Here is a 144,179-nt window from a genome sequence, read left to right on the forward strand (position 1 = left end):
AATAAGTTAAACAGTCATGTGCACATGACTGATTGAATTTTGGGGAACACTTCTAGTGACATGCCTCCAACTGGACCTTGCGCCACCGATTGTGACCCTCCAAGATTTGCTGTTTTATTTCTCAGAAATCGTGTGCTTTCTTCCTCTTTTTTTATATTTTAAAATTTCCTTGCACAGATTGCCCACTGATGTATGTAAAATTAACCAATGAAATAGCCTATTTGCCTAAAAGGAAACATCACAGCTGTTTGCAGAATCATGGCTTCAGTGTGCACATCATGAACCCAGAGAGGGCTGCCTGTGGCTCTGGCTGGGCAGCTATACAAATGGCTGGCAAATAAGGAGCCATCAGACACTTCTCTTTCCTTGCTTTTTAGGAGTGGTCCACATCCCAGGGCACAGACCCATTCAGTAAAAGAGAAACACAGCCACTTCTTCCTGTGCTTCTGTTTCTCAGATTGAGGTTTGGGCACACTTACAGTGGGACAAGTAACTTATGCCAAGTCACAGTGGTTATTTGCACTGTGATCATCAGGGTGCAAGGCAGGACTGGATGGTGATTCTCAGAATTAAATACCCTCCTTTTCTTGGAGTACTCAGTAAAGAATGAATAGCTAATTAGTAATTTGCCTTGGTGTTGTACTGTCAATGTAACAACCCTCGGATTTCTCCTTTCACTCAGTTGGCAAATAATGGGCAGAAAAGGCTTGGGGGTTTTTTGCTTTTTTTTTTTTTTTTTTTACTCTAATCCATTTCAAAGCCTCGAGCTCTTACATGGAGCCTTTTGGCATATCTGAATGCCTTTGTCTGGTTAGCTGTCAGAGAATGATTTCATGGGGGCATCCTTTCCACTGAAGTTCAGAGAGACTTCATATGCTGGTAACAAAATGTGTCCTTATTGAACTTTGTATCTGCTGATGATTAAGTAAATGCTTGTGAAGGTGAGATACCAGCATGCTCATCACCTTTTACAGGCATATTTCCATATTTCACCAAGGCTTTGTAAGTACTTGGTACAGAAACAGCTCTGTTTATTGGAGGTGCTTGTTCCCCAGCCTCCTGGGACTGTGCCCAGTTGCAATCACAGCAGTGTTATAGCAGTTCCTTCCTGTCCCTTTGATGTAGCACTTGCTTTTTAAATCCCTGCTGCTTTCACTCATTTTTCTCAGTCTGCTTTTTGGCTTGATATCTGAAGGTACTGGGGCTCTTTCAGGGACAAAACTTTAATAGGGAGCGCATGTTTCTCCCACCTCACTGTTTTGTTAATTCATAGTGTTAAAGCTTGAGCTATTTAATAGCTCAAACAACCTCTACAAGGACTGCAGAGAACTGCAAGTATCACATCAAATACAGCATCTACTACATAATGCTTAGGAGAAGTCAGCTCAAATAGCCAAGAAACTGAACCCTGTTTATTTCCCAGTTTCTCTCCTTACCCCCTCAAATTACTGCAGGGATTTAAAGAGTTTAAGGTTCTGGAGGAGGCACTTGGTACTTGCAGGATGAAACTATTAGAAGTCAATTGCCTTGCAGCAAAAAGTGTAAGAACATCACTATTAGAAAAACTGAATGGACTCTTGTATTCACTTTCATGGCCCAAGAAGATTAAGGTGCAGATGGCAAATCTGACATTAACACCAAATATAACTAGGTTAGAAAACGTTTTGATTTAGACTGTCCAAGGTGTTTTACATAGTTACAAAGCTTGCTTTTACATTTTTTTTTGTCATAACATTGGCAAAGGTCTTATAGCTCAACACATGGAAATTAGAGAACAACTGGCATTTTTTCTCTGTATACAGAAGGAAAATGAAGATATAAAACCCAAACTGAAAGCAGAAGGTATTGAATCTAGTATTTTTCCCCTAAAGTTAGTGTGGCTAAATTCCAGCAAAATATGTACTACAAGCATACCTGCTATACCTGGAGTGATTTATTTTCCTTTATACAATTCTTTTAAACCAACCTATTTCCTTTTTTTACAAACACGACATGCGAGAGTTTCAGGATTTCACAAACAAATCTGCTGTGAATTAACAGTGGGATTAAAATAAAATGTAAATATTGTTCGATGGACTCAGCACTCTTGTTCATTATGTGAGCAGTGTTATCTCCTCATTCTTGGTTAAGAAACTTACCTTAATGTTTTTAAAATGGAAACAACACTCATTTCCTTTCAACACATACCACCTTCATGGGATCAAGGTCACAGTCCTACTCCAATAAAGTCTAGGAGGAGGAGAATCCAAGTTAATTTTAGAAACTGTCAGACAAATTTTGCCCTCAGTTGGACCCTATGGATTTCTGTGGGAGTAAGAGGGTGGCGCAAGGAGTAGAACTACTCTGTTGTCCTTTCCTATTCATACTGTGCCAATCATCACAGCATCTGAACACTTTCCCAAATTAAGACTAAACAAAGAAGAATAATGTCTGTGGTGGGAAATTTCCTCTCTGTTCCTCCCCCACAGAGAAAAGTTCTGTGAATGCTGTGTAGGAGGGATGTTGTGATGATCACATAAACAAAAGAGGTAAATGTATATTATAAAAAATAAAGGGAAAAAACAGCAGACATGATTATTTACTGCCTGTGGGGGAAAAAAAAGCTTACATAAATGAGCTTTATAATTGAACTAGAAAGGCTTCTACTTTGTTGACATACTGTTCTCTGAAACAGATTTTCAAATTTCAGACCTCACTGTAAACTTTCAGTAATGAACACTGGGGTCAAGACTGGAAGTCTGTGAATGTGGACCTAACAGTAAATATCATTACTATACACTGAAGAGAAAAATATAAATTTAAAGGACATCTTCTAATAATTTGAGTTATTCACTAAAATGTATAGTGATAATGTTTGTATTTGTTTAGTAAATTACAAAAGATAATCAGTGATCCATAGGACAGGGAAACTCTGCAGCATCAGTTCATTTTGGGGGCCACAAATATCAGTGCAGATAAAAATCTTGTCAGTTATATTTCAAGCCATCCATCCCAATATTTGGACCTACACAACCTTAGTTCCAAATCTTCTGCTGTTGTTAATTAACCCTGTGTTAATTAATCCTATGATTTCAATATCCCCGTGAATCCATTGACTGTTACCATGGGTGTATAGAGATTTGCAGGCTTGCAGAAATTTTGTGGGTTCAAGGGCCAGCATCCCACAATGAGGAGAAGACAGTGCAGAGCCCAGGACATACTCCAGGCCAATCCACATTACCAATCAGATCACCTTACTGCTTCACTAAACATGGAAAATGCGGGAACACTTAAATAGAATCTAGGCTAACATCTAATCACACTGAAAAAGTATTGTCTTAGCTAGGCAGAAAGCAGGGATGTTACAAAGTTCCTAGAGAGAATTAAAACAGCCCTTTCCCTAGGTATAAACTTTGCACTCTGCCTGGTTTCTGTGGCCACACTTACCACTGAACTGATCAGTGCTGGAGGCCCTAATTTCAGCAATAACAGCTCTTTCTCCACAAGAGGAGCACTGATGTGCACAGCTGTCAGTCCTGATGGTCTCTGCTGGTTGCTCCTTTGATGGTTTCAGATGGGATAATTTTCTTCATAGCATGATTTGGACTTTTGCTGAACACAGACTGTTAATAATGTGGAGATGTTTTAGTTATGGCTGGGTAGGGCTTACAGAGAGCCAAGACATTTTCTGCTTTTCATACTGCCATGCTGGTGAGGAAGTTGGGGGTGCCAGTGAGGTTGGAAGGAGACACAGTAGGGATAGGTTACCCCAAGTGACCACAGGGATATTCCAGACTGTATTAAATCACCCTCAGAATATAAAGAGGGATTAAGGGGAAGGATGGGACCCTTGGAATGATGGTGTTTGTCTTCCCAAGTCACCATTATGCATGATGTGTCCCTCTCTCCCAGAGATGTCTGATCACCTGCCTGCCCATGGAAGCAGGGAATTAATGCCTTTTTTTGCTCTGCTTGTGTGAGTAGCTTTGGCTTTCCCTATTAAACTGCCTCTATTTCAACATATGAGTTTGGTAGCTTTTACCCCACTGATTCTCTCCCTGGTACTGCTGGTGGGAGACGGAGTGAGGGGCTGCCTGGGGCTTGGCTCCTGGCTGGGCTTAAACCTTGACAGTCCTTTATAGAGAAATGTTTAGCTCTCTGCCATCAGCCAAGCTTGGTCCTTGGCTGTTTTCCTCTCCCTTTCTCCTACCTCATCAGTAAAATTATCCCACTCTTACAATTGTATTTCTTGTGTGTTGATCAGGTTGTTATTCTTTTAAATTGGATGTTCTCAACCCTTGCCTTTTTATTTACTTTGAAAAGCAAACTTCATTCTCAATTCTAACACAATAGTTCTACAGAAAAACCCAGGGGAGCTTTGAGTGGGTAGGAATAAAACACCAGATTCACTTTAGACATATATATTTTATAAAGAAATCACATACAATAGCCTTTGGTTTCACAGTCAGGATTTTTTTTTGTATTCTCCTACATTTAGACTTGCTCTGTCTCTGGAGTTGTTCAAGGCCGGGTTCCATGGGGCTCTAACAACCCAATCTAGTGAAAAGTGTCATTGCCCATGGCAAGGGAGTTGGAACTAGATGATCTTTAAGTTCCCTTCCAGCTTATGATTCTAGGATTTGACTCACAGAAAATTGACAGATGGGGCCAGGGCTTGAGATTTTGTTAATTAAATTACTTCACTGCCATTTTCTGTATGCACAAAGAGACACACGAGGATGCAGAGATTCTTACAAATTATAGTCCAGATTCTTACAAATTTTAGTCCAGCTGTCGGCATCACCAGAAAAATCAGACACCTTTCCATGTATTAAGTTTCATAATAGGATATGATCTAAAAACCTCTAAAATATGCTGTTGAAGAAATCACTTCCAAGCCTGATTGGAGCTGGGGAGGTGGGGCTTTTTGTAAATTAGATGAGGTTTGGGAAACACATGTGAGCAAATCCCAGACACAAAAGCAGACTTATAAAAGCAGTTTTTTCAGTCCTATGTAACTGAACTGCATCTTCATCTACTGGGCTGTGAGGCAGAATTGAATTTGGCAATCGACTCCCAGACTGAGCTTTTATAAATGAAAGGACAACTTTACCCAAGATCTGAATTTATAAAGGGCTATTAAAAGAATGGCCTCAATAGTTGCTTGAGTAATTTTTTTCATCAAAATGTTTTCACAGAAAGCCCACAGCACCAAAGGCATTGTGCCTGTGCATGCATGTGCAATACCATTTGTATTATATTCTCCCACAGACAGTGATTATGTATTTCTCTCAGAGCTTGCTACTGCATGCAAGACTGTGACAAACAGGGCAGAAATCATTTTATATATGCTTATACTCCTTTCTTACTCTTGTTGCTGCTTATTGGCAATATCAATCCTCTACTTAAAAAAAGGGGATTTATAGTTCATTGTTGGTTTTATTTTTCTGTTTTGGTTTGTTTTTTAAGGTTGTATACCAAAGGGCCCTTTCTTGCCTTATGTTCTTATCCATTAGGGATTTATATGAAAAAGAAATATTTTCATATTACTGGCTATGGGACCAAAATGTCCTGTGAACTTCATCTTGATCTAAATAAAAAAAGCACTACTGTTCAATGAATTCTACTAAATGTGGTGGTGTTGTTTTTTAATTAAGATCAGACTATGACCATGACTTTTATAAAACAGTAAGTGAATTAGAGGAACCAATTTAAGATGTTTCTAGAAGGTCAGTATTATAGAAACTCAAGAGCAAACTGTGCTTCTTTCCTGTCCTCTCTCTAAAAATGAGAGGCTTTGGGGTGTCTCGGGTTTTTGAGACAAAATAATGAATATGATTATTTTTAATGTTGGCAACTTTATCTACCTGCTTTTGGCAACACATCAGCCATGAGAAATACCTGGATCTCATAAATAGCAGTTGGTTAGTATAAAAAAGGCCCTAGAGTTTAAAGTGCTTTGATGTTATTTCATTTTATGTCCTTTGATATGATTCATAAAGTGGTGGTTAGGAATTCTTTGTAGTATTCCTTAGCTCAACTGTATTTCCAGATGCTTTCCCTCCACTATAGCTCTGATTATATCTTGGGAACAGTCCTTTTTGACTGTTTTAAACAGTCAAAACAGTTTTAAACATCCATTTTTCAAGCATAATTTGCTGTTCAGGTTCTGGTCTGTTGCCTTCTGGGCTCTGACAAAAATTGCTCTTCAAAAAAAAAAAAAAAAAACACCAACCAAAAAAACCAAAAAACCTCAAAAAGGCTTTCTTTTCTCTCAATTCTTGTGTCAAAAGTATTTTATTGGGCAATATCAGTCACATGTAATTTTTTTTTTTTAATTGTTAGACTCCAGAGAGACTTACCAAAAAACCGATTGATCTTAAAAAGCTTGATTTTTATACTTGCAAACAGTGATGCTATTCACAGCATGTTTATAGTTCTAGCTTCTTAGTTTTGAGACAAACTAGAGTTGTAAAGATGTTGGTTTTCATTGTGGGGAAGAAGAAACTTCTTTGACCACACACAAATTTCCCAGAGTTTATCAATTATCTATTATTGTAGAAGAAATAATGAAACCTAATTTACCACACTATCATTCTGGATTGTGTTAAATTAAACAGTTTCTAAAGATTTACAGTAGTATATCCTAAATTAGATTCTACAATTTCAAAAGGGAGAGAAGGTTCTGGCTGACTTAATTTTAGAAGCTTGCAGTGACTTTTCCTGGAAAAAAAAAAAAGAGTGTGAATTCACATTCCTCTGTACAATGTTATTGTGTCATGTTTATAGATTAGGTTCATCAAATTGCCCAATATTAAACAACTGATATAATAGCAAGCTCTTACCCTTTTATAAAGTGCTGTAGGCATATGTGTTAGAAAATAAAGATGGAGTCTTGCTTAAGAGAAATGACATGTGACTTCAAAACAAAGGTGACAGAAGAAGAAAATAAATACAGGAAATTTTTGAGGGAGGGAGGCTAAAAATGAAATAATGAGGTGATGTGACTGTCTGGTTTTAACTTCAGAATTGCTTTATCGTTTTTAAATAAACAAAGACCTGTCTAAAAGTCTTTAAATAAACAAAGACTAATCCAGGGGTCTACTTAGGGAAGTGAGTTTTGGCAGATACATAACAGACACATATGAGAAATAAATATATACGAGACTAACCTCATGAAGCCTTCTGATTTCCAGTTAGGTGCTCAGCTCATTGAAACACAATGATAAATTTGGGTGACAAATTTACAAGTCTTCTTATAATTTGGATTTATATTGTAATATTCAAATATAAATGCTTTCAGTTCTGCAAGTAAGGCAAATACATTTCTCCTTTACCCTCTAAATGAACAATAAGTTTAGGACATAAAATACTACTTTAAAAATTAAGAATTAAGTCTTCAGGGCTTTGTATCATTAAAAATTATACATAGCTGAAATAAAGGTCCACTTCCTTTTCTTGTTAGTGAGAGTGCAGTTTCCATTCTTCCAGAGTCATAAAGCTAGAGGTCCATAAGATTGCAAGAGTAATAATGAAAACAAAAATCTAAACAAGTCCAAATGGAGCCATAAAAATGCCACTTTGCACAAACCAGCATATTTTGAAATTAATTCTTTACAAATCACTGGATTTCCACCCATTCCCCATTTTTCACCCGCAAATTTCCAAAAGCATTAGGATGCTGTTAGTGCAAACCTGATGCAGTTAGCAACAATGATGCTGGGCAAGGAAAGCTTGGTAAAAGTCACTACTTATCAGCTTGGGATTGCCACACAAAGTGACTCTGGGAAAAGAAGAAATGGAACACATCCTACATACCCTAACACCTGCAATCAAGAGAAGAAACTAAATTGGGAAAAGCAAGCTATATAAAAGCATTCAGAATTTATGCTAATTTTGGGCTGAGTGCAGCAAAACTGCACAGGCATTGGGATGTTTCAAAAAATTTTAAATGGCCTTTAATAGGAAAGTTTGAGAAGCACAATTCTCTGATCAGCTGCATATGTCACTTGCAGGTCAACACTATTCCATTGTTCTGTGAGAAGGACGTTGAGGTCCTTCTCACAGAACAAAAAATGTCCTGATCTCTCAGCCTTTGGATTAAGCCATGTCTTTGCAGGCTAAACAGTAAATTTATTATGGAAGAAAATGCATCAAGGAGACTGTCTCTTGATTCTCAGCAGAGTATTTCAGAAGTCAGGAAATTGCCACTAAGTTTACACTATCCTGCAGAAGACTTAAATTGTAAGAAAAAAAAAATTATTTTAGTGGAGATTTGACAAAAGCTCCTTTGTACTGGCCTTACTACCAGTTATTCTCAGTCAAAGTAAAAAGAAGAAAAAAATGGGTGAGGAAGAACAAAAACTAGAAAAAAACCAGTCAAAATTTTTGCCTGATAACTGCAATGAAAGTCACAGTGCTTTCAGATGGTATTTCCCTTCTGTGAGGGGGTTTAAACTTACTGAAAGTATTCTTGCTCAAGTAGGTGGAAAGCCAATTTCTGTTCCACCTGTGACCTCTCACCAGGTCCAATCCATGGCCATCTACAAAGTCTGATGTTGGCTACCAAACCTGTGGGCTGTATCTTAAGGTCAGTGAAATCATTGATTTTTAAGGACTGATGGAGTTTGCTTTCATAACTTTTATTAGAAGGTTGTTTTCAAATAGAAAGGATTAGGTTTTTTGTTATGCAAACTCAAAGTTTTCTGGCTAGGACTGTAGCCAGCTCATTGTTCTTGCATCATATACAAATTTTGACAGTGTTTTTCAAATATTCAGACAAGGGATCAGAGACAGCCAAATGCAATTAGTTAAGAAAATGACACAAGAAGAGCTTCAAATTTTCTTGTGGCAGTCAGATAAAATAAGCCCTTGCAGTACACTTTGAGGATGTTCTGGTTTTATAAAAATGTTCCAATCACTTTTGTCACTCTTTATAACAAGCTCTTAACATGCACTACATTATCTGAAAGTATTTGTATAAAGTGCTTACAAGACAGAGGATTAAGTTTATATTTCCATCTATTATTGGCTTGAAGAGGGCATACCTCAAAAGGATATGTTACAGAATACATGAAGCATGTTCCACAAGGACAATTTAAGGATATTTGCCTATTCTCTTGGCTACATGTGCTAACATTACTGACCCAAGTCACCTTGTGGGGACTCTCTGTGGATGTGTACCATGTTACTTCAGAAAAGTTTCACCTTATACAGCACAAAGAGGAAAAAGCCAGCACTAACCAGAGAGTAGCATCTTCATGGTTGTTTGTGTGCAAAAAAAAAATGCCATTAGAAAGATCTGACATCATCTAAAGAGCGGGGTTAGAAGTAATCTACTGTGTTGAATCATAGAATTAAATTATTTGCCCCCACATGAAGGGCTCTAAGTGCTCAGGTAGAGGCAAGTGGCCAGGCCCCGGAGAGGGAGAGCTCTGCCTCCATCTCTTGGTGATCGAGAGGAAGGGCAGCCAGAGGAGACTTGTTCATCTTCTCATCATTCCTTACTGACCCCAAAGCCAGATGAACAGATGCTTGAAGGGAGAGGACAGCTGTGCTGTGACACACAGGGAAGGACAAGCAGAGGTTAATTCCTGTAAGTTTATCTCCCAAGGTCTTCCACCACTGCTGGGGACCCCACCATAACTGCAACCAGAGGTTGTGGTGCCAATCCAAGGAAGGAGGAAGGAGGCACTTAGTTTGTGGTAAGGAATCTTTTCAATTTACTATCAGATGCTGATTCCCAGCCATTAAAACCCACATGGACCTGGCAGATTCTTTGATACGCAGTGACAAAGAGGGAATCAAGAACAGAGAAATGCCTTTGCAATGGGGTATGGCATTTACTGCTGAAGGCAACAAGGCTGGCAGCAGGACCAAAGCTGAATCCTGGTTGCAGCACTGAGGGATGCAGCAGCAGATGATAAGCACAGCTTATCACCTTGGTTCCAGCTGCCTGGAACCAAGGCTACTCCATGTGTCTGGAGATGGTGGGAACACACAAACCCCTGCACCCATCTGTGACTGGCACCAGAGCCAGGTGGGAAAGTTGCATCTCTGATGCCTCTCATTGCCTCTCATTGGATCTGGGCTGAGTTAAAAAACTTCTGTCAAACCGAATAAGGATGACTGAGAGAGTGATACGCCATCCATAACACAAGAAGCTGCTCACCTGGCTCCTTTGAATGTATAATAAAACTTGAGAGCTGTAAAACCTGCCTTACAGAGTGTTGAGGAAAGCCTCAGCCACAGATCAGACCTCAGCACCTCACCACCAGCTGCATAGCATAGGCCGAAATATACAGGATTAAAACCACATAAACTTCAAAAGCTTCATATTAAACAACTTTTAAAGGTATATATATCATGACTCTTTATTTCCATAACATAAATCATTGCTATGGCATATCATGGCTTTTCTCCTTGAAAAAAAGTTATTGGTTCTCTCAGAAACTCCAGATGGTCACCTATATGTGCTCCCAATCCTATGTATTGCTGCTACCAATTTTGGAAAAGGAATTAAATACATTTCAAAATTCTTATTAAAAAATAAGAAATGGGCTCACTTAATTAACAGACATAAAATTCATTTCTTCACATTATACTGAGCACATTGCCTGTGCTTATAATAGAGAAGAGACACCACCCAAACTCACAAATAAGATAACCAATTTTATTGCAACACATCTACCTTGTTCTATACTTAGTTAAAATTCTCCACCTGAAATATTTGCCTCTTTTAAAAGGTGGGCTTATATTCACCCGTACTCTGTGGTTTCAAATGCTCAGAGGTTTTAAGTCAAACCATACCATACTGAATTTCATCAGTATAAGCTTCTATAGGCACTTTTGTGCTATGAGGTGCAGAGGATTTGGGACTTTTTAACTACCATTATTTAGATTTTGATCTATAGCTTCAGCTTAACTAAGATTTCCATATAAATATGAAGTAGACAAATTAAGTAAAAAAATTTATAAAGCACAAGTCCTTGCAATTTCGTTTTACCTTCAGAAAAATATATGACATTATAAACTAGGTAAAACACAAAGAAAATTACAAACTTCTACTTGAGAAAGCAATCTATGTGCTATTTTTACAAAACTTCTTAAGTATGAAATTACCACTAAATCTCTACGTAAGTCTCATTTACTGAGAATAAGCATGTGCTCAAAGGCTTTCTTGACTCAGGATCAATTTTTAAAATTAATTATTTACTGATAAAAAACAAAGTTTTAGGGATATCACATTACAATAAACGACTCATAAGGGTCGGGATGATACTGTGGATGTCAACATTAAAAAGAAACATTAAAGAGTTTGTGGATCAGCAAGCTAAGTGAATACTAGCATGTCATTGTTTAACCTTAATCTTGATAATTTAGTGTGAATTTGTCACGATTTATAACCTTGGGATTATCCATCACTAGAAACAGACATGTTCCAAATACTTCATGTTAAATGTCATTTCTTGAGAGGTACAAGTGGGGTTTATGACTCCTAGTCTTCAAATCTTATTATTGGTCCTTTCTGTTCAGTGCTGCTTAAAGAAATATTTTGCTGCAGAGTGCAAAGATCAGCTGGTTACTGAAGCAAATCTCCATCTCCTGCTTCTGTGCAATGAAACATTTTACAATCTATTCACTCTAGCTGTTGAAGAAGAGGAATGAAATACATTTAGCTGTATGAATGGCGCTAGCCATCTTTGCCTAGCTTGCAATGAAAGAATATATTTGGTGAAATGATAAAATGATACCACTTCACTACTGAGCTGTGATGAAGAGACCACCGGGGCAGCCCAAGCCCATATGAAGGCGTCTCAAGCAGTAGAGCTATAGCTCAGTTTGGTTTAGTAGCAGTGACATTTTTCTTCTGAGTCAACAGACTTTTGTTTTTGGTGGCTTTTGGCACATAATACCAGCCTTTGAAACACTGATTGCTCAGCCAAAGTTAACAGAAACAGCTGCAAAACAAGATGCCATTATCTCTGGGTCCTGCTCTGAGTAAGCTGTAAGAGCACTGCCATCTGTAAAGAGCAGTTCTTTAATAAGGGACTTCTGAAGCTTTTGTTTCTGCATACAAACAAGCCAAATTATAAATGTCGCTTGGGGAAATCTGAAAGCGGACTGTCAGAGACAGACTCTGTGTTTGCTCAATTTGCTGCTACTGAAAAAAATATCTCCCTACTACTGAGATGCTGTTGCTTTAATCACAATTAAAAGGGAGCTTTCCATCCAAAGAACCAACTGAAGATGATGATTTCTTCAACAATTTGCTTTGGGACAAAGAAGAGTTAGGTGTTGGGGTTGGTGGTTGTTCGGGTTTTTTTTCATTTTCATGGTTTTATGTGTAGCAGCATAACAGAAAGGTCTATTTAGTTCTTTAAATGCATCTTAATAGTGTCAAGTAGCTTTAGATAGTTCTAAAAAAATCCACAGCTGAAAAAGAACCATGGTATTGCACAGACATAACTAAGAAGGATTCGAGATTCATTTTTTTTTCATGAAGTAGACCATAAATTCACATAAATACATCTCTGTAACTGCAGGACATTTTTCTGACCCATTTCCCAGCTGATACTACAAATATAAGTGTTTTTAAGCTACTACAGTACTACTGCTTACAGAGAAAAAATATGTATACGATCTGTGTTTCAAACACATTTTAAATATTTCATTTTGTATCACATTGAAGTCATGCTGGGGCCATAAAAGAAGATCATGGCTTTATGATCAATATTAGGTCTTCAACTATTGCGTTGTTTTAATGTTAGCCTTTGATTTCTTTTATGTTGAAGATACACAGATACTATTAACTGACTGTCATCTTGAAGAGTTCATGACCAGACAAGTTTTAAAGGCCTGGATTTCTACAGATAAAATATGAAGCTGACTGAAATTATAAAGTCAACTAACAGTAGTGTAGACTTAATACTGGAAAATGAGGAACCTAGCTTCATGCCCATAAAATTCAATAGGAATTTTACAGACATTTAACCTCACAATGTTGCAGCAAAATGATTTTATTTGATTTATTTGGACTCTTTGTTCCAGAAGACCTTCTCAAGTACATGTTATAGATTTTCACGTGTTCTTTTATAATACATTTCTCCATTTCTCCATTTTTTCTTTTTCTCAAAAGACAGTGAAAATTCTTTGGAAAAACAATGCAAATAGGTTTTAATTAATAAAAACAAAAAGGAAAAAAGAATAAATGGTAATAAGGAAACCATTTGGATTAAGAAATGCAAAGAAGCATGGAACAAAACCCATAAACCAGGGAGAGAGGATTGAAAGGCCTGGAAGAAAAAGTCATTGAGAGTAATGGCAGGGCTCTAAAACAGGCACAAGGATTAGGCAGTGGCCAGAACAGAGCAGCTGAACAGCTATTGAAAGGAAGTGGGTTTATAAACAGGAGTTCAAGCAACAACACGGAATGGCTTCAGTGCAGGAAACTATGGCAAATAGGAATGGCTGGGCTTGTTCAGAGCTGTGGGAAACATTAAGAGAGTAATAAAAAGCACAAGTCTTTTATTCATTTAAAATCTTAAGCATAGCATTTTCAAACTTGTAGTATTTGGTAATTTTCTGATATCTGGATAAAATTATTTTCCTTCAATCCTACCCATTATTCAGCTTCCCAAACTGTCTCCCTTTTAAATTGAACATTTCAGTGTAGATACTAAATCTATAGAAGATGCTTGCTTTGATTGGTTTCATATTTTTTTACAGAGTGGAGCTGTCTTCCTAATATTAGGCAGGTATAAAGGCTCACATTCTTTACTGTGAAGTCATTAAGCTTCAACATGCGAGTTTAAACTTAAAAAACTCTTGAAATTATTTCCTAAATATGGAGGTTTTTCTTAATCAAGGCCTTAGAATAGCACTGGTGCTCCTTAAAGCAGGGGAAAGATAGTCAAGATTGTAAGCATTGCAATTAACTAAAAATAAAACACTGTTAAGCTTGAAAGATACATTTTATCCTTTACAATACTCTTTTGAGCACTGTTTCTAGTGATAGGGAATATAACTTAGATTTCCATAAAGACAACCAGATTGCCATGCCAATAACTTTTGGGAATCAGACTGAATTGTGGCTCAAGTTGAAGGATTTTTTCTTCACAAGCATTAAGATCAGAAGAAAAGAGAAGTCGTGGTTTTATGGGGAGAGACTTTCAGGGAGATTAACACTGACTTTAGTCCTTGTGAGATTCAGAATCTGAAGCTTCTATCCCAGAAGACAAAAAGTAAATCAGACAACCATGGCTGCTACTGTCACATTTTAAATTAGTTGTGTTTTGAGTACAGATTCCCAAGAGCCGAGCTTGTTTTGATGTGCCTATGTTCTTACAGCTCTCATGGAAGCTAGCCCTTCTGGACTGCTTTAAATCCTTTTAATTTCAGCCCTACTAACATGCATGTGATTTTGGCTTCAGTTTTTGCAGCACTCCACTTTGGGCTCTAGATGAAATACAAAGGTGTATTGACCACTTCTGCAAAGAGAATTGGTACACATTGATGGCAATCCACAGAACCACCTTAATGCAGCCTTGTGCCTTTAGTACCACCTTGCCAGGCTGTTTTAGTGAAGCAGTAAATGTAGTAATGTGTCCTCTCCTGAGTTATTAACATTTCTGGGTTCATGGCATGATTTGACAGGATCCAGATGCCAAACATGTATTTTTCCAGTGCTGTTACCTGGAGGCGTATCAGGCTCAGATTTCTAAGGTGCAGAAGGAAAGCTAAACAACGTTCTCTATTGAGCCAAAATTTAGAAACTGGAGTTTGGAAAGATGGGACAAACTAACTGGCAAAACCTGTCAGGATTCCGGATTCACAGTCAGATTTTCAGAGCATCCTGATCTTGATTCTCGCGGTTGGCACCGACAGATCCATGCAGATCCACTCTGGTTCTTTATTCCCAAACTGTGCTTCAGGTGCTCACCATCAAAAAGTTACTTGGCCACTAAATCCCTGCCTCTCCCTTGGCTTCAGAGGAGAATAAGTGTCGGATAGCTGCTTATGGACTTTTAATTTTTTAAAATCTATTCGGACGTATCGATGTGGGGACCAAAATAAAATCAAAACCGCAGCCTGGCACCTCTAGCGCTTCAGTGCTGAGCACGGCGGCGTGCCGCTCCCGCCGCCGCACGCTGCCAGCCCACCAGCGGGGATGCTGCCGCTCCGCCGGCGGAGTTCCCCAGCCCTGCCTGCCGGGAAGTGTCCCTGAGGCCAAGCGGGCCGGGCCGGGCCGGGCCGGGCCGGGTTGGGCCGGGCCGGGCCGTGCCTCCCTCACCGGGCCGGGCCGCGCCGAGCGGGGAACTCCCGGCGCCGGCGGCAGAGCGCATGTGCGGGGGCTCCCACTCCGCGCCGCTCCTCGCACCCTCTCGCCCGCCCTTCCTCTCCGCCGCCCTCCCGCCCTCCCTCCCTCCCAACCTCTCCCTCTCTCTCGCTCTCTTTCGCTGCCCCCCTCCCTCCCTTCCTTCCTCCCTCCCTCCCTCCCTCCCTGCCCGCCCGCCTGCCGCCGCCTCCCGCCCTCTCCCCGCCGGCTGGGTGCTGAAGTTGGGCGGATGGCAGCGGAGCAGCTGCGCTAGGGGACGAGCCGCAGCAGCCCTTCCCGGGATCGCTCAGCGCCAACTGCACGCAGCCGGGCGGGGGTGGGTAAGGCGCTCCGCGCTTGTTTCAGCCTGAACCGTGATAAACGGCACCAAAATGTCTGCTTTGTAGTGATGCAAAGGGTGTGTGTGTGTGGGGAAAACCGACCAAAGGGAGGGATGTAGGGGGGGGAGAGGAAAAGGAAGGAGGGAGACCATAGGGAGGATGGATGGATGGATGGATGGATGGATGGATGGATGGATGGATGGATGGATGGATGGATGGATGGATGGCGGGCGGTAGAGTGCAAGAGAAAATGTATTCTCGGGGTGACAGGGTGTGTGTAAGCGTGCCTCTGTGTGTGTGTGTAACAACGGGCGGCTTCGGCGCCGAGGTTGCAAGGTGGAGCGTGTGTGTGTGTGTGTGTGTGTGTGTGTGTGTGTGTGTGTGTCGAGCCCGCGATGCACAAAGGGGTGGGGAGAGGTGTCGCTGGGCTCTACTCGCGCCCCCCATCTCCGCCGCCCCCCGGTTTGTGTTGGGGATGCCGCGGGGCATTCGCCGCGCCGGGAGCTGCTGCCCAGCCCGGGCAGGGGAAGGGATTGGGCCGCCCCCGGGGAAGCCGGGGACACGGGCTGGCGGTGTGACAGCCGCCAGATCGGAGGCGAGGCAGCGCTCCTCCCGTCTTTCCTCTTGACCTTCCCCTGCCTGTAACGTGGGTCTGCTCCGCGCGAGGAGAGGTGGTGTAATTTTTATTAGTATTATTGTTGTTGTTATTTCAATCCGAGGAGCCGGCGGAAGGTGAGGGTGAACGAGCGAGTGATCGCTCTAAGATCGGGAATTGCTTTCCCATCCTTCCCTCCCTCTGCCCCCTTTCTCCGCTGCCCCCCCTGGCCGGGCCGGAGCGGGGCCGGGGAAGCCGCGGGGGCAGCGGCCGCGGAGCCCCGGGCGGCACCAGCCTCCCCCGCCCGCCGTGCCCTGCGGCACCGCCATCCTCTGCCCCGGCCTCCTTCCCGCCCCTCCCCGGGAAATGCCGGCGGGCGGCGGGCGGGGGCCGCGGCAGGAGCAGGTGGCGGGGCGCGGCGGCGGGCGGGGATGCTCCCGGTGCGGAGCGGGGCTCCCCGCGCTGCCGGGAACACCCGCCGGTGCTGCGGGGATGCGGTGCCGCTGCCCGCCCCGCCGTGTGCTGCTCCTGCGGGGCTGCGCCTCTCCTCGGGATGGAACCGCCCGCAATTAAGAATGCCGAGGTTGCCTCGCTTGCTCGGCTGCCAGCCTAACGTTCATCTCTATCTCTTCTTGTTGATGTAGAAGGAAACCTTATGGGGCTGTCAGGCTTAGAAACAGCAGGGGTGAAATTTATGGTTTTCGGTATTCGGTTTCTTCGTTTCTGTATGTGGATTTTCACCAACGCGTGTCATAGGTTTGCAGCCAGATGCTTTTGCAAAATGGATGAAATCTGAAATACCCTTCTAGGTAAATGTAAGTTACATATTGGCTGGCAATACTATTATGGGTAACAGGTGAAAAATAGCTTCCTACAAATGTAATGTTCATGCATTACAAATGTTGGGAGTTCTATAAAGGAAGTTGATTCTTTTTCACATCAGTTGATGCTAGTGTCATCCTCCTTACATAAATCGCTAGGAAATTTACCTGCGGCACAAGCCATTTAGGCAAACAAACTATTTAACCTTTATAGAAAAACAGTGTTGCACTCTGTTATCACTGTTATCAAATACATGCTTTTATTCTAGCTCATACCCAGAAAAAGCAAAGTCCTTTTAAAAGATGAGTGAGCCCCACCCCAGTAAGTTTATGGCCTAAAACGCAAATGCTATGATACACTCAAGTACTTGCCTCCCTGAAATAAGGTGAGCATTAAAGCATTTAAATGCCTTTCTCCATCAAGGCCTTAGATCCTTTTAAGTAGCCAAAATAAGAACATAATTTAATTAAAAGAATATGATCAAATAAATTGCTATAGTGAGTTGAACATCTAGTCCAATATCCTGGCTCTGACTACAGTCATTAGCGGATGCTGAAGGAGAAAAACGTAAGAAACAGGACTGGCATACAGGGATCTTTTCCTGACATATCCTTTCAAGTTTCAGCAACACACAGAACATGGATTTCTTAAACTGAAGGTTGCTCTCAGACCATCATATGTAATAAACTTTGAGTTTCCCTACTCCCTTTTAAAAAATCGGTTTATGCTTTGGTCTCAACCCTGTTCTGTGGAAATGAGCACCAAAATTTAATTATGATTTGTGTGAAAAACTACTTCCTTTTGTTTGCTATGAACCTGCTGCCTGGTAGTTTCACTCAGTGGTCCCTAGCTGACAGGGAGCACATATTGTATCTATGTAAGGTGCCAGGAGTGTCCTCTGAAACCAGAGCAGGTACAGCACTGTCAGGTCAGGTCCCTTCATCTTACCTATCACCAAGCTGAGTGGCCTGCCCAGGAATGTAAAGCTGTACTCAGCCCTTGGTCTCTATCTTGAAATCTACACATAAGAATAGTTCTTCTTCTTCTTGTTATGCAACATGGATACTTATGTACAAAGAATTGCCCTGAACCCTTGAACTTGGTTTCAAGAAGGCTACTGAAAAGCTGTCCGTTGAAAAATACTCCCTGCACTATTGATTTGAATTGAAATCTGACTGACAGCTTGGTGAAAAATTCCCTATCCCAATGCAGTTTTCTACCCACCTGAAAAGAAGATGAAATATTTTATTCTTAACTGCAATTCTTATTTTTTTAACTTCTATATTAAATACAAAATGCAAGCTATATGTCAAGGCACACACACACACACACATATATATATATATTTATATATGTATATATATATATATATATATGAACTCTGTACATTTGAAGTAGCATCATTTTCTAATTGTTCTGTGTAATATTCATTATAAGGATGTGCATCAACATGCTCAGTTTCAAAGCGAAATTTTAAATGTGCCATAAAATGTAGCTGATTTGTAAGGAGCTATAACACAAATTCTTCAGAAGAGTGCTCCTGAGTTCAGTCCTGCTTGAGGAGGTATTGATCTTGCAGAATACTTCCCTGATCTCAGTGGTAGCCCCTCTTTGATTTTGTCATAAGAATAATAAAGGAATAGGAGACCAGAGAACTACAAAAGCACAACCCAGACCCAAAGACGCAGAAGTTCTCAGTTTTAATTTGGCAGCAGACACAACTTGGAGCAACACAATCACAGCAGAACATGGTACAGTAGAGAAGGGTAGAAACCCATGAGCTGTGAAATTCTTCACAAAAAATAGAATGCTGAAGCCTCAAATGTGTTAATCCCCATTTCCCAAAAGACTAAGAGGAGGAGAGGCTGAGTGGTATTGTTATGGGAAAGGATAGGAGGAATGTCAGCCAGTCTCAGACATGATTTTCTACTTACAAGTGGTGTTTATGTAGCAAAACACATATGTATGTAGATGTATATATATGGTATATACACTTTTGTTCACTAAAAATACATTAGCCTAAATAAATGTTGCAATCCTAGTACTTTTACGTAGCACTCTCTTACTTGTATGCTTCACATGCATGCCTTTAATTATGAACATATGGAGATTCTTAGGAATACACCAGAAGTGTACTAAGTGAAACAGTATTGGCTCTTACAGAGGTGTTCATCACTGTTCCATTAGCTCCCTCCTGATCATGGCTTCACAATGCCAGGAATTTATTTTGCACTCGTACCAAGATTTCAGCTTTTACAGTGAAAAATATATCCCTACCATACTAGTAGTCCTTATTCTATGAATACAGGGTTCTATGAATACAGGATGACTTTTCTAAGAACATAAAATTCATGTACTAATTGGCTTGAGCTAAAATTCATTAAAAAGAAATCTTTCACAAAACCTAGCATTTGTGTTGACATACCTTTTTCCTCTAAGTAGTTTTTATAATGAAATAATACAATCAAACTTTCCATACCATTAATTAATTAAAAGCTTGTGCATAGGGTATAAAAACAAGTGAATAGATTAAGTTGTAGTTAAGTTTATCTGTTGGTGGTTATAGCTAATGGCTGTGGCTATACAGGCTGTAAGTAGAGTTGTGTCGACTTGTGTGAATAGTTTTGCTGCTGACTCTTCCAAAGAATCCCAGCACTTCAGCTTGGCACTTCTGCAGGTCTTGGCTGCAGAGGGTCTGAGGAAGTGAGCTGCATGTGTGTGTCACTCTGGTTCTCTGGAAAGTTAACCATTTCAGGGAGCTCTTTTCTGCAGAGATTTTGTGTCTCTACTTGAAGCCGGGTATTTGCTCTCAAAAGGTTTTCCTTGGCATGGCTGCTGTCTCTAGCATGCACAGGGGAAGCAGCCAAGCAGTGTGATGGTGGCAGGGACCTTGGGGAATGCTTGAAGCACACAAACAGATGAACTGGGGGTCTGCTCTGCTCGTCCTGCCCAGCCACCATCTAACCTGTGCCTCAACCAAACCAGCATAAGGGCTTGATTCCCTAGTGTGCTTTCTCTCATTTGCACTGCTCCAGTGATGCAAAATAGATGTAAACTCAATTTAAATTACTCGTGTGCTTTGAAAAACTTTTGTTGTTCTGGTATATTAATGAATCTGGACTTAAATAAGAGTATTTTAATCAATTTAAGTTTGATTCTGTCATAGCATCATAAACATTTTGAATCATAGCTTTGTCTTTAAATTCTTTGCTTATATATATAAAATATAAATGAAATGCATCTTAACTTCCATACAATAGAAATATTCATACATTATTTACTTGGTAAGTAAATAGCAGCAAGTTCTTAGAAATCAGTAAATATCTAAATAGAATGTATGTGGGAAATTACATGTAGGGAGATAGAGCAGAAATAAAATTTAATAAAATCTTCAATCCAGCAGCCAAGCATTAAAAACATGCACACACCTTAAACACTACATCTGTTCTGCATAATCTTTCTCCAAACAAAACCAGTATATATCTAGCCTAGGTTCTTTAGTGAGAAAGGGGTAAATTAGACAGTGAGGCATTAACACAGCTCTGTAGCCACTGCTACCAGAGCAGCTTCATTTGGCTGCTCTCTCCAGTGATGCCAGCTCTGTGCTTGCTGGAATATGAGAGATCACAAGCTGAACCACTGTATATAGCCAGCCCATCTCTGTGCATACAGACTGGCAGAGAGAATGTCACAGTAGCACTGCCTTTAAAGGACACAGCCACTCTGTCTCAGATCCCTGATTAATTGATTATGCCACCTTGCTTATTATGTATTATGTTTTTGCTGTATTCTGTTTTGCTGTGCTTTGGTATGCTGTAACAATGTCTTCATTTATCAGCAGCTCATGTAAGTTAAAGTAAAATAATCCTGTGAGAGAAAGCAATTAAAGCCCAGGAAGCGTGGATGGAGGGTCTCATGGTATCCTTAGCACAGCACTTTTATACCTGCTTCCAAGGCCGAGTTGGACATGGCTTTGAGCAGCCTGGCAGGGGGGGTGGAACTCGGTGATATTTAAGGTCTGTTCCAACCCAAACCACTCAGTGATTCTGTGTTTCTCTGATTCTGTAGTTCAGACAGCTTTCAAGAGAGACTTCAGAACAGCGAGCACCCTTAGAGCAGCAGCGTGTCCTAGGCACGTCGCAGCTGTGGCAAGGAGCTGCAGGGAGCCCTGACATTTCTCACAGCACCACTACCTGATTAGTATCACTATATATGCTGCTCTCATAGAAACTCAAATTAGAGGGAAGTCATAGAATGTCTGGGCTGGAAGGCCCCTAAATGGATTTCAGTTTCAGTTCCCCTTGCCATGGACCAGGACAATTTCCACTAGACTGAGTTGCTCAAAGACCCACCCAACCTGGCTTTGAACACTTCCAAGGATGGGGCATCTCCAGCTTTTCAGGGCAACCTGTTCCAGTGCCTCACTGGCCTCATAGTGAAGAAATGTATAGTATATGTTTAATATCATTGTTTATGGTTTGCTTAATGGGAACAACCTTCTGAAGTAAGGAATTTCTTATCCATTCTGCTTTATTTTGACAGCAATGCAGACAGCACATGCTCTCTGATATTCACATTGCACCAGAACTTTGGGTAGTGTAGATTCTGCTCTCAATGATTTGCATCATATGAAAATTGAGAACAGTGAATAATAACTTCCTGTACAAGAGCTTCACAAGTAGCCTTGATTTAATGAATGTAGGTGGAAAGTGTCATCCTAATTAGTCAGTGTCCAAAAGGTACTTTTATTTCCAAGTCTTATTATCTTCAGAAATTACAAGTCCTAAAATATTAATCAGATGCTTCATAGCTTTCAAGATGGGTTTGGGAAGAGTGCGATGTAAAAGTTATTTTTTTTATCATTCATGTAGAATGGTGTAAATATATATCTACTGTGTTGTAATGCAGTTGTCTTATAATGGTCTGATAATCTAATGGATACAGTTTGATATATCTGATAACCTGCTAACTAGAATCTCATGTGTAGAATTTTTTCACTATTATATGTATTACAGTTGTTCAAGTATTTTTATAAACACTTACTGACCCTCACAATTTAAAAACCCCCAGATGATAATAAACAGAATCTCAGCTGTATAGTAAACATCGTGCTGACCAGAATAGACAAGGCTGCTTTCAAATTTTTGATTATTTGATATGTAAAATTAAGTCACAGAGTAACCACAAAAGAAATAAGTACTTGTGTGGTAAGAATCTTGTAAGGATAGAGGGAATACCTATAACCAGTGAGTGCAGCTACTTCATAACCTATCAAGTTATGAAGGCAGCAGCTTTGAGCTGAGACTGAGCATTGGTCAGTGATTCAGAACACAGAAATCTGACTGTTTATCGGATTTGTCCTCAGCTCTCTCTGCAGAAGGACCATCCCATATCCAGCATCTGTCTTAAAGCCTATGCCTACACTGCTAATTGCAGACTAGGATAGAGATAGCTGACAAAGTTCAGACACTTGAAAAATCTAATAAAAGCAGAACTAACAAGAAAGTTACCTTAATTTACCTCTATTATCTATCATCTTGCATCCTGCAGTACAAACTACTCAGAAGCTGTGAAATGCACTCCTAAATTTTTTCTATTTTTAACCTAAATAGCTCCTGAACACATTTACCACCAAATACATTCCATAATCATTCAACCATTGTCTTAGCTCTTCTTAACCTGCTTCAATTGATCAGTAACCATCCAAGGAAATCACAGCTGTTTTTTCAATAGCAGTCAGTGCTAAAATACAGCAGTAATGTGGTGTTCATGAGGCTGTCTAAGATTCTGGCTTTATTAGTAGCCAAGGTAGCACAACTCCTGTGGGTGCAGGATTGCACTGAGCACTTCTTTTAGTTGCCAAGACTCTCGGTTTTTATTAAGAGTCCCAGATTTTTTTTCTCTGCAAACTAACAGAAGCCTGAGCTTTTGCACCAGAACTTGATTGTCTATGTACTGAGTTCTTAGGATGGTCCCAGACCTGACTGGAAAGTTACCACATTCCAGGGATCATTCCCAATAAAATGCTAATATGAGACTGTCCTGTTATGCAGAGCAGGTGATTCTAATTGTACAAATGAAACTGAATTGGCCATTTAGCCTCAGAGCCAGAGAACCAGCACAGGAACTGTTTCTTTACAGTACAGGCCCATCACATCACTCTGCCTCTGGCCTGAATTCTTCCTTCTCAATATGGTATTGACCAAAGGATACAGTGTTTGCTGAGATTTTTTAGTTAGTGTTGTTCCCTTGATATTCACCTACTACAAACAAGAACACTGCAGATTTTTATAGTTCCTTCTGTTTTGTTCACAACAGAGGGGTGTTTTGTCAGTTGTACAAATGAACATATGCTTGAAGGATCCAGTTAGTAACACACCTGCTTAATAGTTATTCCCCATGTTTAATTTCGGATCGAAATTTATCAGCTTTTAATACATTTAATGTTTATCATGTTGACTTTTACCATGTTTATTCTAGAATCACAATGTTGTATTCACTAACAGAAGTCAACATATTTATATTGGCGGTACCATAAATTTGGAAATCTGATATATAAAATATTAATATCAACATCTCATACCCATCTCAAATATATATGGTTTTAAAAGTTATATTTAGCATAACTCATATTGAATGGCTTTAACTATACTGAGTTCACTCAAGTCCTTCATGTGTTTATTACTATTAATATTCTATCAAACCCGTGGCACGGGAGGTCATGATTTATGTTCAATATTAATTTTTTTCATACATAACAGGAGAGAGAATTGTTTGAACATATTTTTGAGGAAATTTTAAAGTTTAGGAAAGGTGAGTTGCTCATATCTGTATGTGCATGAGGTAATAGGAAGGTTATATATCTTGTGTGACCTTACTTCTGCTGAGCATTTTTCTTGGTCAGGCATATAATGCTGTGGCAGATACAGTGTCCTGGTTTCATACAATGTGATATTTCAGGAACTTTTAAGAAAATAGAGAATCCAGAAAGATGAAAATAGTAAAAGAGGAGGTGACTACTCATCATATTATTATTATTCTGAGAATCCAGCAATTTAGCAAGCACTAAGAATAAATAAAGAACACATTATGAAAAGACTATTTCTGTCCTTCCAGATTTTGGCAATTTAGACCTAATAAGTGCTTTTTAATCATTCCATCATGCTGTCTTTTCTACAAGCTCACCTTTCAAACAACCACTAAATTACCTTTGCATGCTAAGACAGCAGCACTGCTTTTCACAGAACAGAAATGCAGCTACATATCAATTAAGCAATTAGAGGATCACACAGTAAAATGGTGGCAGATGCAGAAATTAAAAATACAGGGCAAAATTCTTGTTGATTTAAAGGGTTAAAATCTAACATTAAGAATCTTGTCTCCTACTCCAGCTTCCTTATTACCAAAGTAATGCTCATATATAGAAATCAGAGAGAGCTTAAGATCCAGAAAATCTTCATATGCAGACAATTTCCAGGACAAAATTGGGCATTGGCAGCTGAATGAGAAGTTAGTCTTTCTGATCAAGTATTCTTACTCATTTGAAGATGATCAGGGTAAAACCTCTCCAGTTTGCTCCTTTGAATATGTAATCTGAATATCAACATGAAAAATATTAATTAGGGCCATGTTAGAAAAAAAATTGCTCCGTAAGCAAAACACTACAAAACCAGGAAGGCTTTGGATGGTTGAGCAAAAAAAATTTAAAATTTTTTGCATTTAAAAATTAAAAAGAGAGAATGGAAGCATATGGCAAGTAGCACAAGATACCTTCTGCATATACATATCCCATAACTTTCAGCTCATCAGTTCTTTAAAAAGATATGGGATTTTGGGGATCCATTAAACTGCTACCTCTAGATCTGTCATCCTCATAAAAGGACTTAACTCCAGTAGAGTCAACTCAGTCCTGTTCATAATAGAATAACACCTGTCATAGCTTTTCCAAATTATGCATTAAAAAAAAAAAATCTATGCTCATTTCTTTTAGCTTGATTGTTTTCATGACATAAGTTCCTGTAATATCACAGCTATAGCACAATAAAATATTTTTACAGGTAACAAAAGGGAGTAGACTAATTAGTCAATGGATACCTAATTCTAATAATGAAGGCAGCATATGATTTCTAAGCCCAAATTACTCTGAATTTTAGCAACACTTCAATCTTGGATGCAATCAGAACTAGGGGAGATGATTTACTCAGTCCATATCAGCATATACTTTATATATGCTTATATATATTCATTTGTAATTTAGCCTCAGAAACTTTTAATTAATTGCCTTCTGGTTATCACTGTGAGAGGACAAACCCATGAGCTGTGGCACGAGCTACCACCGATCAGCTTCTCCAGTAAATTTCCTGTGAAGCAGGCTGATGGCCCAAGTAAATGCAATTTAGTTTATTTTTTAAAGAAAAGAAGTAAGTTACTGTATGTCCCTTGAAAGATGGGGGAGAGGTCTCCTTGAATTTCAAGAAAATATGATCTGAAAGAGCTTTAATGTATGAAGATTAAATTTATCAGAAAGCACAATTTATTGCAGGTCCAGCTGCAGATGGGATACAGTTCTTAGAGGTTTTAAGACTCCAAATAATTGAATTGCTATTAATGTTCAAGACATTTTTCCATTAAATTGAGTGGACTTCTATGGCAGAAACTATTCTTACAAGTAATGCCAATCATCATTCACATTTTAAACATAGGATTGTAAGGCTCTGTTAAGTAGAAATTGTTCTGGTGGGCAGTGAGATCATCCCAGAGAATGCCAGAGATACCTTGATTTTGACTGCTTAATATTTGGTGAGGTACTATGTAGAATAACCTAAAGAGAGTATTTTATGTTTTAAAAGTAAGTTGGGTACTATTCATACAGCAGACTAGCTTTTTTTGTTGGTTTGTTTCTACATTAGACCCTGAGCTGTTTAGGTGAGGTACTGTTTAAAATTGTGCTGCAGTCCTGTCCTCTGAGGCAGAGAGTGTGTCCAGCAGGGTGCCAAGGAAATGAGCTGCTATTGAAGCAGGCAGGCAGTGCGTGCTCAGCAGCACTCCGGGTTAGGCTCTCTTCAGTAGCATGGCTGATTCCAGCAGGTGCCACAGTAGCAACTTTAGGAACACTGGAAAATAGGAAAGTATGCTGAGGGAAAAACCCTAGCTAATTTAATCCCAAACTCTGTCTGTGTCCGTCAATCACTTCTTACTTTTTCTTTCCTTCTCTTGATCAAGTTGATATTAGGAGCAGGAAATGTTTTTTGTTTTGTTTTGTTGTTGGTTTGGGTTTGTGGGGGTTTTTGGGAGGGAGAGGGGAGAAGGTTGTTTGGGTTTTCTTATTTCATTTGGTTTGGTGGGTGTTTTTTGTTTGGTTGGTTGGGGGTTTTTTACATTTATTCTTACCCAGAGGCTGTTCCAGATCTCCCGTTGAAAACCTTTTTCTCATTTCCAGCCACATTCACTCAAAGACTGCTTATTCTTCATTTGCTCTTGTGCAATGATCCATGTTAAATTTTTCTTTCTCCCTTCCATTTGTTCACCTGACACATTCATATCCCCCCCCCTTTAAACATTTGTCCCAGAAACTCTCTTTAGGTCTAGCAGACATGAAAAAATGAAGAGAACACTCAGAATGCAGATTCCGTATCTTGTGAAACAAGGGGGCACAAATGTCCTGGCCACAGCTCTCCTCCCAGTCACAAAACCCCTCCTCCAGCCTTTTCCCTTCATAACTCATCTGTGGAGCTCCTTGGAACAGGAAAACAATAAAGCCTGTGTGACTGCTCCATGAGCATTCTCTCCTGATTATGTAAGGGGGATCCCTTGATAAGGAATATTCAAGGTGCAGCTCACACCTGAAGCAATTTTAGAAGTGTGCTGCTTGAATTTCAGTGCTGTGTGACCCTGTAGGATCCTCACTGTGAATAGTGGCAGCAAAAGACATAAGGTCATGTGTATAAGAGAAGATTCACCTACATAGCTGAACTTTGGGGCAACCTAAAGGGTCTTTTTTGTTTCCCCGTCCATTGTCAAAATACATTTCCATGTTGATTTGGATACAAAATAGCTTCAATATTAGTATAATTTCTCTTTTCAGACAAAATAACTTCTTCAGGAAACTCTTTTGTGTTACTTAAAAGTGCTTCTCAATCCTGGTATCCTGTGGAACTGGATATAGATGTAACATTTTAGTACAGACGTGTCTAGAAGAGAAGGGTTCCAACAATAGCAACTGTGTTGCAAATGCACTGGTTCACCTACATGAGATTGCACAGGACAAAAAAAAATGTCATCATTTTGATTTGTTGTGCATGACTCATCTTCTAAAGAAAAGTTAGATCACAAGAGAAAATTAAACATTTGTCAAGGAAATGAAGAATCCGGGCCATTAAGATGAATTGGTGATTGTTGATGATTGTTCTCAGACTTCAGTTCTGTTATGTTGACCCACTTGCAGACTTGAATGGAAACTGATCATTCTTCTTTATAAGGGTTTCAGAGTCATACCTAAAAAGTTGTTTTTAGAGATTTGAAATGACAATGACCACACCACGTCCTTTATTCCACTTGTTGACATCCTACCTGTTACTATGCACTGAGAAAAATAACACTATCGCAGGACAGGCACTTAACTAGAAAAAAAAAAATTGGCTGCACCCAAGCCTTTGGTGGCTGAATAAGGATCAAACATTTAATGTGATCAGCAGGCAGCTCTGCCTCCCACAGTCTCCTGCAATTATAACATTCAGTTCAGTTTTTCTGTTTAAAAATAATTTTATTGTTCGAACAAAAATAAAACCATTCAGATAATGTCTAAATTTGGCTTTCAAACTCAGATTTTGAATGTCTGGTCACTGCTTCTGAGTGATGTGTAATGGAAATGGAAAGGTCAGTGCTGTTAGCACATGGAAAACATCTTCATCCACATCTCCTTCCTGAGATGTGGCATGGATAGAAATACCAGCAGGCAGTGAGTGTCACATGTATTATCTATGTGTGTTCCCTGATCAGAAGGAGCAGCACCTGCGAGATTGTAGGTATCCACATACTGTTTATTAAAGGCAGTATGGAGCTCAGAGACTCCCAACGAGCATGTTGGGACACTGAGATGGCCTGGCTGCCCAAAATTAGCCCTTTTCTTTTCAGCATCCAGTGGATGGTCCTCCATCAGGCACTGCACATCCCCCCCACATGCCTGGGCCTCCCTGGTCCTGCTGCTGTTGTGATGTCCCTCACAGGCACAGGTAATCTTGTCATCTTCTTCCCCAGAGAGCAAAGGGTTCCTCAGCACATGCTTATTCTTGCTAGGACTCTAATCTGCAACTCCCCAAAAAGAAAATTTCAGGTGTTTAAAAATTTCAGTATTTAAACAGAATACTGTTGGCAAGGATATCTAACCTGTCACAGCAGGTGTGTCATACCATCATCCAGAAGTCATGGGTTGTACCACAATTAAGGCAATAAGGCTGTAACTTAAATTGAAGCCAGTGGAAGAAACTTCCAGGAGTTTTGAGACATTTAGATTGTCCTTGAGAAACATTTAAAAATTAAAGTGTCACTTGCCTACAGGTCTGCCCCAGTGAAAAAGCATGTTAGTCCAAATCAGTAATTGTAGGGCAAAATTCCTTCCTACATTTCCCCCCAATGAAACAATAAACGTGAACACAGGCATTCACTCTAGCAGAAAAATCTGCAAAATCTTACTTTGTGATCAGACATGCAGGTGGTTCAATTTAATTCTTACTAATTCTTTCCACAAAGCTAAAAAAAATTCCCTGAAGGAAGAAGTGCTTGAGTCAGCTCCACAGAGAACAGAAGTTTATCCTATTCACTAACTGGAATGAATCTTCTATTGAGATGCTAAGTGTTGTTTCATTGCTTTCCATACAGCCTTTCCATAAGATCTAAAGAACTTTTTATGCCACATTTATATTCATTGTGAGATTTTTGCCCCTGGCTCTCCAGCTGTTTCCTTGCTTACATCCTGAGGCAAGAACTGCTGAACTTGGGGAGCAGGAAGACTGAATTATTGAGAGGGAGAGAAAATTTCAGAATTGACTATCCAGATGTTCCAGGTGAAGGGACAAATCTCAGGAGTGGAAGTAATAACCAGCACAGACTGAGAGAACACAGAGAAGTTGAAAAGGACCTTTAAAATCTGAAGGGGCAAGAAGCAGGCATAATAGACAGTGAGACTGAAATCTCAGTAGATAGCAGTGAATGGTACTGAATGTAACATGAATCTGGATGCTAGTTAATGAAGAAAGAAGGAAATTTGTAACGAACAGGTGAATTAAAAGGCTACAGTGATAAAGTCTGGAAGTATGGAATAGCAGAGATGGACAATGAAAAATAAGTGTATTAGAGCCACCTCTTAAAATATAAGCTGATTTCTAATAGCTTTTGATAATTAGAAGATGTTTGCAGCATTTTAGGATTTCAGTCTTATAAGAATTTTGTTCAGCCAGATTAAGAATCTGCCTTAAAAAAAGTGTTGAAAATTAAAACCTGCCTTGATAAAAGTTTTAAAAATTAAAACCATTCCTTTATATGCAATAAATAATGGCATATGGGCAACAACAAAAACAAAAAACCCACACTAAACCTAGATTGTTTTCTTTTCCTATCTGCAACTAGAATTTGTTCCTGAAACACTCAAAACTGTGCTGTTCAACTAAGTTTCCTTGATCTAGAGACAGCAGGAGATAGGAGCCAACAATTAGATGATGCTTCAATTCCTGCTCCTCCTTTCTGATCCTATACCATAGGATCAGAATAAGTAAAATGCCTCTGGCTAAGCAAGAGCAGATGATCTTGAAAAGAAAGGAGATCAGCTTTCCCAACACTGTGTGTTCATTGGATCTGGAGATCTGCACGAGAGGAGGAAAGAAGGCAGACAACTTTTGATGGCAATGAAAGGTCACACTATTTGCTGCATGTGGCAAATCTACTGGAGGCTTTTCTTACCTGCAGCACACTTTCTAGTACAAGACTATGGTCCTAATGAAGAAGGTAGTGAGTCAACTGCAAGTCTCCAAAAGATTTTATTGCTGTTACAAATAACTAAAAATTTAATTCTGTCCTGTACCCTTAGCATTTAAAAACTATTTTTGTTTAATTGTTTTTGTCTTTTTTAAAAAAGAGGCAATTTTCTACTATCCCAAGTTTCCCTAAAATTATTTTCAGCAATTCTGTTTATGGAAGAGGCATAAATATTAGAGTAGCATACTTATTGGCACCACTGGTGCCAAAAAAAACCCCCAAAAAACCACAAAAACCACTCTGGTAAACAGAAAGAGGCCATTTTAGAAATGCCATAAATATACATTCAGGGCTTAATCTCAGAACTCCATAATTCAGAAGATACAGGCGTTTGTAATAGCCATCTTCTTGAGGAAAGCACTGGGCTTAGATGACAGTTTAAAAGTGCCATTAACATTTTTTTTCTTACTTTAAACATTTTTCTGTAGCTCCTTCTTCCATGCAGCCTTCCAGGGTGAGGGATTTGTGCACAGGTGGAACTGGCCTAGCACAGAGATGGACAAGGAATTTATCTTCTTTACTGGGCTGACAGTAGCTGCAGTGTGCACCTCCACCCCATACTGCTATTTATACTAAGCATCCAAACTGGGACTTAGTTGGCTTTTGGTCCTCTAAGAGGACTCTGAGTTTTTAAGAACATGCAAAGTCCCATTCCCCTCCCACCCTTAGGTACCCAAATTTCCCCAGTTAAGTGCATTGAGTGCCTATTACTCATGCTTGAAACTACATCCTGCTAACTAGGTCACAACCAGCTCTCAGCAGGACGTGTTGTCTGCCAGAGATCTGAGAGGAGCTTGGTCCAGAAGGCACACTGAGAGTGTGCCTCTCATTTTCTGAAAGAGCTGAACTCATCACAAAACACTGGTCACAAATGAACTGTCAGTCCAAAACAGCCAGAAAAGGAGGGTGATCAGGTCTGGGGTTACTTCACCCCTCCTGCCTTCACCAAAACTCTTGCCATTCTCTCAATTTTTCTTTCATAAAATAAAGGAGGAGGGACAGGTTCAGCCAGGGTGTGATACACCTGGGTTCATCCAGTGTGGAGCTGAGGGAATTCAGACCTTCCCCTTCCCACCACAAAAATTCTGCTCTAATCACCAGTTTTGAAGATATTCAAAGGCAGAAACAGTCTCCATTGTTACCATTGACACTGTGCTGTTTTGCAAAGAAACCTACCCAAAACCCCATCAAAAAATTGAAGAGAAATTAGCCAGGGAGAAAGCAGTGCATCCACCAATGTTCACTGGGGAGCAGGATCACCTCGATTTCTGCCTTTTTCTGAGTGCTAAAGAGTGTGGATGCCACATTATTTAATCTCTGCAATATTGAATAAAAGCAGGAAAGCACATCCACTGTGTCATTTTACAAAGCATGTTCTAGTCCATAATGTGTTTTGGTTTTTTTGAGGAATGACTCAGGGTCATATCTTACAAAAAATATGATCATATGCAATAGGACTAACTTATAATAAACATCTGAATCAAAAGCTAAGAAAGGTGTTCAACTTACCAAATAAATAGAAAAATGTAATTGGGGCACACATTAAAACCAGCACAGGTGCCTATATGGGACAAAGACTAAACCTACAGTAAATTTGCTTAGAACAGATTGCCTGCCAAGTTTTCTTCAAAGAATTAGACATCCTAAAAGGTTTTTATCCTTGCATAGAAGTTTGGTAGCTGTGTGATTATCCTACACCTGTTATCCCATAGCTTCTTTCTCTTTTCTATTTACTAGTTATGCTATAATCAAGTCTCCTTAAACTTCACCTGGGTGAAAATACTCACCAAACCTGGATGCTGGGGGAACTGAAGGCAGACTTTTTGTAAGCATTTCATCTAACACAGCTTTTGGTCAGGGCAAAGAAGAACTCTTCTGGGAGTTGTGTCAGACAATTTTGAAATAGTTTCTTTCTGTAAAAAAAGTACCTTTTTAATCTTTCAAGTGCCATGAGAACATCAAACAAAACTGTAAGGAAATCACTTCCTGGGGTCGAGACCCATGCTGATGCAAGTAGAGTGTGGATGGATTGAGAAAACTCCATTTAGCATTACTGAATTATCTGTCAGTCCCTGGTTCCAGAGACCCATGGAAGAGAAAAGAGAATGTTCCCCTAGTCCATGAAATTATCAGTATGACGGGTGTCATATGTGGGAGATAAAAGCTGTTGTTTAAAAATTATTGTAGGACTGAAACAAATAATGTACATCAGTTTTGGTAATTCCAGACTGGGCTCCCTTAATACAGGCAAGTACCTCCCACACAGCAGCTTAGAAAAATGCTAACAGTAAATTTATACAAGTTAAAGTTGTTATCTTACCATTTACATTTCTTTTGTATCTGTCATTATTATCTTGTCCAAGTGCTTCAGAATCTGAAAGATCTTCTGCTCAAGTCCAAGCTCAACTTTTTGACTATCTAATCAAAAAGAAAATCTCCTTTCTCCTCACTCTCAGTCACTGATTCTTCCACCTGGTTTTAGAAAGCAAGGTTCATGGTGAGCAGAAAAGGTACTTACACCTGCATCTCTTGCATCCCCTGTTATCTTTTGAATCTGCTAACAGCTACATCCCATTTGATGCAACCTACACACAAGGGATATGTCTGGAGACACTCACTTCAAACCTGGAAAGATTTTTAAATCATGTATGTTTCATTAAAAGGAAAAAATTAAATTTTGTGAGAATACCTGAAATACATGATCTAACAAACTCTAGTGTCCAAATCCAATTGAAAGAAGTAGCTTACCAAAAGACAATAATCAACAATTTAGTCAGGTTTTTTAAATTCTAAAATAGTCCTCAGCTACTGGATCATCTTTCCTCTCCAGTTTGTTGACTATCTCTGCTTAATGTGATGTGGGCACAAGTGTTACTTCTTTGTTAGCTATCTATTAAAGTTGTGAATGGCCAGCTGTTCTAGAAAGTTTGACACTTCTGTTCTTTAGGGGAATCTGAACACTTGCTCTTAGAGTGCCTCTGGCTTATCTACTGAGACACTGTCACATGTGAAGGGTTGCAAAACCTGAGAAAGCGTTCACATCTCCATAAACAGATTTTCTAGTTAGTTAATATAAACATTAACTCAATGCTGTTGGATACTTTTCTTCCTTGAAGTAATGTCCTGCTTATACACTGACAAATTTTAGGATATGAGAGAGCAGTGAAGATGAACACTGTAAGACAAATCAAATAAAGAGCTGTGTGGTCTGTTAGCGGAATGCAACAGCAGAGAACACTGATAAAACCAAAGTGCAATAAGTGAGAGGGTTTTTTATGCTAAATTAAACTTTAATTATAAGGATTGCACCAAGACCTCAGAACTTACTTCTTCAGTTAAAAAGCATGCAAGCATCTTTGTGTGATTCTAAGAAGCGGAATGACCAATTTTTTGAAGGTTCTCATGGAAGTGACACAAATGGACAGAAATGGGAATAAATAAATGGGGAAGCAGTATTTCTCTCCATTGCTACAATAACTTAGATGGAAAAGGCCACACCATTAAAAGTGAAAGCGTTATAAAAGCATATCACTAGACCACTAAGTTTGCCTTGCACTTTGTTGTAAAAGCTGGGGATCATCAGTCTGAGTATTCTGAAAGCTTCTCCATTCATCAGGACTCAAAAAAGCAGTTCTTACATTTTGTTATGAGTCAAGCCAGCAAAATGTTTTTAATGGGCTTTCAGGCTTGATTTTGGAATTGTCATAGTGTCACTTATGGTAAAACTAGAAGAAATAATAACATCTGTCTTGAATATAGCCATCTCAGCCCCATTACACCATAGCAATGCCATTAGAAGCAAACTGGTTGTCTTGTCTCCTCTGTCTATTAAATTATCTTCCAAAGTGATAGCATTCTTGCCAGGAAAATTTGCTAAGCATGTCTAAAGAATGATTAACTGTTTATATATCACTTCAATTTCTCCATCTATTACAGTTTCTGGTTTCCTTTCATTTATGTCTTGAACATCACATCTAAAAAGTAATTTGTAGCCCCCATTTGATAAAAAATACCCTTTGTATCTGAAGGAAACCAGTGTTCATCTTGCATCAAGGTTAGTGTAAGATACTTGGGAGATTATGGATTAGCAACTCCAAATTTAAAGAAATCCATCTTTTCAAGAAACTGTGGTATGTGAAGTATGTTGCTGGACATGGGGTTGGGGTTTTGGTGTTAGGGTTTATTTTAAACATCATCCTTCAGCCTTTCCCAAAGGAAGCATACTGAAGTAACCCGTGTAAACTGCAATTGTGCCCACAGGGTAACCAATATCAGCTGTCACTGAAGAAAATGTTCAAGTGTGCAATGGTGTAGACCATTTAGCATGGGATGGAAAACTCTGAATTTCATTCATATCATTTTGGGGACCAAATATGACGTGATGCTGAAAAACAAAGTATTGATCTCTTGAATTGAGTATTGCCCTCTGCAGCTCATCCTTCATAAACCCACTTGAACTAATGGACTTTGATAGCCAAACTACCAGACAGGCATAGCTTCAGCAGGACTCCAGACTGAGATTGTTCCTGGAATCTGAGGTCAGTCTGTTGTAACCACATGGCTGCTGAACCTCACTGACTCAGATCAGTTTCCTGGCATGGTGAAGCATAAACCATCTTTCTTTTTGCCAAATGGCTGTGAGCTGCTCACCAGAGCCTCACTGTAGATCTCTGTGACTGAAGCATAAGCACTCACTGGATAACAAGGGAGGGTAGAGAACAGAGAAAGGGACCTGGAAAAGCTGACACAGCTGGCAGAACTGCTTTTGTAAAGAAAGAGGAGCACTGCAAACCCCTGCATCATGGCACATGTCATTCCCTTGAGCAAGAGCAGGGAGTAAACTGTCCTCTGCACTTCACTGCAGTAAGTTAGAAGTCTGAGTCCTGTACCATTCCCTTATTCTCTGTAGGAGTAAAAATGCAAGTAAAAAATCCATTCTGGTTTAAGAACTTTCTCCCTCATTGTCCTGGCCATAAAAAGAGAAGAAAAGAGGAGAAAAAAACCCCAAAATTTTAATTGTATCCAATATGAAATATATTCAATTCTATCTGGGAAACATTGGGTCATTCAAGAAAACCTTGTGTTCTGTAATTTGTAGTTGGTGATTTACTGTATAACTCTGTAAAATATCCTGCCAGAGCCTTATGCACTTGCTTTTATGTTTAGATGAACAGTTACAGGAAACTAAAACACCCCTTCCTTCTAGGGTTATTTGGGAACCTGGTGTATATCCCATGTGTTTGGAATCTGATGGAAATTCTATGCAAATGCATAAAGCTGCTTTCTTACCAAAGTGTGTCTTTGCAATGGCTAAGATGGAGTTAAACCAGAAATACATCTGGGCAGCTTTATTGGGTCACTGGCTGAAATGATTATTCTTTGATCTACCCTACAGCTGCTCTTTAAATTATGCTTCTTCTCCAACCACTCATGTAAAGCTTTTGCTCACTGTTCACTTTCTTATTTTAAAATACCAGTTTATGTAGCTTTTCCAGCTTATAAGTAAAGGGATGGTAAATTGTGCTTAATAATTTCTAGATGTATTTATGATTCAGCAACACTAGAAAACAGCTGTGCAAACAACAGATACCTGCCTTGTGAAAGAAATACCAGGGTAATTTCATAATCTTTGAAACAGAACTTTTTAGACACCAGTCACTTTGTAACACTCAGTTTTGCATCCATGATCCATTCAGTTGCCCAGAGAAAAAACCTTTCACCCAGTTCAAGTGCTGAGGTGCAGTTAGGACAAAATATCTTGTCATAACATGCAGTAAATGTGATTGTGGTCATTCTATTGCTTTATTCATGAAGAGGAGTGATTTTTGTTATCACATGTAAGATTTCTTTCTGCACAGGTTTACCATAAACATCAGATATTATAGTTATTATATCAGGTATTATATTATTATAATATTATATTTCTCCACATACTTCTTAGCTATTTGATGCTACCTGACTGTGTGAAGCTCTTTTCCACTCCATTATGCCCCAAGTGTCTCCCATGCCTTCAGCTCAATCATCTACTTGTCTACTGGTGCTCTCAAAAGGAATTGAGCTAATTAGCAGAGGTGAACCTAGATGTCTGTAACAGAAGAGATTACATTGTCAAAAAGTTATAAATACTGTCCTTTTTTGTTCTTATTGTGAGATACTCAGAATAACCAATTGGCTTCTAGCTGCCATTATTTGCCTTTGTACATACTACTGCCATTCAAGTATAATTGTTTTATTAAGTGGAAAAGCTTTGGTAATCTAAAAACCTTTCATTAGTATTCATTCTAAGCTAAATACTAAGCTTGCTATGGGGAAACACTTTTCTCCTCTAAAATAACCAGGTATACCCAACTGAATCAGTAGCAATCAGTTGATTAGAGACAAAATTAAAGGCATGTATTTACATCATAGAAAGCGAGCAAATATGGTTTGGGTACAATAAGAATTCTCAATGTGTTCACTAAGTATTGGTTTGGCTTTTTTTCTTAACCAAGAATTTATGAGTTCTATAGCTTGAGCTCTGCTTTCTCCTCTGCATTGTTCACCCATTTTTAGCTACACTGCAATCATTTTCACTATTCACGTGGAAGCACTCAGGGTGTTTTCAGCACAACTGCTTGAAAACACAAGAAATTGGATTCCAGGAGAGAATGAAACTTTTGAATCTAGAAAATTAGTGGTTTATAGACAAGTAGGAAATGGATATTATCATAAACATTTTGTATTCTACTTTTCACTTGCCGGCTTCCCTAGGAATGTGTTGACACAGAGTCCTGAACAATTTCAGTGTAGAGCCAGAAAGATTTGGTGTGTCCCATGAGCATATTAATATTTTCAAAATTGTTTCTGCCCCAAATAGTGAAAAAAAGTCTTAAACATAAAAACTCTTCGTACATGGGAAAATGTGTGTATTTGATTGGACTTACTAAAACAAGGTTTTGTTATTTCTTTACTTCAATTCACAATGTAAATGGATTAATTTTGAACCAAAAATTTCTTTAAATTAAAAACTGGTTTTTTATTGAATACAAAACAAAACTAACTAAACCATTACAGTGAGACATTTTGGGAACTTCCAAACTTGCTATAAAAGATTTTTTTTAAGACAACATCTTAATTTTAATTGTAAAAAACAATTCCTTCAGCAGTCAGTTTTGATTTTGACAATTGTGGGTTTTTTCTAATAAATATTATTTTAAAAATTCCTGACCATACCTCTGCTAGATTGATATGGGAGTTGACTAGAAATTGGCACTGTGCAAGAGAAACATGATAGTTGTGTAACTCAAGGAAGAAAAGGAAGCTGGGGAGTGAGGGCAAAAAATTAACGTGATGTTATCTCAGGCAAATTCTTTCCCAGAAAAATCTCATAGTGAACAGAAAGCATTACAGATTTAATTTGCTGTGACTGCAAGGGGAAGTAGCATGGTCAGACTGCGATTGCTTAATGCCCTGGCTATTTCCCTGCCCTGGAAAGCATCTGCACATCTCTGCAGGACATAGTATATCAACATGCACAGTGCCAGGAGTTACAAGTTGAAATCTCACAGAAGACTGGCATAATCAGTATAGATTTTTGATGAAAAAAAGATTAAAATCTAGAATTTCCTTTACTCCATAGCATAGCCTTTGTGACAGTGATGCCCAACAAACAGTTTATGCTCTGCTAATTGCAGGGCTACAGAAAACTCTGTACATGAACAGAGTTGCAGAGCTTCCTGCTCCTCTTGATGTACCTTAATATAATAATCACCTTGGCAATTACAAAATAGCCCTGCTTATAAAGCATCCCCCCATTTTTAGGCTGAATTTTCAAGGGAAAAAACGGGGTTGTTCTTGTGTGCTGTTGCACCTCCCACCAGGTTTATCACTGCTGCCTGAGCAGAGGTGGTGGTGAGGGGCCCTGCCACAGACAGCAGTGGCACTGGCAGCAGCAGTTGCACCGGTGGAGGTGGGAAAAGTGCAGTCATAAGAACAGTATCAAAAGAGTTGAGTACATGTAGGATGAGTTGGAATTCCTGCATTCCTAGGAAGAGGAAACGAGATGCTGGAGAGATTTCAAACCTATTTATTCCTCCACATCAAATCCTCTTTTTTCTTTTTTTTTTTTTTTTTCTTTGTTCTTCTAGAGTACAGAAGGAGAATAGTGATTACAGTCTCCCCGTGCAATTCCGTCTTTCTAGCCACAGACATTTGGGGGGCAGATATAATTAATCTTTTTCTTGTGCACTTGAGAATGCCTTGGGATATTCTCCAAGTCTCATCTTTAGCAGACACCTTTGTTCCTCAGGGGGAATTTATTCTCTGCCATGAATCACTCACTTTGAACATCCTAATCGATATGTTTCAAGAGAATTTGAATAAATTATGCTGGGGATCTCTGGTGAATAATTCTTCATCTAAAAGAAAACAAACTCTCCTTGAGAAGGTGTGCATCATGTGTAATTCCAGAGGAGAACTGAAAAAAATTGACCAGATATACCTGGATACCTGGTTCACTACAGCAGCTACTCCTCAGTGCAAATTTTAGGCAACAATAAATCAAAAAGATAGAAGATATTCAGGGTTTTAGTGTAATGGCTAAGGTTGTTCTTTCAACCATAACAGCAAAAGTAGTCTCATTTGCATAGGCCTTGCTGACTTTACAGCCCTGGATGTACCAAGAGTGTAACAGATCACTTTCTCAGCCTCAATAGGAAATGAAGCAAAGTCTGTAGTCTTGAACTGCTGAATGAGAAGTAGGTGGAAACAGACATGGAATCATTAGAAGTGCCAAAGTGGCTGGCATTCCTGATTAGTGCAAGAACACCCAGGCTCACCACACCTCTGCAAAGGAAAAACACCTACAATAAACTCAACAGAGTAGTTGCATTTACCACAAAACAAGAACATCAGAATGTGGCCTTTTGTCACTAAAATGTCAATTCATCAATACAAATAATAGTTTCAATACAGGCTATTAAAATAATGAGTAATAAGAACAGGCAAATTCTCATCACTCAATAAAAATTATTCTTCTGGATTCATTTGAATTTGAAAAGACTACAAAGCTGATAGAAGTGACAATGGACTTTTTGAGCATGTTTTCTGGCTTTATAACATAAAGTAACTTGCACAAAAATTAGAATTTCAATCCAATGGTAATCTGCCTTACTTAAATATTTGTGTTCATTTCAAATGACTGAAATAACTCTGCAAAGTTTCTGACCTTTAATTATAACAACTCCAGTCAAAGTATTTTAGGCATTACTTGCAGAGTAGCACCTTTCCATTGCACCAAGATCTTCTCTACCTGCTGTTTCCTACGAGGCACTTCCAGTAATGGGACTTCAGTGATACATTGTGGGTTTAGTCAGTGAGGGAAAAGCAGTACATCAGAGAAGATAAGTCTGGCAAATGCTTCCAGCATTTGGGAAATTGATGAATCATGGCATCAGTGGCAGAAGCAGTCTAATGTTGAACTGAACGGTGTGGGAGAATTCCCCCATCCAGAAACTTAGAACATTACTAGCAAAATCTTTCCAACACTACCACACTGCTGTAAACCTTTAGCGTTGCAAAAATTCTGCTTTCCAGCAGCCATAGGGAAACTTTTATTTGTCCTTGGAAGAACAATATTAGATGTTGTTCAGTAGTTTGCAGCAAGACACAACTCTTGGCTTCTGCAGAATCTTTTGTGGTTTTTGAACTATATAACTCAAGCATCTCTCAAAAATTTTGCCTAATATCTGGTATGAGCAGCAACACTTAATTTGAGTATTTTTTTCCGGGAAAGAAGTGCCATCATAGTTGTGAATATCATTATTGAGTAATTCACAAGTGTTTCAGGATAGAGAAGGCTAATTTGTAGTTTTGTTTATGGATAAATAAATCACAAGTAAGACACCTCGTGAGTTCACAAGAACCTGAGCAAGAGTGTCCAGCAACAGCATCTGAATAATTTTTCATAAGCCATTTTTTGGTTCAGCTGATTTTGCTTTCCTGTCAGAGTGCATGTTATTAATGGAGTACACAACTTCCAGGTTCTCATCATTTTCATTAACTAGATTCAGATTATCTGTAGTGATTAGTCAACTTGAAAAGAACTGCCAGAAACCTGCCTTTAACCAGCAGTGTTCTTGACACAGAAGGGGAGGGTGGCAGATAAATCTACATAAAAATAGGGAAAAAAAATCTCCCTCATGTTTTCAGGTTCCTGCCTCCTGCAGTAAGAATTGCTCATGGAGTTGTCTCAGCCTGTCCTAGGGGACCTTATTCCTGCAGTTCCCTCTGTGGAACAGCATCCTTCTGTGGGCTGGAAGCAGGGATGGAGCCACAGGTTGGGTTTGGAGGAGGGAGGACACAGAGGGACCTGCAAGGGATGGTGACCTCAGCCAGGCACCGGTCCAGAGATGACAAAACAGTAATGGAAACTGTCCCCCCAGCCTTAGGGGAAGAAAGGAGCAGGTCATCCAACACTGAGAGCTGGAAGTCTGGGGATAGGAAAGGCTAATAGAGTCGTTTTAGAAATTCTTTTATTTTGACAGGAGACAGTGCTATTTGAAAAGGAAGGTGGGCAGGAGCATTATGTTTCCAAAAGTAGATTGTACCAAAGAATCTGTTGCTTTTGTTATTTTTAAGAACTCAAGTAAAGGTGGCTAATGACCTATGGTATGCTCAGACCAGGAGCAATGCACAAAAAGGAGCCCCAGAAACAACAAATTTTATAACAAGATTTGCATGCAACTAAAAATGGAGTTAAGGACTGGTCTAGATTTCAAAGGTAATTTGGGGAAGGTGAATTTAGATACAAAACCCCACGAGGACTGCAATTTGAGACTAATCCCTTGGCTTACTGAAAGATCCATAAATTGCCTCTTATCAATAAATTTGATAGGCAAAGGAGGGGAATCTGCCTGAAGTTTTGAATAATAAACAGGACTTTGAATTCTGAATGCTATGCTACTTCAGTTCTATTTCTAAATTGATGTCCTCATTTTCCACAATGTCAAAGTCCACCATGGGCAGCACCCCACAAATAACATAAGTACACTTGGCCAGTGTGGAAACACCGAAGGAACTGTGTTGGATTTTCCCCTTAGGATGACTGCAAATTTTTGGAAATTTGATGAGCAGAAGACTGCTTTGTTACAGTCCAAGAGAGCCCTGAAATAAAAGATGAATGGATTATTAACTGCAGCTATATGGAGCACTCAGTTATCCAATGTTGAATGCTGCTGCACAGTTAGTGCTGACAGTATTTCAGAGAGAAAATCAGTAGATTGGAACAAGTAAGCAGAATCAGAGTTGTCCAGGTGACTTTTCCCCCACAAGAGGACAGCTAGACAACAAACAGAAGAGGTAACTAAAACCTGCAGTCCTGCTGGGGCAAGTATTCCTGTTAGGGTTTATAGCTTTTATATCTGTTACATCTTTTCTTTTGGTCTGTGAGCTGTTCCCCTTCAAAAGAGGCTTCAGGTGGCCTCCAGTGGAATGGTGGTCCAGAGACCTCTGCCCCACATGTTCTGTGGGTGTCACGTGTGCCTCTCATATCAGCCTCATTTCTTCCACATCTGTGAGCTCCTCTCCAAAGAACAGGGCAGTTGTCTCCATCAGTTGTCTCCAAGCATAACCAAGTAGTTCCACTGGGATTTTTTTTGTTCTCCTTGTCTGTAATGTGGAATGAAGCCACTCCAAGAGATGTGTATTAGAACTAGCAAGGACTGGCAGAGGGGCATTAGGCATTCTGACCTGTGTCAAGTGTGCTGGGAAGAAATGCTGAGTTTTGCTGTTTCAGTTGTGCATTCACTGAATGTACTAAAGCTTTGCAAGAGGCATGAGCCAAATATGAAACATAACAGGGAAGAACAATTTTGTTTGAGAGCTCTTGAAACAAAGCAGTGGTCTCTTTACTGAGAAATATTGTGTTTAATGTCCCTCTCTGAAGCCTCTGCTCATACTTGTCATTGCAGTTGCACACCATTCAGATATCACCAAGGAAAGACATAAAGTAGAACTCTGAGGCTGCACAGTTGTGTTAAATATTCATCTTTTGTCTCAAAGGACAAGGATTTATTTAGCTGTAGCCAATGTAATGTTTTTTCGCTTCATGAAAAACTACAATGTCAGAGGAATCTCTGCTCCAAATCATGAAACCTTAGAAAGCACTACTATGAAACAAATTTATGTCTAATACTTAAAACACAGATAGCTTTGCAGTAAATAAAATAATTTCTTGCAGTTTTCTGTGATTTATGGGTTTTTTTAGGTTATTTTTCTAAAAACTTTTATACCTAAAGTTTTTAGAGTATCTTCAGAAATGTCACCTTCTTCATAGTGACAGCCTTGTCTTCACTTTGCTTCAAATTAGGGAATTTTTAAGAACTGATTCAGTTCAGAAAGTGCTAGAATAATATGGATGGTTTTGAAAGTCATATAATACAGAACATATTGTATTTTTCATAAGAGGAAAGATGTGTCTTGGTCCATAACAAGATCTGCTTGCTACAGCCCTAATTTCCAGCTTGCTCACTCAACAAAAGCTTCATTATTCTTTTATTGTAAAGGGGTTTAGAGGAAAATATACTAGAAATTGCTATAGTAGATTTTAAGGCGACTGATTCCATATTGCATATAAATATAGAACATACTCTACCTTTTGACTCAAAAGAATAAGCTGAGGCAAATTAAAACTGAACATAAGAATTTTGACCTGAAGTGAGGGCTAGATCAGGCCCTTTCAGATGGAAAAATTTTTATATCTTATGTGACTTAAGAAAATAAGCCTAAAGAAACATTTTTTTCTGATTTTTGCCTTTTTAAAAAAGAGACTTAGGTAGTTTCTAATATTAAGCTTCCTCCTTAGCCTGCTGCAAGGCTTGGTAACTTCAGCCATCTTTTCTAGTTTTATTTCATAGCTTGTTTCTCCTCCCCAAAGCACAAAATGATGAAACTGCACAATTGGCAGGATTGAATCCAACCTAAATACTCCTGACATAGGGAAATAAAACCACAGAGGGGTCTAGCTCTGCTAAACTTCCTAGCTGGGCTAGAAAGCGAGCACTATTCTCCTTCCACACCCTTTTCCAGCAACAACATTCCTTCTTTGCTTCATTGATTGGAGGTAGCTCCTGGGCCAGGGTTGAGGCTGGAAAAACCAGAATTTGATTATTCAGTGGGGGGCTAGCCAGAGCTCAAAAGTCTTCACCATTCATCTTATTTCTGACTTTTCGTGTTGGTTTCCCAACAGATGATCCTTGCTCTGTCTGCCTTTCTCTCTCCACTGATTTCTTGTATGTCATTCAGTTTCAACCAAATAACAGGTCACACTTTCAAAGACAATCTCAAAGGCAAAAGATTAAGCCAAGTGAAACCTGGAAAAAATCAAACAACCAAGTAAAGGAGAGAGGTCCACTAAGGGTTTTGTGGAGACAATCACAGCTGAGTATCTGGGAGAGGGCAAATTGTGAGGAAGGAGGAGTTGCAGATACCTGGATGGGCCAGATCTGCCATGCCCATTGTACTTTTTAATCTACTTAATGCTGTGCTTAAACATACAGTCAGCAGGCTTCCCCAAGCTCCTTTTGCACTGTTCTTTTAAATTAAAACATTACCTTGTCCTCTTATCATTATAGTCATAAGTTTTCTAAAATTCAGCAAAACCCCCTTACCTAAATATATTTCACTGCCTAGAGGATATATTTCTCTTTCTACAAAGCTCTGTAATTTTTTTGTGTTCTTTACATTATGAAATATTGGATAAAAGGATGCCTCTGAACTTCCCTCATGGAATCTGAAACAAGGACATCAGGCTGTACTGCCGGTGAGCAGAGCCTTTATGGGAGGAGGGGTGCTAGACCAGGCATTCACATCAAGCTCCACTCAGTCACATCACAGCAGTGTCTCAAGAGGACTCATCTGCTGATCTTCAAAAATCTATTTTTTTAAGTTAAGTCAATTCACTTTATCTCATTGCATACTCTGGTGGAAGAGCTCCTTTAACGCCTTGCTGTGCAGTAACACAGGTAGTGATTGCAGTCTGTGCTAATGCTCAGCATAAGAGCAGAGAGACTGTAAATGTATGAATGTGACTATAAAAGTGAAACTTTCATACAAAATTTACATGTTCCCAGAGATTTTGAAGCTTTTAGGTTTTCACAGCATGTACTCAGTCCCTTGTGGTTTAGCATATTTTTCTTTTTTTAACATTGGTATAATATAAAGATAATGAAAAATCATGAACTTCATATTATGGAAGAATAGTTTTAAGTTACAGCCTTTAAACTTTACAAAAACAAAGTGTTAAAGTGTTAAAGATCTTTCATGTAAGACTCTTTTGTAATTCACTTATAAGTGGTATTCAGAAGGTTTTCTGTGTTTGGATGTATTTTTCTCTTTTCTGGTCATCAAATGATTTGCACTTCTTTTTCTCTTCTTAAGCTTTGAAAAAATGCAGTAGCACCACAACCTTCCCTAGGCAGGTATTGCTTCAAGTAAACATCATAGAAAGAAATGGAGGGGAAAAATTAAATTCTGGAATATCACTTACTGTTGTTATTTTTCCTCCAAATTAAAATATCCTTTCTGAAAAGAAAAAATAATGTATTCTTTCTATCAAAATTTTTATTTAGCATTTGTAGGAATTATAAAAAAATAACTCACATACTTGGTAGGGTAAAAAATATGAGAAAGAAAAAAAAAGGAAATAAAGCCTCCTACATTGTTTTTTAATATTAAGTTTTCCATGCAGCAATAACTGTGAGATTCTGCAGGAAGACATAATTTTTCATTACTGTTGGTGCATATGAAAATACATGCACAGCTTGCTATAAAAAAAATTTGTTTACTAGGATGGTTGGCATTTTGTATTTTCAAACTGACACATTAAATAATGACCATGGAAAGAGAAAAGAGAGGAGAAGAAGTAATTAGTTTTGTTTTCTTTCTGTGAACCTCCATACATCCCCTCCAACACACAACATGCTAAATAGTTTTCCACAGCAGTAGTTTCAGAACATCTTAAGCTCTCTGCCTCCGTGTATTACTTTGGAAATTTCTACGAACTGAGATACCACATAACCTGCTAGGTACTTTGTGTATAATTTAGACTTCATGTCTTTTTACTTCACACTTGCACCATACCTCTGTGTTTAGGGGAGGGAGGCTGTGCTCCTAGTGTTCACCAGTGAGTGGCTCTGGAGAAACCCATTCTTCCAGGCAAGCTAACAAACAAGACACTAGTGAGGATTCAGGCAGCTGAGGCAGATGCTCAGGTGGTGAGGTGCACAAAGGAGGCTGCAGCTTTCTGCAAGGGAATCCTTCCAGCCAGAGAAGGGATAAAATGAGGACAAGAGAAAGGAAACTTGCTTTCTCTCACTGAAAAGACAGTAAGTTCTCAAATGCTCTTATAATGGCAAGGGGATTTAATCTGGAAGTCTGAATTTGGTTTTTTCTCCACAAATCTGTTTTTACTTTCTGTGCTGCCTAGTGAGTTGTAGTGAGTCTTGCTGCAGCAGCATTAGACAGGCCTGCTATATTGCTCTGCAGGTTATCAGTTTCACAGCAGAGCTGGCAGACACCTTAACCAGGTAAAGAACGTGACCTCAGAAGAGGGATGGAGGCCATGGAAAAGAACAGGCTTGAGTGCATATTGTGCCGTATAGTGCATATTGTATATTATAGTACCATATTGCATATTGCACTACTGGCTGAGTGCAGCCTGTACCACTGCCCTGGGTTGTTGCAGGTGAGTACAAATCAAAGCTTGAAGAGCACAGTGCGGTAATTTTGAAAAAACCTGTGGTGGTTTTTTTTCTGCTGTCAGAGAACCTTAGATTGCAAACAGCTTCAGGGCCTTGACTGGTGGCTTCCACCACACAGAGATGTGTTGGGCATGGGGCATGGCTTGTCTTTTCCATGAGATCTAGGCAGAGGTTTTATGTATTTGACCACATAAATGTTGTTGCTGAAATGTTCACTCTGTTAACATATAAACATAGTTCAGAACACAAAGTAGCTGAAAGCTGTGCCTGTTCTTCTATATATTAAAAAAGCCTCCCATTATAAGAGTGGTTTTTCAAGCCATATAGTTTGTGTGATGTCTCAGACATCCACTCTAATTTCTAGCTCCAAAATGGTTCTAACCCAATATTTAGTCAGGTAAATTCATGGGTTTTGTCTTCCATCCTTATTTTTTCATTGTCTTCCCATTTTCCTACTCTAGTCAGCTGTTGGTTTTATTTCATGCCAGTTTTTCTTGTTAACTTGCAGAATGGAAGAAAGTTATAAAAGAGCCCCTGATAACTCCTCCTGACTGTCCTGTGCTGGTGGCTGGATCAGTCTCCCAGTTCCCTCTGCACTGGTGAAGCCCCAGCCATGTCTCAAAACCAGCTGTAAGGGACACAGAGCCTGGGGAAGGGAGAGCACCAATTAGAGGCTGTAACAAAGCCTTGAGGACCTCTGTGTCCACAGTGCCCACTCCAGCACATCCATACATCCATGAACCATTCTGCTACTTAAGAAAAGAGCCACATTATTTTTATAAGTGGGAAACCCTCACATGTGACTGACCGTGAAGGATGTGATGCTTAGTATCAGCAGATGGAGAAATGTGCAACATGCAGGTGAACAAAGTAGCATTAAACACAGAACAAGCCAGTACAGTGAAAGATTCAGACCGTAGAAATACAGGACTTCAGACAAAAAACCCTTCTCCAAGCATGGTGACAGTATCTGGTTCTAATACCATGTGCCAGCATGGTGGAAAAGAGCACATCCCTTGCACAGAGTAGAACTGGTCTTCTCTCACTTCCTCAGACCAGCAAGCATCAGCACTGTCTACAAAAGTACCAGGAGCTTGCTATGAGTTTAACAGAAGTAGCACAGCTTGTGGGAGAGAATTGGAGATTCATTACAGGGGGGTGTGCACCAGCCTGGCCACTCTCTGCCAAGGACAAGTATTTCTTTAGTTCTATGGCCATGAAGTTCATAAAAACTGTAACGTGAGCAGAACATGGCACCTTGACCAGCCTATCTGAGTGTAGTGCTTGCATTCACCTTCTCCCACTGTTCCAAGCCATCAGAAAAACTTTAGGCTGTTGCTGCTTCTTTCCACCTTCTCCTCTCCCTCTGTCATACCATATTAACCAAATACCTTCTCTACACCATACTATTCTCTTAGTTTTGTTTATACTTATTATTGTATTTTATATTTTTTTCCTTTTGAGGGTGGCTGAGGAAAGGAGGACTGGAACACAAAGAGATAATGTCAGAAGATATCTCAAAAGTCAGTCAGTGTAACTAAAATCAGAATGACTACCAATTATTGAGTTATTTCAAAAAGCCTATAGTCAGGAAGCCTTTTTGAAGCTCCTTCTGTTTAAATTTGAGTCTTTCATTTTGAAAAGGAAATTGAAAAAATAAAGGGCCTTTGAAGTAGAGGATGCAAGTCTTCATCTTACAGTGAAAATATGGATTCTGTCATTTCAGAGACTAGAACCATGTCCAGTGTGCTTTCAGAAAAGCTCTTCTCACATTAAAACAATTTTCCTAATCCTTTCCTTTGTCTTTCAACCCTTCATAGCATATGCACCATAAACAAAATTTATGTGCACTTATCTGATTAAAAGTTGCCATTTCTGCAGATGAAAATTCTCCAGAATGGTCTTATCTGCAGAAAAAGTAGTTCACCAAAAATAAAGCTTGTTTGACACTTGGATCACACCTGCAAATCTTTTTAGCCTATGTTGGCTACAAATTCTTGTGCTGTGTCTATGAATTTTTTCTTAAATTTCTGCAGAAATTTGTGCAGAGTCTTTGCAGTTCACAAAACCCCCAGATGACAGCTGGCTTTTTATACAGACAAAAGGCTTTGAGCACAAGAAAACTTATTTAGAAATTACAATGCTAATGCATAAAATAAAGCTCTCTGGGTTCTCAAGTGTCTTCTTAGTGTCCTCTTTCTGAGAAATGTCAGAGACTTTAACAAAGCACTTATTTTCAGCAATATGTCAAGGTTTGTATTTCCCCACTGTAAGGAAATTATCTTCTCAGCTTTCTAAAGTGTTATGTGTGTAAGTCAGTGGAAGCCATGCTAGCTATAATGAATAGGAATATAGATGTCATGTAAACAGGATTCTTAGATGTTTTTCAAACACAAATATGAATAAAAACAATGCACTTAAAAATAAATAAAAGGCTTCCTGATGAGTTTTATATTTTGCTTTTTATAAAATGTTCCCGAAGACTGTAAAGTGCTTTTAATCATAATTTTAATGCAGCTTCTTAAAAACCACATGCAGTCATCTCAAACTTTTCAATAATGCATTACTGTCAGGTTTAATGTTTTGTTGCTGAACAGTAATGTCTGATTCAGAAGCACAAATGCATATTTACTTGATGACGCGAAGATTTAAGCAAGGCTTCTTCAGGATACCAAGTTCCCATAACATAATAAAAAGAAATCTCAGACATCCTTTTTGAGTACAGAAGTATGGGAAAGTCTAAAAAGAATATTACTGTAAAAAAGACAAGGATTTCGTAGTGTTCAGCCAAATTGCACAGTTTCAATTTGAATGAATATTTGTATAGGAGTGTTCTATCCTAAATAAAACATTTAATGTCTGAACACTTTTTGCCAGTTTTCCACTAGATTTTATTTTCTTTTTATCCTATCCTATAATGGATAGAATTTCCACTTTATGACCTTCTCAGGGCTTGCTGCAGAAGACTTTAGAAACTAGAGTCCTACATCTCCAAGTCAGAAGACCTGACAGGAGAAAGATGTCTGTATGGCAGTAATAAATCATGTGCCTTGAAATTTTTTTGTTGAGCTTCAGTAACTAATAGAAGAGCAAGGTATTTTGCAGTAGACATTCGAGTCCTCAGTTCTCCAAAAGCAAAAGTCAGTAGGTGCAATAACTTGTTCTCTGAGCCAACAGGTATTCAAAACCTAGGATGTCAAAAGTTCAAGATAACTCACAGTTGCACTTCTTCTGGTAGATTTCTTCTTTTCCATCCATTACTTTGTATGAATTTATTTGTGAAGTAGTGAATGACTTTCAGGATTTATTAAAGAAACCATGTTGAGGTTTCTCTTGTGCAGAGTGAATAGCATGAATGCCATTGCTGTATGATGGCTGTTAAGTGGTCAGCAGCACCCAAAAGGATGCCTATAGTACTGCTGTCTTGATTTTGTGCTCACTCAGCATTGCGAGGGGAGTATGGAAATCTTTTTGTAGCTCAGAGACATCTGTTAAAATCTTGTGGTCTGTCTTCATTTAGCTTGAGGTACCTTTAAAACATTCCTCCAGATGAATGAAGACAGCACAAATAAAAAATCGATGTTGTGTTAGGGCTGTCTTTGCATTGCAATCAGTGATATTATTTAACTGGCAGCTGTATTCAGACTGTGTTGCATAGTTCTGTTACTCTAGGAAATCTGTTCTTAAAAAGCACTATGGATTCCAAACAGTATATCATACTGCCTTTAAAACAAATAGGACATCACAGATCATTAGATGTGCCACATTGTAGCATTCTCTGAAGGTTTTTGTTTAGTGTTTCAAGTTAAAAAGTGGTCTATACATTGAAAATTGACTGACTACTGAAAAAAACCCTGACTATTTGAGAAAAAAAATAAAAGCAACAGTATTTCAGGGTTATCTTTGTCACTCTCTTGCTGACTCTTTTACTAAAACCCAAGCAACCAAACAAACCAATCAAAATCTTATAAAGGTCATCCAATTATCCCCAAACAACTCATTAAAAATATTTAATAAGGTGTTAATGTAACTCTATTCTAATAAACATTGAGATTTTCCAAATATATGGAATATATTCTAAAGTGGTAGTTTGAAGTCTTGAATCCACAGGATACAAAGTCTTCCTCAGTGTACATTTTAGTTCTTACGGTGAAGCCTGGATGGGGTCTTAAACGGATATTGTCTACCTTAATCTTAGGTTTTAAAGGCTTTCAAAACCCCTAAACTTAAAAACAATCCTTGTTAGGAATCGAGTGAATGCCAGTAAAGACAGTGAAAACAAGTATGGTTAAGAGATCGATAGAATCATATCTGGGTTTGAAATAAACTAGTATAAAGTATGAATTTAAGCTACACAGTTGAGGTTTTGGCCCTTTATTTTCAAAGTCAGAAGAAGAAAAGCAATGTGGGAGTACTGATGTGACAGATCACAAAAAAAGAGATATTTTAAGGGCTAAGTTTCTTGCCTGCAGAGTAAATCACCCTCTGTATCCTTAAGTCATCTAGTGCACCTTTCTTTTGCAAGGTGATCTTGCTTGCCTATTGCAAAGTTTGAAAAAAGACAGATTGCTCTAGCTGATTCTGCACCAATTCTGCCCCGAAATTTCAGCCATTATGTGTCCTACCTGCAAAAAAAGACAAAATGCCACTTCTTTGCTGTATAAAATGGTACGTGTTTATCCTCATCCTTATATGATCTCTCTCTTCCAAAACAGCTTTTAGACAATGGTTCCAGAAGACAGGAAAGGATAGAAACTCTTCTCAACCCCCTGTGGAGTTACAAGATTTTTCTCTGATTTCATAGCTCAGGAGCTTCTCCGGGGAATGCCTTCACAATGCTAAGAGGGGGACAGAAAATATTGCAGGGGGGTCATGTGCAAGGGAAGGCTCCAAAACAAGCAAAGAGGGCCAGATGGGACAGTGCCAAAACTTCAGAAAATTCAGTACTGTAATGACAGCCTTTTGAGGAAAGGGGGGAAAAAAAGAAAAAAAAACTTTTCATCAGAAGAGAGACATCAAATTAAATGATTGAAATGGTGCAACTTGTGTTTATTGCCATGTCCAATACCTTGAGAATTGCTGGGAAAAACACTTTAAAACCTATCTAAAAGTTAGCACAAATCCTACAGGAGGTAGAGAGTTGGGGAAGTGTAACAATTGCGAAATTGCCTTTTTTTTCATTTTCTAGAGTTACTCTGTGGAATTTGAAGGGACTGTAGTCTGTATTCAATATGGCTTCCCAGGTAGTAATGTAATAAACCAAATAATTCTTCCATCAGTTATTTCTTTTGAGCAGCCTTCCCAAGACAGTTCTCTGCACACAAGGGGTTTTCTGTAATAATTACTCCTGGGAACCCAGTGAAATAAGTGGTATTTACACTATCTAAACACAGGAATAGATCCTTGTGCTATTGGTTTCAGAACTAATAGGAAAGCTTACTCCAAATTTCTAAGGGTTTTATAATATTCATAATCTTCCAGCACTGGAAGTTTGAAGGCTTTCACAGACTTCCTTACTCTGCAGCTTATAATAGCTATCTGTCTCATAACTGGTATAAAAAACAGTTGCTCTACCCTTGGGCTCATTTCCTCAGCTACAGAGCAGGGCCAGCAGATGTTATGCAAAATGAAGTCCTCCATGATTGTGGGATTGTTCAGAGGTCCATAATACCAACCTACTCCCAAGAGAATGAGTCAGTCCAACCAGCTCAAATACTATTCCTATTTCCTATCAGTACAAACAGAAATCATAACACAGTTAGTAAACCATGCCACCAAATGGAGGCAAAGAGCCAGATGCAAAACCAGCAGAAGAAATTGATACCTGTGATAGTCTGAGAGATCATATGTAGTATACCAAGGAGAAAAACTGTTCATTGGACAAAAGGCTCACCTTAACCAACTACTCAGTACTTTTGCCAAGCTAGAGGGTCTCAGGAAGAGTGAAAGTGGTGAAAAAGCTAAAAGGTAAACTGAGATCTTGGAGACAGTGTGTATTATTTGTACTGTTATTCTATAAGGTCTACTCAGAATCACTGCACAACATTCTAGTCCTTCATAATTATGTACTAACTTTCACACTCCAGAAAAATTGTTCATTTCATCGGAGTCACTTGCTGAATCAAAGATTCTAAATTTCTTTTTATGCCTTGGACCAAGGCACCAAAAATAAACCCTCTGTCTGCTCAGTCTCTAAATATAGCCAAGAATTAAGATATTCCTGCTTCTGCTTCCTAAATAATCTAATGGAATCAATTACTGTTTTGCGTAGATGACATCTGGTATTTGCAAATAAAACATGAAACATGAAATCCAACCAAAATAAGCATGAAACTGAAGTTTACAGCCATCCAACTACATCCTCAGTAAATGTAATAGGTTTGATTCACAGAGTGGGTTTTTCATATTATAAATTTCAGCTTAAATCTCTCTGAGAGAAAGTAACACAAGCAGAAGAATAGGGCTGAAGACTTTGACTTCAGCCACTGGTTGAGCCAGTGAACACTTCGGTTGTTTACTGAGAACACTGTCCCATTGCTTGGAGTTTCAGCCTCCTGCTTTTATTGGGCAGAACACCAGTCATGCCAAGCAAAATCATTTTTTTTGGACCATGAGACACAGCAAGGTTCAGAGTGAGCACCAATGTCAGCTGTGGAAAGGAGAGAATCTGAATTGGATTAAATACAACTTTTTCCCACTGTGGCAATAAGATATTTCCCCATTATATTTGGCAGCTAAGGATAGTCCCACTATATAATATCCATGTTTACAACCCATTTCAGAATGTATCCCATCATAGCACTTCACTGGCATTGCAATTAATGCTTTATTCTGCTGGAGCCGGAATCTCCTTGGATATACATACAGGACTGGGGGATGTTGCTTGCTCTTTCTTCCTTTTTTCCTTCCTTCCTCAGGAAAAGAATTCTTTACTGTGAGGGCAGTGAGGCACTGGAAAAAGTTGCCAAGAGAAATTGTGGCTGCCCCATCCATCCCTGGCAGCATTCAAGGTCAGGTTGGATGGGGCATTGAGAAACCTGGCCTAGTGGAAGGTGTCCCTGCCCATGGCAGGGAGATTGGAACCAGATGATCTTTCAGGTCCCTTCCAACACATTCTATGATTCTGACTCTGTGGTTCTTTTCTTTCTTTCTTTTATCTGTTTCTTTTTATTTTTCAAATACAGCCTAAATAGATAAATGTAACTTTACCTGCAATGAAGGACTGCCCTCTTCCTTCACCAAATAATGCATGGCCAGAAAGGATATGGATTATGTGCCTCCCCATACTCCAGAGTTGTTATAACATAGCAAACAAGCCGTTCTATTCTAAAGACTGGCTAGACAGGCTCTGAGCAACCTTGGAGGAAGTAATTTCTCCTGAAATGCTCTACAATGGAGAGCCATATTTCCTCACAATTCTGTGTCCTACCAAACTTGCAAACCTCTGAAACAGTTTGCCATGGTAGTTAATACCAAAAGATGAATGCTGGAGACTTTTCAGTAGTTGAGGTTGCTGGTCAGGATCAAAGGTGTAAAACACTCCTGTAAAACCCCACTTCTGACTGTCCCTCTCTGCCATATTCTGTGTGTTGGGAACTGCAGTTGCAGATTTTACCTTTCTGCAGCTGCATAATTCCCACTCATTTCACCATCACTTGCTGACAGTGTGAGCAGGAATGGAAGAAAGTGGTCCCCACATTCTTTTTGCTGCCTGATGTTCAGTTTTCTCCCCTGCCCTGTCCAAGTTCTCGAGGTAAATGAGAAAGTCACTTGAAGCAAGTTAAATCTATTTTTTTTCTTCTCCCTCTAGATTAAATTTCAGTCATGGCTATTCTTTTATCAAATTCACCTGGTCCCTGTACAAATGCTGCTTCCAACGCAGAGAAGGGAATGAGTGACTGTGAGCTGTGCAGGAGAAAAGGGAGAGGGTTATTTATTTTAGTGGCAGCAGCATCTTGTGGTGTGGTAAAGTTTTTGTGAAACTACATCAAAGTCACCAGTGGTCATCATCATGTCTGAATGGATAACCTTCATCCTGTCCCCTGTATTTATAGTGCCACATATTCTATCCATAGTACATGTTATATATATATGTAGCTAAAATGGTGAAAAAAATGCTTGACTTCAGGTACACAGGTGGAATGAATGGGATTATAGGCAAACAATCCTTAAATATGGATGACTTACTGGCTTCTGAAACTAATACATTTTGTTTGGTTTTTTTTTGTTGTTGTTGTTGTACAAATATTTCTAGAATCACTATCTTACTTAAAAGAAACAAACATTCCATTTGCAAATATCTGGCTTTAATTCCTTTAACCACAGTCATTGCACTTGCTGAAAAAAATACCATTTCACAGCATGACACAGCTATCTATGAAATAATTTAAATGCATCATGCACAGTCAGCAGAAGTTCTGCATTGTAATTTGGAGAAAAGGACTTCATACCGTCACTTACTCTCTGAGCTACATATTATGCTTCAACAATTTCCCTTCCTTCCTATCTATTGAAAAAACATGGGCAGTTATTGAGTTACACCAGAGCATCCCTTTTTAACCCCAGTGGTTTGCATTTGACATGAAAAAAAAAAAAGGTGTGGTTTTTGTTTGCATGTCATTTTAATTTTCAAGAGCAGCTATAAACCATAAGTCATATCAATGGCATAAGCAGGTGCAACTACCAGTGATAGTTGCATGGCTTTTCATTGTTTGATTTGACCAAACACTACAGAAATTACTTGATTCTCCTCAGTGACAGTATACATGGAAAAGGTAGCTATGTAAGAAGCCAAAATAACCACCAACCTTGAGTTTCTTGAGTTTTAGAGCATGGGTTTGAGTTCTGAAGCTTAGTATCCTTGCTGTGTGTGGTTGTCTGTAAGCTGTCTAGAAGGACATTATTGCAGAATAAAAGCCTTGGGAGTTTTAGCAACCATGTAAATGATAACTCTCACAGCTGCTGCTTGAGTGCATGTAGAAGTGGCATGTCTCTTATTTGTCTGTGCATGGTGTACCCAGGTGACAAATCAATCAGATTTTACCTTTCCCCAGCACCCCTGGTTGTAGCAGGATGCCCTGGGAGTATGGAGCACAGTGCATGCTGCTCACACCAGGCCATCTCTACCTGCTTCTGTTTTAAACCAAGCTCCTCCCCACAGTAATCTGTTAGCACTTTTGCAAAGGCAAAGGTACCAAATTTTACTCTAATTTGTATGTTTGTATTTGCTATTACTCTGAGAAACTTAAAGTTGTTGTAGAAAGATGTGAGTAATTAGAAGGATCCTGACATCTAAACCTTCCTAATTAATGTAATTTATCAGTAAATGTTTAACTTCTTTGTAAGACTAGATAATGCATGGTATACTACTTCCAGCTGCATATTTTAAGTCACTGGAAGGAAAAAAATCTTGGCCTAGTAAAATCTAGGAAAAACTGGCAATGAGCAAAGATCTGTGACTTTGAGAAAAGATTTTTTGAGAAAAGATCTTTGACAAAATAGTCTCAAAGTTGTAAAAGTATTTTATAAATACATATTTACTATTCATTTTATTTACCAAGAATAACTCTTAAGTAACAAACCTCTCTGTTATGTCATATGAAAATCTTGGCCCTTACCAGACAGCTGCCCTCAATATAAGATCACGTACATCAATTTCAATGGTCCATCATAGACTAAAGTCAAAAGTAAAAAAAAAATCAGTTTCCAACTCATGTTGAAGATGAATAACCATCCTGCTGTATTTTTAGCTGTATATTTAGCACAATGGAAACAGCTGTGATAGTCCTATGGTGAGGAACAAGGCAGTCTCTCCCAAGTGCTACAAAAGCTGTATGGCTTGCTGTTAGAAACACTGATAATAAAGAGCTCTTTGAGTGCAGCCTAAGCAGTAAGGATGGGCTCTATTCAGCAGCCCAGGAGCCTAAGAGTGCCACTGAGATGTGCTCTTCTGGAAACTGCTTTCAACACACTGGAGCTATTCCTTGGCTGGCTCAGGTGATGGTCACATGCTTTTGTTGCCATGTGCTGTGAGAAGCAGTTGCATCAGGCATTGCTGTAGAAATGTGAATGTAATTTATGACGGTCTGTAGTAATTCTGTACATCTCTTATGTCTGTGTTCTTATAGCCACTTGGGCACTGAAGTAGCTGACATGAGAAAGAGGCAGCAGTCACAAAATGAAGGAACGTCAGCTGTGTCTCAAGCACCTGGAAACCAAAGGCCCAACAACACATGTTGCTTTTGTTGGTGCTGTTGCTGCAGCTGTTCATGGTATGTCCTGTAGTATATTTGCTTCCATATCTGCCACAGGTAAACAATGAGAATGGAAAGCACTGAGAACCTGTTAACTTCTGGGAGAGGAGACACAGTTTAATTTTTCACTTAAAAATTTGATTTAAATATTCCCTGATTTGGTTGGACATCTTGTGATGGGGAAGAGGAAAGGATAGTAAATTCAAGCTATATTTATCCTACTTAAGCCATAACTAAATGAGAAAATTTCGGTTGTAAAACATGTATTTGTGAGTGAGAGACTCAATAATGAATATTTTATAGCTTGCATTCAAAACAGTTTGTTCTGCTTGTACTTCTGATAGTGCAGTTCTCTGCATTCAGGAGAATAAAAGGGAGATGGTCATAAATGTGAATATGTGGTATCCTGTTATATTAATAATATAAATAATATAAATTTATAATTTATATCATTATAAATTATAAATAATTTATAATAATATAAATAATAATATAAATTCTGTAAATCTGAAAACATGAGCCTTAAATTCCTAGTGGCCTAATTTTAGTGGCTGCTTGTCCTTTCCTCAACAAAGTGTTCACTTGTAAAGTCAAAGATTTAAAGTCAGTTCCAAAAATAGCTTTAAATTCTCAGTGTCTTGAGATGCATCAGATCTTTATTTCTTATTTTTATGAACACAGTATTGAAATATAAGGTAAATGACATTCAGTACTGTTCAGAGCCTGTGCATCCTATTAACCAGACAATTCAGTGTTTTGAAGTCACCATTCCTCTGTGTATCTGTGTTATTTTCACTTCAATCACCCATCTGGCCCCAGTCTAAAACCTGAGGCTATTTGCTTCAGTATGTTTAAAAATACTTACCAGTATATATGCACTAGGGATAGGGTTTTTTCCAAGATACTGCCACATCCTGGAGGCAGTGGCAGGGGGGACCTGCCTTGGCTGTTATTTCCAGTTTCACCTGAAGGCAGAGTGTATTGAGAGCAAGGATGAGCCAGAGCTCATGTTTTACCAAGAAACTTTGCAATATGTTCAATCCATATTGAGAAATAGGTGGAAGTGTATTAAACAGGAAGCAAAGAGAGGGTGTTTTGTCACTTTTCTTTCTGCTCTGGGACAAGGGCACAATGTCAGCTATGCTCTTACAGTCCAGAGATTCATTTACCTGTGTGCTATTTCAGGAAGTGATCTTTATCAGATACCACAAGATAAGGATAAAACAAGTAGATATGCACCTCCTCAAGCTACCCACAGTAAAACACCTCACAGCTACTGTGAATCTGCAATTTAGGAATTTCCTGGCCCAGAGTTCCTTTTTGTGTGGTTTATAGACCTTGGTGGAATTTTCTTTCCTTAATTTGGCAAAACATTTTCTGAAGCGACTTTCTAAACTCATCTAAAATTTTGGCACCCAGGGTTTCCTCTAGCAATAAATTCCTAAGAGGGCCTGTGTACTCCCTTTTATTTGTGTTAACCTACTAGAAATTAATTTTATTTGATGCTTCCTTTTTCTTATGTGAAGAACAGTGACTAATCATTCCCAGGATGGTCAAGATTTTACGGAGCTCTCTCATACCTTCCTTCACCTGTTTTGTCTTCCTCAGTCTTCTCTATTTTAATCTCTGTGATACAGAAACTGACCCAGACCATGATTTATCCTCATCTGTCCTATTTGCTCATGTACCTTATGCTCACTATATACCTGCTTATTCTATACTATTTCCTGTCTGAGATGTGTGACTAGATCTGTGTTGTTGAGACATGGATGCACCATATTATGTGTTTGCTCTTGAGTTTTGTTACTAATTCCTAGCACTCTGCTTATTTTTTAACAGCCCCAGAGATGATGTTTTCATGGAATTATCCACCCTGAATACAACATCTCTTTCCTGAATGAAAATAAAGCCCATCATTGTGCATGTACAGCTAGGGTTGGCTTTTGCCTTGCATGCTAGAATATTAATAATATTCATATAATGTTAATAGTATTCAATAAAATAATGTTAATAGTATTCAATAAAATATCCCTTTCTAAAACTTAATGACAACTGATTTCATTTTTAAAGCATGCTGCAACTGAAGAAATCTTAAATTTGACAATAATACTCTAGTTTGAAGCCTTGTGACCCTTGGAGTGCCTCCAGTCCTTAGAAGGCAGTACCATTATATATGTAAACAGCTTATGCACATTAAACTTACATTAGAGTAATTATTGATTAAAAACTTAGGATGTACCTTCAACTGCTCTATTAATTGTTTTTACTGTCTTTCAGGGTTTTTCAGGGCTTGAGGTTGGGATTTTTCTTTGCAAAGTAAATTAGATAGACCATGGAGAAATCCTGTTAGCTAGTTTTCAAGATTAAGTAAAATAAGTGATCAAAGGAACAGTTACATCACTCATGTTGCTAAAATCAAAAAGAGAGAAAATGTGATGCAATAAGTATTTTACAGCTTTAATTTCTAAGTTTCTGTGGTAGAAACTCCATTAGAGGAAAGATGGGACAAAACTTTGAAAAATGCAGTATGAAATGTTTGAGAACCTCAGTTAAAATTAAGTCATTGATTGTGATGCCAAATTTAATAATAACTTTTAAAAAGTAACTAACTTCATTATTCTCTCATATATAGGGGATTCTAACTAATTAATTCTCTAGGGTAGTTCTCTGTAATGGAAAAGCCTAATCAACAATTGTAACAGGTTCTCTGGACCTAATGTAATTACATTCTTTCCCTAGTTCCACAGGTCTTTGTATTTGAATAACATTAATTTCTCAAGAGATACCTATCTGGAAATGTTGCTAGATTCATTAATTGGGAAGGCAATGTTAGAATTTTCTTCAGTTTTTCCATCTGTATGTGACTGCTGATAGCTCTTACATCTCTGACCATTTATTGCCTCAACTTGTTCACCATTCACAGAAGTGGTAGAAGTATGTGCAGATTTTATTAAAAAATGTTCCCTTCCTTCTGTTCAAAGAGCTAGTTCAGTAGTTCCTATATTCAAATAAATCATTAGAATTCTGAAAATATCTTTTGTGAATCCTGTGAGACTTGTTTTTTTCTGTTCTACCCCATGTTAAAATCAGAATAGCCATTAAGTCTTCTGTTTACACAACAGCATAGGCAAATATTCATACCTTTGTTTGGGGAAATATAATTTTGCTTAACAGACACTTGTTAAGAGCAAAAAATTTGAGAAATTATTTGGTACATCTTATTAAAACCCTTTTAAAAGTTATTTTTCTCTAATATATCTTTCTTAAAGATAACAACTATTTGAAGGACTTCTCTACTGTTATGGGATAATCCTTGTAGGTAGCTTAGCCCCAGGCAGATGCTTACTCAGCAGCAGAATGGAGAAGAGAATCAGAAAAGTGAAAGTGACAAAACTCTTCCATTGAGATAAGGAGTTTAATTGATAAAGCAAAGTTGTGTGCACAAGTAAAACAAAACAAAAAATTCATTCACAGCTTCCCATCAGTTCAGCCATGTCCTGGAAAGCCATGGTCCATCACATCTTACAGTGACTTGAGGAAACAGATGCTACAAATCTCAACCTCCATCCTTCCTTTTTCTTCTGCAGCTTTTATTGCTGATCCCAATGTCATAATGTAGGGAATATCCCTTTGGTGAGTTGTGGTCCCAGATGTGTCTCCTCACAACTTCTTATGCACCCCCAGCCAGCCCACTGACCAGACAGTGTGAGAAACAGAGAAATCCTTGATACTGTTCAGTGACTGCTCAGCAGCAGCTATAACATTAATGTGTTATCAACACTGTTTCGGTCAAAAATCCAAAACATAGCACCACAAGGATAGCTATGAAGAAAATTAACTCCATCCCAGCCAGACTCAGTACAGCTCTTGGCACTGATAATTATCAGGACAGTAAATTGCTCAGTTTACAGGGACAAAGCAAGACTTATTACCAAGTTTTGCTCAGATTGAAAAATAGTGGAGATTAACGGGACTATTAAGATGGCTATTTTATTTTAATAGGTATGCTCATGAGGTTGTCCAACTAGTTTAAGCTCTGAACTTGTTTCTGAGTACAAGTAGTGAAGGTAACACTCAGTGTTTCTCCTCAGTGGAAAAAAATAAAGCCCTTCTGAAGCTCCCAACAGGAAATGCTTGTCCCGTTTCAGCAGAAAAAGAAGATACATCCCTGTGAAGATCTTCTATAGACCTTTTTCTCTTCACTGACCAGACGTAGACCTTAGGCACTCATTTCAGGAAGACTTCCTAATTTAAGTAGCTAACAGACAAGTACCAGTCATGTACCTATGGCCCTGGACTGAATCACCCCCTGTCTTAAGCTTCTGCAAAGCTCCATTTCAATAGAGGACAGAAGAATGTGCTTCTTTATGAAGCATCATTTCAATGACTTGGGCAGCCTGAGACTTGCAAAATTTGCAAAAAGTCTTCTGACATGACATTCCATAATTTCCTCAATTACACTTTCTTCAGAGACTTGCCCATTTAGTACTTAGAGCTGTGACTTTATCATTTTGAGCTCAGTTTGACAAGGTTAGAGGAGTATGCCTGCTATTTCACCTCCTCAACCTTATTTAGAATCCATTACTCCAGCTTTCTGAGCAGACATGAAACTAGTTGTTTTCTTGCAAACACTTGTAAATTACATTCTTCAAAAAAAAACTCTTCAGGCACTAGCACAGGGAGGTTGACTTTTCTGCCAGTTTTATTTTGCTTTCTCCTTTGTCTCCTACCCAGAGCAGGAGTCATATCTTTTTGTTCCCCCTTTCATAAGGTGCTCTGTGAATTTGAAAACTGTGGGACACTGATGCCCAATAATCTGTCTCCTTTTACTGCACACAGAAGGCTCAGAAGTGATCTGACATCTGCCCTGCAGAGACTTTAGCAGTATGGCAGTCTGGGGGACATGGAAAGGCTTCCAGGGGATAAGTGAAGATGATCACTTAGCTTCACCTGTTGCTCGATTGAAGTGAGTGAGCTGAAGGGCCTTTACCCAAAAATGTAACCATTAAAACTGCTGAAGACTTGTGGAAGAGAGTTTCCCACACACAAGAGATCCCAGGGAAGATAGGGTATTTGCCATCTTGGCAGTAAACAAGAGTTGCTCTTGGCAAGAAGCCTTTCTCCTCAGTTCTTATAACTTGTCTATGACTGCTGTGAGCTACTCTGAAATTTCTTCCTGATGATGTTGCTGCACAAATATTTTTCTTTATTAAAGGGAACATTTTCCTTGCAAGAGTTTCACAGTTTACTTGGGCCTGAAAGAAAATATTTCTGCCACTTGTGCAATGAATATGAAATGGCAGACACAGTTCTAAGAACAATTTGAAATTGCATTAATACCCGTTCTCTATGGGGTTCAGTGTTATACTCTTAATAAACAGTGTGCTCTAAATGTAATAAAAAACAATCAAAAAAAAAAACTACTTTTTTTTCCTTTATTTTTTTTTCTTTTTGTATTTCCCACCTCTCTAGTAGTTTGAGAAGAATAACATTTTCCTGGCATGTTCAATCTTAGTTTGTTATCAAAAAATTGTGTCAAGGCTTTGCATGGGTCTATACAAGATTATTTCTGGGGGCTACAGTCATGGCTGCTTTATTTCATTTAACTGTGGCAGCAAGTTTGAAGGACAAAGAAGCAAAGAAAGGATGGAAACAAAAAAAAAATTAATGCAATACATTATAGCCACATGTTCATAAGTATGTGGAAAACAAAACCCATATCCTTTTTCCCATGCCTGTCTGCAGCAGAACTTTTAGACCAGGAGCAGACTAGAGTTGGACTGGTACAAAAAAGTCACACAGGTTCCAGGATTTTGTTAAAGCTTCTGGCAAGAAAAGAAAATCTTTATCTTTGAAACAAAAGCACTCATTTAAAAAAATATATTTTCACTTTTAATTTTGTTTTTAATTCTTCTTTTCCTCCCTGAACACATAGGACAACACACTGAAACTCAATTCTCTGTGCTTTACCTTTTCAAAACATCACATCTGTAAAAGAGCGAATATGGAAAAGTGCATCAGGAATTTTTTTACTCTAGTGCAGAAGACAGAAGTGCAGGCTACTGTACTGTATTTTACTGAAATAGAAGGTGATATTTTTAAAAATATTTAATGGGAAAAGATGTTCCAATCTGAGCCCTTTTATACTTTAAAATATCACAGAACACCGTTACATTTTTACCACTTGCTATTACAGAGGTCAAAGATGAAAACATTCCATCTCTTTCCCAGAGAATACTTTATTCTGAGGGTGAGAAGGTTTAGGGATTTGTGCTTTGTGCAACTATGAGACAGTATCATCTGATCATCAGAGTGCAATGGGCAGTACTCGTGCTTTCTTAGGAAAGTAGCACCAGTTCTTTGATGGGTAGTATTTAAAGCTGGATAAAATCCATTATCTGTCTTGTCACAGAAGATACTGAACATTATATTTATGAAAATCAGTCTAAAATCACATTGTCTTTAAGTCCACATATCCTCAGTGCTGAACCCATGAGAGAAAGCTGGCAGACATTCCTGTTGGTGATGGAATGCACCATGGAGTGAGTGTGGACTGTGGATTTAAATATCTGGTCTTCAGAAATGGGCCTCTCAAAGTTCCCTGAGATACTTAAAATAAAAGAATTAAATTCTCAGCATTTGTAAAAATAATCAGGATACACACTGAAAATAAATAGCTTGTCATGTTGGTTTTTTTCCTACTTCTGTAAGTTAACAGTGCTTATTAAATACTGCCCAAGAAAAGCATTTCTCTTCCCTTTAAAGCAAAAGAAAAGGATGATCTCTTAACTGAAGAAAAAAAAAAATCAGAGCAGGGAAGCATGTCTTCCTAATAAGTATGAAATTTAATAAGCTCTTTTTCCCTTAGAATTAAGACAGGGGAAGTGATTTTGCTGGAAATTTATGGATGTTTAGGTCCTCAGGGCAGGCTGGAGACAGGTGGCTGTGTACATGCTTGCTTACACAACTGTCCTAGGGCAACACAGCCTGACTTGCCAACCTCTGGGCTTGCACCCTTGTGTGACACCGGTCCAGATTGTCAGTGCTAGCCTAATTCCTGGAAGCCTGCTCTCTCCTTGAGCCAGACCACAAATTTACCTCATATGGGATTCAATACACAGCTTATCTCAAAGCTCTAGAGCTGGCAAGTAAAGGCAGGTTTGACCACTTCTTGCACCTCCCTGTGAAGCAGATGTGAATTGCTGCCTTTTCAAAAGAGGGGGGCACATTTCTTTGCCACAAGGTGTAAAGGTAGGTAGGCTCACAGATATGCTAACTGCTTCTAACTAGTAGCCTATCACTTTTTCCTGCTTCTAGAGTAAGATGTGAATGCAGGAAAACAAGATTTACTGGTAAATCAAAAGGACTTTAGAAATAAGATTTTCAGAAAACAAAAACTTAATGTAAAAACGACTAAAGGAAGCTTAAAGTTAACCTATTCAACATCATGAGAAGCTGCCTTGGTCACTATGGATCCCTCTTCTGAATCAATCAAGTATATCTCATCTCCTCTCATAAAAAAGCATCTAAGAAATCCCTTAATCCAAGCTAATGCACCACCTTTTGTCTTCTTCCTTTCTTCTTCTCAGCTTCTTGCCACATACCTCCAAATTCCTGTTGGAGCACAAGCTCTTGCACAGCCTTGGAGTAGGGGTGAGGACAGTGAGCCACCAGCTCCCACAGAAGAAAGGCATTTCCACAGGAAATTTGCCAAGAAGTAGATTTGATGCAGGCCATTGCTTTCTGGGACATGTAAAGTAAATTAAAATCATATCCTTCTCTGGGAGAAAGCTGTAAGCTACACACTGTATTTATTTTGGCAAGTGGTGCAAAAGGGTATTCACTAAGATGCTGCCAGTCTACCATGAAATCATGGTGGAAGCACAAAGATACACAGGACAATACACAGATGTTCAGCATATATAAATAATTCTGAATTAGTTTCCAACCAAGAACCGTGGTTTGAAAAATATTTTAACACTGTAAACTAAGTCCATGCAAACTGATAAATGTTTCTGTTTTCAAAGGTATGAGGAAAACATGTTTCTCCCCATAATAAAAATAGAAGGCTAATGCAAAGAGTGGAGCAACAGCTTCTTCTGCAGTTGGTCTGTTATTTTTCATCACAAGCCAGTGGTAGAATCCTCACTAACATCAAAATCAGCCCTGGGCTTTCTGTGCCAAGCTTTCCTAGTATCAGGATTTTAGTCTTAATAATTTAAACTTTGAAAGTTCATTTCATTTTGAGGAACAGATGGAGACTCATGTGTTTGCTGATATTTTTCCCCATCTGTGATAACACAAGCAGGTTAGAAAATGAGTAGACTGTAAATATAATAGACTAGGAAATTTTAAATAAATGTTTCTGAAGATTCACAAATAAAATGCAGATTCCTTTGTGTATAGTACTACTAGGATACAAACCCCTGATCAGTCTAACTGCAGAAAATAGTCCTATTTCAAGCAAACATTTCTGTAAAGAAAATCAGTGAAAAAAAAACCCAGAACTGCAGTTCTTCTAAATTGAATAATAAATACATGCTGAGAAGAGATTTGGGATTACACAAGGCTCATTCTAATTCAGTGGTGCAAAAGATACCAACAGTAGCTCCTCAGAAGGAGAGAGCATACTAAATCTAGTTAACTTTAGAACATGATCTTGATTCTGTCCTGGCACAGCACTCAAGAGTGTATTCAGGGACAGCTGCTCTTGAGGAGACTGGAGGGAGAGAAAGCAGTGGCAGAATCACTTCCACTGGTGAAAAGCAGCTTGATGCCTCCTCTGAGGCTGTTTAAGAGATGGATTGCTTCAGAGCATCAGTGTCTTGGCTCTGCCTCACCCCTCATACCCATTTCCCACCTGCCTGTGCCAAAATGCTGTTCAGCTTGGTGTCTGTGGAACACTGGCTGGAGGAAGATTCGTAATGTCATGACAGATTTTCTGTCACCAGAGCACAGCTTGACTGTTGCTGTGAAGAAAATAAAAAAAGCATAAAGAGTGCTGAGAATGCCTGAGTCCAGCTTATGCTGTGAATTACAGATATTAAGAGTTTTGAGCCATTGAAATCTCCCCTGACAGGGTTTGGGCTGCTTTTCATTTTCTTATGACAAATTTGCAATTAGATATTTACTCAAAGATGCATTAACTCAGAAGTCCATGGAAAACCACATAAGCAGAGAAGTACATGAAAGGTCACAATGGGTCTGAGATCAAAATATTACCTGAAGTAAGGCAGGTTGATAGATGGTGACATTTTAAAGGTGCCAAAGTCCCCTTGCAGACCATCTGAACTTTATTCATTGTAGAGTAATAAAAACTTGAATATTCAACATGCAAAAACAATAACAAAACAGCCTTATCCAAGTTAGACACACTGACAGTGCCTATACCACTAAGTAAACTAAGCAGGGCCAGGGTCTAATGGGCTACAGTCAGCCTGTACAGTAAATTATTAGCAAGTGTTAAATCCCTGGCAGAGATTTGACCAGTGCCAAAGTGCATTCCCAACCAATGGCCTGTGGCAGAAACCCTGTTTTGGGCATGGGCTTTAGTGGACTGGGGCTATGTGGTGCCAGTCAACCTCAGGACCCTCCCAGAACATTTTATCTGCAAGAATAAATGCATCCTGTAGTTCCAAACCAAAAGGGAAAAAAAATTAGGCTGCTAAAATCTGTCAGCAGCAGAATTTCTATCTTGCATACATTTATTTTTTAACTGTGCATAATTCCAAATTGGTTTAAGATGCCAGTTAAAACAGGAATAAATGTCTATCACTTTAAAGATTAAAAATGAGAATATTTAATGGAAATGAGTCTGGACCTCTGTTAGGAAGCACTTATTAGATGGAGATCCTCTCACTGGAAAAGTGGGTCAGACATTCATTATGTGAGTCAGAAAGGCAAAAGAGATCTGAGTCTTGTCTAGTCACCTTTAATAATTCCATAGCACATGCATTTGTCTAGATGGCAGCTCTGGTTCTTCTGAAATACCTGGTTGAAGGCCAGGTTACTGGCAGATGCTGAGCACCCATTATGAAGGAATGGGTAATTTCAGTTCCTGTTGACATCCATGCTGAAAGTGCTTCTCAGCTGAGGGCCTTGTCTTAAAAAATTTGGAAACCAGCACCAACAAAACAGATGTCTGTAAGATGCACAGACTGGCACAGAGGGTCTCAATCCTGTTTGTTATCTGGAAGAATGTAAAGCAGATCCCCCATTTTACTGGACTGTGATCTGGATAAGCATCAACTGGTTTAGTCAAGGCTAATTTCACAAAATATGGTGTTGCTCCTACTTTAATACCTGAAAACCCAGAATAATAAAGAAAAAGTCATTGCAGAAAGTGAGACTAGGCTCATTTATCAGAATTAGTTGAGACCATTAGGTTTGCTTGCTAGTGATTTGGAGGGCTTTTATTCATCTAGCTACCCTTTGAAGGGATACAATCTCCATTTATTTGAACAGTACAGAACTGTCACTTTTAATTGTCTCACATATATGAAGGAATTGCTTGCAAAATAGCTGTAGCCAGGAGTAAGGATGCTGCAGATTGTCTAGTAATTAAATGTATCCATCATACAAGATGGAATATGAATGGTAATATTCTGAAGGAAGGAATGAAGCCAGACTAGCAATCTCTTGGGTGACCTGACAAGAGAAATTCATCTTTGAGTTGGATATTGCCTGAAGCAGAAACCATCTCTAAACTAATGGAAGAAAGCCAGAGTAACTCCACTAGAAATCAATTTTGCTAAGAAAACTTTGGCAAGCCTTGGGTTTCTTACCTGTACAAAAATTACATTCCACGTATGAGAATAAAAATCTCAAAAAATATCCTAGAAAGGACTAGCAGTTTAACAAAAGTTGTAATTACTTCTGTAGTGGCTATCATTATGTAAAAGTAATATAATCTCTTTAAGGTAAAATCCAGCAGAAAGTATATTTTCTTACAGATTTTCAGGAGAACAAAACATTGTAAGTAAAAAAGAGTTTAGGAAATCAGATTGCTTTAAATCACTAGTCCTTTCCTCTCTTGCACAGTTACATATTTTGCTCTGTGTTAGTCTAAGTTTGAGGGAGATATTGTCCTTTATTTCAGGAGTTCAAGTGCAGTGCACATTGGTAGTTTCCATCTGCCTTTGAGCTCCTGCTGAGCTGCAATATCTGCAGGTAGGAAGATTAAATAAGTCGACAAGAGCAGAGGAAGAAAACAACACGTTCAGCAAGGCTGTCCATTAAAAAGACCAGTCTTCTTTCACATAACATTTAACCTGCTTTGACATTGAGAACAGTTCTCTCCTTCATTCTGAAGTCATCCTGAAATGTAAATATAATTGCTTTTTTTTAAAGTAGCCCCCCAGAATATTCCTCAATTAGAATATCTTTTAAAATATGTTTTTTGTGGCACTACTGGCCATGCCTAGAGCACTATATCCAGTTCTGGGCTCTTCAGTGCAAGAGCCCTGGGTATACTGGAGATTCCAGCAAAGGGCCTCTAAAATGATTAAAGGACTGGAGCTCCTCTCCTGTGAGGAAAGGCTGAGAGACCTGACATGGTTCCACCCAGAGAAGAGAAAGCTCAGTATGTATAAAGGCTTTAAGTGAGTGAACAAAAAAGGAGGAGCCAGGGTGTTTTCAGTGGTGCCCACTGACAAGATACCAGAGGCAAGGAAAACAAGCTGTAACAGAGGAGGTTCTATCTCAACATCAGAAAACACTGAACTCAGTGCACTGAACTCAGTTTTAAGACTAAAACTCAGATCTTAAATTTTTGCAAAACATTTCTGAGGGTCTTTCTGAGTATTTTAGGAAAATATCCCTTTTATCAAGGGTTTTCCAGCAGGTTAGTTTTTCCATTACCAATAAATTTCAGAACATTTTCTAAAAGACAAAAGAATCAATATGAAAACTACATCAAATATCACATTGCAAATATGAATCTATGATGGAAGAAGTATTGACATGTGGATTTTTAATTCTACAAGGCTTTTCTTTCAAATTTATCATGGGGTCCAAAAGGAGAAGGTAGTTTGGACAAATCTGACAATTTTCTGCCAAACATACACTAATTTCAACTTTGATGGAAAATACAGAAGGAAAATATAACTTCTGTCTCTATAAAGAGACTGTTAATTTGACTGTCCCTTAAGAAGAGAAAAGGTTACCAGATTTTATGTCTATTCCATTTAAAAATATTAAATATACAGGAAAGGGAAGAGAGTGAAATACTGCAACTTTGCTAAAACCTTTTAAGTACTTGCTTTACAGAGCACATCCCTCTATGACTTACTTTACTTTAGCACTCATATTTCAGTAAGGATGATCTACCTTCACTGTGCCATGTGGGATGCAATTTAATAACCTTATATAATGATCTTACATAAACTCCATCTTGGCCAAGATTTCCCATTTACAAAGGGATGATTATCCTCTTAAGCAGTAGATCATTTGGGTTCAATTCTGCTTCTACTCAAGCTGAGAAATAGCACAACATAATACTATCAGGACAGATCTAAACGTCCTAACAGACTAGACCTTGATAGCCTGAGGTGCTCCGGATATCTTAAACTGTGATTTCCACCAATCTCCTTTTTCTTTTGTGGTTTATAGTTAAATCTATATTGACTTTTGACCAATTAGGCTGAATGCTGCACAGTATTAAGAAAGCACAGAAATAGAAAACCAGTAAGAAATCAAAAATCATTCTCCCCCAAATTCCAAGTATGACAGAGAGATACAATCTCAAATGAACTGTGAAGTTTCTTATTTTTCATGGAAAAGTTACAGCTCTCAACAAGGATGATCTGGCCTTATCATATACCTTTGAACAAAAGAACTCACAGAACTTAGTCCAGGTTTGCACAAGGAAGAAAGGTAGGACTCTATCTATCTGTACTATTTAAGTGTATTTCCTTCTGCACTCTTCAACATCTCACAGGGATACAAGCTATTCCTTCACACAGAAAAGTTGAAATAGCACAGCAATAGCAGCACTAAAGAACAAACACAGGAGAATGGACAATGATTCTTTCAGTCACCCTGGATTGCTGCTACAGCATTGGTGTCAGAAATATGACAGTTAATGGGCCAAGATACCCATCTGTAGGCACAAGGGGTTTTCACTACATCTCTGTTCCTGTGTCCACACCCTCCACAGCCCTACTGTCAATGCTACTCTTCTAGAAATCTCAAGACTATTTTAGGGAAACGAGAATACTTCAAACACAACAGACAAATGCAATTTTTTGCTGTGCTTTGGTATTTTAATGCTGTTAGGCATTGTTCTTCACACTTCTCTCCATAGCTCTTAGTATAAACATGATTCTGAGTGAAAAATGGAGATACTGTTTGCAGCACTCTGGGAGATGAGGCTTTAAAAAACCTCATGAAGTATGAAGTTATCATGAAGTTAAGAGCTATAGCTGCTGGATTTCCTGATGAGCTGTTTTCTTAATAGAAAATCACTTGTCTTGTAATCAGAAAGCCTACTGGAAAAGAAATCTGCTGTGACAGAATGTAATTTTTCTGAAGAGCCTCTTAAATTTAAGCACAATATTTCATTTAAATCTATTATTTTACTACATTAACTAGAATCACTCACAAAGGAGTAGTAAGAATAATGCTAACAATGAATAAAACCAAGACAACTGATTATTTAATTTTAAAATGTAATGATAATTATTTTTAGAAATATCAAAAGGAGTTATGAAATGTCATTAAGCATTTCCACAAACATTATTTTGTTGGAAACTCAATTCAGAAGTAAATTAATTTTAACTGTCAAATCTGTGCAAAACACAAACTCAGTTCCATTCAGCTGCATTCTCCATAAATCCCTGGTGAAAGGGCCTGTGAAACAGCTTCTGTATCCATCCTAGGTAGGAAAAATCGGACCAGAAAGTTTACACCTTGTGTTCCTGCTTGGCCCACAAGATTTATGGTATGCAAAAATGTGCATGTGGGAGCCAGAAGTCTGCCTGCATTTAATATTACTGGATCCTGAGCAGGGGATCCTAAGCTTTTTCAAGGAAAGCATATTCATGGCACATAGAAGTGCCCAACCCTCTGTTACAGACTATTTCTCATCTGTGTGCTCTTCAAACAGAGATGAAAAAAGGGAAAAAATATGACCTACAATACTACACACACTACATCATAAACGGAATCAAGGGGGAAAATACAACAAAGAAAAATTGGAAAAGTTGTAGGCTTTCTAGCCATTGGAAAAGACAAAGCATTGGAAGAGACAAACAACTTAGTTCATTTTATCTTACTTTTGTGACCTATGAGAAAAAAAGCCAGGCCAGTTATTAGTGCAGGCCTTGTAGTTAAAGGCTAAACCAATGAGACTACACTGTAAGCTGAACAAAGAGCTGGGAGGTTTATGACTCCACATTCCTCACCTGATGCTTTGAAATACTGGAGGCATTTTAACTGTAATACAAAATCTCTAGGATGGTTAACTTGCAAATACTTGTGTTATTAAGAAACAAAAAAAATGTTTGGGGTTTTATTTACATGAGGTAAGACTCACAGAAGCAGATGTCAAGTTTGTAAATTCAAGCTGGAGTCTATGCTGGATTGCTTTTTTCTTTTAAAAACAATTTGGATCATACTTGCCTCTTGCACCATCTTATCACCTAAGGCAAATGTAACTCTGGCACTGAAAAGACTCAGCACCACAGGTACCTGGACTTTTTGAAAGGAGTTTATAGTTTCAGTGGACAATGCCAAGTGGACTGATTATAGCCTTATGGTAATTGTTGGCTTTTCCCCAACAGACTGCTTTCCTATGTCAGTCTGCTAAACACAATCTCATTATTTAGTTTTAAGCACAGGACAAGTAATTTTTTACTCAGGAAAAAAATGTAGCTATTTTTCATTAAATTTCTAACTTGTTTTCAATATAAAATTTTGCATCCTACATTTCTTTATTGAATTCAATGAAGACCTGTAAATCATTGTCTTGTTAAAGAACTGAGATTGACACTAATGACAAAAAAACCCTTCACTTTTTTTTGATCTGTTTCTTATTTGTAAAAAAAATTATGTTCTGCTGACTGAGTTAGGACCATATTCTGATCAGTCTAAGCAAATGATTCCATAGGATTTTGACTACCATTTCCCTTCAAAGTCTCTCACAAACTACCAAGGCAGACATATGGGAATAACAAAATTACTACACATCACTTATGTTTGCCTTGCAGACCTCCAGGCATCCATGTAAGCCTCCACTCTCAAATTCATTCATTGCCACAAATTTAGCTGACATTTTGAACATACTGGTGTTATTGGAAGAGTTGTATATCTTTAGTCTTTCTTGCTATTCTTACAAACTTATAAACATTCTTATAAACTCAAGGTCAGATAAGAGATGGGTCCCCTTTCTCTCTAATAAAGGCAGGGACTTGAAGGATATAATGCAAGTTTATCTGAGCCTATAAAAATGTCTAGTACATTATCATAAAAACAATGATTCTAGATCTAGTTTTTCTCAGAATAATGATTCTGGATATTATTCACTTACTGTAACAAAAAAGTGAATTCTTTCATTAACTTTAATAGAAACAAGTTTTTTACCCTTTACCTCAGCTTTAAAAAATGACCTATCATTGGATAATATTGTTCATGTAACATTTCATTCTCATCCTAATTTTGTGACATTAAAAGGGAGATAGAAGATAGTGATTTGAGATTAACATAGCTGTATTGTTCTTTATGAATGGGTCACAATAATATTGCAATTATTTTTCATTATTGTTGCTTTGCAAAGTGTAGCAAAATCATCATTCTCCTCTGTACATAAACAAACACAGTCTTGACTAGTATTCAGTGACATCAAGTTAAATATTCCAGGTGTCAGAAAAAAATGAGGTGACAAAATGATTTTGAGTCATAAGTTAAATCAAGTTTCATAAAAGAAATTGAAGAATCTCAGTATAGTTTTCTTTTCCATTATCACACAGTATATGGGATATTGGGACTACATCTATCTCTGACATCTAACAGAGCATACCTCAGCATTTAGGAGTGAACTTCTGAATACAATTGTGTGAACAATTGATTTTTCGGTGACTGATTGTTGAACCGCAGTATTAAAGACAGTTTGATCAGGTTGAACTGCAATCAGAAATTAAAAAGATACTAGCATGCAGTTTTTTTGCATCAGAAATAAAACCAGAAAAAAATATATTTGTTCATATGGCATGATTTAAGCTAAACACTTGTAATAAAAGGAAAGGAATCAGAGAGCAGGGAGATCAGCAGGAGTACACCCATTTTGAATTGAAGAGTGAAGGTATTTACCCAGCTGGCAAAAGATTGAGACAAAGATGGGCACCAACACTAAGAGTTTTCAAAATCACCTTCCCCTCATTTCAGGAAAATGCACTAAACATATGTTTTTGTTTTCATGTGCAGTAATTTGTTTGTTTAAAGGCCTTTCCTTTTCCAATCAGAAAACATATTTCCTATCTGAATCTATTTGGTAAATTTGGTAAATTGTGTTTTTCAAAACTTTTGGGGAATGGTCATTTTACATCATCTACCACTGTAATTTTAAAATCATAATTAAATCTTGATATATTGAAGTCTTTTGTGGGGAGAGAGTTGTTGGGGTTTTTTTAGAAAGCTAAAAATATTATGTCTCTTGATCTGATGATAATAAAAAATTCTAGGAGTAGCATAGGATGAAGTGCAATGCCAGTGAGATATCGTCTTTCAAAGGGTCGATCGGTGACAGAAACCTGTCAGCACATCTGTTATCCCCAGAATCTTATCTGTATATTGATTTTCATGTAAAAACAAAGTTGGGCCTTCAGATTATGTATGGACAATTGACTTAATGTGACTTTTGGCCTAGAGTAAAGAAGATTTTTCTGTTACATTTGTGGCTTGAGGGCTCATGGCCCTACTGTGTGACATAAGCACGTCCAGCCTAAAGCACAGTCACTGCCCAAATTTCAGCCAAAAAATAGAAACTGAGCACAGATCTCCTAAACAGCCAACCCAATAGCCATTCACAGTGTCCCTGTTTGATTTCTACTCCTTATCTGCATGGCAGTACAAAAAAACACCCTTAAGGCAAGAGGTCTTAATAGTTTTAATTATCTTCACTACCAGATATAATCACAAAATACTGTGAGGATATATTGCATATGAGGCATGTAACAGAAGATACCTGAGCAAATAGTACCTGGTCAGCCATGCAGAGACAGAATATTAATCTTGGCACGTCTCACAATGGCATGGTTTTCTTGCCATAATGAAAACAGTAATTTCACTGATTTACCAGATTTAGGCTACTGATACATGAGAAAGTGACTCTTGGGAACCAATTTAATACCATTTATTTACTGGGAATGCAGGGATGAAAGATCAGGTGCAAACTCTAAATTACCTTCAGTTTCTTAAAGGCAGTAGAAGGTAAGTGCAGCAACAGGGATGCAACTTGCAAAAAGGCTAAAACCATCAGCTGGAAACATCTGGAGGAAGAGTCAGTGAGATATTTGCTCTTAAATTAGTTCTACTCTTGATGAGTCTGTGCAATTAACTTGGCTTTTTTATCTTCTCATGCAATTGGGTGCTTCAATACAGATTTAGCTATGTAATTACTCAACAGAATAATTACTTAATTGCTTAACCTGAATATTAACAGCCAAGTATTAATAGCTAAATAAATAAATAAATAAATATCAGTTTTCTAAATCCTAGCAGTACCCCCAAAAACACATTAGCTAGAAACCTGGACAGACTTACCCTTATTTGTGGTCATTTGTTCAGTATGTATGCTTCTTCAAGTAGTCCCTGATCATTAACTTTTTTATTTATAAAGCATGTGAGGTTGCAAAATAGAAATACCTTCACTCCAAGCAGAAATTACTCATAATAATACTGTTGCAGTAGTTCAAGAAACTTATTGGTTTGTAGCAGTCAGGAACCCAAGATATATTAGAAAGGTACATCAAGTTCTGGCCACTGAAGTATTTTTTACTGTACTCTCCAGAGCAATAAAGTCAACATAGAAGTGGGCAGAACAAACCTTCCATACAAAGAGAGAACAAACTCATACTAGTGTTTTCCATTTAAACTCTGCCTTTAGACATCCCAAACTCCCTTTTTAAGGCATTAGTAGTTTTGGTGCACTTTTATCATGGGTAATCTGCATCTCTAAATTTTAAAGATATATGATGGGTGTATTCCAATTAATAAATAATATCGAAGATGTTAATAACACCAAAGATGTTCATTTGCATCAGATGTCTTTCTAGTGCCCCTCCCTTTCATTCAACTACTTTTTGGTGAGGCACATCAGCAATTTCCTTTTCTTAAATCCTTAACTAAGATAATTTTCTTAATCTTTAGCCTGTTACTTTTAGGCTGTTTAGTATTATGCTGTACAGCAAAATCCTTCTGACACAAACAGCTAGCTTCAATTATGGATTAATATATCAAGGACATCAGCTCAGGTGTGCAGAACACCCTTGCTGCTGCAGACTGCTTGAATTCCATAGAGAAATGTGAACAGATAGGGTGTTTCCAGCTGAATATAGCAACATAGGAAAGAGCAGTGCAGTGTTTTCATTTCAAGTTAAAAGGTAACAATCTCTTATTGTGATCAGTTACTTAAAGGCTGCTTTCAAGCTAGCTTTGCAGTCAAAAATGCTTAAATATTTAATTCTTTTTCTAAGAGATCACGAACCAGTTCCTTGAGTGAAAACAAGCATACCTGAATTAAGTGTACTTGAGTATAAAAATGATGGTTTCCTTTACAGGAAAAACATATTGAAAGTAACATATCTGATGGAACTCTAGTCTTGACAGATGTAGATAAATAAAAGTTGAAATTTAGTGCTAGTTTTGTCACAGGTAACATAATGCAGAATAGAGGCCAAGATGCATTGCAAAAGTATCACAGTTTTAAACATGTTCCAACCCAGTGTGAGGCTTCTGTCTTTGGAGTGTTCTCTGTTTTGCAGCCCTGACTAACTTCAGCCATTAAACTCCCGTTATGAATGGTGAGATGATGGAATCAGGGCCAAGTGTGTACCTTGCATTGTTGCTATGGTATACATACCATAAAACTGCACACTATGTTCCAGGCCCACAATCTGAACTTTCTATTGGTTTGTTGTTGTTGTTGTTTGGGGTTTTTTTTAAGAAAATAAAATGTATACTGTGCATACTGTCTATTAGTTATTCCTTTGATAAACAAACATTGCAATGAAGTCAACAAGGCCTTCTTGCTCCTATTCCTATTTCTCTTTTTCACCACTCACTACTTCACTATCATTGTTTCCCCTTCATCAACCCATGACGGTTTTCCCAAGTCTAGCAGAGATTTTGCATGAGCAAAGCAAACAGTATTTGACCCCAGACAACAAATTAAATTAGTAGTGTATACTAACTGCTCTCACATGAGTCACTTTCTACTTCCAGTAAGACTCTGCATCCAAACCTTGAATGTTTAGTGCCGGACAAGTAAATTATCTGAGCACAGCTTAGTTGCTGTTGATGTAATGGAGGAAGGAAAACAGGCAGCTTCATTCGCTTTTAGGCAGACTCAACACCTTAATGCATTCACAACCTACACAAGCTGTTTCCTCCCTCCATGTTGTTATTCTTCCATGGAACCAAAGGACACTCTGCTTTCTGCACCCACAGAGAAGACAAATACTGCTCTACCTATGGACTGCAAAGGAGGGAGGGAGGGAGAGAGAGCTTTGTGCCTTCCGTGCTTCTCCCTCACTCCAACTTTGTGCTCTGGCCAGATGCAAGGTGACTCTAAGCAGTTACATGTGTGGACTTAAAGATTACAAGACAGAAAGAAAGTGGATGGTCCCCTTTTTTTCCTCCTCCTGTATATGGAACTCCTTTCTGTCTTTCCTGGGTGCTCCCTCTGTAGACTGACTATCAACAGGTCAGAGGAGACAGAAAGGCTTTTTACCTGCCAACCCCAGAGTTCAGGATGTGTTGTTTCTCCTGCAGCAGTTGATGACACCCTAACAACCTTAGCAGCACTGGAGCTGCATTCCTACGCTGTAACAGGGGAAGCAGGACCAAGGGCCTGAACTAAGGTCTTGGCAGGTAAGTGAAGGAGCAACCAGTATCAAAGAGCTTCGTTTGCAAGTGTACGTCTCTGTAATGTTTAAGTCTTAATATGTGCTCTGCTTTACCTGGGAGCTTAAACTTCCAGTTTTCAGAAGAGTATTTGAGAATACCTATTAGCTCTGCCAAATGCTTGAAAAAATTGTTGAAGACACTCATAAATGCAGAGAACCTATAAAGGAAGATTATTTGCGCTAAAGATGTCTCAGAGCTGGGATTTCTTCTTAGAGCTGAGCAGGAGTTATTTAGATTAGTGGGGGAGGGAGAAGCTTTATGCTACAAACATATTTTTGTAGCAACACTTACAGCGACTGAGACCATCACTGTATGGTGAATACTTAATATTCAAAATATGAGCTCTTGAGATTAGAAGGGGGATTTTTGGCTTGGTTGCTTGTTTTCTCTCAACCGGACACATAGGGAACACCTGATGAAAGGAAATTTCCATCTCCTTACTACATTTCACTTCTTAAGCTTAATTATCAGAACCAGGTTTTCCACATGAATATCTATGTCACTCAAAACATACTTTATTTCAGTAGTTATCAGGAATTGTGGGTTTGCAGGCAATACCCTATTCCAGAAGATTCACAGAGAACACACACAGAGGAAGTCTTTACCACTACATCAAATCTGATTTAAAAGATATTTGCAAAAAAAAAAAAGTGATTCTTGTTAAAGAAGCAAAAAACCATTAAAAACAGCCTTGCATAAAGGAAGCCTTTCTTTTCCTTGCTTGTGGTAATATGAGGGTAATGGATGCCTTTCTGCTCAGAGGCCAGTATGTTTTACTTGTTGGAATGGAAAACAAATTTAGGTCAGAAGAGGAAATCATAAGGAGCTGCCACATGCTAAGTTCTGAATCTGAGCCATCTACTGCCACTGTATCTTGGAGAGAGAAAAGGGAACATTCATAAAGCCTGAAAAACTATCCAGAACTGGTGGGGCATCAAAGCCCCATCAAAATCCAGTTCAGATATTCATATCCCCCCTACTCATACTGTTCCTAGTATTCTCAGTTAACTAAGTGAAATCACTCCAAAAGTGACCTCTAAGTATTTGCCCATCTTTCAGTGGATAAACTGTGAGCTTCTAAAACACTGCATGTGCTAATAGCAACTGTAAATTAATATTCATCATAGTTCAGGGGAAAAGTCATTATAAAAACTTTTCTTCAAAATTTTAGACACAAGAGTTAAAAATGATACTCTATATAGGTCTATATCTTTTAAAAGTTTGCATTACTGTAGTCATTGTTTTAAATTAACTTTCTCTAGACAAAATAAAGTGTTGTACTACATTGCAGCCTCACTGTTAGGAATGAAGACAGAGGAGACAATGCAGGAAGGCCAACACATACGACCAAATTGGAGAGTATCCAGGTCATAGAAGAATGGTAAGTTGGTCAAACTGTTATCTAATAAGTGTTTTGTCCTTAACTAATATCAAGAATTGTCTTGGGTTTAATTCTTTGGGAATGTCCTTTTTATTGCTTTTCCTCCAAAAAATTCTATACAAAAGGAAGCAAAATCTGTCCTGACAATGAAATGACAGCAGAGACATTCACAAGTCAGATTTCTTTACAGTTTCTTATTTGTGGGGAAGAACCATGGGGAGAAATGGAAGATGCATAGACAGTTCCATATGTAGGTCTCTGTAAGAATCCTCTGCTGCCTGTGAGAGCACTTTTTCCTGTCTCTCCAGACAAGAAGAAAAAATAATAGTCACAAGTGTACTTCATGACCAGATTTTTAATGTGGCTACCTTTCATAAAGCATCTTGAACTATGGTTTCACTGGAATTTAAAAAAAAGCCACATACCTTGCAAACTAGGTTAAACATACAAAGTGTGAGCTTCTACTTCTGTCTAAAGCTTGGGCCCATGTTTATTATGTGGGGAAAAATGGTAATCTCTAATCACATAAGAAGAAAATTCAAACTTTAAAGGACATATGTGATGAAAAAAACAAAAAACAAACAACTCATTGCCTTTATTGCTAATCATCTTCTTTTATGAGAAGACAATATTGTAAATTTCTACAAAATACGATAGTGAAGAGCTTCCCAACAGACAATAAGGGAGCCCAGGTTGTTTGTCAGCCCCATTCAGCTCATCAGGTTCTTTGAACTCTCCTCAGCAGAGAGCGCCAAGTCCTGAGAGGACTGTTCACCTTAAAATCTGTGTTTAAACTTTTTCATTCAGTTTACAATTACTTTACAGTTAAACAATTTGTGATTTATCACTAATAGCTTCCCATCATCCAGTCTACCTTGCATATAGTGCATAGAGTTGATAAATTGACTTGAACAGGAATTATATAGACAAATGTCACTTACTGTGCATCATGATAACACAAACAGTAATGACAACAGCTAGTAAAGCTCTTGTGTTGGATCGGGAAGGAGAGGGCAAGTGCTCAAAATAAAATTTGAAACTATATTAAAATTGTTGCTAAGTAATCTGGAGAATTAAGTTCTTAAGCTGTTCATTGGTACATTAATTGATGCCAGTAAGTCTTCTGATCACTTACCCAGTGCATCCACTGGTAAAAGCAAGGAAATAGTTCCCTTCAGGAAATGGAAATAAGGACTTTTCCCCATTTCTTCTCTTTCCTGTTTTTCCAGCAAAATCCATCACATCTCATGCCAAAAGATCATCATTCAGGTCAATAGCATGAAACAGAGGGAAGCTTAGCAACCCTTACGTACAAGCACAGAAATATGCTAATTTAAAATCTCTCTGAATTACTACTTTGTTTGGCCTCATTAGTATGCTTTTGGCTGCCAAGAGCTTTTTGTTTTTCTTGTTCCTCCTAAACCAAATTGTGTACAGTCACCATCAGAGGCAGGCAGGGACATCAGGTGTCATCTAAAGCCTTCACGAAAGAGAGTCTGTTTCCAGTTTCCTGGAATCTCCTTTACCTCCAGAGGCAGGAATTCAGTGCTGTTGTAGGATTTTGTCGTTGAGCTACTTGGCTAAGAACACCAGCAGAAAACTCATAAAAAGTCAAGTACATGTCTCATAATATTAAATACATTTAGTGGGCTATTGGGATAATGAATGCACAAGTGAAGAGCAAATAAATTTCCCCTGTTATTGCTGAAGTTTTTTTGCTTCCAGGTTTTTTTTGCTATCCAGTTTTTTCAGTCCAAGGTGAAAACCTTGGACTAAAGTGCAGTCAAAAAGAGAATTTTTGGATGAAATATGAAAACACCGTTACAAAAATAGAAGCATATTTGTAATGATATTTTCTTTTGCAGCCAAAACCCTACTGCAGATGAAATTTTGTCTTGGGCTCAGAATTTTGACAAGATGATGAAAACACCAGCTGGGAGGAACCTTTTCAGAGAGTTTCTTAGAACGGAGTATAGTGAAGAGAACCTGCTTTTCTGGCTTGCATGTGAAGATCTAAAGAAGGAACAGAACAAGAAAGTTATTGAAGAAAAAGCAAGACTTATATATGAAGATTACATTTCTATACTATCACCAAAAGAGGTAAAGCTGTAAATGCTGCATTTGCATTTTCTGTTATCCCAGCAGGAATGTTATACACTGAGTGTATAACTGGTGGGGTCTGAAAGTCTGTCAGATGAAAGTCTTAGTATGAGCATTAAATCAGGAAAGGAAGGGACAGAGACATAGAGATGCAGGCACTGGGCCATTTAGCATTACCCAAGTTCTCTATAAGGCTCAAGAAACTCCAGTAAGAGAAAGCTGAGAAATAGGTTTGCCTCTTTAGTAATGCTACATGTTGGACAGAGTGAGGAAATAAGTAATGCAAATGCAAATTGATTTCTGGAGAAAAAGCACCAAACTGAAAGAATTTAAATCAGAATCTTTATAGATTTATCTGCTGCTACAATTGTCTGGGAGAAAATCTGAATTTCCACTGGTTATTCCTATGTGAGAGTCCAAGAATGAAGATGACATATTTTATCTAATGAAATGTATAATATCTAGGGAATTTTATAAAATTTTATTCAACCCTTTAACTGAAATAGAAAAATTTTAAAATTATCTTCACCTGTAGTAAAGAAAAAGCATCCCTATCAAACCATGTTTTATAGTACAAAGAAATACATAAATATATAAGCACTGCAGAGTTTTTCTTAGGCCACATCATGTACTTTTCTTTGCCTTGTCTTTGTGCATTGCATTTGAATTTCTACTCAATGGCATTATGCTAATTTATGCTCACTGTGGAACTTCCTTTCTACATTTTACTTTTTCACTACATTCAGTAATAATTTGCAACTTCATTCATATGAATGAAGCCAAAAGTGAATTATAGCTCCATTATTTTCTCTTGTGCCATAGTATCTACTTTTACTTTGGAGTGAAATACAATTGCCAATACAGCAAGCTAATAATAAGTTTTTACTCTAATATTCTTCTATATTTTTACCAGATAGGTATGTGATGAATGCTCATTTGTCTTTTTAAGCTAAGGCCAATCAGCATTTAAAATTCAAAGACTAACCAAGCATTGTTTAACAGAGCTACTCACAAACTTGGTGCACTGGATGCATACAAATCTCATCAATCCGGTTGCTCCTGCCCATACTAGAAATCTTAGGAGGCAAAAAAGAGCTGTTTGCAATGCATTAGAACAGCATGGGAACTGAAAAATTCTTGTTCATCCAAGCATCCCTTTCCAGATGTTACCTTTTGGCAGAAGAGCTGATAATATTTAGCATGACTGGTACAGTAAAGAAGTTGTTGAGGCAGAAGGTCTTAGTGTTCTAACAGATACTTGGTATTCATCTGCTTAGCAAAAAAATACCTTTAGTAATTACAACTAGTTTTGCCATCTGGCTTTAGTGAGTCACTGAAAAAATACAATGCAAATTAACAGTTCTATAATTAATTTTGGTTTTTGCATTCTCTGAGTGCAATTAACTTTTATTATGCTCAGTGGCTCAAAACCCCACTATCCTGCCAAATTTGAGGGGTTTTTTATCCCAGCTATTATGTTTGATATTGAAGAACCAATTAGCTGCACAAACTGTTTTTGTTGATATAAATGTGTGTTCCTGGGTGTCAGGGGGCGAATTGCTTAAATCTTAGTGTCCTTTCTGTGCTGTAGAGATGCAATGGTTTGGGCTTGAAATCTGTTCAAACACATTCTGAAGGCACATGGTTGCAACACTGCCACTCAAAACTGCCTTAGTACTGTACTCCTGCCTACACTCACTGGCTGAGCAGCACCACTGGTCTCTCATAGTTGTGCCTTGTGACTGACAACCAAGTGAGAGCAAATATTAGAGGAGAAAGCTTGTCTGCTCTGTCAGTAGCATACTCCAGTACGCTAACAAAACAACAGGGCCAGATTCTACAGCTGGTAGAATCTGAAGACAGAATGAAAATGTATATTTACTTCTCAGTGCTGTACCATACTATATTACAGCACATCAGCATTTTTCAAAGACTTGGTTTCACCATGTATGAAAGCACAGGCTCACACATCCAAACATATTCTGAGTTTTCATCTTGGTTACCATCCTTTGTGTATCAAGGTTGATACAGACAGTATGAATATCTTTGTACAGTTGCAGAGCAGTAGGGTCAGATTGCACCTTGGTGTAAATCACAGTTTCTTAACTGATCTCTTCTTGACATTTATCTACTCAGGACTTTAGCCCTTTTCTTCTTAGCTGAGTAAACCTTTGCTGTCCCAGTGGGCCTTGCTGCTACTGCCATTTCATTTAATCCAGAACGCATTAATTTACTAGGTTTTATAGCATTTTGTGGATAAACTGTACATTCACTCAAATTTCTAAAGGATGTTCTAAAATCATCTGGGCATTCATCTCAAGCATAATATGGCCTTTTCTGCCTGCCTAAGCACAGGAGTTCATCACAAATGGTAAGTAAATGAGAAGCTAAAACTGAAACTTGCTAAGAACTTCAATATGGATATATGATCTCCTGGAAGTACGAATTACCAGATGTTAAAAGTTCTGACAAGAAGAAAAAAATCTGATGGAAATAGTTAATAATAATGGGGAGACTAACACAATAAAAATTATAAAAATCCCTGGGTAATTTGTAAGGAACAAATGTAGTGCCTGAAAAAGAAACAGAAAAAAAAAATCTCTAGGGCAGCCAGATAAGAATGATGAGTAGAAATATTCAAAAAGTTTAACCATAAATGCTCAGAAAAAAAAACTGCAGCTCTCTGAATGAGGGTAATTCAACATTCATTTCAGAGAAACATTTTTAAATGCATACAAATTATTTTTTAAGGTAAAACAATATGTTTTGGAAAACTGCAGTTGCACTGCATTTAATCTGCTGTACAGCTGCATTTCATAGCACAGATCTTAAGAGGGATGCAAAGACCAAGTCAAAACTGAAATAGAGGTGATGGTCTCAGTGCATTACCCAGTAATTGTGTGATGGTTCTGAAAGAAGCACAGAGCATTATCGAGTAACTGGTAAACTCAGCATGTTCAATGGAGCCCTGAGAAATAAAGAGACATATTGCAGCTTTTCCAATGTTATTGTTTCATTATTCTGTGCTCATCTTCTTCAGGTTAGTCTTGATTCCCGTGTGAGAGAAGTGATCAACAGAAACTTGTTGGATCCCAGCCCTCACATGTATGAAGATGCCCAGCTCCAGATATACACCTTGATGCACAGAGACTCTTTTCCAAGGTTTTTGAACTCTCAGATTTATAAGTCTCTTGTTGAAAGTATTACAGGCTCTACTTCTGAAACTTAGTTTTAATTTTCAAACAAAATAACTTGATTTTTTTTTGGGTGGGTGGGATGGAAGAAAATTAGTTTAATAACATCTGGAGCTGGGTTCCTGGAGAACTACAGTTTAGCACTACTCAGGCTACTGTGAAGAAAAAAAATACATATTATGGTCTCTGTCTACATTTTTACCAAGGTCCTCCTTGCTCAAGATGGTGTGGGAGGGGATCAATGGATTTGCCAAAACACATTTGTTTCACACTCCTTTCACCCTACTGCAGTCAAGATTGCAATGATGTATTTGTAGTTTTATGAACAATCTCCTTGTGTATCCTCACACTGCATGTGCAAGGTAAAACTGCTTCACTTACCACTTAGTTGTTGCAATATTTAATCCAATAATATAAATTATAGCTGTATTTAAAAACTTTTTTTTTTGTGCAATACAGTCCTATGGTACATAGAAACAATTACAGCAAACCAGAAAGAGGCTTGCATTTTTTAACATCACTAGCTAAAAAGCCAATTTTTAAGGTGTAGCATTACTCTACATGCTCTACTGAGTACAATACACTGACTTTTTGAAGCCAATATTTCTGTACAGAGAAAAAGAGCTATTTATCACTGTTTATTTAAAATAAATCAAGCGGAGGATTCCTCTGGTTGTTCACTGCCAAAACTGTGGCATTTTCATTAAAGAGTTTGCAATGTCAAAGAAAAAGAAAAATAAAAGGAGAAAAAAAAAGCACAAATCACTTAAAGGGATCCATTTCTGGGTGACATAATCTATGCGCTGATATTGTTTAATTGTTAAAAGAACAAAGATTTTCAATGTACATTTCAGATGTCAGATACTGTAATTGATTTATTAAAGACTGGCTATCCAGTTCTAACACTGTTGTATAATGTTATGTACTTCAGAAAAAAAAAAAGAAACAAGAAACAACACAAAAAGCTTGATAATTTAGTTTTTTGAATAAAGAAATTTAATAAAAGATTGCCTACATGTAGCATTTTAGAGCATTTTAGAACATTTTGATGAACTGCATCTGTTCTGTAAGATATTTTTTTTGAAAGCTAAATCCGGTAAAAAAATGTTTTTAAATGAAGTAATGTTTTACAAGGTGGCGGGTTAAAGAAGACTTATCTTAGCGTCTAGCCTCATTGATTTTGAACAACTCCTTGAAAACAAGGGGTTTGGAGAGTAATATAAACCAAACTTCAAGGGCTTCTAAACCCACAGATCTTACCCAAGCAAAATGCCTAGAGAAACAGAATGGGTATCTTTCCTGGGTAAAGATTCCTGTACTGAGCCCTTAATCATAGCTAAGGCAGCACAGTACTCCCATCACTAGGCTGCCACGGTGTTTTTAATAGGTGTTTGCTTGGCCTTTTTATCAAAGAATGTCCAGTTTCAGGACACATTTTGATGTTTAAAGAGACAGTGACTTGGAACTTAAAAAAACCCCATCTTCATACCCACCATACACAAGCAAAATGAGTGTTAGCATCCCTCATAAACTGCTAAAGATACAGCAAGAAATTGCTCTGAATACTTGTTAAATAAATATATATATATATATATATATATATAATGTTTGTGTGCATATATATATATATATTTAATACTGACAACCATGCTAAGACTTCAGAGGCAAGGTTCTTCTCACTTGCGTAGGACTGAACACGGCACGAGCCCATCGCTTCCGATTGGCCTGCAGGGTCTGCAGTCGTGTCCTCGAGTGGAATCTGGCCTGAGCGCAGCTGGCTCCCAGTCCTCAGTTACTCCCCGCGGGCAGCCTCCGGTGCCGGCTTTGGCGGGAGCTGCTGCCGCCGAGGCACGTCTGCTGTGGCACCGTAACTGGGAGCATGCAGGTCTTAGTTTATCTTCTGGGGCTTATTTTTTTCCCTTTGTTTTACTACCTCTCATTTTCTTAATTTATTGAACATGCTTCAGATAGCAGGTTTGGGGAATTTTTTAGTCATTCTTTTTACTTGAAACCTCTGTGCTTTTTTTGGATATATATATATGAACAATTTAACAAACTGTTTCTTAAACTGATTTGGTTTTGTAATTTATATAGAATTCAGGAGATGATTAAAAGGGCTATTCTCTATTCCCTATGCAAATATTTTAACTGTTGTAGTGTTTGACAAAATGGGATCTAAAACAAAAATCCGCAAAGTGGAAAAACAAATCTGTTTACAGTGGCATTGCTGACTATCCTACCATATTCAGCACTTTTAAATATTGTTATTTATGAAAATGTAGTTTAAAATGCAAGACAAAATATTTATAAATGTTTCTTTTAATAAATACCTGTTTTGTCTGAAAGTGCTACCGTGTTATGACAACTTTATTCATGTAGGTTAGCTACTTACCATTATGAATAAAATATTCAATTATGATACTGATCGAATACGAGCTATGATGTTTACAAATCCTGAGGGGGGAAAATTCAGTGAGAAAGGACTGCCTCCTTCTACTGTGAAATGCTGTTAGGAAAAAAATATTTTTTCTTGCTTTTTTCTTAATTGGAATTTAACTATGGTCCTACATATGTCTAGTATCATTTGACTAGTTATATTTACTTGGTACTAAACATATACAGCATCATATATGTATATATTTACATAGTGTAATTTCAAGTTGTTGGTGTTTGAGGCACAACACATTTAGTGCACACATCTAAGCAATGTGTAAGAGACAAAACTGCATGCATAAGTCTTGACAAATGTAGACTTGAATATTCTTAATGTTACTATTTGATGGTGACCTGCTAGTCATAAGCTATCTTTATAAGATATTTCACACAGGTAGAACTTCTTGTCAACACAGACAAGTCATCCTTTCAAGACAGGTTTAAAGCTAGATGTGCAGGCCCTAAAATATTACCTTGATTTCTAGCATAAGGTTCCAAAATCTGTATTTGGAAACTGTGACATAATTTTGAAAAATATTACACCAATCTTCAGTGTAATACTGCAATGAAATCACGTTTAAAAGTTTATTGTCTAAAATCCTCTGTTGAGAAGGATTTAAAAATTGAACATAGCATGTAAAGTTTCTTTCTTGGAGCAAGTGCTCGCATTAAAACATTTAATATACATTTCGTTTATTGGTTTGGATTTCCCAAATTTTTTTTTGACAAAAATGGATGTGGTCCAAATGGACAATAAGTAACATGATCTCATTGCCTATCATACAGTTCTTTGAACACAAACTGTAAAAAAGTCAAGATATTAAACTGATTCATTGTGCATGCAGTGTACAATACACTTTGAAAAACTGCCTAAATACACTTATTCTATAGCTTGGAATAAAATAAGTATGTATTTAACTTGTATTTCAGTTTTTCATGAGAATGTATATAGCAAGCGCACTACAGAAAGTGAGCTATGTTTTTTGTCACTTTTGCCTGGTGTTTTAAATTCCTGTCAGATAGAACCTAATGCCAAAGAGCTAAAAATAAGCAGAGTACTTCTGAACCCTCCTGTCCTTTAGGTTGAAAAGAAACTCAATCTATACTGTGTTACACATGTGTTCAATTTAGCCAGCTTTCACATAAATGAGCTTAAAGTAGTTTGGGACACCCAGAATGAAGCAAAACTCACAGACAGTATCATGAGCATTCAGATTAGCCTGAAGGCACATGCGGTGTGGAGGAGACTCAAGGTTTGATGGAGAAAAGACAGGTTGGTGACAGGTTGGTGACACAGGTGGCTGGGCTGCAGGTTAAACAGCTATGGCATGGTACTATGGGAATGTGGTCATAGCACCTCCAGGTCCACAGCCAGCCCATAACTCAGTTGGGTACCTGTGGAGCCCACTAGTTCATTTGCAGGACAACAGAAAGGGGATACAAACCACACTTCAGCTAGCAACAGCTACTTTTTAAATTAAAGCATGCTGAAGTGCTGCTAGGCTATGGTCTAAACCAAGCAAATGAAGGAGAACTACAGTCTAGCTTCAACAGCCAGGGTTTAAGATGTCATCTGTCGTGGGTTGACAGCCTTTATCCAATATTGGGTGGGGGGTCTCTCCACCCCTTATCCCATATCGTGAATATACAATAAAAACTTTCATTTCACTTACTCACACCTTTGACACTTACGCATTCCTCTCATCTTACTTGCTCAGACCTTTGACACTTACAGTTTCCTTCTGTCTCACATTCAACAAACAATGACATTCATATATGAGTCTCATCCCACAATCAGGTCTCCCTGAGGCACACACCGTGTTGTTCCATCTTTCTGCATTATCCACCATGTATAACCTGGTCCTTGAGCAAAGACAATCCCACGGATGGGTTTGTCTGTACTCGAGGCAGGGTTGATCCATACTGTCTTTCCCAACAAACCTCTGACATGGGCCACTGGGGCTTTATCCCCATCTACTATATTAAGGAGCTCACACTGAGCAGGACCCGCTCGGTTGGTGGAACCTCGAGTGTTAACTAACCAGGTAGCCTTTGCCAAATGCTGCTCCCAGTTTTTTAAAGACCCCCCACCCAATGCTTTTAAGGTGGTTTTTAACAATCCATTATACCTTTCCACTTTCCCTGCAGCTGGTGCATGATAGGGGATATGGTATATCCACTCAATGCCATGTTCCCTAGCCCAAGTATTAATAAGATTGTTTTTAAAATGAGTCCCATTATCCGACTCAATTCTCTCGGGAGTACCGTGCCTCCAAAGGACCTGCTTTTCAAGGCCCAAGATAGTGTTACGGGCTGTGGCATGAGACACAGGGTAGGTTTCCAACCATCCCATGGTGGCTTCTACCATGGTTAGTACATAGCGCTTGCCCTGGCGGGTTTGAGGCAGTGTGATGTAATCAATCTGCCAGGCCTCCCTGTATTTGTACTTAGACCACCGCCCCCCATACCAGAGGGGCTTCACCCGCTTGGCCTGCTTGATGGCAGCGCATGTCTCACAGTCACGAATAACCTGAGAGATACTGTCCATGGTTAGATCCACCCCTCGGTCTCGTGCCCATTTATAGGTGGCATCTCTACCCTGGTGGCCTGAGGCATCATGGGCCCATCGTGCTAAGAATAACTCTCCCTTATGCTCCCAGTCGAGATCTATCTTCAACTCCCCTATCTTTGCAGCCTGGTGGACTTGCTGGTTGTTTTGCTGCTCTTCATTAGCTCTACTTCTGGGGACATGGGCATCTACATGGCGAATCTTCACAGGTAACTTCTCTACCCGAGTAGCAATATCTTTCCACTCTTCCGCAGCCCAAATTGGTTTTCCTCTTCGCTGCCAGTTCGCCTCTTTCCATCTCTTCAGCCATCCCCATAAAGCATTGGCTACCATCCAGGAATCGGTATACAAATAGAGCCTTGGCCACCTCTCTCTCTCTGCAATACCTAGGGCCAGTTGAATAGCTTTGATTTCAGCAAATTGACTGGATTCACCCTCTCCTTCAGTAGCCTCTGCAACCCGTCGAGTGGGACTCCACACAGCTGCTTTCCACCTCCGTTTCATCCCTATGACGCGACAAGAACCATCGGTGAATAGAGCATAACGTGTTTCTTCTGCTGGCAACTGATTGTATGGCGGAGCTTCCTCAACCCGGGTCACTGGCTCTTGTTCCTCATCTGCGACACTAAAGCTTTCACCTTCAGGCCAATTTGTAATTATTTCCAGGATCCCAGGGCGATTTAATTTCCCAATTCGAGCGCGCTGCGTAATGAGGGCAATCCACTTACTCCAAGTAGCATTGGTGGTTCAGTGGTAGAATTCTCACCTGCCACGCGGGAGGCCTGGGTTTGATTCCCGGCCAATGCACCAAAAAATATACTGTCCTGGTTTAGGACAAATTAGGTGAAATCTCCAAAAGGGAGCCCCCCAAAACAAAACAAACCTCCAACCACCCCTCCCCCAATACCGGGTTTGGGAAGGAATTTCTCAGAGGAGCAAAGTGGAAAACAAAACCTATTTATTTACAAGTAACAAAAGAACACTCCCCAACACAAGAAAAGAAAAGAAAACCGACTGTGTTGTGAGGGCGTCAAGCTTCTGTTGCAAGCTCCAGGTGTCCTGGACGTCTCAGGTCTGGTCCGGAGCCGGTCCAGTATCTTCAGGGAAGGGTAAGAAAGAGGGAGCAAAAGAAAAGGAAAAAAAAAACAGCGCAAAAAGCAGAAAGCAAGCAAGCAAAGCGGCTAGCCAAGCCAAGCAGCCAAAAAACCCAAAAGCAAAAAAGGCCTGGTCAAACACTCCCCCCTCTCTTCCCCGCCCCGCCACAGCAAGACGGCCGGGGGGGGGGGGGGGGAAGAGAGAAAAGGCACAGCTGCCAGACACAACACACGATATTGGGATAAAGGCTGTCAACCCACGACATCATCTCACGCTAAACTTGATTCCCTGGGCAGCAAACTCAATGGCAAGGAGCCAATATCTAAAATCAGGTGGGGATTTTTCAGTAAGAGCAGCTTGCTGGACTGACCGTGCTGTGAGCCCACAACTTCCATATGCAGGAAATGGTTGCAAAAGCCTATTAGCAGAAGTTCCATAACACCAATTCAAAAGCAGTCAAAGCTGATATAAGAAAGTATCTAATTTTAGCAACTCTCTACACCACAAGGAGCAAAGTCTGTATTTCCACAATGTCGAAGCCCGCTCCTGGCATTGTTGACCCAGTCAATAGAGCCTGAGCCCTTAAATCCAAGAAAGCAATAAATTAAGGTTGCACATAGGCAGATAGCTGCAATGTCTCCTCCAAGTTGATCTGAGTCATGTCTGTCAACTTCCAAATAGGGATTTTCTCAGCCTATAATGCTGTTACTTTTTAAGGGACCCAAGAGTAGCACTGTAGCACATCCTGGGACTTGGACACAGCAACAAAAGTCCCATCCTGTTCACCAATATTCTGAGTACATTTGCAGTGACAAAGCATCAGCCCTGTTTGAACATGTCCTGCATATTTCTGCCAAAAGTACAAGTGATGTTGGTGGGACGAAAGAATAAAGGAATAATAGTGCCAAAATCAGTTGGACAAAGACTTGACAGAAACAGCGGCTGCATATTATTTTAACTTTACACCAAAAGTCTGATTTTGCCCCTTCCTTTATCCAAGAACTCACCCAGTGGAAATCCATCCTTCTCATTTAAAACAGGGATATGATTCAGGTGATTCAAAGGCTGACCATCAGTCATTGACTCAGATTACTTTTTTCTCTTTTTCCTCAAAAGCTTTATCTTAAATTACCCCTTACTCTAAGTTTTCTAAGTTTTCCATAGGCCTCTTCACAAGCTGGGCTCACACAGCAGTTAGAGGCTTATTCATTGTTATAGAACATCAAAACATTTTGTCTGCTAAAGCATAAATTGGATCATTTTTCCTTTATGCTTCTGGAAGAAGACTTCAAGGAGCTTCATGGGCAGGCAGTAGGAAAGGGTGCAAAGGAAGCTTTTGGTGGGTGAGATTTTGTAAGTGATGGCCTGGGGTTTTTAACAGTGCCAGACAACTCACAGACTGTACATTCTCCACAAAGATCTTTCAGTGTGACTTTAAATGATTGCTTTAAATGATTTTAATGATTTTGCCAATACACCTGTCCAAAGCTGTGTGCTTAAAATCATAGGAAAACATTTTTATCTAAGCATTCATTTTAATGTCTAATATTTTGAATAACAAATTCGCACACTGGCCTTTGGATTTCCATCGTAGAACAAAAAGTTCCATGTTTTCTTTTCTGATTACCAGAACTACTTAGGTTTTCAAGAATCACTCTTGCTTTTGATACTGCATTTGTGAAAATAACAATTTACTAATGTTTCATAAGGAAGTAACTGTTATTCCAACACTGTAATTTAGTTGTAAGATATGATAGCCTGGTTCTGGTAAGACATGAACAAGGACAGAAAGAAGGCAAGGACAGAACTCTGACTCCTCCAATGATTGTAATACAAAATACTGCGTAATGAAATTTTATGGATAGTTGCACATTTTTATAATAAAATATAATCTTGAAACTGTTTTGAGTTTAGCCAAGAATCTCACTAATGACGTTATCTAAAACAAGGTAATATGCACTCGGTCTGCATTTCAGGAGGGATTTGCCCAGATCACCCCAGAACACATAGTTCCTAAATGGCTGCATCCTCGCTGCTTTCCCACTGGAAACTTACATGCAAAACGCTGTACTCAGATCTGTATTGTGTAAATGGGCTGTCGTTGAGTCTTACCCCTAATTTCTGATGTGAAGGCACTTAGAATTGCCCTTTCTGCTTCCTCTGACAATTCATTTCTTTTTCTCTAAATGCTTAATTTTGCACCTGCTTTCAGTACGGGGACATCCTTCCACAATTTTTGCACGGTCCTCCCCAGCATACTTTAATTCTGAAGATTTCTTCTGGAGGGAGAAGGTCTGTAAGAGTAACCCAGATATCTAAAGCCGCAGCTCACACTCCTCACCAACCCCACTTTTACCTATGCAGACTTTAAACCGCTGCAGTAGAAACCTCAGTACCCCCGGGGCTCTTGTTCAGAACTCCGGCTATAAGCCGGGGTACGGAGGATTTGATGGGGTTTGAAGTGTTTTGATTTCTTTTTTTTTTTTTTTTTTTTTTTGGTTCAGAATGACTAACACGGCACCTCGGGGCCTGCAGAGGGCGCTCGGGGCGCCCAGCCGGACCATGAGGGAGAGCCCCGCCCCGTCAGCGCTGGCCAATCAGAGCCCGCCCCACGGCGGTACAGCGCGAGCCGAGGGAAGCCGAACCTCTTCGGCCATTTCCGCCACCGGAGACCCGATGATTTCCGACTGCGCCCAAAGCCAGCGCCGAGTCTCTTCGGAAACTTCCGGAAATCCGGAAGGGAGGCCGCCAAGCGCGTTCGGGCGCGTCCGGAACGGCAGTGACGCCCGGGCGACGGGAGGGCGGCCACGCTCCGGCCCCAGCCAGACATGCGGCTGCTCTCGCGGGCTCTCCGCGCGGCGCAGGGCTACCGAGCAGCCGCGCTGCCCCCTCGGAGCCTCCGGGCGGCGCCGGTGGGATGGCGGCTGCCGGCGCGGCGCGGGCTGAGCGCACGGCCCGGCCTGGAGGAGCTGTTCGCCGCGCCCTCCCTGCGCCGCCTGCTGGAGGCGCGCGCGCGGGGCGAGGGCGGGGCGGCGCCGCAGCTGGCGGCGCGCGTGCAGCGGCTGCGCGACAAGGAGCGGGAGCTGCGCGACACGCGGGAGCTGGCGCGAGGTGCGGCACGGGGCGCGCGGCCGGCTTGTCCCGCGGGCGTGACATCACCACGTTACCGGGGAGCGGCCCCGAGCGGCGGGCAGAGGGCGGGGGTTCATTTGCATGCGCTGACGCCATTGGGCGAGCGGGCCTTGGGTGGGGCGGGGGGGCGGAGTCCGGTGCGTGGCCGGGGTGGCGGGAGCGCGGCGCGCCTGTCCCCGGGCGGGGCGGGCCGGTGACACCGCACGTGTCACTCCCGGGAGCACGGGGCGCCCCCCGAGGGCACAGGAAACAGCCCGGGCAGAGATCGGCTGTGCCAGTGAGCGGGGGAAGTACCTCCGCCGGCGTGGGAAGCGCTGATGCTGGAACCTATTTCATATGAAACAAAGATAACTAATCGGGGATAGAAAACTTCCTAAGTTTTGGTGCAGTTTTTTTTTATCTTTCTCTTGCTGCCAAGACAGCCCAGTCCACCTGCCTGTCTCCGTTTTGGCAGTCATAGAAGTCAGCGCCTGGATCTGCCGTCCCCACACCGTGATTTGACTTTGTTGTGTGTCAGAAGCTGCGCACGTTTAGTTCTGCCAAATAATGGGCTGCTTTTTTTTACTGAGAATCAAACTTCGTTTTGATAGCAGTTAGAAAACTAAAATGTAGAAATGGATTATTTTAGCATCAATAAACATTCGTTAGATGATTAAGTATTCCCTAGAACTGTAGTATTCAGATTTTGCATACAGTGATAGGGGTATTAGTCCTTTTAACAAGGAGTGCCAATTTTGGAGCCTCTGTACCCTTTAAATCCTTTATGTTCTTGCCACACTGAAATACAGAAAATACTTTTTTAGAGCCACAGAATGGCTGGTGTGGGAAGGACCTGGATGTCACCAGTCCACCCTCCTGCTCAGGCAAGGTCACCCACAAGTTGCTCAGGATTTCACCTGTTAGGTTTTGAGTATCTCCAAGTTTCACAAGGATGAAAATTCACAACCAATCTGTGCAACCTGTGTGTGCTATTGTTTGACCACCGGCGCAGTAATTGTTGTTTTTTATCGTTGGTTTGGATTTTAGTTTTGGATGTTTTAGCAGAAATTCCTTATTTCAGATTTTTCTCATGTCTTATACCTGCACAGGATTAGAAAACACTTAATAGGTACTTAAAATCTTCTTTACAGACCATATTAGTAATTTGATTTTCTAACAGGTTTAGTGTTTTGGGGGAGGGAGGGAGGGAGGGAGGGAGGGAGGGGTAGTGTGGTAATATGGTTTTGGTTTGGGTGATTTTTTTTTTTTGTAAAGTAAGTTATTCATGTGGTTATTTATTTAAAAGGTTTTCTTAGAATGGCACTGATATATGTCTGAGGATTAACCATACTCAAAAATTTCAGATGAGAATGAAGATTTCCGGAAGCTTGCAGAAACAGAAATTGCTTCCTGTGAAGAAGAGATAGCTGAACTGAAACAACAGGTTAGATCCCCTTATAAAGCCCTTGTTTCCTTGCCATTCTTAAATTAACAAATCCAAATTGTCTTCTTGGGGGTGTTGGAACTAGGTGATATTTAAGGCCTCTTCCAACCCAAACCATTCTATGCTTGTCATCAAGATATATGTGATAAATTCTTCTTCGTCCCCACTGTGCTAGTTATAGTCCCCAGGCAGTGTCTTGTAGCCAAGGAAAATTTAAAAATCAGGTTCTATAAAGACATCCTGTAAGCAAGTGTCTGTTTGTACCTGGAAATGTTTCAATCAAAGTATCTTTTTAAATAGGTGCTATAGTTTGTCTTGTCTGGGTTTATCTTTATGGATATTCAACTCTTTAGCCCTTGGAAACGTTAAACTTACATAGTGTCGCTCACTGGAGGGGTTGGAAAAAATGTAGTACTGTGTAACTATGTTAGGCTGCTACTTTATATAAATTTTACAGAGTATCTATGTTATTTAACAAAAAATCCTTAGGTAAACAGATTGTTTCAGCTTAACTGTAGAAGCTGCCATGGTTGTATTCTTTATTCCTCCAACAACAATACAACAGTCACTTTATAAATATTTTTTGTAAATATTTATGATTCTGCCAAAAGAAGTCATCATCTGTGGAAAGAAACATCACCCAATGCTAGTAAAGGATGAGGATTTAAAAGCATTTGCAAATCATCCAGAATTTTGATTCAGCATGCAAAATTTTGATCATATTTTGGTTTTGGTATATCTTTCTTCTGCAAATAAAGCTCTTTTTTAAAAAATAAAATAATACATTTGTGTTGTTGTTGAAGGACTGTGCTTGTGAACTTCTTTCTTAGCTCTGCATCTGAGATAGAATTAAGGGGGGCTCTGATTCAGTTGTGTTGCAAGAACGGGCATGTATCCTGTGGTTTATCCTCACAGTGCTCCTGATGGATTAAAAACTTCTGTGAAGCTTTGTGGCGCTCAAGAGAGGCCTGTGTAGCTCCTGTGACCCTGAACAGAAGCAGGGAGCCTCCCTGGAATGCAGCATCACCCTTGCACACCTTTGCCTGGCTGAATCCTGTCCTCAGGGTGGGAGAGCACAGCCTGGATCAGTTACAGATGGGTCTGGCGTTTTACACACACTCAGGTGTGGACAGCAGTGTCAGACAGGAGTCTTAGCTGGGTGCTTTTGTATTCACAGATAGTGTTGCTTTTGATTCCTTCAGAAGAAACAGATGAGAGTGATCTTGTCATGGAAGTAACTGCTGGAGTTGGAGGGCAGGAAGCCATGCTGTTCACCTCGGAGATATTTGATATGTATCAACGATATGCTGCTTATAAAAAGTGGAAATTTGAAATATTAGAATACTTTCCCAGTGAACTAGGTCAGTAATGAAAAAACTGTAACTTCCTAATTCAAGTTGAAACACTCATTCATATGATATTTTAATTTCCAAAGTAAAGGAAACTAATTTGCACTATCTTAATTTTAGAAGTGTAGTATTGTTCAAATGTCTGATTACAGTTCTCTTAGCTTCTGTATTTGGGCATGAAACTCCATTTCAGAAAAACTATTAAAATACTAAAGTGCTACAAAGAAAATTTGTTTTTCAGTAATTTCATTTCTACATTTTAAAACTATTGAAAGACAAGTGCTTGGCAAAAGGAGAAATTTAGAAAGTGCTACAGATATATCGGTTTAGATTTTTTTTTTTAATAAATATTATGTAAACTTTATTTGGCTGCAGTGTTATGTTTAGATATCTAATGTTTTATTGTTTATAGATTAGGTTGGTGGAAGATTGAAAAAAATGGTTTTTATTATGGATCTATTGGCATAGAGGAATCAGTTTTATTAAAAAAATTCTTGTAGTTTAATCTAAAACATTTTAAATTTATTTGTAATAGCATCTCATCTATAATATAAGGGAATGGGATATTTGGATATAGCTCATCTGTAACAGCTGTTAAAATCTTTATTAGAATTTGATTTTCCAAAGTGTTATATTTGTCAACTGTTTTAATATCTTTCTTTAGAGTTCTTAGCAATTATCTTATTTCAAGTTCATGAACATGAACTCAGGCTCCCTTCTAGAATGGCTCACTCCTCTCTAGAGTGACTGCTAATAATTCAATTAATATACTTTAAAAAAAATTATGACACTTGAATTCCTTATTTTCTATTATCTAGATTTGTTAATATTAATAAACTTCTTGTATTGTCAAGAGCTCATGTGCCAAGTAAACTTATGCAGTTCACTTGGTGATAGGGATGAGAAGCTTCATATTAGAGTGCATCTTCTTACTGAAGGAACAAAATGCTGTTCATCCCCACTCATGACCAGGCAGATGTTTTGCTAGGAGCTGAACCAGTTCAGCCCTCAAAGCCAACAGAAATCTGTTTATTTCTTTTTTTTTTTAAGTAAATGGAATAAACATTGTACACATTAGATGGGTGTAAACAGAAAAGAGGAAGGGTCTGGGTCTTTTTTTTCCACATACTAGGGGGAGAGGAGAGTTGCCCTTCCATTGAGGCAAGACTTGGGTTGGGTAAACCCCAGCAGTCTCACACACTTCACCTTCAGAGCAAGTTTCAGTCAGCTTAAGCAAAGTCTGTCTCATCTTCCAGCCAGCTGTATGTTTTTTCTTTCTCATCTCTAGCAGTTTTGAGGCCACTGTGCTAATTGGATCAGTCCACTGATTTGGCTGAAAATTCCCTTTTATGGAGTAGTTGTAAGTCAGATCTGACACAGCTTACAGTCCTATGATTAGAAGAAAAAGGGAGTTGGGCTTGGCTACCCTTTTGGTGAAAGCTCAATCCTTGGACAAGGAGCCCACACCCTCAGAGATATTCTTGTTAATGCCTTAAATGGGAAATGGAACTAATATGTGAACCTAGTATAAATCTATCCATATTTTCTCTTATAAAGGGCTAGTTTTTAAATTATTATATGTTATTTTAAATTCTGTTTCCCTAAGGATTTGTTTATGCACCTTAATTAACATTTAGGATGTAAATCTTGGGAAAACTAAAGGCAGTCCTAGCTTTTCTCAGCCTCTTGCAGGTTATTTTTTGATTTTGTGTAACCACATATTATCTAAACAGATGCTGGAGATAAACTGGGAGGTAGGGGCACTATACATGGCATGGCCAATGAAAAGGACATTTGAACCCTCAGGTTCAAAGTGTCTGTGCTGTGCCGAGTAAGCATGGAGCTAAGGATGCTGGTGATACTAGGCTGTTACATCCTACTCACATTCCATTTCTATTGATCACATGAGTAAAAGCAAGGTCCTGTGTTAAAATGTCAGTCTCCCTTATTTCAGAGAACTCCTGAATTTGAAATCTGCAGGTGAGCATGTGTGAACCAGGTGCATGTTAAATAAAGCTGCCATAAAATATAGGTTACAGTCCACTCTTAAATGACTATTGACCTACCCCGTGGGATGCCACAATGCAAAAATGGCATGTTGACGATTCAGCGCACGTGTTGAAGCACAAATCACATGTCATTATTTATCCACTGCTTCTCACCCTGTAGTGGCAGGCAGAGACACAGATGTGGGACTTTTCCCACATCTAAGATGCCACATAAAAAACGAGTGCAAATTCATACCCTTGTTCTGAGTAAATCAGACATCAGGATAGATTGGGACATTTTGTATAAAAGGGGCAAACACATAGTTATCAAGAGTTAACTACATTTAACAGGTCTACAACTTGTCTGCCAGCATAAAAGGTCTGTCAAAATTTCATTAGATTTCTCTGCAGTTCTTAATAAATCTATGTTGGTAGTAGTCAGTTTGAAGTAGTATGACCTAAATACCTGTCATGTGAACCAGTTTCTTGGTCATCTTATTCTAAGCATGTAGGCACACATGCCACAACAAATACTAAAAGCAGAAGGATAAAAACGATGTGAAATTAAGAGCCAAATTGCCCCTTCCAATCTTTCACCAACAGGACTGTAAAACAATATATATTTTAATAAAGTTATGAGTGAATGAACATGTCTATGGAGGTGAACGGCCTGGCCTGTGACTGGCAGGTGACTTTTTCCTGCTCCACAGGGCCATTTCAGATTCCATGTTGTCTTCATTTTACTTTTTTAAAAAGCTGTTGTCTTGTTCCTATGATTGAGTTCCTTAGTCTGAGAGATAGCTTAAACCAGTATTTCTGAGAAGCATGTGCCTCTTCTTCTCCTCAGCTATGCTTTCATATTGCAAGTCTTGAAGAGCAATGCTCTTTCAAGGCCTCCTGTGTCTTCAGGTGGCACACTATCCACTGTGCTGAGAATGGGATTTGGGAATTTTGTTGCATTAAAGGCAAAAATGGGTGAAAAGTTATGTTCATTTATAGTGCCATCACATCTCTGATCCTTCACTTGTACTGCACACCAACAAACAAGAAAGATCAAGAATATCATAAAGTAGTAGAGACACAAACTGTCCCAAAGCTATGATTGCCAGGGGCTTGACTTCCAAGTTCCAAGCTGTTCAATCCTGGTAGGATGTTGCTGTCAAGTGTTTGCCTGGAGGTATTGGTGAGAGGTGCAAGAACCTGTGTTCTGTTTGCTCCAGAAAAAAATGATATAAGTGTATCTAAAAAATTAAATTGCAGTTACAAAAGAGACATTGACAGTCCTTTCCTTTTTGAGGTAGTGTGTGAGTAAAAATGTAGGGCTTTAAGGTTGTTCCTGCATTTTTGTTCCTGTAATTTTGCCCAAGTGTTTAAATGGTAAAATCATCATTTTAAGAGACAAATGCCAGCAGTGTGTAAATACACTGTTTGAAGTATAACAGCATAGTATCAGCAGTTCTTAAAGGTTTACAAGTGTTTTTCTTCTCTATTTAAGGTGGCCTAAGACATGCAGTAGCCAGTATTGCAGGTGTTGAGGCTTACAAATACATGAAGTTTGAAGGAGGAGTGCATCGTGTTCAGCGGGTACCAAAGACAGAAAAACAAGGACGCATTCACACCAGCACAATGACTGTTGCAATATTACCCCAACCCACTGAGGTAATATTTATCTTTCAGTATAACAGAATTTACCAGGAGCAGTGTTTGATACCAAGTGTTTTCTGCCTCTCTTGATATTCTGACATAATGATTTTTTTAATCTTAATTTTAAATTAGGTCATATTTGTTATTTTATTTTTATCACAGGGATGGAGTAAAGAATTTCTGTCTTTTCTCATAATCCTAATTTCAGTAAAGTCACTGAGAGTTTACTTAACTATGACTTGAAAATTTCCTGTGATGGTCTTGCATGCTTTGTGGAAAACCACATTTTCTGAAAAGTAACAAAAGACTGAATCATTTTACCAAGCTCATAGATTACGTCTTTTAGCACTTCCTCTTTCCCATTTTTGTAGTGTCCTCACTTGCCTGTTCTAAAATGTATGATAATTCAGTTTTGCTATATTTGCTTGCTTAAAAGCAATGGGCTAAGAAAGCTTTGTTTTGATCTTAGCTTCACGTTGACATAGCAGATTGATAAAGATGTTACTCCTTGCTGAACTTGCTTCAAATTGTCTTGCTCCTTCCTCACAGAGACTATTGCTCTACTCCAAAGCCAAAAAAAGGGAATGTCTTCCATTTAATTTAAAAACCATCCAGTCAAGCTCAAATATTGGTTAACTCTGCTGGAAGAGAATGCAGACCTCTCAGAAGAAAGGAAAATTAGTGTTAAGCAATGATTATGTATTAAGTTACTATTTGGCTGATTTCTGGGTCTCCATCATGATGCATTCCGGTCTGATTACCAAGATTTCTTAATATGTTTATAAGTGGATTTGAATTAGTACCCGTAAGCGTTCAGAAGTTTGATCTTGCATGAATGTGCCTTCTAAAATAGACTGACTGTGCATATTTGATATCTGTCTAGATAGAAACAACTTAAAACACTGTTTTTCTCTTCTTCTGTCTCCCATGACAGATGAGGCTTCAAATTAGTCCAAAAGATCTACGGATAGAAACAAAGCGAGCTAGTGGAGCTGGGGGCCAGCATGTCAATACCACCGATAGTGCTGTGCGGATAGTTCACATTCCAACAGGTGCTGCTTCATCCTTTCCTTAGTACAAGATTTACATTCCAAAACTGCTGCCAGAATTTCTTCTGAAACAATGGTTTTATTTCCGAACTTGGGCAACAGTAGAGCAGAGGTTTAACATAGTTTTCATGTCTGTTCATACTAGTCTAAATGCATCATCTTGTGCCCACTCCAGTTTTTAGCAGTGAAGACTACTGGCTTCGGTAGGTAAGCTGTAATTTTGCTATTAAACGTGACACTCTAAAAGGAGTCAGATCAGTTTCTATGAAAAAATTATATTTAAGCTTTCAAATATTGAAAATTACACCAAAAAATGGAGTAGGTTGAAATCTAATGATCTGAATTTTCTTGACTAGTCTCCAAAAGAGAGTTGTGCTATTTTCATATTAAAACATTACTTTTAATTGCAGAGTCTACTCAGAATGCCAGCTCCCATTTGTCTGCTGGCTCCCTTCCCGTAGATGACACACATAATTAAGAGGCCCATCCCTCTGGCTCAGGTTAGGAAACATAGCAGGGATAAAATACACCCTCAATACTACCTGATTTTAGCTGTTGCATGGGGGCTTTTTATTGCCATTCCTAAGCCTTTTACTTCCGTTTGAGCAATTCACAACAGCCTTCTTGACTTTCATTGCATTTTAACTTTTCCTCTTCTCTACCACAAACATTCATCAGGCTTTACACTGTTTCAGGGTAATCCCAAGCCCTCTTTATCTTCATGTGTCCAGATTTTGCCACCCATTTTGTTGTATCTGTTGAAAACATCGATCCATTCTGCACTTACTGCATCACTCTAGTAAAGCAGAAGGCAAGCAGTGGGAGGTTAAAATTCTATATGGTAACAAAAAGATTCCCCAGATTAAAAATGTTTTGCAGTGCCTGTTTGGATAAAAACACAGCAAACTAAAAACCAGATCTTTGTTTTTGCTGATGGCAGTTATTAGGGTATGTTATAGAAATCTTAAAGCGTATTGCAATTTTTTTGCACTTACACACAGTTAACGGGGGGGTTTATACCTCACACTAGCTCCAGAGTTTTTCCTCTTCCATCTTTCCCTTTTTCATTTCTCTGATCTCTCTTCCCTTAAAATTGTCCTGTTGCTTCTTCTAGTTGTCTCTTCCTAAATCTTTTTATAAACCTTCACTGTGATCCAAAATGTTGTTTATAAATAAGTCTTTCAGAAAGTAATACTATGTGATCTTATAAAATCATCCTCTAATATTACCAGAGCTACTTAATAAGTCCAAATAACAACTTAGCTTGTACTGTATTTCTTCTTCCTGCTCTTTTTTTGGGCTTTTCATTTCTTACCTTTGATTGTGTGTGATTGTGAGATAAGAAAGCACACCCTTCTAATTTTTTAAATAAAATAGTGCCCACTTTTTTATCTTCTAATCATATGCTAAGCACTCACTATCTTATGTATTTTAATGTTCCTTAAAATCTACATTTCCTGGAACTGTGGCCAAAATTTACAAGTAATGAAGGTGTCTTTTATAAGTCAGATCACATCACATATCTTTTATTTCATTATCCATCTATTGTCCAAGTGAAATAAATTTCCACTGAATTAAATTTCTTGTCTTATGGCTAAAAGCACCTGTACAACTCAGCCTACATATGTCTCCCAAAATGTATCATTACTCATTAATAAACCTGGACTTCTGCATTCCCAGTCCAAATGTAACAGCCCTGTATAACATACAAAAAATCTTCCAGAAATTGCAGAGCTCTTTTAGTATGTGTTAATCTTAAATGCTAAATGTCATGATATTTTTGACAGGGATTGTGGCTGAATGTCAGCAAGAAAGATCCCAAATTAGAAACAAAGAGAAGGCTATGCAAATGCTATGTGCCAAACTATACAATGCCAAACTAGAAGAAGAAACCAAAAAGAGAAACTATGCTCGAAAGATTCAAGTAAGTTTCATTTAGTTGTGATCTAATTCTGTACAAGCATGTGTCTTTGGGCTTTGTTGAACAGCAAGTAGTAAATGGAAATACAGAGCAGCAGGATCCCAGGAAAGACTTACATGAGGCAAAAAAAGTCAAAGAATCACAGAATGGTTTGGATTGGCAGGGACCTTAAAAGCAGTCTAGCTCCAGCCTTCCTACCATGGGAAGAGATGCCTTCCACTTGGCCTCTCTGGAGAACAAAATTTGTGGAGTCCCCAAGCTCTCTGAACAATAGCATTGCCTTTTACTGCAGTAGTAAAGGCCATATATTAGCCAGACTTAAAATTTCAGTAGTAGGTAAATCCTAGAGATCCAGTGAAATGAACTGGATTGCAGCATGAGGAACCAGAATAGTATTAGAAAATGATGCAGTAAAATTGTTCTTTTACGTGTTTGAGAACAATTACTGCAGCTATAGAAGTGATCTGAGTACTATGTAACTATAACAAATTTTGTATAGTCATGTGAGGAAGAGAAACCTTTTGCTTTGTATGCCTAGTCAGTATTTCACCATTTTTTTTAAGATGATGATAAACTGATTCTTCTTGTTTAACAGATTGGGACTAAAGGAAGGTCAGAGAAGATCAGAACATACAACTTTCCACAGGACCGGATTACAGACCACAGAATAAGCAGATCAGTGCATCATGTTGAGTCTTTCATGCTAGGGGAAGAAATGCTAGATGAAATGTTACAAACTCTGAGAGAATATGCTGATTATGAATCTCTAATGGAAATTATTTCAGAAAATGATAAAAATAATTCTTCCTGAACGTGGTTCTTTCTCAGGCCATTACAACAGATGTAGACCTTGGTCTGCAAAGGAGCTTCTCAGAGCACCACCCAGAAAATGGAACTTGTTTTCAGATCATGAAAAACATCACAACTTGTGTCCTCATGAATATTAAACATTTTTCTTACTTGCTGGATAGAAGACTTTATTATCTTCATATGAGACAATATTGGTGCAGTAGTCCTTGTGAAAAGTTTATTTGACTGCACCAAAAATAACAGCAGTTTTTAACTTCTACTGAGAACTGATTCAAAAAGTATGCATGCATTAAAAAAGGAATTATTTCTAGTTCCTGTTTTCATTTAAACTATGGCTTAACCATCACACAGCAGTGTGAAATAGCTTACTTGGGAGAACACAAAAAATTCCTATTTTGTTTGAGTGATTGGAAAAAAGCGATAAATAAATTATCCCACTCTATCTATCCACATATTTATTAATCATTTACATATATCATGGGAAAGGGAGTCAAAGTGTATCTCTGTCATGTTTTCAAGTCCTTCTGGCCCTTATTTATAAATACAAAGCAAGTTTAGGAATATCCCTTGTTGGAGGAAAAAAAAGCCATGGAAGCCAAGTGAGGAATCGTATGAATTGGTTTTGGAACAAATGTTTCTGTTCTCAAGTCAAAAATAAAAGTAATTGTTACAATATTGTTTGACTGATATTTTAGTATCCAGTTGACTTCAGTGTCTCCTTTATGGTTTTAATGGAATGTCCAAGTTATTGATCTTCGGAAAGTTATGTGCTATGACCAGCACTTACTGGTTTTGTCTGTATTTAACAGCATTTTACAACATTTGATGCCTTTGATTTGATTTGATTTTCTTCTTTTTTTTCTAGCAAACACTGCATGGTAACTATGATTAAGTCCCAAGTCTTTTAAATTAAGATGCATTCATTAACTTCAGATGAAGGAATGTCTGTGTGCATAAGATGAGGCATACGTATTTTCTTCTGATAAGCATGAGTACTAAGTCTGTATTTACTAGCAGTTTTATAACTCCAAACTGGCACATAAAAAAAAGTAAAAAGAAACACTGACTCAGTTTTTGTGTAAAATAATTAGTTGCCTATTGGAGCAGAAACTGGGACTGAAGTCTTCATTCTAACCAGATCAGTAGTGTAAATGGATCACTGGAGAGTACTTGTGGCAGTCCTATGGATGTGACTTAAAGCCAGGCCTTCTTATGCCAAGTGATAGATGGAGTTTGCTGTTCAGTTTTGTATTCTTCCCAACAAATAAAGGCCATTGACCACGTCTGCACACTGGACTTCTGCATGAGACTTAGGTAATTGTTTAGATCTTTGTCACCCTAGACCTTCCCTGATCTTCCAGCCTGTAACCTGTCTGGCCAGATCTGGCCTCTGTATTCTCATCTAGCTCTTGAACAAACACTGAATATATTGCTGCCTTGCAAGTGCCAAGGCTCTGCTGATCGGTGTGAGAAGAAACAGACATCACATAGCTCTGGCAGGAGGCTGACAGAGGCATTCCAAACCTGGTGTACATAGTGCTGTTCATAGGGGGATTTCACTGTCCTTGGCCTGTCATGTCAAGCTGTACTATGTAAAGACTTGAAGTCCCTCGCTTGCTCTGTATTAATTTTAATGCAAGAGATGTTGTGTCTGCAAATGCAATCTCCTTGAGCTGTGAGCAGATTGCTTTTCCAGCAGTGGTGGGGAATCCTGCACTGGTGTCCACTCAGCCTAGCTCCTAGCAGTGCTCCTGCTCACTCTGCAACCACCGGTAGCGTTGGTCGTATAAAATCAATTCTTTTCTGGGGGGTAGCCCAGATCCTCTGCCAGACTTGAATCACAGAATGAGTCACGTTGGAAGGGACCACAGTGGGTCATGCAGTCCAACATCCCTCCTTGAGCCTGGTCATCCTAGAGCACATGGCACAGGATTGCATCCGGCCAGTTCTTGAAAAGCTCCAGTGCGGGAGAGAATCCTTTGCCGGCAGAGGAGCTTTGCGCGTTCGGAGCGCGCCGGGGCGACGTGGAGATCCCGGGCGCGTCCATTTAAACAAGCAGACGCAGACGTAGCTGGGCGCCAGGCTGCGCTCGGGCCCGTGTCGGAGGCGGGACGCGGCAGCCGCGGGCTGCTCCGGCACCGGGAGCGGTGCGGGGCCGAGCGCGGGAGGAAGGGGCGGGCGGGAGCGGCCAGCGCGGGAGCCGCGGCCGCGCCACTCGCGTCCCTCCCAGGCGGCCGCGGAGGGAAAGGAGGGGCGGGCCCGGCCCCGCCCGCCGCGCCGCCCATTGGCCCCCGCCCTCTGCCCGCCGCCCATTGGCCGCGGCCGGCGCCTCGGCGCCTCGCCATTGGCTGCCGCGGTTTTGGACACCAAATTTAAAGTTTTTAAAAAGCGGCCGGCGCGAGCGGGACTCACTCCCTGCCCGCGGCGGCGCCGGCGCAGCCCTGCAGGTGAGCGCGGGGGGCGAGCCGAGCTCCGCCGCGATCCGAGCTCCGCCAGCAGCCGCTTCGGGGCTCCACGGCCGGGGCGCCGCTCTCGGGGCGGCTCGGGGGCGGCGGGGCTCCGCGGTCAGGGCTCTTGGGATGGGGTGGCGGGAGCTGCTGGCGTACGTGCTGGCGGGACCGTGCGGATGCTAGCGGCGCTGCGGCGGGGATTGGACTGGGGATGGGGATTCCTGGCCGCCGCCCGGTCTCACTGCTCTCCTAGCCGAGCCCCGCAGCTATCGCGCCGGCGGGACGGGATGGGACGGGACGGTGGCGCCTTGGCGGCCAGGGAGCGCCCCGATCCCGCCAAGGGGCCGCGTGTGGGGTGGTCCCGCGCTGGCGGGGCCGGGAACGCCGGGATGCGGATCGCAGCCCGGCTCCCGCCGGCGGGCAGCGGCGGGCGGGGAAGCGCCGCTCTGGCTCCCGCCCGCCGGCCACGCCGTCGGAAGAGCATCCCCCCGGCGCGGTCCTGCCCGCCCCGCCACCACCGTGTTAGGGGGGAATCCTCCATTGCAGGAGGCCCCCGAAGGAGCGGGGTGAAGTTCCTGGGGCCGTGGGGCACGGCGGAGCCGGGACCCGGTCTACCTGCACCGACCCGGCCGGGCCATCTTGAGCGCTGGCGGCAGAAGCCTGACAGTGCCGCGGGGCCCCGCGGCTGAGCCCGCTCCTACGGGGGTCGGGGCAGGCCCTGTGCACCGAAATGTGATTTTGGAACATCTTCCAAATCATCAGGATTTCAGCCCAAAAGCCTCTCTGGCCTCTCGCATGGACGGCGGGAAGGGAAGGGGAGGAGGGGGAGGCTTAGGAAGGGCTTGCATTTCTTCCCCATCTCACACGATACAAAGCCATAAGCCTGTTTGCACCTTTCTCACACCAAACCTAGGTACAAAGAGGGAACTTACTCTCTAAGTCGTTCACGAAACTCATTTTTCTCGTTTTCTTTACAAAACTGCTGGAAGTGCTTAAATCCTTTAAAATGCTTACTCAAATAGAGGATCTTCTATTTCCTACGGATTGCAAAGCATGTTAAAATTTATTTTCCCTTTAAATTTAACTGGGGAGAGATGACCTCCTTCTCCCCTTCAGCTCCCGCCCATCCCCCCGCAATTGTTAATATAGATAGCACCACATTTCGTGGGGGAGGGGAATGGAACAGGGCAAGAAAAGGGCGTATCAATTCTCCTATGATATCTATCGACCTCCCGTCCTCCTTAAGTCATGCTCAAACCTTTATTTCACTGACCATTGTTTAGGTATGGCTGCTTCCTTTGTATTTTACTCACACATGTGAGCACTCAAGCCTTTCCTGTGCCCCCCAGCCTCCTCCCTTCTCAAAAATGCCAGATATCTGGCTGCAGCAGCAACATTGCTTCTGGTCTTAAATGCAAACTTCAGGCTTCTCTTGCCTGCACAGGCCTGCAGTCACTCAGGGACCCTCTGCCACTCGTGTCCCTTGCAGGGACCTCAAGTGTCTTGACTGTGTTGCTGCCCTTATGGTAGGAAGTGGAAGCACTGATGTGTGTCTCATCTATGTTGGTGAAATGGTGGCCAAGTAAATCACTCAGTTGGTTTTCTTTCTTTAGTTACATGCAGCATAAAACTGATTTTTGGGAAGATCTTACATAGGTACAATCAGTGGCTGTTCAAATCCTTAGTTCCATTAGTTGTATTTTAGATACTAAAGGGTGAGTCATAAAAAGGGTGAGTCAGAATGGAAGCATGGTAGTCTTCATAAGAGAAAGAATTTGTGATCTAGTTTATGCTGTGTTTTCATTCTGCCCTTGTTGTATCTTGCAGAATACAAACAGCAAAATGAAATCGAACCTTAACCGCTCTTGCAAAATGAAACATGATTTTGATTCTCTTCGTGCTGGGTTTGCACCATTGAAATGTGCTGTGGAGAAAACAAAACTGGAAAAATCCTGCCCCTTGAATTATGAGGAAGGCTTTTGTAAAAGCTGTGCAGAAGAACATCAGAAAATACTCCTTAGTGACTCATACCATGCAGCCACCAGAAATCTAGATATTGAAGATGGAGAAAGACCCATACATAACAAAGAAAACAACCAAGTAACCCAGAGACTTGATGAAGGTATCTGTGAAATGGAGGCAATGGAAAGCAGTAAACTTAATGAGGACAGTGGTTATTCCTCTATGTTAAGCACTCACTATGCTGATGCAATAGAACATGAGGATAGTTTACCTTTGGCTGGGAACCTCTGTGGTACACCAAAGCATTGTCTCATGAAGAACCAAAAACAAGAACAGTTTTCAAAGAAGACACTGTTGCCAGTAGTCCATTATGAAGAAGTGGTTTGCTCAACTTTGAAAAAAAGTGGTAAAAGAAATCTCAAGTCTTGGGCTGCTGTAGATAGAATTGTTTCTATGGGAAAATTTGAACTTTGTAACTTAATTGGAAAGAAAATGGGGCTGGATAGAATAGACATTCTTGCTGAACTCTTCCAAAAGAACCTGAGGCATATATTAGCAAACATTTTAAGGCATCTCAGCAAGATGGATTTAGTAAAGTAAGTATGTTCATGTCATTGCATTTCACTAGAAAGGAAACAACCTAATCGCATGCCTTGAAGTTTTAGATATGGGGCATGTGACATTTAGTCAATGTTTAGTATTGTGTGTTAATATATTAAAATATGAAGTGACAATGTAAGCTGTGATACATATGGAGAATGTCTTTTCCCTAAAAGGCAAATTAAAGACTATAACTGTGAACATATTCTATGCTTACGTAAAAGAAAAAAGTTGTTCTTGCTATTTAATAAATCCCTTTCCTAGGAGGCAACTGATGTGTTTGTATTGTTGTTGCAGTTTTGCCAAAGTCAGCACAACATGGCAGAAGATTCTACAAGAAGAAAAATGGATTTTCCAAATCCATAGCAGAGCTGTGAAAAACCTTTCTGTAAGTTCCTGCACTGAACCATCAGTGTTTTTCTGCTATTTGAGGTCTCCTCCTAAGCATAAGAGATCACAGATAAGTTTCTTAGATTGAAAACTGTCCCTGGAGTGGTTTTTTGTTGTTTTTTGGTGGTTTTTTTGTCCTGTTAGGATGCCTTGCCTCAAGCATTGCTAGTTACCTGAGGGGCTTTGGGGACCCCAAGGAAGGTTGACTGAGAAGGTGACCCAAGGAGAGATGCAGATGTTTTTAAGAGCTTCCACAAGTCCTGTGTTACAGAGAAAGGCAGGAAGGAGAGAGTCATTGCCAGCACAGCCCACTGGGCAAGCCCTAGAGTCTCCCGGCAGGGACTTGCTTGCTTCAGCATTATTCCTAATGCCTCTGTCCTGTGAAATAAAAATACTTGATCCATCCACACTAGGCTAGTGCTTTATCAAGTCAGGACTCTTAAAACTAACATTTTTTTTTCCTTCTTGAGAGATGGAGAGACAGAACAAACAAAGGTTTAGGATCTGCCACAGGATAAGGCTGTTGAACAATTTAAATTTTATGTAGTATTTTACAGTGCTGTCGGGGTGAAACATTTGTACTGAATATTCATCCTATAAAGTTTGATTTCTTCCATGCTATTGTATGCTTTTTTTTTAACTGGAAACTTGGAAAACTGGTGGGCGGAGTTTATTTCTCACAAAGAAAGCCTCAAGCATTCCTGTTCACCATAAAGAATTGCAAGTACTGATTTTTGCTTTAAAAAATATGATGAATAGGTCACATCCTCTGCCTAATTGTGTTACTTTGAAAGTAGGATTACATAAGAGAAGATGGCTGGGTATTGACTAGGAACTAGGGAGCTGTTCTACGCATTTATAACAGAAGTAACTGAAAGTTATGGTAAAATCAGTAGCATTCCTTGGTGTGATGCTTTATTATTGGAAACCAGGAGGAAGAATCTAAAATTACTTAATGACTTCTATTAAACAAAAAACTCTGTATTGTGTAAGTTCTCTTCCCAAATTTAAGTCTTTGTTGTTCTTTTCATTAGAATGTCACTAAGGCACCAGAGCGTGATGCAACGAGAGAGTACGTTCTCTACAGAGTGTGCTTAGCTTCCATTCAGAAAGCAACCCCACCAAAACACTTGAACAAAAAAAGCACCAAATCCAAAGCATCTAGGAATCACAGCAGACTCACAGAGTTTTCTGAGGTAAGTGGTGATTTCCACTGATCTTTAATTTCTCTCATGCTGTCTGGCAAACAATCACTTTGTAAAGCGTATTTTTGAAAGTAGCTTCTCCAGTTTCAAGTCTTTGTAATTCTTATTAATATGGCTGCCTGGGATGTCCTACATCCTTTTTTTTTTCCTTAAGAATTTCACTTAGTGATTTTTTTTGCTTAAAGTTTGTCTTCTCAGTTATGAAGAAATTTAGTAATTTCCTGTCATTTTCCATGGTTTTATAATGAATCACATTTTCCAGATAAGCAATATCACAAATACTGTCAACTTTGCTTCAAAACTGATGGACTATTAGGAAAAAAAAAAAAAAGAAAAACACCAAAAGACTCAATAGTTCTTAGTTTTAATTTTTAGAAAAATTAGCACTGCATATTTCTTTTAATCATTCTGTGGGGTATTTTGTGAACCTGTCATTAAAATTACTTTAATTAATTACTTATGTGTCACATATTTGTCAATAACTGCCAATAGCCTGTTTCCCCTTCACCTTTCTTATGCTGGCTTTTTTTTTTCCCACGTACTTGCAATGTAGACCTGCACCGGTATCTTAATAAGACTTTTAAAAATGCTTATTGAAAGTTATTGCTTCTTTCTAAACGAAATATTTTTCTAACTAGAAAAAGGTTTTATGCTCCAGTCTTATTCTGCAAATTTATGCAATAACAAAAGATGAAAGGTCACTAGAAAGTTTAATCAAGATGCTATAATACTACTATACAAGACTTTGTAGCATTAGGAATGTAAAAGAACAACTGTTCAATAGCAGTCTTAAAATTCAATTCCTAATATACGCATCTATACACAACTACATCACCATCCTTGAATGAGGTTTGGAAGATTCAGGAAGGCCACTATCCTTACTGCCTGTCCTTCAACTTTTAAATTTTAAGAATTTTAAACTGGCTACCTCTATTCCAGTTCAAAATACCTGCAATTGCATCCTGATTATTCCAGTTCTGAACTCCATCAGAATTTGATGCAACAAGAATTAGGCTAAGTTTTTAGTTTGTCTCCTTACATTAGGACGCGTTATAATATGTTTTGTGGCACTAAGACAATATCATGAAGTGTTTGGCGAGTGTATTTATTCACTACTCATGATTTTCTGTGTGTGCTTTTTCCAACAGGCTGCCAGGAACTTGAAGAACACAGAAAGCCTTAAAGCCTGCCATCGCTGTGGCTCACCTGCCAAGTATGACTCCTACCTCCAACGAGCAACGTGCAATCGTGAGAGCTGTGGCTTTGACTTCTGCACCAAGTGCATGTGCAGCTACCACAGCTCCATTGACTGTGTCAGCAGCAAACCAGTGAAACACAGCTCCACACCAGGGCCGCTTCCTGGGACTAGGAAAAGCAAACAGAATCTAAAGAGATTGTGATCCATCCCCCCCAGAACAAATTGGCAAACGTCCCATAGAAGTTTTTTTTTAGTCATCCATAAGGGAATGCTTTCTGCTATTCCATATGGATAAAAATGCTTAATTCTGTTATTCCTCTGTATTATTAAATCATCCTGCTCAGAAAGGTTTTAAAAGCATTTCTCGTGCTGTTGAGTGAGGTGAGTGAAGCCCCTTTTAATGTGAAAATATGAGGGAGACTGGATTTTATGGTTTTTCAAAGCTTTGCCTTTGATTTTAAAATGTGGACATTCATAATACTATATTCTCCGATGCCTACTCTTCTGTGAATCTGAAATTTCTCTTTATTTCTTCTTTCATTTCTTGAACCTTGTCTAAGTTCAAAAAAAAAGTACTGTATGTTGGCTATACCGCTAAAAAATACTTTGACTTTTTTTTGAATTCACAAGCTAATTTTAATACTTGTATATATTTGTAAATATTATTCATATTTTTCTTCTAAATGTAAAAATAAATGATTATTCTCAACAACTTGGTTGGTAAATCTGGCCTTCCTATTTATCATCCTAAGTGGTTCTCATGCTCTTTTTGTGGGTTTTCTAGTATGTGCTTCTTTAAATTGTTGATTTCACAAGGAGCAAGTCCTCCTGGATTTGTGTAAAGCAGTGTACTGAATCCATTGTCATGCTGTATTCCTGCATCTTCCCTAAAGGCTCTTATGAGCAATTGTTTATAGTGTCAATAGTGCCAGCTCTTCCTTTTTATTTCAATGGAAATTTTTCTTTTGGCTGAATTTATGCTGCTGTTGCCAAACTAACTCACTGTCAGCAAAATATTCCTGATCCTAGAGTAAAGAAAGGCAAGCTTTCAAGAAATAAGACTAATAATTTTGTAGAATTATCTGGGATGGTTTTTTCCTCTTAAGTAAGTAAATAACAGACTGGGAGCACTGCACTGTAGTTCCTTCTTGAACTTTATTATGTGTAGTGACAGGACAGGTGGGAATGGCTTCAAAGTTAGGAGAAAGTAGGTTTAGATTAGATTAGATTAGATTAGATATTAAGGAAAAATTCTTTACTGTGAGAGTGGTGAGACACTGAAACAGGTTTCCTAGAGAAACTGGATGCCCAACTTTGGAAGTGTTTATGGAGCTCTGAACAACCTGGTCTAATGAAAGGTGTCCCTGTCTGCAGCAGGGGAGTTGAAGCTGGATGATCTTTAAGGTCCCTTCCAACCCCCACCATTCTATGAATCTGTAATCCTATTATCCTTTATTCTGGTATTTAGACCTTACCATCTTGATACATACATATGATACAATCTTGATACCACAGCAAGTCTTAGGCTGAACACACACAGATAAGAAATCTTACAAGCAAAATTTGTTGAAATTTACATCTGTGTCCACTGAAATTCCTGTGTCCTAAAGAATGCAGATAATGTGATGTGAACAGAATTTTTTTCCTATGGTAGTTTCAAGAAATATGGCACAGGCATTCACTCTTAGACTGGTGTTGGACTGGTGTTGCACTGTAGGATACATCTTGAATTAAAATTGTGTGTTTTCAAACTGAATGTGGTAAATCAAGTTTACCTTTTCATATTTTTGAGCTTTCTAAAGGAAAAATGCACTTTCTAGTAGGCCTAACAATTTGTATACTGAGTAAAGAAGAGCTGCTCTTTTTCTTCCTTTTATTTTTTCATTTTTAGCTGTAGAAATTTATCTGTTCATGAAGAATTTTGAGAAAAATTCCTTGTTATCTCCAGATAAGAAATGAATGTTTTTTCACTAACTTCTAAGTGATAAGGAGCAACTACCTTATACCTGAAACCTTGTTGGATGGAAAGGTCAAATTATTTTACTTAATGAAACTTTGGCAGAAATGTAATGCATCTGCTGCAAACCATTGTGGCTGTTTTCACTTGCCCAGCACTTTTTGATTTATGTGATCTTCAGATCCTTACTTACCAGCTTTAGTTTTGATCAGAATAGACATTCAAGATTGCAGCCTTCAACAGGGGAGTGACATCTTCAGAACCTTGATCTGTAATCAACACTTACAGTAAATTTTCTTAAGCATAGGATCTGTTAGGGTGGCACAGCTATTTCTTTATCATAATCCTGCCCAGCATTTCAAACCTTGCCCAATAACACTGAGCATGGAGCCTGAATAAAACCATGCATCTTCCTGGAAGTCGCAGGATGTTTGGTCTCCTCGTAAATAGTTTCAGTGAATGGCGAGCTGCAGAAAAAGAAGGTGGACAATCAGTCCCCACCCAGGCATGCTGGCATCTGCATGAGGGAGAAAGCAGATCCTCAGAGGGTGAGGATGATGGGTGTCACTACTAGTAGGTGCCCCAAGCAGTACTGAGGAGAGTGATTTGTGTGCCGAAGGTGTGAAAGTCGTAGATGCAGGTTTTTGTGGATGCCTGCTGAGCTATCTCGGACCTGCCTTTGATATGCAATCGCTGTGAGTCATCCCCGGGCAGGAGCGCGGCCATTGCCACATGGAGATCAGCGCTCCTCAGGTACTGCAGCTGCTGTCAAAAAGCGCTTTCAGACTCAGCGGTTGGCAGCCCCGGTGACTTTGCAGGAATGCGATAAGCTGCTTACCCACACTGCATGCGCCTTTCAGATCTACAGAGGGTGATAAATACCTGCAGGCTGCCAGAGCCTCCTGGTGCAAGTACAGATTTCTTCCAGTTCCTCACTTATCTCTGGCAATGGCTCTGCATGGTGAGGAAGGGTGGGACGTTCCTCTGCTGTGTAAATTGCTGTGTCTAGCAGCTGTTTCCCCCAGCTTGAACAGCTGTGAAGACAGATTATTCCTTCATACTAATGCTAGCTGTGAGACATACAAAGGTAGACATTTAGGACTTTCTGAAATCAGTATTTAATATCTGCATTTTTAAGCTCTTCTGTCTTGCACTTATGATGCTGTCCTGGAAAACCCAAGGAGCTGCTTGTCATTAAAGGCAATTTCAGCTCACATCACAGCAAGGAGAAAAGCTGAAGAGAAGTGCCTGATAGTGATGATAGAGTTACTTGGATAAACAGGGACAAGTTTGGATGCACTTATCAGTTTAACGTATCCTCCAGCAGAAGCTTTTGTTCTCTGAGGACTGTGGGACATGTAAGAATCAAAACAAGAGAAAAAACAACTCTCAACTCTGCAACTATTGGCACCTTAGCCCAGGTGGTCACCTTGGAGCCTGATTTCTAATGTGTGGCAAAACTGCAACATGTGCCAGATATGTTCTCCCTAGCAAAAGCTTTCACTGCAAGTAAGCAAAAAATGCTGTATATTTAGCCCTAAAATATAAAGTCTCCCCCGTCTTAGAAACTTTAAAAAGAAGGAATCTAGATTAAGATTCTAAATAAGAATTCTTTTCCCACCTCCCTAAGCCAAGGACTTTCCTTTTGAGGAAATTATGCCGTAGTATAGAAATTTTTCAAAATGAAATCTGTTCTGGAAAGGGAAAACCACGAGATGGTGCTCTTGACTCGCTCACTGGCTGAAGCTGGATTCACTGAATTCCTTTTGCTGTGTTCACAGAGAGTGTATTCCCCTCTCCTCTAATAACTGTTGCTGTAGATCTAGTTACTACAGTCATGGGGAATCAAATTAAATCTGCAACCAGAAGAACAAAACCCAAACCTTGAATTCCATTACTGATTCTAACATTTGTTTCAAACGTATTTGTATAGGACATGAACACATTTGCTAAACTTAAAAATACACAGGAGCCTTTCATGAAAGCTTTGTTGTGCTGCAAAAATGCAGATGCCTTCTTCAAGGACTGATTAACTGCCCTAAACATGACGTTTCCTTTGCCCACCTTGTGTCCTCATAGTGACATCTGGAAAGCAAAGTCACCACTCCCAAGCAGCGGGTGCAAGCTGTCCTATGAAGCCATCAGGGCAGGTGTGGAGGAAACAGCAAACTGAGCTTTGCCTGGGATTGGACGTAGTGTTCCTGCCTATGGAGGTTTGGTGAACACCTCAACAGCCCAACAGCTGTGCTGTCGCCTTGACTTGTCTTCTGGCAGGAGCTAATGCTGCCGACTTGCAAATTATCTGACAGTCACAGCATGCTTATGTCACTTCTTGTAGGGTGCCTCCACTGTGCTTAGGAGGGGCTGGCATCTGGAGCTGACATGCCATTACCTGAACGCAGGGATGGACCAGGCCATTACTGTGATAGGTACTTGATTTTTGAAGACACTTGCCATGATAAAAAGACCCCCATTCTAATAAATTTGAAATATGGAGTAGGAGATGAGGAGTTAGAGAGACGGACAACTCCTGGATTTTGAGTCTTCACCAAAGGATGTACAAATTGTCAGGGCCGCTCACTTTTAGTATAACCTTGTCAAAATGGTTTTCTCCTCTGAAGTAGTCCATGGGAACTTAAGGATAAAGGTCAAAACATAGTGCTGATGTTCCCAACATAAAATAAACGCAGCTAGGCTCTGTGAGCCTGCTGGCACAGGCAGAAATAGTTGCAGGACTTAAATGATGGAACAGACATTGTTGTAGTGGCCATTGAGATGGTTCAGCAGCAGCTGAGGTTTTGTCTCTTAAGGTTTCATATTGTTCTGCTGTTTGCATTCAGAGCTGCCCTCACAGTACCTCAGTCCAGCACTCAAACCAGCCCTCTGAAGCCCTCAGGCAGCTGCAGCGTCAGGGCCATGGCCTGAGAACAGCCCTGAGCATGTCACTGGCCATGTAATGCATGTCTGGGAAGAGGGAGGGAACCCTGCCCCTCCACTGCCCTATTTCCCACCTCACAAGTGCTGGGCTAGCTTTTGGGATGTGCCAGTAGGGCTGTTGCCTTTGGCTGGTGTAAATGTGCCAGGCCAGGGCTGGAAAGCCAAGGCCTCTGGGCATTTGATGTTTCCTGGTAGCCAGACCAAGGCAGTAATGATTTGTGCTGGTTTGGGGTTTAAAAGCCTCTCTGCCCTCATCAGGCCCTCAAGTCAGACTCACACTGAAAGGCTCAGGGTGTCTGTAACCTGAAGTACTTGCTGTGGGCACCCAAAGGTCGGGCAGCCCTCGGCTGCTGTGCAGAGGGACTGGGCTTGGGAGACACTCCCGTGTGATTCAGGAGGAGGTCCAGCTCTTCCAAGGCTAACGCATGGCAGCTACATCTCCACACGAGGGACTTGGGGTGGGCACAGCTGCGGTGGCCACCGGCTCCCAAAACTGCCCTCTGCCTCCTGCCCGTGCCTGCTGTGTGCCCAGCAGAGAGCGCAGTGCCCCCGCTCAGCAGGGATGGAAGCGCTTCCAGAGGCTCCACGGGAGCCGGCTGATGCATGAATCATCGTGCAAACATGATGACACAAGAGCTCTGAGACTTACCTCTTGTGTTTAGTGTCATTTTCTGAGGGTCTACCTTGGCTCAGTTAATCACATTGTACCACAGATTTTTGTTAGTCATATGTAGATCTAATTTTCAAGATTGTCCCTCGGTACCAAATTAACAGAGAAAACATCAACTGCAATTTGCTTACAAACATACTTTAAACACCAGCTGCTTGTAAAAATGCATATGATGTTTTTAAATTAAAAAGCTCTGTGTTGCCTTAAAAATACTTGCAACAGGGAGCATAACATTTACTCTCTGCAACAAGTTTACTTATGTAACAACAATAAAAAATCTGTGTGCCAGTAGGAAATCCAGAAAGTTTGAATTGTTTCATGTCCCTTTCTCTCTTTGTGGCACATCATCGTTGTGTAAAAAATTGTGATGCTAGACTGTAGTAGTAAGAACCCTCTGAAGCAGGTTGAAAATCATGTTAGCTGTCATATGTTTAAGTACATCAGTAGAAATACCACAGGATTTCCAATCTGTATACATTTTAGCAATGTTTTTTGGCAAAATAAGCAGTTCACATTTCTTCTGATCTCCTCATCTCTGTTAAATAGCAGTTATAGTCTTAGTATTTGTGCTTGATATGCAAAAGGAAAATATATAGAATAAGACATCTCAATGCCTTACACTACTACCACAGCCCCACCACTCTGCCATGAATTAACCATGCAGTAGATAACAAGTACGCTTTTTAGTATTTCTATTTGTAACCTCAACTCAACTCATGGAGTTATTCTCTTATCTGTACTGATAATCTTCACTCTTCTCAACACTCTTGTAAATAGCTTATATCCTGAAGGCTGACTTTCTTAAAAAGATTAAGACAACTCTTTTACTGCTTAACATATCAGAACAGAAGACATATTGTTTACCTGTAGTTACAATCAAGAGAAAGATTTTCTCTGTTCATACAGAACCCTTTATCCTCACTGTACCAATGTTTTCACAAAGTTTCTCATGTAGATGGTAATTCAGTATATTGCATTAAGTTTACATGCCAGTCTCAAATATGATTAAAATTCTCTCAGATTTCCTGTCTATACACACTGACACTGAAGTAAATTAAATTCCTTCTTTTTACTTACTTTACTGCATATCAATTTCTTAAATTCTGGTCACCAAAACCAAAGGTACTGGTTGTGCATGTCTTAGTAAAATTTATTTTTGTGTTACCTGGTGCTCAAACAAGTAATGAAACTTCGGGGAATGTGAGGGGTTGTCTATAAAAGAAAGATTACTGGCTTAATTAATTAAGTTTTGAAATTTGGTTACTTTATTGATGAAATAATATATATATAGATACAGCTATAGATATGCAAAAGAGAGTGAATGAAATGATAAAAAATCAGGCTCAGCTCATTTAAGGCCAAGTGAAGACCAGAGGTAGGAAATATCTTTATTTTTCTTTCTCTTATGAAATTCACCTTTTGAAGCAACTTCTTAATGCAGAAAAGTGATGTTCACTTGCACAGCCCTCCTAAATTTACAGCACTTAAATCTATTACTTATGCAGCTGATAAAACCAGAAATTTATTCTCCTGTATAGAACCAGGATAAATATTTATCACTGCTGAAATAGTTGCCATTCCAAGTGAAAACACATGTAACTTGACCAGTGGATTAGGCTTCCAAAGTTTAACAGATGTTAATTATGGAGAGGATGGTAGAGGGTAAATATTGCTTTTCCTTTGCTATCTTTCCTGAATAAATTAAGTATATGATTTAATATAGGCTTACAAGGACTATAAGCTAAAAAAGAAAAGCCATGAGCTAAATTACTATTTATTTCTGTTCCTTTGATCTTAAATTAGTAGGTTCTCATTCAGAGAAATCATTAAATATAATTGTAAAGTTCAAAAATATTTCTGAATGTTTTCATTGCATATGAACAGAAATGATTTCTTATGAACCAACTAAATTTTTATTCAGGGAATATGGTTCTCCTATTCCAGAGTTATCTGTATACTTAATGCCAGTTCACAGAAAATCTACTCAATTTCAAAACAAAATACGTTACACATAGAAATTAGAAAGTCTGTAAACTATTGTGCTAGGGCTTAGTTGCAAGTAGGGACATTATACTATGTATTTTTTAAGTGCTGAGTTTAGTTTTAATTTGCAGAAATTTAAACTTATATTTTTGACTCATTTTCATGATGTAAAGTGTGTTTTATTAAAGTTTTTTTTTTAATTTATAAGCTTATTAAAATATAAAAAGAACATGAAGTATAACTGCAGGTATATATTTTCATCTGATAAGCTGAATTTTTGAATGGGGTTTTAGCCCCTTTTTTTGCTTCTTCATTACCTCAGATTCTTTCAGAGAAAGGGAAAGAAAAACATCATGCCAGCTCTGTTCAACCTCTCTTTCACTTTTATTAGTATTTAGCAGAAATTTCCGTGGTAACTGTGCTGAAAAGACATCAGCTGTATAAACTTGTGAACAGGAAATCATGAAAGTATGAAAAATAAAATATGTATGCCATGTCTTTGTTTCTACTGAATAACAAACTAGAAATAATGTGATTTGGCTTTCAGTTTGTAATCCAGCTTCCTAGGGTTACAGGGGAAATACATGGTTTTTATTTACTACACAGCTTAGAATTGTTGGGGAAATATTTAATGCAGCGTGATAAGAGGTATTGGCTTAAAGAATTCAGATATTAAACTGGTGTATAGGTGAGAATGTTCCCTTTCAGCCCACCACAAGTATCACAGTTTGCTGGTAGTGGGCCGTACACCTGGTAGGAAAAGTTTGAAGGATTAGAAATTAAAAGAAGTCAGCAAATATTTTGGCTACCATCTCCAAGGCTTGTTTAAAGCCAGCAAGAAAGCACATCATTTTAAAAATTAACATGGAGGGAAACGTGATCCAAAAGGTTTTTCCTTAAGCTTGCCCTTAAGGGCATGAAAGCAGCTCAATACAGGATTGTGATACACAGCCTATGGGCAAGAAATTGATCCATAAATCTTTGTAAATTAAGCCAGTATTTGTGTTACTGAAAAATGGATTTCTTCTGCTGGTGAACTCAGAACACTCAAAAGCACGATATATTCTCCGTAAGAGCTCAGTTTAGAGACGCTGCTATATTATACTAGAAGCTGCTACAAAATTGCGACAAAAACCCCTATTGTATGTATTTTCAATGCCATTCTAGCCTTGGAGTGTTTTGTAGGTAATAAATGTTAACTCTGAGGAGGTTGAAAAAACATCATGATAATTTTTGTATTAAACCTCAGTTAGCATGACTTAAATTCAGAGTAATTAGTAGCATGTAGGTTTTCTTTATTTATGTTAAAATTTAAATACCATGAAAAGCATCAAGAATATATAATTAAGGAGACCTGAGAGATCATAGAATTTAGTCCAGAGAGTACAGCATATCTCTATAAAAAAACTTTATTGTCTTCTTTATATGTGTCGTGTAATTTAAAATTTGTTGATTTAAAAGGTTGTGCAATTTTAAAATAGTTGTCTGCTTAATATTTCTTGATTTTCATCACCTTATTCTTGCAATGCTGATGACAAATTTCAATTCTTTTCAGAATATTTTGCTATCTTTCAAGCTAAGACTTTCTGAGTCAACAGACTCAAACTTTCACAAGGTCATCTTACACAATGACCACTGGGGAAAAACTCCAAAAGAAAAACACTTATTTCCAATAGCATGAAAAAAAAATCAGTAAAACTTTCTGAATCCCAGAGAATTCAGAAATGGAGCAGAAGTTGCCATCTTGAAGTTTGATATTTGTTAGTTGGAGTCCACCAGTGTAATGTCCACATTGTGAGCATAGAACATGATATGACTTGAAGGGAGCCTGAGTTGAAGCTGGGTCTGCCCTTAGTTAGTAAGTGATCATCCAAGACATTCTTTTTGCATATAAAACTTGTCCTCAGATATCTGTTATGCCTTCAGTATGAGTATGTAATGAGGGTGTGCCTGCAAAGCCTTTCTCTTTTTATTTTTCCAGACTTGTGAATTCTCTGCCTATGCTCTTAGCAAGCAAGGTAGCATGACAAGTTCTATTCAAAACTAGACATGCAGCTGAGTTAGCACCATCCTGAATGCAGCCTAGGGAGTCCAGGATTGCCCCTCAGCTTTGCTCTTTACACTGGTGTGACATGGACATGGGTATCACATGCCCTCCATTTCTCTGGTGTCCATCATTCCCACAGGCAGGTGTTGCACACCCAACTCCTGCTCTCAGCTTCCAGCACTCCACCATGCAAGGCTCACAGCAGGAACACTGAAAATCATTTAATGTTATTTTAACCAAAGACAGGGTTGTAGAGGTCTTGGTTCTTCTCTTGGACAGAATCATGTTCTGAGCAAGCAAAGGCTGAGTTTTTAAAGAAAATTTTAAGTACTTCTGTACTCCCCCATTTCTGGTCAGCCAGAGGCAGGTGGGAGCAGGCTGGCAGGGAGTGGTGCTGTTTTCCAGCACTGTATAAACATTCCCACAGCAGTGTTTCACTGCTTGGACCACTTTCTCCTTAGCAGCATAGGAAGTGCAACCACCCACCTTCACACCATTGGTGTCATGGTGTCCACCCCATCTTCTGAAGCAGCTGGAGACTACACTTTTTAATTTGAAAATACTTGGTCCAAAAAACCCAAAACAGTCTGTGCTTTAACATCAGAACAGAGAAAACAGAAACATCTTCTTACCTGCTTTCGGTGTGGACGTAAAACCAGCAGGTGAAAGAACACGCACGTGTGATTTTTGATCTTTGCCAGGGCAAAGATACAAACTTACGGAAATCATTAATTAATGCAGTGATACTTTTCTTTCCTGTTGCAAGGCTGGCTATAAAAAGTGTAGGAGCTCATGCCATCAGTGCCACTCTACATCCTTGGTACTAAACTTGGCCATGATTTCAAGTTTGCTATCATGTTAATCTTTCTCTGATGCCAACAACCATACCAGTACCCACACATTCCTCCAAAGTAAGTCCTCTGCAAAAAAGGAGGAAGGCAAAGAAAAGTGCAAAAGGCAAAATAAAATGTGTACCGAAGATTTTTTTCTTTCATTAGATATTTGTCATGCATAATATTTTTGAGTCCTATTTTGCCATGAATTAAAGCACAGCATTCCTACATTTTTGATTATCATTAATTTCCAAAAGTAATGTCAGAAAAACATCAGAGTTCAACATAATATAATTGAATTTATCTGTTTATTGATGCATTTATGAGTGTTGTTTAGAGCACACATATTTCTCAAATTACTACCTTGTTTTATAGCCAATCCTGTTTGGTTTTAAATTCTACCTCACTGAAGTTATTTCTAATTCTTTCAGTTCCTAGTGCTTCCTATCTTATTAAGAATGTAAAGCCATCTCTCTGTATACAGATTTGCAGGCATGATGAGGTGGATTCAAAGTTAATGAATCTTCCACTTAATTTTAACCCCTGAGTATGGCCATGACCTTCTCCTCCTACACTGTTGAATTATAATGAGGTTGGGGGTGGTTTAATCTATTGATCCTGTTGTCCATGACAGCACTGCTATATTATTAATTGCAGTCACAGACTGCATGGCCATACTTATCCCTCACTTCAAGAAGAGATACTTTGCAATCTTTATGTAACAGAGCCATGCTCGGCATCTAATTATCCCAGCTTAGGCTTTCTAACTAGAGTATGTTCTTAATTTGCTGTGGAATGCCAGTCACCATAAGAGCAATATATACTACAGCACAAGGCATTCATAACATAGCTGATTTCCAGGCATCAAATGGATGATGAGTATGTTACAGAAGTTTAAGAACCAGTGCTGAGTGTATATAACAGTTCCAGGACTCAGTCCTGGTTTTCAAGATGCATTTTAGTTTAAAGGCTATCTAGTGGTGCTCAGGATAATTTTTTCTGCTTTGCAATATGAGTGAGTTTAGAGCATACCTACAGCTACAAGCTGGCAAAATAAAAGTGTTCAGAAATGTTTAGAGTAACTGAGGCTAACTAGTACAGAACAGCCCATGCCTGTGCTAGTGAATCCCCAGTGCCTCCAAAAGAGGTTGACTATGTGCATGTGACCTCTTTGTGGCAATGTCCCTTCAGTGTTAACTTTTGAAAAGTACCCAGGAATTATTTGGGAAAAAGTTAGTTGGTGCATGCTAATAGCACAACTCTAGCATGAGAAGACAGTATTCCTATGCCCAGGTAGCTCCTCAGGTAACTTGTAATTTTCTTGCATCAAGACAGCCCCGGTGGACCAGCTAAGCTGCTGTAACATAATCAGCTGAGGTTTTAGAATGCAGAATGATCTTTGCTGAAACTATGTCATTTTAAAAGTGATTAGAATTTGCCCCAAATTCTTAATTATATTTCTGGCAGTGAGATAATTTGTTGGGTAACAATCAGTTCACATTCACATTTCAAACCAAAGGGGGGAAGTTTAGGGAAATCTCTGGAACCTAAGCTGGTCAATGGAGAAAATACCAGGTTGGAGTGTTCAGACATCTCCTGGCAGTCTGTGTCACGCTGCCTCATCTTATTCCTGTTTCCAGTGACTGAATCCTGTTTTAAGAGACAAGTAAAAATGCGCTGATGCTGTAAGAAATATGTGCAGTTTCTGTTGTTTCCCAAAGGATAGCACACCAGATAGATAGATAGATAGATAAATAGATAGATAGATAGATAGATAGATAGATAGATAGATAGATAAATAGATAGATAGATAGATAGATAGATAGATAGATAGATAGATAGATAGATAGATATAGATGGACTGTAGGAACTTAAAAACTAATTATAGTGAATAAATTACCATGCTTGTATAGATCTGATCCCCTCTTAGAAAAGATACAGATGTCTGACAGTGCCATGGAAGAAAAGGGCAAGAATGATACACATCCTCAGACAACTGAGCTGAATTGAAGGGATTCTGTTCTGTTTCACCCTGGGCACATAGAAAGGATGTGTTTTGTCCTGTCCTGGAAGGTCTAAACAGAGAGATAAAGAGGGTTGTGTATGATGATAGAAGGGCAGGGAGAAAAGACTTCCAATCTGAGCAATGTCAAGAAAATGGAAAGAAAGTACATTTTTTCTGAAATTCCTGCTACAAGTTAGGAAGAAGAGGTGGCTAAGAGCTGAAAGTATGACTTAACTTCCCGATCTTCTTGGCCTAGCTATACCTGAGTATCACTTGCAGTATTCAGCTGCAGGTTAAGATTTTAGCTGGTAATACCCAGACTCTGCATGTGAAAACAGCACATAGATTCCATGTCACCCAAAGATTCCCAGGGATTTACCTCTCAGATGAAGCCTGTAATTTATGTTTGGTGAGACAAATCTTTCAGCTGTTCTAAATCAAAACACCTACATGATTCACAGCATATGAGGCTCTAGTCCAAATTGTGTATAGATAATTTCTGTTATACTGTAAGGATTATAGGGCTGGTTTTTCTTGCAAATACTGTGAGCATAATTTTGGAATAACTGCAGTGAAAGTAAAAGTTTTTCTTCATTGAATGAGACGTGAATTAGCTCCAAAATGTGTGTTGCAAATATATAAATGACAGATCATGTTGTGTTGTCATTGTAAAGTTTAAACCCCAGCAGGCGTATATTTAACTCCACTGATAAATGTGTTAAATTGAGCACATCATCATGTTAAATACACTATAAATTTGTGGCTAAATCACAATAAATTTAGTCAATTCTTTCTTTTTAGTACTCTTCCAGAGAAAAAGACACTGATTATTCAATTCAATTGATGCTGCTAAAATACCAAGAATATTGAGACAAACAAGCTTTTTCCAAGCAGAAAAGCAAAGCAAGAAAACTATGTAATACTCTTGAAAATGTGCTGAGAGGTTATAGTTTTGAACAATTCAGCAAGGAGTTGTCAGATCTGTGAAAGATTTTTGTGAGATGTTTCCTTAATAACAGTGTAAGAGTTGGTCCCCTGTGGAGTATCTTTTGGAGCCATTGTACTGCTAACAGCTACTCTTTCTCTCTGTACAAGGAGAAAAAATTTCTAGAGTGGCACAGTCCAGCTGAATATTTACAGCTAAATTAATCTAAAATTGATTTAGACTCCAGGATACTTCTGCCTGGCTCTTCAACCTCTCCTCAAAGGGATGGCTCTTCAAGTAATGCAGGTAGTCCTAGAGACACATCCAAAAATCTCCAAGCACAGCAAGGCAAGAGGGCAAGACTCTGTCACTGTGGGAGAGCAGGTGGAAAGGGGAGCAGGTATTGTCCTGCACCTGCATGTGCCCTACATTTAGATTTGCTTCTGGAGCAAGCCAGCCCAGAGACACATCCCTCATCTGGAATACAGCCCCAGTGCTGACAGATTCCAGGCTACTGCCTGAAATGTAATTATCTCTGATATGTATAACTGAAAGTCTGGAAGAAGACACTTTGAATGCTGCTTTCCAAGATGCTTGTGAAGTGCTGGCATGAGAAATTGGACCCAATAAAATAAGAGGAGAAGGCTAAAATAGAAGTGATAGACATTTATTAGCCATTTGTGGAAAGTGTTGGTCATCATGCATGCTAAGTGGCGATAATGATGCACTGTGATTGTGTGGTGACTCAGAGCTGACTCCAGAAGGCTGCAGCAGCTGCCCTGCTTCCAGCCACCCTCTTCCCTGCTGCTATGGGGAACTGTGCTGGTGGAGAAGCAGTGGCTTTGCCCATTCTGCCCAAGATAGAAGCCTGGAGGCTGGGGAGAAAAACCTGGTAGATTGTCATGGCTGCCTTCTTTTTGTATTCCCCTTTTACTCTCATGGCAGTAACTCCCTCCAGTGACTGGAGGAACAAACACAGCTGAGACATTTCTACAGGAAGTCTACACTGGCATATGGGTCTCACCTGGAGCACCTGCAAGAAGTTGCTATCCTTTCCTTTACTTGTGACTCAAGAGCTGGTGATTTGGCTGGGTCACTCAACCTTCTACCACAGGCATGCTGAGGAGCTCTAAGTAGCCTCAGGGGTTCAGGGAAAGCAGAAAGATTTGGTGCCCCAGAATTTTATTAGATGCTGTTATTCACTGTAAGGTGGGGTCTGCTTTAAACATGACAGGCAGCTCTTTCAAAACAGCTGGAGGTGGAGAGGAAGGTGGAGGAGTACAGGATGAGCTTCTTTCTTCAACTAGAGAGAGGGAGTGGGGAGGTGCATGACACTGAATCATATCCATGCTCTTTTGTATTGAAAAATAGACTGAGGAGAGGCTCTGCTACTGACACAGGCCTTCAGCCAGCAGGTGCCTATGGATGTTCAGAGCCCATGAAACCATGACTTACTGCCATTAGGAGCCTCTCATGAAGCACTTCTTGCTAGGTATGTCTGTCTTATGTTTTTTTGCTTATTTCAGGTTTAGGAATTGAGGCGAGAGAAGAGAAACTGCACTTTAATAGGCCTGAGGTATGCAGGGCTGTTTCACAACTTTGGCACATGGCACCTCAGTATTGCAGAGTCTCTAGAGCAGGGCTTTTTCTGTTTGGGTCATTTGATTTGGAAATTTTCTATCTTTCATATTTAATTTTTGTAGAAATAATTACAAACCAACACAACATTAAACATAACTTAGCTAAGTGGCTGTTGGAGGTGCATACCAGCTCATTTCTGTCTTCATCATCCCACCCCAACCTGATCCCATGCTTTGCTGCAGTTGCTGCTGCAGGAGCTGGGGAGAACATTAACACCCTGCTGTAAGTCATTTTTGATGGTAAAACTGATGCATTGTTGAAAGGAGAGATGGCTGAGGTCAATCACCAAGCCACGTTGATTGAGGGTGTTGTGCTCATATTTTGTTACAACATTTTGATAAGTAGTTTTTGGCCTTTGGAAGGACACACTTAGGAAGGAAGTTTTCTGTTGACAATACTTAGCTCTAGGCTGAAGTTTTCATTATCATCATCTCAGGGAAGTTTTTACATTTACTAAGCTAATAATTTAATTTAAGGATCTTCAATGAATAAAGTCCAAAACAATCCCAAAGCAAACTTTTTCTGTTTTGTGGTCTAATGTAACCTCATAGACCAAAAACGATCTTTCAGAGGCAAGTGTTGCAGTCACTAGCTAGGGCATCATGACAAATTATACACTCAAAATACATGTGAATTGTATAGTGATTTTCAGAGGAAACACCTCTCACTTTTACCCTTGGATGCTACCTATTAAACTTCTCTAATTGTCTTGGGAAAGCTTAGGGCGCTTGATTCCTTTTCTAGGCCTAATCCAAGGGGTGCAGCAAGGGACCAGAATGGATCAGCATGGCTCCAAATGGTGCTCTGGTTGATGTGGACATGGATAGCCTAAAAGCGGTAGGGTCAAGAGGACACATTACATTACTGAAATCACAACAGATATTTTACCTGATGAGCTCTGCACTGGAAGGAATGAAATCATTAATGCTACCCAGATACTTCACTTCCTAGGCCTTGCATTACGATTATCTTTCTTACATTTCTTTCACTTGCTTTACTGACCTCTGCTTCAGGTTTCCTAAGAAAAGTTTTATTCATTACATACACCAAAAGTTCAAGTAAACAGTTTTTGTGGAGGGAGATGAAGGTTAGAGAAAGCTTGTTTATATCTTTATTACAAGAGAACTAGAATGCTGCATTTGTGAAGACAGAAAAGTCATCCAGTTATTTAAAATCAAACAGCTTTTGTTCAAGGTGAGAAAATGTAATTTCTCTATTTTTTTTCACAGTAGTATTCTGCAGACTTCAGTGGAATTATTCTAGTTTATGGTTACCTAAAATTGGAAAGAAAAAGACATCCCTTTTTAATTCTTCATTTTATCTTTTCTAGCACTTGATTCTCACACTGTTTTTCAGTGTATACTGAGGATGAAGGAGATCTGTTGTAGTGTGTAACAAATTCTCTGCAACCTCTGCTGTTTGTCTGAAAGCTTGCTGAATACAGCTCTGCAATGTCAAATGTCTTTGATTTGATTTGGACTGGACCAGATGTCAACAAATTGGAATTTAATGTTGTTGAGACAGAGGACAATGTAGGAAGCATAAAGGGTTTCATTACAAATTACAATTAAAGAAGACATTCAGATGCTGTTGTGCAATTTTTATATACCACAACTTAAGGCAATTAGGAAAAAAATCAGAAATCCTGTTTTTCTCTCATTCCTTATGAAGGAGTGAATGGGAATTCAGGACTTGTATGATAAAACATGGTCATGGTGTTTTTTTTTTTTGTTTTCATCATAACTTTTTCTTTTAAATAAAAATTTGTGGTATATAAGGTGACATTCTTCTTTAGCCCTTTTAAATCATGCATGATTTGTTTATCTGGTGGAATATTAGACACAAACTCAACAAAAGGCCAGTGTCAAGGAGCAAAAACCAGCCTTTATTATAGTTTCAGACTAATCTGTGGTACTATGCATAAAGCTGGCAATGATCTTTGCTTTCTTTGTGCTGCCAGCAGCAAATACACAAACAATGTAATTTTTCATGCAGAGGTGATTGCAAAGCAAGTTCTAAAAGTCAGAAATGCAGAGAAATTAACTGTTTAGACTGCCTGTGTGAGCATTTGCCAGATGATGATTGCCTGTTGCTTGAATATGTGCTAGAAAATACAGAACAATGAAGAGGGAGAACTTCCACTGCAACATTGCATCTGCCTCTCTGCAGGAGAAAGCTCCTTTTCTCCAGAAAAGGAGAAACAAGGTGGAACAATCGTTTCTTTTTCTAGTTCTGACTTACCTGTGGTACATCTACCTGGGACCTCAGAGACACTTTTCTTCTGCCCACCAGATGTGCCTTCACATTTTCATTAGGAGAGCAGATGGCTTTCAGGAAAATGGTTGTAGTGGGATGTGGTATTGACTGGTGAACCTCGGGAAATTTGAAGGAGTCAGGAAGGGACTGGGACCAGTTTTCTTCAATCCTGAGCAGCCATATCTCCTTCCTGGTGCAGGCAGTGTGGTGGGAATGGAGAAAGAAAAATCTCCAAAGAATGGTTTCATATGCAACTGTATAAATATTCCCAGAGGGGTTTTTTGTTGGTTTTAATTTGATTTTCTTGTTTGTTTGTTTCTTTGGGGGGGAGGGGGGGTGTTGGGTTTGGTTTTTTGTTAGTTTGCTTTTGGTTTTGGTTTTTGTTTTCTTTATTTCTGCAAAGCTGTATATACTTCAGATTGCATTAGTTCTACACACTGTGTTAGATGCCTTGAGGTTCAATGTCTATTTTTGCTGAATGTAGACCTGAACCTTTCTGGAGTCTAAGCTTAAAAAATAAGAAATTCATCAGATGATCTATATTGCACCCCATTGATGTTGAGGGAGGTTATAAGAAATATTGCTCCTTGGTTTGTGGAGATCTCCATGGAGATACTTCCTGGTATGTCTTCAAGAAAATTATTTTACTGGAAGAACACTTAACTCTTCACTTTTTTTCTTTTAGATGACTGAATAAAGATATTGATCAATTACAATTTTGAGATTTATGCACCTTCCAATTGTAACCAAATGCTGCAAAGAAGTTGATAAATCCTTTAAGAGCTTTGTCAAGCAAAAGTATGTCTAAAAGTTGTTTTCATCAAATTTTTATGTGAAGTAAAGGATAATAAGATTAGTTAATAAGTACAAATCTTCATGATTTCCATAAAATGCTCATTTAGCCAGAGTAGTTTTTTCCCTACCAGCATTATAGTCTAGTTCTTCTGTTTTCTAGAAATCCAAATATGTCCTGAGAATGATCTTAAAAGTTGACTAGAATAGTAATTGCACCTATTAAATGTCTCTGGTCTGGCAGAATCCAGTGTAGATTGACTTCATATCAGACATAAGTGTTAAAATCTACATTTTTGAGATTAAACCTCTTGAAGTGCGTGACTTTATTCAGTGAGTGATCCTGAACCTAGGAGATGCAATGCTTGATTTTGCAAGAAAGAACAGTTCTTCTGATGATCCACAGCTAATTTTCTTCCTCCTCATTTTTTTGTTATTATGTTAAATATAACCAAAATGTCTATCTTGATGTAACTAATTTTATAGGAAATTTTGAATTATTTAAAGCATATTCTCTCAGTACCAAGGTACAATTTTTCTTACCAATTAAAACCAAAGCTTGAATTCTGTCTTTCAGACTCCCTTTTTTTCTTTACTACCCTTTATCACATCCCCAATGTTTTAGAGTAAAATAAGAAGCAGGTGCTTTATTATTGTTCTGATTATTATGATTATTATTTATCTCAAGTACATAGAGGAGCAAGCAGGACAGAAAATACTAGAAAAATAATGCAAATAGAGACAGAAATCTATAAATGAGGCTTCATATATATTTCAGAAGAGTGAATGGTTAAGAAATATCATTTGAAAGGAAGAACACATGGCAATGGAGTCTGTTGCTACAATTTAATGCTCTTCCTTCTCATGATTGAAGCAAAGAGCAGACTATTCCCTACCTTTTTGCAAGGGTCTCACAAGTCTGCTCCACTTTATCGATGCCAGGATGATTTCTCTGCTTTGGTAACAGCAAAATATTGGTAACTCATGTTAGCTGTTATCTTTTCTACTCTTCAGCTTCTTTTCTGAGAATGGATAGAATCACAAGATAAGGTCATCAGGAAGGGACATTGAGAAATGTGTGTTCAGCCCAATGTCCTGCTCAAGACAGGGTCAGCTGTTTGTGCTCACCAGGTTGCTCAGTCTTATCTCTGCCCATTATGTCTCACCCTCCTGATGCAAAGAGTCTCACTCCATCTTCTCACTTATTTTCCCAGAGGTGCAGGGGAGCTGCAGGAAAGAACCCCAAAAAGGAAAGGAACCACCTCTGCTGCAGGCTGAACCAGCCTTTCTTTCTCAGTTCATCCTCACAGGGTGAGTGCTCTAATCCCTGACCATCTTGGTGGCCCTTCACTAAATCCACCCTAGTTTATTTATGTCTTTCCTGTGCTGGGGAGCACAAAATTGAATGCAATACTGTAGAAACAGTACAAGGAATGCTGTGTAAAGGGAGATGATTACTTTGCTCCGTCTCTTCTAGCCACACAGCGGAGAATATTGTTGTTCCTCTCTGCTGCCAAGGCACACTGCTGGCTCCTGCTCAATGTGTCTGCCAACACACTTTACATCTCGCCAGCAGTGCTGCTCTCCTCAGTCAAGCCCAACTGGCATAACTGCAAGGAGTTCTTCCTTCCCAGGTGAAGGACCTTGCACTTGTCCTGTTGTCTCTATCTTTAGCTTGTGCTTAAGTCCAGGGTGTTTATAAAACACACCTGCACGACTTAGAAAGATATCCTCACTGTAAATGCAGAGTCTGGGTAGAAATATTCTATAAGGAGCAAAAGCCTATCACAGTGTTTAGAGAAAAAGAAGAGCACCTTCAGTGAGCTGGGCATGTATCTCCCAATTAGTAGAGCAAATCTTTCTCTTTCAGTTATCTTTGTCAGAACAATATCTATGGGCCAGTCAATATATTCAAAGACAAAAATTAATCTTAGAAACATAGAATCATATAATATGCTGAGTTGGAAGGGACTTGCACAGTACAGTTCTCAAGTGAGATAAGTTTTTTGTTCTGTGATTTATTTAAAAATGTTACGCTAATACTTCCTGGGTAACAGACTACTATGCTGGATTATGCACACTCCAAATCTGAGGATTGTCTGCAATCACATCCAAGAAATCAGATCTTGCAAAAAAACCCAGGACAAACCCACAGGAGCATCTTTCCTTCTGTTGTAGGAGTCATCATTGACTCTGTAGGAGAAGAGAATGTTACCTGAAGACCCCACAGCAGCCACCCATTATCTGAAGGGGGCCTTCAAGGAAGCTGGAGAAGGACACTTCATCAGGAACCGTAGCGATAGGACAATGGGGAATGGCTTAAACTGAAAAGCAGTAGGCTTAGATTAGATGTTATGAAGGAATTCTTTACTCTGAAGGTGGTAAGGCACTGGAACACACTGGAACAGGTTGCTCAGATGAGTTGTGGATGCCCCAGCTCTGGATGTGTCAAGGCCAAGCTGGATGGGGTTTTGAGAGCCCTGGTCTAATGGAGGATGTCCTAGACCATGGCAGGGCTGTTGGAACTTGATGGTCTTTAAGATCCCTTCAGACCAAGCCATTCTATGATTCCATGTTTCTACTACTCTATGATTCCAAATTGCTAGGCAGGCCTACAATGCTCTATTGATGTGTAAATTCAGTTCTGGGATGGATGCATGGTTTACTTAATAGCACCTTGAAATTATTCTCAGACTAGCAGATATGTTGTGATAACATGAACTTCTCCCAGAAAATTCCTCTTTGTCCCTTTGTGTCTACAGCTCTGCTGAGATTTGGAAGTTGTAATTTACTGAATTGTCTAGTTTCTTAATCTCTTTGTACCATGCTCATCACCATGATTTGAACATTTGTTTGATTACTAAAGCTTTATTGTGTCTCGCCAGTGTTTGATAGGGAGAAAACAAGTTATTTCCTATCATCCGAGCTTTAATCTTCAAACAGGATGCTAAAAAAAGCTATCTGCCTGTTGCCCATCATCTCAAGCCATGAGTACTATATAATGACACTTCAGATCTCACACCTTTGTGCAGTGCAATTATAATTATATTACTGGAACCCACAAAATGCATTCTAACTTGTCCAAGACAACAAAAGCTTTGATCTCCAGTTATTACTTCCTGTGCTTGTTGCCTTCACGTTTCTTCTGCAGAGTACATTGGATCGTTCCAGTATGAAATTAATCTCTTGAAGAAGATAAATTACTTTTTACTTTCTATTTAAAATATGTTCTTGCTTTTCTATTCATAAATATCTTATTTTAATGAGGTATGTTTTTGTAGAATGACTGCAAGGCTTGAATGTTTTCAAACAGCTGCCTTTTACACAGATGTGTTGGATTAAACATGCTTTCACTGGCCTTCTTTAAGTAAGAAATTGGAGAATTTGAGCTCCCTTCTAATCTAAACAATTACGTGGCTAGTCTGCACATCCTTGTTGTAGGATATATAATTGTATTTTCAGCTTCAAGAGATATAATAAATCTTTTTTATAGTACAGGAATAATTTGGATTATGAAATCTCTAGATCAGCTCATTGTTAAATTTTAAATTCCTGAAGTCCTCAAGAGTCTTTCAAAACTTGCAGAAAATATTGGAAAACATTTGAAAGGGGAGATACAAAAAATTGATCCTAGGAGTTGCAATTTCTTTTTTGACTTAATGTTTTCAAAACTATAACTTCAGATTTAGAAATTGTTTCTTCTGACTGATAAAAAACATGAGTATCTAGGGATACAAACCTTCACACTTGTTTGTTTGTGGAATATTTAACTTTTCATTTGTTTCATGTGGGTTTTTCCAAGCAGGATGAGGTGATTATGGATAAAACCCAGCACCCAGACAGTTTTTTTAGCCATAGTCATAGTCCTGTTGTTAATCAGAAGTATAATTATTAACAGTTCCAAAAGCTAAGGAGCTAAGTAAGAACTGCCTCTGCTCTTATTCTGGAAGTTACAGAAATCCAAAAGCTGTTGTGATCAAGATATTCCTGTTAATAAAAATAGCTTTATGAAAAGAAAAATGGTTTGTAGTCTCGGTGGCTAGCTTCTGGGAAAAAAAAGATTTTTAAATTTTGATATAAAATGCAAGAGAAAGATAAAACATTAATATTTAATGTTAGTGGGTGCTAACCTTAGTAGGGAGTGACCTATAAGTTCAAATGTTATTATAACAAAAAGTAAAGAAATCTTTTTGTTATTTGTCTTCCCTCTTTCATTTTACCTCATCTCTCTCCCAACTAGGAGACAGAATAGGATTCTGAATACTGATAGGTATAGCAGTTCATAAGGTAAATGCTTGCCTACAAAATTTTTTCAACTTTTTTTCTTATTTTCTGTACATATTATATGGTTTCTTTAGCATATTCCTATTAAACCTTAAAAAATTAGCATTGATTTTATAATTTTAAAATATGTTCAACAACCATGTCTTTTCTAATGGTCTATTGTGCCACAAAAATATGTCAGAAAGGAAATTATAAGCACTAAAACCTATGCTGGAAGTGCCATAGAAGTTGGGAAAATCATATCCAAATTGTTGTTAAACAGAGCTGGTCACTGTTTGAAGTATAACATGTTACATGGTTTCAGAGGAGGTTGCAATAGCATGATTTCAACATATGTTATACATATGGCAAGAGGAATCAGGCAGCATTTTATAGCTCTATAAACACTAGGAGCTCCATTCATTTGCATGGACCCGAGTGTTATTTCCACTCATGAGATTCTAGGATATCTCACCCAGGGCCTTGAGGAGACCCAAGCGCTTCTCTTGCAGCAGCTGGAGGGCTGTGAGGATGTGCAAGGCCATGCCCAGTGGTACCACCTGCCTCTCTGGGGTCACTGCATGTGCTGTGCTGGCTCTCAGCCTATTCCCTGCAGGCTGCTCTCTCTAAGACATCATCGATATGCCAGGTGTGCATGGAGCTGACGGATCCATGGGAAATTGTCACCCCAGGACAACATATCATTCTGTAGCAGCGGTCAGGAAGCAAGTGAAGTATTGCTGAGTAGCTGAAAAGACACTCAATTACCAAGTCTGAACAGCTGGATCCTGCCTCATGGCACGTGCAGACAAATAAAACCTACTCGTTAACGCAAACTGTTCTTTTATGGAGGAAAAATTGCCTATTCACATTGATTATACCTCTGCCTTAACTTAGGGTTGCCATTAACTAATTTTGTTTCTGAGAATCCAGAGGATTTTTGACAATGACTTTACGCAGCATGGAATTAAAAATTAACAGCAACAGAAATTCACCTGGTTTATTTCCATGTCCCCTAAGCAGACACACCTGCACCTAAATTCCTCTTGATGGACATTTGTTCTAAAACTTCAAATGGCAGAAATACCATAGGATATCTATTCTATTAAAAAGCTAAATTTCTCCTGCCACAATTTTAAACATTACTTATTATTATATTATTCAGTGCAAATTCAGAAAAAAACAGAACATTTTTTATTTTTTTCTTTGAAACAATAGTCTAAATGTTTGAAAATGTTTCTTACTAAATGGCATCTTCCAGATCTTTTATTTTCTTCATCTGGCCACATCTTTCAATGAAGCAAATCATACACTGCACAAAAACTTTTTCTTCCCTGATACCCTATCCCACTAAAAAATGACCTTTATGATGGTGATGGTGATCAGTGAACCAGAGACCATTTACACTTGAGGAACATGCTATTTCTCTGCCTTTTTTTTTTTGAGGAACATTCACTGAGATTAAATTCTGAGACCTTCAAACTTTTCACAGCAATAATTTGTAGTGAGTTGTGCCAGGCTTGGATGAGAGGCCATCTTTTTCCTCAGGTAATAATGATGCAGTATGTGTTTTGCCTGTGATTTAACAAGGACTAGAAGTTTTTTTTTGTTTGAAACTATTAGTTGTGAAGGTGCTCTCAGTTTGTAGCACAGTGAGGGAGCAGCAAACTGAAGCACAATACCCTTCTAAATCCTAAGTATGTGATCAACAATTTACTAGGTTTAACCTGACTATCTTCAGTATATATAAAAGTTAATTAACTTCCCTATATTTCTGTTGGAAAAAAAAAAAAATTAGGAATTTAATAAAAATACCTTTCCAATTAAATAAAGAACTACTGATGCACCACCTACAGAAATGCATGGCAGCTGGGGAGCTTGCAAGTCAAATGCTAAGGCATTTTATCATATCCTGCAGAAAGTTCTTCTCTTTGAGCTTTCCTGGTAGCAGGCAGAAGAACTTTGGCATGGGTGAGTCTCAGTAATGTATCATGGCTTCATCTGGACAAAGACTGGGTCAGACACTCAGTAATGGAATGAGCTTCCCTGGCTGGGTGGACCGTTCAAACCAGCCAATTGCCTGCTGCTCCATGCTCAAACCTGAGGAAACCATTTTGAGGAAGTCTACACAAACCTTTCAAAGTTACAATTTTCCCCCATTCTTTCTTACTTTTTCAGTCTCAGGAGCTTAACATAGAGAGTAGAAGACAAGAGTGGTAGAATGTCACTATAGGACAAACTGGGGGGATCTTGGCTGCAGGGGTATGTCTGTCACTGCTTTTAAAGTGATCAGATTTTGTCATGACTAAATGTGATGGGTTTGGGAATACAGCATCACTTTAAAAGCTAAAGTGTAGTTAGTGATCGGATGAAGTATTGAATTAATTTGGTGAGCCTGGAATATATAAATCACACAGAAAATAGACACTTAAAAATAGTTTGTCAAATTATGGATGAAGATCAGATGAAAGAAAGAAAAAATAGAAACAGAACAGCCTTTGGGACGTCAGTGGGATCCATCAAAGTCGAATCATTATACAGCTCTGGCATTTAGCTTCAGTGTAGGGGGTCCCCCAAGCACTTCTGGTTGGTGGCTTGCTGAGTAAATGTCAGTTCAATGTTGTTTTCCTGTTTTCGTGGAAAACTCCTGTAGGGTCTCTCATCAGCTAACCAGATAGATTATGTCCCCAATGCCTCTAGTCAAGCATAAATGTTAGTTCTAAAAGTAGCTGCTTTCTTACCTTGTTTCTATTTCACTCAGTGACATCAGGTTTTTTAGCCATCAAAGGTCCAAGACCAGCTATTTTTGAACTATGAGCAAGTGGTGGCTTCTTGCAAACCACATTCCTGGGTGCATGTCAGTGAATTTGACATGCACACCATTATGACAGTTAAAATAATTATACATAGATGATGTAGCCCACTGAACACACAGGAGACAGGCTCAGCTCTGCTTCTTTGTCATAGGCACCAACAAATAGAAAAGCTTGTGTCTGTGCTTGTGTTACACATGGTATGGGGAGAGAGACCCTTGTCACTTTTCTGCTTGCAGGGTATGTGTCTGATCATGATTGCATGCTACATCTCTTAATTTAAACGTGCTTCACACAAAACAGGGAGAAAATATTTTTGTTAGTATTAGTTAATTTAGAAAAGTCTCATCACCTAATAATGAAAGTAATGCAATCTATTATTGTGTTCTAAACCCTGCAAGCATCCACAGTAATTTACAGTGTCATACAAAAACCATAATCCCTGCATCAGCAGGACATCACAGTCTACAGGCATACTGAGCAGGCACAGTATAGTGACCTTTCCTTGTATATACACCTAATTACCAACATATATATTATATTAAAAAAATAAATAGAAGAATTAATGACATTATAGATGGACAAAACCAGGGAAGAGGGCTCATTTATTGACCTTCTGTTATAATTCCGATTTAATTTGAGGTCAGAGTGGGAACTTTTTCATAGGGCTGAGCAGTCCTCTCTGACAGAGAGCACTGAGTAGAGAGAGTTTCAGTAATGCTGCCAGACCTGGTACTTTACAGCCTAACCTCTTTCATGTTTTTAAGTCCCCTGCTAAGGCAAGGCACAAGCATGGCCATGCTTTGGCTGACCTGACTTCTCTGCATAGCTCCCTGTGGAAGGCTGGACTGTAAACCTTGGGACTGTGTCCATCTGTGAGTCATGGTGGGAGCAGAAGCTCTGCATTTACAGAAATACCAGGTTAGGAGTTTGTTTTTCTTTTCATAGGACATCAGTCCACAGAGTTCTGTTAGTAGTGAACAGAAGTGGAGGTGAAGTTGCCATAAAATCTCTCCCTTTGCCAAAGAGTGAATCTGTGATAAAGCAACAAAGCAGCCATGTTTAAATTTGCAGTCTAATAACTCACCTGCTGATATTATTTTCTTGGCATCAGGGAGTAAATTTTTAAAAGATGAGAAAGCATCATTACTTTGAATAAATTTGATTTAGTTACAGTCAGATTCTTATAATGTTTTTATGCTGGGTTTTTGTACATAAAATATAAATGAAAGCAGCTATTAAGATTCCGCCTTTTTACTGCATCATAACATGCTGCTATTTTTAAATAATCACCCCCTAATGTATCACATGCTTCATTTTCATTAAATAAACATTTGAAATGTGTAAAAGTAATATTCATTAGTATTTTTTTAAATATAAGGTAATGGAAATGCCTCTCTATGAATACATGGTATTTTATCTGCTGTTTCATAGAAAGCATTAGTTATATTAAAATAAGGGGGGTTTTCCTCTTTTTTTTCACTTGTTCTCTTTTAATCTTCCACACATGTTAAAGTAATTCCATCACACTTAGTATTTGTCCCATTCTGTCTGGTTCCTCTTGGCTCTAGGGCTCCAGCTCCAAAGAGCTGAGAAGTTGCAACCATCTTTACAAACCATACTTGACACCACACTGCACTGCATATTCCATTTACAGCTTTACCCATTTCCCATCCTCTGCATTTTTTTTTTTCTTTATGGTACCAGAACCCATCAAACCCAGGCTCCTTGTGGCTTTTAAGCCACATGCCCTGGGTGTGGGCCAGATGCCAGTGTAGCTGCTGGAAAGGCAATGGGAGTTGAATGGGACCCCTCCATAATAATTTTCTGGCAAATGGGCTATGCTTATCAAATAATAGTCTGCACAACCTCCCTGGACATCACATGGAAGGGTGGAAGTAGTCTCATTTTGCTTCTGCTCTTAAAAGTGTGGCTTATCCCTTCTGCTTTAGGAAGTCCTGAAGCAGATTGGAGTGTGTGAATTAGGGGAATTCTAGTAAAACAGTCGTTGTACTGGGATGTGGCTCAGCAGGGAGGAGCAGGTCTGTACTCAGAGCATCCCTGTGTTTACTTCCCTAGCATGGGATGAAAGCTCCTGGGACACACACCAGCTCTCTAGTGATATTGGTGTCATTGAAAATCAGAGATTTGTAAAGAGAAGTGGAAAACCCCAACAGCAGCCTCTGCTAAGTCCTTGTTCAAAAATATTTAATAGATGCTCCTAGTAACTTCATGGACAAAGAATGAGAAAGGCACAAGGACAGGATGTCCTGGAAAAGTTGAAACAAATAAGGCAATGTGCCTGTAGTCTATCAGTTAGACAAAAAATATTCTTGATTTCCATTTACTTGAAAAACTAAAATTTTTTCAACTATTGTAGCTGGTCAAATGGTGACGAAATACAATGTAAACAGATCAAAGGCAAGTTCTCTAATGAAAAAAGAATCAAAAGATACAAATGTTCTGATTTATTTTGTTCTTGCAATAGTACCATTTTTTCAGGCTTTTGGGAAGCTTAATTACTGACTAAAAAAAAAAGTAATTACTATATTTAATAGTAGATTAAGTCAGAGACTGAATTTTGGCTACTTCTGAATAATTATGCAACTGATACACATGTGTATTTTCATGTACTCTTTTCCCAGTAGACATATTCAAAGTACCATGATGTCCTAAATAATAAGAAGATAATTCTGTGATCACATCTGCCAGGGAGTTAAAAACCCAGTTGTAGTCTGGGCTTTGCAGATTGCTTGCAAGGAATTTGCTAGAGTAGCAGGTAACAAAGCAATCATGGAGACTAGGAAAGCTTCAGTTCACAAGTAGTCCATTGGAGCAACAGAGAATGCATTCTTCAGGGTTAAGGGTGGTTTAGAGTAACAAAACTGTTGGTTAGAAACTAAACATGATGAGAATGTTTTTCATAGCCATATAGATATGGTAAATTTTTGTATAAGCCAATAGTAAAACCTGAGGTAAAAGGAACTGCAGTAGACAGTGGTTATGGCTTGTGTGTGAAAGGATAACACTTGGGTTCACTCAGTGTGTACACATGGCAAATAAATAATTTCCTCTGAATTCCTTCTAAGTTCTCTGCATGATGTTTTCAAGGACAGCAGACATTACTCTGAGTAGACCATTAATGGTTTTTTTTTGGTTTGAGTTTGGTTAGGTTTTGGTTCTTGACTTAACCCTAGAATTGTACCATCTTCTTTTTCCTCTTCAAATTTACTTCCATTGTGTTTATGAGATTTTTGAAACTCATACTTTTTTTTTTCTTCCATTTCTGGGGACAGAGAGACACCTAAATCTCTCTGAAATGACAACAGTGACTCTCAATGGAAGAGTGACTGGGAATTAGACTAGGAGATTAAAAGCCCTGGGCTATAAGATTACTTGTTTTCTAATTTTTATGAGGCTTTGAGTCACTTATCTATATTCTAATTTTTCCATCAAGTGAATATTTGTTCCATTAACCATTAAAACAATTACACTTCCTCCTATAAGGGCAATGGTTATAATAAATGAGCTGTGACTAATCCTTATGGCCATTTTCCTTTGCATAATTGTAACTACTTTGTACAAGTGAATACACAGAACTGAAAATCCCTCATATTTTGTACTACTGAAATTGAGAAAAAAAACAAGAAATACAAACAGTTGTTTCTGACCCCACTCAAAATGCTCACAAAATGCTCTTTATGGAAATGTTAAAACCTCTGAAAAAACAAATTTTTCCATTTCATATAAACATTTTTTAAATGACTTTGTTTTGAAAGCTGTTGTATTAGCACAAAAATAAGGATGATTCTGCATGGAACATCTAAGATCTAGAAATAATTTCTTCTTGCTATTAGGAACACCTTTGTAGATCTGTGTAGCTTTCCTGCTGTTCTGCCTCTTGAGTTCTTCCCTTGTGTATTGATTGCTGACTGATGAGCACACTGCTTCTCATGCTCCTGAGCAAATCTAAATCTTAATTTTTTATTTCTTCAGCTAGGTGTTTCTCAGAAATGTTTCCTTATGCCTTGTTATAGCTTGTTGGAGGTTTTTAAAGTTAATTGACTAGATTTGATGCTTTTACCTTCCCTCTTTTTACAGATTCAATATTGACATTGAGAGAGATTCAAATCCCAGAGGTTGTCACGAAGTTGTGTTTAGAACAGGTATGTCCTGCATTTTCACTCTAATTCTCTCTGGTTAAGGTTAGTTGTGGTGCCCAGTTACCATGATCTACTTCTGGCTTATGTTTTAACATTGTCTGTGCAATTTTTGAAAAGTCTTTCAGGCTTCTCAGTGTTAAAGAAAACAAATATGAAAACAGACACAAAAAAAAGAGAGAAGTTAAGATTCGTGTTCAACACTAGTCTCTGAAATTGAGGAAAGAGGGAATAAAGGAGGAAACTTCTCAACAGTCATTTCTGCTCTGTTTTCCATAGTCGATAATCTGCTAGTATTGTCAATAATCTTGACAAACCTCACCAGGAAAGTGGTCCCAGCATCAAGCCTGACAGAGCCCAAGAAGTTTGGTGTCATTCATGTGGTATCCTGTGCTGATCCAGGAGCTGGACTTGATGACCCTGATGAGTCCCTTCCAACTCAGCATATGCTATGACTATATGATTCCAAGTCCAGACTATAAATCTATATAAAATATCCATTGCTCAACACCACAGGACTCTACAATGGTTTCTACTGCAAAAGGAAATAAAGCAGAGTTGCATGCTTGTGCAGGTTTGTTGAATTGATTTTTATTTCCATGCACAGATCCTAAGTGGCCCTGTCATGAATCTGCAACACTTAATTTGACTGCAGAAATCAGCCAGCTGCATCAAATGTCTGCTCTGGGTCAATCTTAAATGGAGACTGAATATTCAGCAGACAGTGAAATCCACTGTAGTATGATAGAAATACTTTCTCTGTATATAAACATGGTCTGTCTGACCATTTAGTACTTATTTACTATGTACTAAATGTCTGTTCTAGCTTTGCAGCATTCATTCTTTGAGAAAAATGGGCAAATTTAATTTAGTTGTATTAATTTCATTATATTTTTAATCTTTTTACTACAAAGGGAGGCATATGAAAACGAAACCTAAACATGTTAGTAAGCTTGATTATTCAGTTAATGCTTCTGTTAATGACCAATTTTGAATTACAGTATTAAATTTACAAAGAACAGACAAAGATATTAACATTCCATTTTTTATTTTTATACTTTAAAGGGAATATTTTCTCATAACACAGACATTAATGATCAGGACAAAGTGATGGTAACAAAACAGTCGTTTTTTGATCATTTGCTTATTTTGATTTTTCTATTAAGAATGGTTTAAGAAAACCATCTCAATTATCTTCTTCCGTTGTTTCACCTGTAAGTAGAGCATCTTTCAATTGACTTTATTTAAAAGTTAGAGAGCTAATTTGAGCTGTTCATTTAGTTAAAGCTTAAGTTATACATCTAGCCAACCTTCTTTAACAAAATTTAGATTGCTTGAGGACCAAATTCATATAATAATGGAATCAGAGTCAAGTAGGGTACATCTTTTTTATCAATATGCATGTGTCTCTTCATTGACAATAGAATTTATTGTCAATTGGCTTACCTTAGCACTTAAATTTTATGTGGCTGAAATAAGAAAAAAAAAAACACTCTAAGATTCTGTCTATCATCTGGGATTTTGGATTATATCCCTGATTATTTTACAATTTAAATTCTTCCCCATCTCTCATTTCTGAGGCACTTTTCCTCTTCCCTGCTTTGTAGGGCTCCATCTTCTTAATCTCTCTGTTATTTTTCATGTAGCTCAAAGACAAGACTGTGGGTTTTAGTATTAGCCATAAAGAAGTCCAATAATACCTCAAATAATAGATCTCAAAATCTAAGTTTACCTGATTTCTGAAATTGGAAGCTCTAAAATGTTTCTCCAGAAAATGTTCAGTAGCATAACCTGGTCTCCTGTTTCAAATAAACTCTTCTAGAGAGTATGTTTTGCTCACATTTAGAGTTAAAAAGTAAGTTATCTGGTGATTTCTTCAGTTGCTGAAAGTGAACGTTTAGTTAAAATGAGGTAAAGGAATTATGTATATTAAAATTTATCATATACTGTATCATATGAGTAATGCTTCATTTTAGATTGACTGATTTTATTATGCTGTGATGAATAACACTGGGCTATTTTAGTTACGTGTTTGTACTCTTAACTATATGTAGTTAAGTCATCCACCTTACGTATTTTTTCTCTGTGTTTATTTCTTTTTTCTTTTCTTTTCTTTTCTTTTCTTTTCTTTTCTTTTCTTTTCTTTTCTTTTCTTTTCTTTTCTTTTCTTTTCTTTTCTTTTCTTTTCTTTTCTTTTTTCTCTTCTCTTCTCTTCTCTTCTCTTCTCTTCTCTTCTCTTCTCTTCTCTTCTCTTCTCTTCTCTTCTCTTCTCTTCTCTTCTCTTTTCTCTTTTTCTACTGTATTTTGATTAATTTCTTTCATAAACATACAGAGAGTCTTTAGGGTGAAATTTGATGAAAATTAGGAATGATAATAAGGGTCCTTCTTCCTTTCTAACTTTCACTAAGGTAAAAAAGTTATAAAAACTTTGAGAGGGAGAAAGAGGAGAAAGTGAAAAACTGTATTTTTCCTATTGCGGAGACCCATCTTGGTTAGAAGTGCTTTGTACAAAGCTGGTAAAAGTTACATGAATATTTTCTTGCCTTTGGGAGCCATCTCTGTCAAGACAAGCAGGTACTCTACATCTGGCTGTCTCCTTTCATATTTTTACTTGGCACTGCTCACACCAAAACTGGACAGTACAATGTTGCTGATGTTTTCTCTGAAACCCCGTGTATATGGTCTGCTCATGCTGCTTACAGGGACCGCTGGAGCTGATGAGAGCATTTATCTGCAAGAGAGGGCAGCCAGCTCTCTGGTAAGGCTGCTGACAGAAGGAATTGATTTCATAATTAGAGCTAAATGGCACCTCCCTGGCAACAGACACGTTGAGTCACATCTGCTATGCATGTACCTCTAGGCTGTTCTCTTGGAAACTGTCCTGTATGGGATCTGCCTGCCTCTCAAAACCAGGAACAAAAATGACCTTTTTGAACAGTTCATTTCAGCCAGGTTTTCCAGCTACTGAGTGTTTACACCTATTGTGCCACTTACTTTTCACGGTTTCCAGATATCCTGTTTTGAGGCAGGTGTCTTCACTGTGTCCCCTAGGCTAAATGGGATGTCATAAACCATTATAAACTCCACAATGTAAATAAATTTACAACAAGAACCTGATACAGCTTCCTATGCAGCTTTGTGATTAACTAGAGTGATTTCCCCAAATTTTTGAAACAATATTGTGTGATCAAGATACTGCTTGTACAAGGTAAGGCAATAGCTGCTTTCAAAATTTAATGCATACAGGCTCATAAAAAAGGTGGAAATTATCCAGCCAACAAGACTGAAACAGCAATTAGCTAAGGAGAATCTTATGAACTGACCTGAACAGGCAAATTGACCTTCACATGTGTCTCCTACATGAAAGAAGAAATCACTGAAATTTTGTTACTTACCATGATTCCTCCTCTACACAGGAGATAATTAATCATCCTCTTGCCCTTTATTGAGTAGATGGAGCTGTGGTTGAAATTATGCATTCATTAGAGTAATCAGACCTCAAAAACACTTGACTTAATAAATTACATAGATCAATACGTAGCTTCACTTTTCAGTAACAAAATGACACATGGTATAAAAATTGCAGAGTAATTAGGACCTGTATTTTCTTTCCCTTCACTCAGTAATTCCACTTTTTGTATTTTCTCTGTTTTCTTCATGTAATGAACGTTCTCTGATCTTCCTAAAGAAATCTGTCAAATTGTTTCATATTCAGCTTTTGAAAAAAATGTCAAAATATTTTTCCCAGGAGTATAAACAGTGATACTAAAGGAAAAGAAAAAAACCCCAAACATCAAAAGACATAGCCCTCCAGAATTTTTAGTGATGAACAATAACAAGTGACTTCATTTATTAAAAGGTAGATTCCAAGTGGTGCGGGAAATTATTTGGTGGTTTTAAACAGCAGTGAAGAATTTCCTGTTATTCATGTATTATTTCCTCTCTCCTTCAAATGCAATATTAGTTAAATGATAGCTTGTTTTTTCATTATGTTCAGGAAATATGATTCAACATTTCTGCAATGTTTCTTGTAAATGGAAGCAAGTATACTTCCAGAAATTATAGTGTTTGATATTAATCCTTGTAGACAGCATTTCACTTGGAAAAGTAAACACAAATGTAAATGGAAAATACTTTCAGCTGACTAGACAAAATGTGAAATCAAAAGTGCTTCCAAATACTGTGCTGTGATTGCTTCAACAGAACACTGATCATAAAGCAAAATAATTTTCTGTGAAAGAAACCAAGAGCTCATATTGATGTTAAGAACAACACAGTCCGTAAATATTTTTCCATTTTTTTGTTGAGATCAGTCATTTGTTTACAAAATCATACCTTTGAAATATATTTAGATATTGAAAGATAAAAAAAAAGGTAATTTTGGCTAGTAAATCTCACTGTTTAAAATATGTTCTTTATTTCTGCTTTGATTTTGATAATCTCAGAACAGGTCCAGTGAAAGCAAGTTGCTCAGGGCTCCATTCAGCTGAGTCTGGTCTGAATATCTTCAAGCCAGTTCTGAGCTTATCCAAGGACAAAGAATCCACAGCTTCACTGGGCAACCTGTTTCAGGGCTTGATCATGCCCAAAGCCTCATGGTGTCGAAAGCCTCTTCAAAACATTTTGAAAATATTATATTAACAGATATTTCAGATTATTTGAGAAGCATTTTTTGAACACAGAATAATTGTGAACAATTTCTGATGCTATAGAGGATTTTTCAGGATCAGAGTAGAAATCTTCTTCATTGCAATTCTTAGGATACCACCATTCCACGAATAGTAAAGAGATAACTGTGTTATAAAAATCCC

At 38.9% G+C, this 144,179-nt stretch overlaps 3 protein-coding genes and 1 non-coding gene across 4 annotated transcripts; all 4 read left to right on the forward strand.

The window, feature by feature from the left end:
* The first annotated feature begins 15,483 nt into the window (after positions 1-15,483).
* On the forward strand, positions 15,484-85,590 carry RGS17 (regulator of G protein signaling 17). Its single transcript, XM_058801860.1, has 5 exons — positions 15,484-15,632; positions 55,947-56,090; positions 77,485-77,574; positions 79,440-79,674; positions 82,715-85,590. Exons 2-5 carry the CDS (start codon positions 55,972-55,974, stop codon positions 82,901-82,903), a joined length of 633 nt encoding a protein of 210 aa, XP_058657843.1. The 5' UTR covers positions 15,484-15,632; positions 55,947-55,971; the 3' UTR covers positions 82,904-85,590.
* Positions 85,591-88,606: 3,016 nt separating this feature from the next.
* Positions 88,607-88,677, forward strand: TRNAG-GCC (transfer RNA glycine (anticodon GCC)). Its single transcript has one exon. It is a non-coding gene; the product is annotated as a tRNA-Gly (tRNA).
* A 3,027-nt stretch (positions 88,678-91,704) lies between these two features.
* MTRF1L (mitochondrial translation release factor 1 like) lies at positions 91,705-103,296 on the forward strand. The gene is made up of 7 exons (XM_058802106.1): positions 91,705-92,076; positions 93,441-93,520; positions 94,698-94,881; positions 98,353-98,516; positions 99,436-99,553; positions 101,338-101,474; positions 102,067-103,296. Exons 1-7 carry the CDS (start codon positions 91,794-91,796, stop codon positions 102,280-102,282), a joined length of 1,182 nt encoding a protein of 393 aa, XP_058658089.1. The 5' UTR covers positions 91,705-91,793; the 3' UTR covers positions 102,283-103,296.
* Positions 103,297-104,694: 1,398 nt separating this feature from the next.
* FBXO5 (F-box protein 5) lies at positions 104,695-110,787 on the forward strand. The gene is made up of 5 exons (XM_058802438.1): positions 104,695-104,728; positions 106,559-107,289; positions 107,591-107,681; positions 108,718-108,879; positions 110,037-110,787. The coding sequence occupies exons 2-5, from the start codon at positions 106,574-106,576 to the stop codon at positions 110,286-110,288; spliced, it is 1,221 nt and encodes a 406-aa protein (XP_058658421.1). The 5' UTR covers positions 104,695-104,728; positions 106,559-106,573; the 3' UTR covers positions 110,289-110,787.
* The last annotated feature ends 33,392 nt before the right edge of the window (positions 110,788-144,179 follow it).

This window comes from Ammospiza caudacuta, chromosome 3 (genome assembly GCF_027887145.1).
Source record: "Ammospiza caudacuta isolate bAmmCau1 chromosome 3, bAmmCau1.pri, whole genome shotgun sequence".
Taxonomy (NCBI): domain Eukaryota; kingdom Metazoa; phylum Chordata; class Aves; order Passeriformes; family Passerellidae; genus Ammospiza; species Ammospiza caudacuta.

Excerpts from the sequence above, each read along its gene's own strand:
- MTRF1L (XM_058802106.1), top strand. The coding sequence starts at position 91,794 with ATGCGGCTGCTCTCGCGGGCTCTCCGCGCGGCGCAGGGCTACCGAGCA. Across the intron at positions 93,521-94,697 it reads TAGCTGAACTGAAACAACAG|ATAGTGTTGCTTTTGATTCC; the intron begins GTTAGATCCCCT and ends TTGTATTCACAG. Across the intron at positions 99,554-101,337 it reads GATAGTTCACATTCCAACAG|GGATTGTGGCTGAATGTCAG; the intron begins GTGCTGCTTCAT and ends TATTTTTGACAG.
- RGS17 (XM_058801860.1), top strand. The coding sequence starts at position 55,972 with ATGAGAAAGAGGCAGCAGTCACAAAATGAAGGAACGTCAGCTGTGTCT. Across the intron at positions 56,091-77,484 it reads TGTTGCTGCAGCTGTTCATG|CCTCACTGTTAGGAATGAAG; the intron begins GTATGTCCTGTA and ends ACTACATTGCAG. Across the intron at positions 77,575-79,439 it reads ATCCAGGTCATAGAAGAATG|CCAAAACCCTACTGCAGATG; the intron begins GTAAGTTGGTCA and ends TTTCTTTTGCAG.
- FBXO5 (XM_058802438.1), top strand. The coding sequence starts at position 106,574 with ATGAAATCGAACCTTAACCGCTCTTGCAAAATGAAACATGATTTTGAT. Across the intron at positions 107,290-107,590 it reads AGCAAGATGGATTTAGTAAA|TTTTGCCAAAGTCAGCACAA; the intron begins GTAAGTATGTTC and ends TTGTTGTTGCAG. Across the intron at positions 108,880-110,036 it reads GACTCACAGAGTTTTCTGAG|GCTGCCAGGAACTTGAAGAA; the intron begins GTAAGTGGTGAT and ends TTTTTCCAACAG.